A 139,394-nucleotide genomic window follows, 5' to 3' on the forward strand; every position below is an offset into this window, starting at 1 on the left:
GGCTGGAGCCGGGGGGGGTCGGTCTCTTCTCCCCAGGAACAAGCGATGGGACGAGAGGGAACGGCCTCAAGCTGCGCCAGGGCAGCTTTGGGTTGGGTATTGGGAAAAGCTTCTTCCCCGAAAGGGCTGTCAGGCCCTGGCCCAGGCTGCCCAGGGCAGGGGCTGAGTCCCCATCCCTGGGGGGATTTAAAAGCCGGGGAGATGTGGTGCTTGGGGACATGGTTTAGTGGTGGCCTTGGCAGTGCTGGGTTAGTGGTTGGACTTGGTGATCTTAAAGGTCTTTTCCAGCCTTAATGATTCTATGATTCTATGTTCAGTTAACAAGGAGGGGAGACTGGTGCCAAGGATAAAAGTGTGCAGGTGTTCTGGTTATTGCTAAAGGAAGGGACCTTCTAAATAATGTAGGAAATATCAGGTAGTATTATTGAGGCATATTTCAGGAATTATATTCAGGAAAAAAGACTTTACTGCAACACAGTTGATATCAGCACTATGAAAATAACTGGTAACATCAGAATGAAAAAAACAAACAAACCAACCTTTGAAACATTCAAAGTTTTAAAGCCATTATCTAAAAAATCGGACAGGCAAAATAATGGGAGAGTTTGGGCTAAACTTCATGAACAAAGGGGATTTACATCTGGATTACATTATCAATCAAAATGAGGCAAAAGGTTTGAAAGAATTTTCAAAATATGACAGATGCGCAGAGTATCACGTCAAATCGCAAGAGGAGAGATGAGCTAACCCAAAAATGCTTTCAGCATTCCTAAAATATTTTTTTCTGGCTTAACATAACCAAAGTTTATAACTGGTCTTCCACGAATTTGCTGGCATTGGAAACTGCATGTTGGGAGAGAAAAAGTTCATTCTAAGTGCATGGCTTGATGCTCACACGCATTTTTTTGCTTTGCTCGGGGAAGGCAGCGGTGTTTGAAATGATACAGATTGCAGACAGGCGGCTCCAGCAAGAGGCCCGGGGCTGGGGGCTGGAGCCGATCCAGGAGCAGTTGGGTTACAGTTTGCGGACAGGCGCCAAAATTCAAAAAACGCACTGTACTTCAAATCCAGAGAGCGGATGAAAACAATGAGGAAGGAGGCGGCTCCGGGGGCTGCTGGGCTGGCCTTGGCGTGGCTCTGCGCCCTGAGCCCGCAGATGGGACAGGATCTGGCCTCTGCTGAGCAAGGAGGCCACGGCACTCTGGGATTTGTAGTCTTTTCTTTCTGCTTCCTTTTCCAGAGAAATTCAAGTCAAAACCAACTTGAATTTAGTCAGAAAGCTGCGTTTCACACCGAGTTGTATATCATATTATCAGATCTCACTGATAAAGATCTACTAACAGTGACCTTCAAATAGGGAGGTTGTGAAAGTGCCTAGAGAAAAGGCGCAGGTAGTGATCTATAAGCTTATTTTCATTTTAGCTATCATTCATAAACTCCCTCCCAGTAACCCCCTGATACCCCCGGCTTCAGAGACTCGGTGTGGAAGTCCCTGCCCTCAGCCCTCTGAGGGAGGCAGAGGTGAAGGAGCCGTCAACGCTGTCCTCGGAGAGACGATGCTCAAGCCAGGAGAGACGGGCACCCTGTTGTCTACAGAGGAAGCCAGGACAGCTCTTTTCATATTGGATGCATATTTTTAAACAAATGCATTCAGGTGAAAACCTACTTTTTACGTGGGTAAGCTGCTAAAGATATGAAATGATCGCAAGAGGGACTTAGAGCTATTTGCCGACAAGGGTATTGAGCGTCCAGAATTCCTGGATTTATTCTGAGGTTTTCCACTTTGAGGTGTACTCAATATTAGGATCCCAGATCCTCTAACAGGAGGATCGTCCAGCCTCTATTTTGAGGATAAACCCATTCACACCTATTTGTTCAGCCTGGCTCCCTAAGTTTTGTTTCATATATCGTATGCAGTATTTTCTCGCTCTCTTTCCTGTTTCTCTATCTAGACCTGTCCTCCCTCTCATGCTCAGCACTTTGCATTATGCTCATGCTGCTTTTCTTCTTTGCTGTCCATGTATATGGACGACAGACTTTGAATCTGTTTTTTCTACTTCTCAGGCAGAAAAATCTCCCTTTTCTCAGCCTTCCCTGGTAGCCGAAAGGCACAACAGCGGTGAGGGCTTTTCAGCCTCCCAAGTTCTGGGACAGGAGGAATTAGCTTATGGGAATGGTATTCCAGTTTATACCAGTCAATGCACAAGAACTGACAGAAGTTGGGGTATATACAGTAAAAATATGTTTTGGGAAAAATAATACTCCACATCTTTAGGAAAACTTCCCAGTGGATTTTATTTAATACAAAATGTGGCTGCATTCCCTGGGACTGCAGAAGGATTTCAGGATAGCTTCCTTCCTGAACAGCCTGATGGGAGACGGGGAGGCATTGCAACCTCTCAGTAAAACTTTGGAAAAAATTTCTAAAATCTACAAAACAGCCCTCCTAAAAATTCACCCCTGGAATAGCTGATCGGGATTTTTTCTGAGGCTCTGCACCCCCAGTTTAAGCAAACGGCAGGTCCCTGGCCTATAAAACTTCAGTGCTGACAGCAAAGTGCAGCAAATTCATGAACAGCTCAAAACGGGGTTATAAACCAATGTTTTAGATAACGAATGTGAAAATACATCCGGTAAGAAATACCACGCAGGTGTCGACAGAAGCATGGCCACGAGCCGCGCGGCGCCACGTCTCATCGGCGCGCCTCTGAGGCGCGAGGGCGCGGGGCTGCGGCTGGGCCCGGCGAGCGGGGCTCGGCGGGCACCCGTGGGGCCAGCGGCACCCACCGACGCCCGAGCGGCTCCGGTGCGAGCGGGACTGGCAGCAGCTGCTGAGGAGCGCGAGGAACGACCCTGCTGGCTGCCTCTGGTCCCAGTTTTATTACAAATAAAATCTTGCTTTCAAGATTGGCCCCTCGCTTCCTGCGCTTTACTCACGCTCACGACAGCCTGATTTCGTATTTTACCACGCAGCACAAGCTACGCCGTTGGACGAGGAGCGCACCCGGGCCCCCCGGCCTCCGGCGGCCCACAAAATGGAGGGCGGCCGGGACTGCCGCTCCCAGCGCGCCCTGCGGCGCGGCGCCGCCATCTTGGCGCCGAGACTTCATTTCCCAGGCGGCGCGGCGGCGGGGGAGGCGATGTCCGCCATCTTACCGCTCCCTCCTCCCCCGGTGCGGCTGGATTGAATGAGCCCGCTGCCCGCCTGCCCGCGAACTGAGCGCCATGTCAGGCACCCCGAGCCGCGGCACCCCCGGCGGGACCCCGCTGTCGCCGACTCGCATCTCCCGCCTGCAGGAGAAGGAGGAGCTGCGGCAGCTCAATGACCGCCTGGCCGTTTACATCGACCGTGTGCGGGCGCTGGAGCTGGAGAATGACCGGCTGCTGCTGAAGATCTCCGAGAAGGAGGAGGTCACCACCCGCGAGGTACGGCCCGGGGCGCCCTGCTGGCCCTCGCCCGGCTCCCCGGAGCGGGAGGGCGAGCCGCCGCGGCCCGTTGGAGGCGTTTACCGCGCTCCGTCCCGCGGCGGGGGTCCGCGGCCCAGGGCTCGGCCGAGCCGTTCCCGCGCGGCGCCTCCGCCTGCCCGCCCGGCGCGGGGCGCGCTCTGGCGGCTCTGCGCGGCCCCGGGCTTGGCGGCGCCATGCGCGGCCCGCCGCGCCGGTCCCGCCTGGCTCCGGCCTCGGGTCGCCCCGGGGCGGTGGGCTCTGGCGGTGCCCGGCTCTTGGGCTCGGGGCTGGGGGCGAGAGCTGCGGGGGCCGGGCGGAGCTGCGGGGGGGGGGGGGGGGGGCGGCTGTGGAGATCCAGCGCCTGCCTGCGTCTGTGTGGCCCCTCGGGGGCTGTCAGGGGCTCGCTGGCCGCGACGCTGGGCGAAGAGGCCGCCGGTGACACGCGAAAGGCGGCTCGGGCCGGGGCCGTCCCGGTGGCGGGAGCGGGCTGGCGCGGCCGGGCCGGGAGGCGGCCCTGGGCGGCGGGGCGGGCGCGGCGCCCCTCCGGCCGTGGGGTGGCCGTTCCAGTCGCACGCCGCCCTTCGTGCTTCGGGCAGGCAGGGCTGGCGGCACGGAGCACCGTCCTCGGGGGCCGCTCAGCCTTCGTGTAGGGTCGCCCGCCGCGGGCTGGCTCTTTGCTGTAGTTTGTAGTCCGTTCCCCGCGCAGGCTGAGCCTTCGTGGTGCGCCGGAGCCATGCCGATAGCAGCCTGAATGTTCCTTTTCCTTTACTGTCCCTATCCTGACGGCTGATGTGATGGGGTGAAAAATTTGAAAGGGTTTAGACTGGCTTTGCTTCTCATTGGAGAAAATCTTTCTTAGTCTGCACAAATGCCAGGAATCAAATCCTTGCAGCGTGAACTACTCTGATCCGCTTCCTGTGATCTTGAAGGCAAAACTGGCTGATCCCTTTTCCTAAGCCACGTTTTGCTTTTCCCTCTGCTGTCGTATCTGCTTTCCCCCAGGACTCTCCTTCCCATGTGGAGGAAGGATGTAGTCGGTGACACAGCTGGGGACAGTGCCACCCATCCTGTACCAGCCCACACCCCCTCTGCTCCATCCGTTGGAGGCAGTCTGCAAGGTAATGCATCCCCCCTCTGAGAAGAAGTTAAACTTCCTCGGAAAGCCTGGAGATAACAGCCTTTCTGTAACTTGTGTGATGCAATGGATTGCTATGCCACTGTGTAGGCTTCCCCCCAGCCCCCCCTCCTTTAGAGGTCTGGTTTGATGATGCCGGGGTGGTGGGAGGAGGGTTTGAATTCATTTAGTTTAAGCAGACCACATATGATAGTGTCTTGTTTGGGGAGTGGTTGGCCTACCTGCAATTAGTGTACACCCTGGATTGAAGTACCTTTTAAGTCCCTCTGTACCACTTAATGATATATTATAACTATATAAGTTTTCAAAGTAACGAGATGTTTCTAAACGTAAAACATGGCTACATCACTTCTCCTGTGTAGAGTCACGCTGTAAACAGGGTAACCGTGTCTGGTTTGGGGAGCTTCTGAGCTGTGGGTTGCTGGAGGCTAGAAGGAGCATGCATTTTAAATGTAGGAGGCAGAATGTAATTCTATGGACAGCACACATGTAACGAGTAAGAAGAGGACAAGCAGAAAACATGGATATAATCTTGCTAGGCTTTTAATATGAACACAAGCCTAATAGCAGTTCTATATTATCAATTCTGGAAAAATACTCTGATGCAGTAATCGGAAAATAAGCTTGAGGATTTTGATGTAAACATTTTGCTTACTTTGCCCTTGAGCTTTCCTTCTTCACTTTTCTTCCAGACGTCAAAAGAAGTCCTAATTCTTAAACATATTCTAACAAACCTTGTCAGGATTCCTCCAGCTCTTCTTTGACACATCAGAGACAATGTAAGATACCTGAGCTGGTCTCGGGACCACATTTCCCCCATCCCTTTAGGACAGCTGATTTATTCTTTACATATCTTCAGAAAAGGAGACTTTGTGATCTTATTGTTTTGATGCAGGGTAGCGGGCAGCAGTTTAGGACTGTGGGACCAGTAAAACTTCAGATGGCTGTCAGATTTTGGGTTTACTGGAATGGGAGAATCCTGTCCTTTCACTTTCGGGACCAATCTAGTAAACCGGATTTTTCTGCTCACAATTCAGTTTTCTTGTTACGCTGTTAGAATTTGTGTTCATAAAATGATTAGGCTTAGCATGAAATAAGATAGTAATTAAAAATAAACAGTCCAAACCCCACAAAACCCCAAAAAACCAAACAAACCCCAAAGCAACTCTAACTTCTGTGTAGAAGCACAGGTAAGCGTAGTCCAGTGATATTGGCATATTGTTCTGGCTACATCATTATATCTTTACATTAGCTCTACATGCTTAAAATAGACTATTTTCTTTTCCCAGGGTGTTGAAGATGAAAATTCCCCTTGGTTGTCCTCAACTGTGTGTAAATTTGACTGATTTTTTTTTTCTTTTTTTAGCTGTCTAAATATTCTGATATTTTTGGCTTATCTCTGGTGGTGGCAGGGAACATCCTCTGCCGCTGTGGTAGATGGAATGATGCATGTTGTGGGGTGGCAGGCAGGAGTGACTGCTCACCAGTGAGCTCTGCGTTCACACCTGAGACTTTTGCCTTGAGAGCAGGTGATGGGTCTATAATCCAAGGCCAATGGGAGGTTGAGGATTGCTATGACAAGCAGTAGACAAGAGCATGGTGTCATGGGAGATGTTTGTCCGTTGCTTGTCACTCCAGTATCCCACAGTGACCACGTCTGAGAAAGGGGCTGGGGTGAGACCATTACTCACATCCTCTCCCCTCACCCCTGCATACATGGGAAGAAAGGGTTGGCATTTCTGATCTTGTTCTCAAGGCTCTGGTTTAGGGGAACATCTTCCAGATGAGAGAAGTTCTGCTGATGCTGTTCAGACAAGGACCATAGTCACTGTTCTGCCAGAGACTCTTTAACCATCAGCTGCTCAGGATGTTCTTTTTCCTTCTTGTTTTAATCACCAATCCGCAGAAGACAGAAGAAAGCAGCCTCCTTCTCCTCCTCTGTTGGGCAACCTCCTTAGTTTTACAGACCACAGCTGCATCATGCCCTTGGAACAAAATAACTCCTGTTGCTCTTTTTGAGGCTGTTGCTCTTTTTGAGGAACACAGGGCTGCCACCTCTTAACAGCAGAGAAAAGGAACTTTGCAGAACTTGAGATTCATCTTTAGTCCTCTACTAATTATAGCCATTTTTCCTGCTTTCCCTAACCCTGTCCGATGCTGTTCTACCTTTACTTTCATGCAGTTGGCCTCTAGAGAAATAAAAATGTATACAGTATGCCCTCAGGCAAATACAAAAGAATATTTTGCCTGTGTAGCTGGGGGAACCTATAATTGTCCTCATTCTTTCTCTGTTTGCTCTCTTGAATGAATCCTCTTGTGTAGCTTAGCCTATGACAGAAGAGAAATTTAGCTCACCCCCTTGGTTTTCTACCTCCCTGGTATATGACTGATGCTACTCTCGCTGTGCTGGGGTCACTGTTACAATTGCCTAATTTCTGAGGCTGGGAGGGGGAATACTGGAAGGCCTAAGAGGAAGAGAGTCCTAGAGCTCTGCTCAGTTCCCTTTCTCCTAACTCCCTGCCCTCCCCTGTAGTGCTTGTGATTGCAGCCTTCCAGAAAAGATGTTTTGATGGACACGGGAGGGGCTACTACACTGCTTTGAGGCCATCCCACTGTTCTCGCCCACAGAAAGGAGAAGTAGGGAGAAAAAAAGAGAACATCCCTGGGAGCCTCAGCCACTGACAGCAATTGCCCTTGTGACAAGAGCAGTATCTACAGGGAGTTCCCTCTTCACCTGTGTCTTCCCAGCTCTGTGGGTGTGATTGCAGGTGCTGCAATCTTTTATGTCACAGCCGTCAGAACTTTCACTGTAGTCTCACCTGGTCTCCACTTACCTGCCAGTACTGCAGCTACTATGCCCTTCGTGTGCACCATGTGTAGTACCCAGAGCTACTGTCATGAACAGGATGTGTCGGTCTGGTGTTGCCTAGTTGCCACCTGCAAAATACATATTCAGATGCTGCTGCAGTCCCTCAAGAGCTGTAGCCTCGAAGACATGGGGTTAAATGGTCTTCTGGCACTATAGACATCAGCTGGGAGGTGATGGTGGTGGTATGAACACACATCTTCATTGTTCTTGAGAACCTGACTTATGAGACTCTTGGTGGGTCTGAGCCATAGCTGACTGGCAGTCCTTCGTCAATCCAGAACTGGGTGAATAAGAACATATTGAGCCACACCTGGTGGGAATACACTTAAGTTTTGCACATTAATGAGATTAATGTTTCATCGCCAAATTTGTCTGGACTCACTTGTGGTTGGATGGGGCATGCTTCTTCCCTAGCACGTAGGTTCATTGCCTTCTTGGCATGTTCCCTGTGTCTTCACTGAGTGACGCCTTGCAGCTTTTCTCAAGTGATTGCTGTGGGAGGATCTGTGTTCGTGTGTCTACCCTTGACCTGCTGCACAGTGAGCTTTGTTGAATGCTCCCAGCACAGGCTGGTAGGTTAAAGAGCACCCAGCAGTCCTGCCTTTCAGACTGTGCTGTGGAAACATCTCTGCTTCCTTGTCCTCCACATGCTTTGCTTCCTTGTCCTCTGTGTTGCCCAATTACAAACTTGCAAGCTCTTTTGCCAGCAGAAGAGGAGGAAAAGTGAAAGCATGTTCATAGTGCAATTCATAGGATGTTCAACTTGGCCTCTGTACAGGAAGAGTTGGGCTTGGGTGCACATTGACATGTAGTGATCAGGCTGCAGCCTGTCTTCTGGTTCCTGCTGAACTCCATTTTGAGGTTTCAGCTTTATTTCTTCTGTCACCTTCAGATGGAGGTGGGGTACATTTTCAGAGTGGAGGGACCCATTTGCTGGCCTAACCTGTCATCTGGGGAGGTTTGCTCCTTCCCAGGGGCTTGCATTCTGGATGTTGTAGAGAGTCTGCTGAGGCTCACTTGGCCGTGTGACTGTTATCCCTGCTGCTCTTCCATGTAGGCAACAGTGATGCTGGCAGGGGTGACCTGAAAAGTATCAAAGACGACTACATGGCTCTGGATGATTGTTAATGGCACGGGGGTCCAGGTGGTGTGGGGAGGGGCAAGGGTTTGAGGCTGGCTGAACAGACCTTGCAGAGTGACACTGGATTGCACAACTGCTGTTGGCAACGGGATTTTGGTTTCTATGACCATAGAACCGTCTTTCAGGATTGATGACTGCTTCAAAGAGACAGGATCCACCTAAGTAGGGCAATTGTATCTTTGCCAACAGGGCTGGTCAACCTTCTAGGAAGAACTTTATACTGGGAATGATGGGGGAGGGAGAGTAAGGTCAGGTGAGGAAGTGCTAGATGGGGTAAGCAAGCAAAAGGCGTGGGGTTATGTGAACAGAAGAGAAAGCAACAGAAAAAGGATGAAATGGAAACACTCCAAGCATCTAAAGAAGGAAGTGCCTACAGAACAGCCTTGTGGGGAAAGCTCTCCTGCCCTTCCTGGGAAATCATCACGCTTGGGTGCCTCTCTGAAATGCCTGTAACACGGTGCAGCATGGGGAACAAACGGGGGGAGTGAGAAGTCTGTGGGCAGTTACAGAACTATGACGTCATTGGGATCAGGGATAGCTCACATGACTGGAGTGCTGCGATGGATGGATACAGGCTTTTCAGGAAGGTGTGGAGGGGGAGTTGCCCTTTAGGTGCGAGAGCAGTGGGAGTGCCTGGAGGTCTGCCTAAGGACAGGTTAGGAGCTAGCCGAGAGCTTGTTGGTCAGGATTAATGGGCAGATCAAGATGGGTGACATTGCAGTATGTGTCTGCTGCTGACCTCACCAAGAAGAAGAGGTAAACAAGGCCACCTTCAGTCAACTGGAAGAGGCCTTACATGCCTTAGTCTTCGTGCTCTGCTGGACCTAATACTTAACAAGGGATGTTAAGGTCAGGACAGTGACCATGAGATGGTGGAGTTTGGGATCTTTGGAGGATGGAGCAGAGCAAAAAGCAGGACCACAGCCCTGGATATCAGGAGAGTAGACCTGAGCCTCTTCAGGGCTCTGCTTGGAAGAATCCCGTGGGTTACAGCCCTGGAGAGAAAAGGTGTCCGTGAGAGCTGGATTGATATTCAAGGATAACCTCTTCCAAGCTCAAGACTGGTCCATCTCAGCAATCAGGAAATGGAGCAAAGGTGGCAGGAGACCTGTATGGATGAGCGAGGAGGTCCTGACTAAACTCGGACATAAGGAAGGCTGAGGTACTGAATGCCTTCTTGTGCTCAGACCAGCCTTCAAGAATCCCAGACCCTGAGACCAGAGGGGAAGTCTGGCGCAAGGAAGACTTACTCTTGGTAGAGGAGGATCAGGATAGGGAACATCTAAACAAACTGGACGTAAGTCCATGGGACCTGATGGGTTGCACCCATGAGTGCTGAGGGAACTGGCTGACATCGTTGCGAGGCTGCTCTCGGTTATCTTTGAAAGATCATGATGATGAGGAGAGGTTTCTGAAGACTGGAAGAAAGCCACTGTCATGCCCATCTTCAGGAGGGGCAAGAAGGAAGGTCCAGGGAACTACAGGCCAGTCAGCCTTGGCTCAGTTCCTGGAAGGTGATGCCTCCTTGTCTTTTTTCTTCTCCATGCCTGCTTGGACTCTGTATGGCCTCTGTAGGAGCCTTTGGTGGGGGGTGTTGTTCAAGCCTTTTGGGAGTCCAAGCACACTGGCTTAGCTCAGTCTCTCCTCTCTGAATGCCTGTGGACTTTTCAAACCCTTGTTCATGTGCTTGTTCCCTTGTCCGCCTCTTGCCTTTAAAAAAGCCATACTGTGTGACTCTTTTTTTTTCTCCACTCTGTTGTGCTTATACATGTACCCACTACTTCTCTTCTTTTTTTTGTTAACCAGATCTGTTGTGAATAGCTGCTCCCTGGTTGGCTGAGCAAGTCCAGTAGGTTGTGAAACTTTTATTTTGCACAAGTCATATTGATTCTTCCTCAGTATGACTCTTATTCGTGTGCCCTGTAATTCTGTTCTTCAAGTTAGTGTCTGCTGTACTGCCACAGACTTCAGAGTTTAGTGACAGGTAGTTCGTATTTTAGAAACTCATATGGCATGAGCCATCTTCTAATTCTCTAGTGCACTCTAAATGAGAGCTTAAATAACATACTGATTGATTTAGTTCAAAAAGTGGGCTTTAGGAAGCTGTTAATACTTTCTAAGTGTGATGGTTTGTTACTGCTTGTTTTGTTGATCTGTTCTATGATCGTTTCAACTGACGCTTAAGTGCAGAAATCTCTTAAAGATTCTTCTAGTGCAAATATAAGTTAAAAAAAAAAAAAAACAACCCCAAAAGGTGTGTGTTCACTGCATCCTTTTAGGTGGTTCTTCTGCATAAACTGATCGACTTGGGGCCATAGGCTCGTGTATGCCTTTTTCATGAGCAGAGCAAGAGTAATTGCTTTCTACACCATTCATGAGTTGTTCTTCAAACTTCATTTTATGGCTTGCCATGTTGTATTGTGATTAACAGAAGTCAGGATCAATTTTATTTTTCTTATATGTACATGACCTCAGCTTTTTGAAAAATGCTTTACTATGTCTCATATCCTCCTTGTTTTGATCATCTTAAAATATTTTGTACATGTGGTCTTTTTAGCCTACGATGATGTATTTATACAACATCTTGCTTCCTAGAAAGATTTTATTCTTACCTGCTTTTTTACTTGTTTTAACAAATACCTCAGTGTTCCCTAGTTGCCATATGGAAACAATTCCAACAGTAGTCGATTTTCTTCTTTTGGCGTCTCTTGGTTCTGCAAGGATGCTGAAACCAAGTCAACTGAGGTTCTCGGCAGTATCTTAGCAAATCAGCTCCTATGTGCTGCTGAGAACCGGGCAAAGAGTTGCTTTATCTCTCGTGGCTTCCTGGATTAGCCACTCCGTGGCACTCCCTGCTAGCACATGAAAATATAGCTCAGGTATCAGCTTGGGCTAATTGAAACCTGTTAGAATTACTGCATTTTCTGCCTCTCTGATCTCCTGTAATATCCCTGTTTTCCTTTGCAGCTGGTGGTCAATAATCACTGTGTAAATCAATGTTGTTTCTGTATTCTGAATGCTGCTTGCAGTTCTCTTAACCTATTTTAAAACATCTAGAGCCTGGGAAAAGTGTGTAAGGAAAAGCTGACAATGTTGAGCAGAGCAGCAGAATAATTTCTGACCAGGAGCAGATCTGGAAAAGAAATGAGAAGAAACCTGAGGTCTCCAAGTCACGAGTCCAAACAGAGATTTGTCTAGGAAGCAAATATTCAGAACACAAAAACTAAAGGAATGAAATGAAATTATCAAGCAGTAGGTCTTAATCCACCAGTTGTGCTTGTATGATGTTCTCTGATGTTGTGGAAAAAGCTAAAGAGGCTTATAAAAGGATTAGACAAATTAACAGTATTTGACCACTGGTTTTTGGTGCCTGGAAGCAACTTTTGGCTCAGATTTTAGTTTTTAGAAGCTGGGAGTATATGCAAGTGAAGAACCATTGTATGTTTGCCTTGTTCTCTGTACTTTTTCCCTTCAGCATTTGCTACCAGCTGTTCTTACTGGCTTACGCTGGAAGCGTTGGCATAGGCTTCAAGGATGAGTTTGTAGCTTTCTCAGATGTGGGGAGCAGGAGACAATGGGTTGTGGTAACCCAAGCAAAACGAGGAGAAACAACAAAAGAAGGAAGGAATTTGAATTGATAGATTCTACTGATAGAAGATGACAAAAAAATGGAAGATGTTGTCAGACAGGTTCTCTCTTGCATCCAGTATTCTTTGGGGTGTTCGAGGACAGGTGGGTACTGTCTGGCGGCACTCTGCTCAGAAGTGTGATGAGACAAAGAACCAGAAATGGGCTCCACAGTTGCCAGATGCATTTATTCAACTTCCTTCTCTGTTGCTGTGGATGCTGGTTGTGGTTCCTATTGACTTTTTTTTTTGGTCCAGGAGGAGCAGTGAAGCTTACCTTAGGAGGTCCTGCTTTGGTTTAACAGCGCCTTTTTAAGAGTGTCTGGAAGTGTTGCTGTACTAGAGACCAAACTGAGTAGCAAATGTAAAGTGCTTTAAAAAAGGGAGTGGGCAGAAGAGTGTCTGCAGAGTCAAAACAAAGTAAAGTCATAGGTCTACACTAAACAGAGGCATTTTGGGGCCCGTACTTCTCTGGAGATTTTCAGAGAGTCAGTAGACTCTAAGTTAAGTTCCTTCCACCAGAACAGAGTTTGAGGGGTGATGGTTTCAGGAAACAGAAATACTTCCCAGAATTTCTCTCAGTGCTGGGGTAGAAGGGTGCTTCCGATGAATAACCATCTTGGGCTGGAAGTGTGGTCAAGCACACAACACCAGGCTAGCTCAGCTAAGCTGGCACTACTTACTTTCCTTTGAGCCTACTGCTGCTGCATTTGGTTCTCTTGTCTCCGCTTGACCAGTGCTGAAAATAAACAAGATGTTATTTTTTTATGATCTAGCAAGACCATCTTGAACTGTCCTCCAGTTCAGTTTGATCATCTAAAGCTTTTATCAATGCTATCATGAATCCATATTCTCTTTGCATCCTGTTAGAGTTCTGGTGAGTTTGGGGGTTATTTTGTTTTTTATTTGGTTTTTTTTTTTTTTTCAGTGATTGAAGGTGTTGCTGCTCCCAGTTGTCTGCTGCCTCCCTGTGCTGGAAGCTGCAATGTGTCCTTAGTCTCAGTTATTTCTGTCTGCTCAGTGCATTAGCTTAAAATTCTAGTGAAAGTGGCTTTTCGACTAACACTTTGGACTGTGAATGGGACCTGTGTGTTTCCTTCTCATGTTTGTTACTGGAATAAGAGCAGAGAAGAGGTTAACGTGCTGTAGGAGAAAAATGCATGCTAAGCTACCACAACTGGTTATGCTGTGAATGAATCGGTCCTTCTAATTAAGAAGGACAGTGTCTGGTTCTCTTTTTACCAACAGGTTCTGAAATGGCTTTCATCATGCAATTTTTAGCTCCTGTCCTGGTTTCAGCTGGGATAGAGTTAATTTTCTTCCTAGTAGCTGGTACGGTGCTGTGGTTTGGATTTAGGATGAGAATCATGTTGACACCACACCGATGTTTCAGTTGTTGCTGAGCAGTGCTCACACTGGTCAAGGGCTTTTCAGCTTCCCCTGCTCTGCCCAGTGCCCGAGGAGCTGGGAGGGGGCACAGCCAGGGGGGCTGCCCCCGCCTGGCCCCAGGGCTATTCCATACCCTGTGGCGTCATGCCCAGTATAGAAACTGGGGGAGCTGGCTGGGGGGCAGCGATCGCTGCTTGGGGACTGGCTGGGCATCAATCAGTGGGTGGTGAGCAATTGCATTGTGCATCACTTGCTTTGTACATTATTATTATTATTATTATTATTATTATTATTATTATTATTATTATTACTGCTGCCTTACTTTTTCAATTATTAAACTGTCTATCTCTACCCACGAGCTTTCTCACTCTTACTCTTGTGATTCTCTCCCCCATCCCACCGGGGGGGGCAGGGCAGTGAGCGAGCGGCTGCGTGGGGCTCAGTTGCTGGCTGGGGTTAAACTGCGACCGCTCCACCTAGCTATATTCTCTCTCCACAGGAATTGCATTAAGTGTTTATTCTCTGTTCAGAATATTGTTGTTTCAGTGTTGTTAAGCTCTGTATTGTCTGTAATGCCTCAAAAGCATAAATTATTTACCGCCTGTTGTATCACAGCAGCAACATCTTTTTGTGACAGTATGCACAAAAACCTAGGGAAAAAGGCTTTCTTCCTTTGTACCTTGACATGCGATTCCAGTTTATGCCCTGGAGTACTGGGAAGGGATTTGTCCTTGTGTCCTGCACCGTGGTTTAGTGTGCCTCTCTGAACCTACAGCCATACAGCCCCGAGTTCCTGGTAGATGTCCTAGGGTGAGGATTTTGGCACACAGAAGAGCTGAAGGGCAGATGGTCCGAAGAAGGGCAAGCGTTAGAGAAGGGGTGTTGTAGATGCAGTACCTCATGGTGCAGAATCAGTGCTTGGCCTTTTGGCAATTGTGTTTTGTATTGCAATTTGCAAATACTGTATTTTCACTCAAGGGTCATCCATAATGAAAGGCTTTACAGCCTTAAAATCTCCAATTTTTTTTCGTGGCATTGTGGAGTGCTGTATGGAGGAGTTTAGCGTAGTCATGGTACACTTCGTAGGACTTCCTAAATTTTGTAACTGATAATAGAGAGTTGTGTTGGCTTGTGCCATAGACAACATCTGGCTATCAGCTATGGGGGGGAAATCACCAACCAAAAAAACCCAACCCAAAGCATAAGTTGAATAAAGCTTGAAAGAATTAATTCTTTGAAGAAAAGAAGTAAGATTGCATGGATAGATAGTCAAGTAATTTCTGTTATGTGGTTTGCTTGTAAACTAAGGCTTCTCAGCCCTCATACTGTCATATATTAGTTAATTACAGAAGGTTTATGAGACTATAGTCTATCAGGAACTTAATTATATCCTGAGTGCTTTTAATCAGTCTTTTTGAAGACCAGATGGTTGAGTCTGTCATTGGTGCCACTCTGATGTTGAAACAGGCGCTCCTAGGAATAGCACAGTTTGCTTTCTTGTTTCTACATTTTATGCTTCGTTACAAAATTCTTCTTCCTAAAGTTGGTACGTTCTGCTTTTGGCTCTTCTCACTCCCTGATTGCTCTGTTTCTGAATTTACATTAGTAATAGTTGTTCTGGTATCCTTTCATAGAAGCAATAGCAGCAATCTGATACGGTCTTGGTGTTTTAGCTATCTGATATACCTTTCAAATAACCTTGCGTTTTAAAAAAAAATAAAGGTGTGGAAGACTTTGAGGTGCCTTGCTGCACTCTGGATAGCTGATTATGTGATATATTGAGTTGGGACAGGGAGAAGTCTGTAGATCCGTATCCTCTGAGGAAGAGAACAGGAGTGGAAGCTCATCTCTGAACAGGTCATATTTCTGTAGTTTCAGGGTCTTTTTAGCTTTATAGTGCAAGAGCGGCAGAGTCAAATTGGGCCTCGGACCTGTATTCCACAAAAGTCTATCATCATTTCTCTTTAAGTGATATTACTGCTTAAAAAAAATCTCCCAAAGCAGCAGTGTTGGAAATGAGGGTGAATAATTTAAGATCGGATTGTAGGGTATACTGACCTGCTTTGATTTATCTCGTTGGAAGACTTGTGCACTTCAAACATAGCATGTTTTGTTATGTCCTGCTGGGAATAAAAAATAAATCTTGTCTTTGGGACTAGATCACATCTAATTGTAGGTGCATATTAATTGAAAATGTTTGGTATAGAATGTTCTTAAACCACAGAAATCATATCGTACACCCTTTTTTCCAAGAAAGCTATTTGAAACCTGGCGCTGTGTTTCAGTCTTTGGGATGTTCTCACATCTGAATACTTCGTTCCCCTTAGGTGAGTGGAATCAAGAGTCTCTATGAGTCTGAACTGGCTGATGCTCGAAGAGTTCTGGATGAAACTGCCAAAGAGAGGGCTAGATTACAGATTGAAATAGGAAAACTGAGAGCAGAACTTGAGGAGTTCAATAAAAGGTAAGGAAAGCCCTGCATGTTTGGTTTTTTTTTTTTTTATTAGAATGGGCAGTATTTGCAGTGGGAATGATGCTATTGGTGCTTCTTAAAATGCCTTTTGGAAGCATTGCAGATCAATGAGAAGATGCAGGCTTGTCAGAGGGAAATTCCTCAGCTCGTTGGTACAGCTAGTCAGAATAGATAATCCTACCAGTATCTACGCAAATGTATTTGTGTATATATAAGATAAATATACTGTGATTTGAGCAATCCGGACATCTAGAGGCTGAAACGATTGGTTGTGCCTGCTTCTGTCCTATTGTATCTCTCCTTACGTGAGCATGCACATGTGCAGCTGCTTGGTAAACTGGATTAAGAAACTGATCTAGATTAAAATTGACCCATCCAAGGAAGGTTAATGTTTAAACGTTATCCGTTTTATTGCCTGGTTCACTGTATTGACTGATGGCAGCAATGAAGGAAAAGGGTGGGAATATGGAAGCAGCGTTGCCTTGAAAACACCTGAAGCCACGATGTAAGCATGCTGGAGAAAGACCTTATACTGACTAAATTTTTGAAAACTGCTGTTCAGTCTGCATCAAAGAGAAGTGGCTTAATAAACTGGCTACTGAAGCTAAATGTAATCCATTATTTCTATTCCCACTAGGGAGTTTTTGTAATCAAATACTGTTTAGCAGTTGAAACTTCATTTTAAAATGAATATATGCGGTGGCAAAATTATTTTTTTGCTTCTGATTGAATTTTGGTACCTATTTTAGTAGATAAGATGTGGGAGTTAGAGATTTTTCCTGGGCATGTCAGTATGTATGTCACCTGTATATGAACACTGTTGGTCATAAATTTGCTTTTAATCCAGCAGTGCCAGTACAGGCCTACTGTCAGTCTCCCATCTCCCTTCATTTGCATTGAAGTGGTTATAAAAAGGATGAAGTGTTTCCCTCCCTTGTGTTTTTTCTGACTAGCTAGTTGATTTATGATGAAGTATTTCTTGTTTTCTCTGTAAACTTTGCTATATCACTGGATCTTCATTCACTGTGCTGGGCCTTCTTGTTGAAGTCAGCCATCGGAGATACTTTGTGGATTTTCCCCCTAAAATAACTGTCCACATATGAAATAGCTATAGCGTAAGCATCTCTATTTGAGTAAGTCACTGTAAAGCCTGTCGAACTTGGTGCAGAGTTCATACCAGAAGATACGCCTGCACGTGGTCAGATGGCCTGTGCGCTATGATTTAGGGACTCAGTTAGTGAGGCCTTTGCTAACCATAAAAAGAGCCTATGGTAACTAGGTCAGACGTAAACCCCTAAAGTTAAGTGAGATTAATACCACCCAGCCCTACCGTGATGTTCCTCTTGGGACTGATTCCCCTCTTAAAAGCCTTAGGCCAGCAGTCTTGCTCCCTTTAACCTTGGCGTGTCGTCCCACAGCTTGTCATGGGCAAGCCTGATGTTATCCCCCTATTCCTTCAAGTCTAGTTTAACTTTAAGTAATGCTCAACCGTAATTTCTTTAGAGGGAGCTTTGTCACAGAGTGGAACTAGTGTTGGTTCCAAATTACCGATTCATCTGCAGAAGATAGGGAGGAGCTGTTGGTTAACATGTTAGCATCCATACACCTTTCAATTCAGTTTGCAAATGAATAATGGGATATGTGATTTCCTGACATTACAAATGGGGTTCAGGTGCCTGAGCATCAATGTCTCCTGCACTGTAGACATTGTCAGTTATCCTCTGCTATGGTATGAACCTCCTGCGGGTCCTTTTTGTGTCATACCTGCCAGTACAATGTGCATGTTGCAGATATCCCAGAGATTAAGTTGAAGCATCCAAATCTTATCTTAACTAAACTTCAAAGGGTTTCCTGTGAGGGAGGTCTTCTGGGAAAATATCTTGATTTTCCAATCATTGCCTTCATTGTTGTCATAAAACTGGCTGTATTCTTTAACTGTTTTTGTGTTGTGGGTGCTTTTTGTGGGGGCTTGGGGTTTTTTTGGTGTTATTCACAGTACACGTATTTGTCGTTGTCCTTTACCATGTTCTTTGATCAGCAATCAAGTTATAATCAATCATCAGGTTTCAAATGTAAATTAAGAAACAAAACCACTTTGGGGTAGGGGCCTTCACACTGCTTGGGACAATTGTTTTGCAATGAAAAGTAGTAGATAGAATTGTATGTGTTTGTTATTTACAGCTTTTACTTTTGTTGCAAGATGCCAGTAAAATAAGAAAGAAACATCCTGAAAAGAAATTGAACGTGAGACTTGTTTGGGGGTGGGAAGCACCTTCCCCCCCCCCCCCCCCCCATCTGAAAAACCAACCAACCAAAACGTGTGTGGTGTGGTTGATGCTCTGGAGGGAAGGGATGCCATCCAGAGGGAGCTTGACAGGCTGGAGAGGTGGGCCCGTGTGAGCCTCATGACGTTCAACAAGGCCAGGTGCGAGGTCCTGCACGTGAGTCGGGGCAATCCCAAATACAGGCAATGTGTGGATTGAGAGCAGCCCTGTGGAGAAGGACTTGGGGGGTGTTGATTGATGAAAAACTGAACGTGAGCCGGCAATGTGTGCTTGCAGCCCAGAAAGCCAGCCGTATCCTGGGCCGCATCAAAAGAAGCATGGCCAGCAGGTCAAGGGAGGTGATTCTCCCCCTTGGCTCTTGTGAAGACCCCACCTGGAGTACTGTGTTCAGCTCTGGGGGCCCCCAGCATAAGATGGACATGGACCTGTTGGACCAAGTCCAGAGGAGGGCCACAAAGACGATCAGCGGGCTGGAGCACTTCTTCTCTGAGGGCAGGCTGAGAGTTGGGGTGGTTCAGCCTGGAGAAGAGAAGGCTCTGGGGACACCTTACAGCAGGCTTCCAGGACTTAAAGGGGGCCTACAGAAAAGATGAGAAGGGACTTTTTAAACTAAAGGAGGGCAGATTTAGACTAAACACAAGGAAAAAAATTTTCACAATGAAGGCGGTGAAACACTGGAAGGGGTTGCCCAGAGAGGTGGTAGATGCCCCATCCCTGGAAACATTCAAGGCCAGGCTGGACGGGGCTCTGAGGAAGCTGATTGAGTTGAAGATGTCCCTGCCCATGGCAGGGGGTTGGACTGGATGGGCTTTAAAGGTCCCTTCCAACCCAAAGCGTTCTGTGATCCTATGACTCTTTACCAGGGAGTGGAGAGATAGGATGGGGGTAATGGCTTTAAACTGAAAGAGGGTAGATTTAGATTAGATATTAGGAAGAAGTTCTTTACTGTGAGGGTGGTGAGACACTGGAACAGGTTGCCTAGAGAGGTTGTGGATCCCCTATGCCTGGAAGTGTTCAAGGTTGGATGAGGCTTTGAGCAACCTGATCTAGTGGAAGATGTCCCTGCCCATGGCAGAGGGGTGGGATCTAGATGATCTTTGAGGTCCCTTCCAACCCAAACCATTCTATGATTCTCTGTATTTTACAACATGTACAATACATGCATGTACATACAATGAGGCCCTTGAACACAACTCATGAATTTAGAATTTTTTCTGTTGAGCCAAGTTCATAACTAGGTTCATAAAGCAGTTGGATAGTTTCACTTTTTATAAAGTGAAATGTGTTTAGGATATTCTGACACTCTTTATATGATATAAGGAACAGCTTAACTTTTTAGTTTAGAGATATTTGTATCAGGAGTAGGGACATTTTTAAATCTAGGTTTAAAATATTGTTGTAAAAATAGACATTCTGTTATCATTCTGAAGCAAGTATGGTTCTTTCCTGTATGTTATATAACAGCTTCCAGCACTTTTGTGTGCATCTTTAGCTGCTTGATTAAACTTTTGACTGCTTGAGGGAGGGGATGAGTGGAGGAGGTATAGATGGGAACATGTAATTTACTCATGAGATGCGCAACACTTTTGCTTTGGTGGAACAGCACCCTCCCACAAGACTGCTGAACCAGACCTGGTGCAGTGATCAGGGTGCATTCAGTCACGGCAGAGGTAACTTTGATGGCCTGGTTAAGGGAAGTCTCTTGTCCTGATGTTCGTGAAGAGTCTGTTCATAGCTTTACCAGCGTCACAGGTCCCCAGGTCAAGCAAAGCCTGGAGATAGATATACGTAGGCCTCATCCATCTGCTCCTTTTAGCAGTCTTCCTGCTTGAGCTGCAGCTCTGAGTTGTGTGACTGTCTTGCTGTGGCTTCTTCTGCCTGCTACCCCACATGGTCACTGAAATATTGCCCTTGAGCAAACGTGGCTGCTTTCTGGAAAAAAGAGCTCTAGAGGGCTGCCCTAACCTGGTGTCCTCCAAAGAACATTGGTACATCTCAACTGCCAGATCGACTGCCATTTGTAACTTCCAGGCATCTCGGAGACCCCCAAAAGCAGGTTGCACCTTTGTAAAGCCTTCTGTCAATTTTTTGCATGAAGACAATAAACCAGGCTGAAATTATAAATGCAAATAAAAATGTGAATGAAAGCAGCTTGGAGTGTCTTCCAGTGTCACTGTTCATGAAGGAGCAAGGAGTTACTTATCACTGTCAGGAATTCTCTATGGTGCTCTGTCAAGCTGTCCATTGAACGCTTCCGTTCGTTCCCATCTCCCTGGGAATACTCGCATGCTGCCTGGCTTCTGCAGGTGGGAGGACGCTATGGGCTGCGTAAGTACCCTGCTGTTCACACGCGGTGTGCAGTGACGTTTGCCCTTCAGGTACTGCACAGACAGAAGGCTTCCAGATCCGATTGTCTGTGACACGCGCACAGTGGCTTGCTTGACTGTGTGACGCGTGTGACGCAGGGGCGTGTGTCTGGAGAGTCTGTTATGAAGCCTTTTTCTGCTTGCTGCTAAATAACTGTCTTTAAACTAGAAGTCATGTTTTGTCTATATGTCTCCTGCAAGCTGCTGAGCTTGAAGACACTGCACATATGTTGCAGAACAGGATTCACAGTGACAGATTGGGCCAATGATTAAGAAAAATTGGTTACAGTTAAACGAAAACAAATTCAGAGATCTACACCAAGAAATGGAGAACACGTGAGCCTTGTAGCTGGAGCGTATTGCAAAATAAATGTGTTGATTTATTCTGTAGTTAGAAAAAGATGCGCATCATGCTGAAGCATGTAAAGAAATACTGTCTGTTGGGCACACCAATCCCCCATAAAGCAAGATTTTTGTAAAATAACTCTGGGCATCGCATTTTGTCAGAGTTATGAGCAAATTAGAAAATCAAGAGGACAGCACAAGTGATCAGAAGTTTGGGAACCAAGACTTGGCACTTGGGCTGGGGAGCAAGGTTTGTATAATCTAGAGCAGTGATTTTCAGCTTTTTTTTTTTTCCTTTGCAAACATAACGTTATTTCCGTGTTTGGAGTTGCAGACCAAATACAGAGCTTTTTAAAGCCTATAGGTAGTAGGATTCCTCTTCAAAGTTATTTCCGTGGCCCTTAAAAGCAGCTCACTGACCACAGGCTGAAAACTACAGATCTATAGAAGAGAAGTTTGAGGAAAGAGAAGGAGAAAAATGAATTCTAAGATGGTTTAAGAGGAAAAAGGAAAAAAGCCATTCCCTGCATTCTTAGTGGTGTGAGACTAGAATAGTGAGCTTAAACTGCAGCACGGAAGGATTACTTCACATAACAAAACAGTTCTTTAATAACATAACGATACTGCAGAAAGTCAGTATGTCAGAGGAAAAGGTAGACAAATACTTGGCGGGCAGGAGGAAGATGACTTTGATTTCTGTGAGTTGGCTATAACAGCTCAAATAATCATATTTAAAGTGACCAGAGTTGCTTTGCTCGTAATGAATACTGCTGAAGAAATCCTGGTTTATCCCTGAAAGGTGACCACATTTCCCTAGTGGATTACTTTACTACTTTGTGTGGGAATCCATCCTGGGGAATGGGCCTGGCCAGATCAAGTGCAAAGCACTGGGGATGCTCATGGGCCTCTTTAGGAGACGCATGCGCTCTGCTTCTCAGGGGCTGTAGTCCAGAGTGATAAATGTCAGCAATTAAATGTGCTGTGCAGCAGTGAGATGAAAAAAAACTCTTTACACCTTGTGTGTAAAGCAGCTTTATTGTCATCTCTTAGCTGTCAGAGTTGCCTCCTTGTTTTTCCCTTGCCTGCCCATGGCATACGTTCTTCTTTATTAGGCAGTGCATTTACAACACATTGGTACAAGCTGCGAGTTTTAAGAGGTGTTTGATTACTTTTATTAGCTGCATTTGCAGGTTACTCTAGGAGCCACCTAGTGGTACACTAATCCTAGTAACGTGTACAGTAACAAAACATCCGTAGTTGTAACCGAGACATGCTCAAGATGTGTGTGCACCCTTGTATAAATGTAACTAACTTCTGTTTTTTCAGCTACAAGAAGAAAGATGCAGATTTGTCCGTGGCTCAGGGTCGCATTAAGGATCTTGAAGTGCTGTTCCATAGAAGTGAAGCAGAACTCAATACTGTCCTGAATGAGAAGCGCAGTCTGGAAGCAGAGGTGGCCGATTTGCGTGCCCAGCTGGCTAAGGTACGGTGGTGAATGCCTCCTTGCTTTAGCACAGGAGAGGCTGTGTATTGTGAAATTTGTTCTTGTTCTTTGCAGTTAGTTTATAGTCTGAACATCATTGATCCAGCTCGCTTACTGCTGAGCCTTTGCCTGCCCCTCTTGGATATAACACTAAATTGTAAGAAATTTCTGTAAAGCAACCAAAGCAAAGTGGTTTAGAAATTTTGTTAGTCAAAAGCTTTTATTTAAAAATTTCTGGTAAGTGTTCCTATATTCATGAGATATCAGGTTACTAAATGTTGTCCTTTGTAAGGTCCTGCATAATTCTAAACTTATGCTGGAGTACTCAGTGGGACTATGCTAGCAAGAAAAAGAACATGCAACGTATTGTGCTTGAGGAATTAATAATCCTCAGCTCCGTTATCATACTGTATTGAAATAATCCTAGGTTTTAAATCCTACATTTGGTATACAAACGTGAAAGCTTGTTTGAAATATTCATAAGCATGCCCACATGCCCACTCTTTTTCTTTTTTGTTGGTTTTTTTTTGAAAATCAGTGGTTTGACGTTAGATTTGTTGTTCTGAATAACATGTCCAAAGATGTCAAATGAAGACCATAAAGAGATTATGGGGATGGAAATTAGGGATCCAGACAAAATTAAATCTTTATCTTTAAAATTCGTTACTAGGCTGAAGATAGTCATGCTGTGGCTAAGAAGCAGTTGGAGAAGGAGACACTCATGCGTGTGGACCTGGAGAACCGATGCCAGAGCTTGCAAGAGGATCTGGATTTCAGGAAGAATGTGTTTGAGGAGGTATTACCAACCTAGTAATCTCATCATAGTCTGAAGTTTGTGTAGCTTTTATTTAAACTGACTATAAGCAATTACTAACTGGTCCAGGTAGGGAAAATCAGTATTATCCTTGCTATAAATAGGTTGAGTAATAAAATAGTTAAAAGTTTTGCAAGAGTTGCATGGTAAATCAGTGGCGGAGCTGGCATGAGAGCCGAGTGACAAGGGTATTGTTCCGTGGCAGGTGAGCTAATGTAGGAGCTGACTGCTGTGGGGAGGGGAGAGTCTTGTTCCCTCTCTCTGGACCTGGTTGCATGGCCCTGCTCCTTACTCGCACCGACTTGGGTGGCTGTTGGACCTGACTGTAACCTGTTTTCATTGACAAGAACAGCATGCAACTACCCTGCTTTTTGCAGGGGTACTTTTCTGCCTGTTTAGTGAGTTGAGTTGGTTCATAGTGGTTCTAGTGAGGACCAGAGTTTTTATAAAGTGAATAGCAGGAATGCACGGGTGGGGATGGGGGATCGGGAAAGGGAAGCGTGACCGTCTTTCTGTACCAGATGCAAAGTGTTACATGAGTTTATTCCACCCGGTGAACACCAACTCTGACCTTTGGTTCTTCTGTAAGCTTATTCAATTAGTGGCTGCTGAGCAATTGCCACATGCTTCTGCCCTTCATCTCACCCATGCTAGTTGTGATGTTTGGCTCACCATGCACCAAACCATTTCAGCCTGATTAACTAGTAAGATACTTAGGGTTTTATGATTGAGTTTGGTTTTTGCCAGCTTAGTGGCTGAGTTATGTCTTACCACGGAATCAAATGAGTGCCCAGACTGGATTAAGGGATGGGGCAGGGCTGTGTGGCTAAGGACAGGGGCTGGAGCAGGGCAAAGGCACCAGCCAGGTAGATCCCCCCCGAGTTGTACTGACCACTGTCTCACAGCCATGCCCTGGAGCAGCTGGATTGCTGCACGTGACTGCAATGACAGACCCTTACTTGGTTTTGTAGGGCCTTAAAACAACTTGGCTTCCTGAGGAGAACTGTCTTGCTACTGACTAAAGGTGAAGCTAGTCTAAAGGTGAAGCTAGTCTAAAGCTTCTAAAGCTGTCGCATTAGACAGCAGAAGCTAATCTTAAAGCTTGCCATGCTGAAGTGTGGGTGTTCCTTTAGCCGTTGCTGGAGCTCTTTGATCCTTGTATGGACCAATTCAACACACAAAGGAAAAAAAGGAATTGGTTTCCTTTAGGTTAGTGAATTCATTTGGTTCAGTGAAGGGTCCAAAGCTCCGTTAAGAGTTAGAACATCATGATGGGAAGCGTGGCAAGTGAAGCCTGCTTATTCTAGTGGTGTTGAACTCCTAGATCAGCTCAGCCCTTCACCTGATGCTTTGTAGTCCTCCGTGACGTTTTTGTGGCCTTCCAAGGGCTCATTGCCTACAGATACTGAAAGACTGCTGCTTGTTAGTTTTCTTGGTATAAAAATTCACCATAGCAGGGAAAGCTTCTTCCAGATCACATCAGGGCACATTTCTGCGAGTAGAAGGGCATGTTTCCAAGAGTCTATTTTTTAGATGTAGAGCGTTTCTGCAAAAGAACTTGTAAAGTCACCCTGAATTTGTGTTAGCCTGCTATGACTCCAGTTCAGGCATGCAAAGTGAACCTTGCTTCACTTGCCTGCTGTTCCTCCTCAGGCCCTGCTGCTACCTTCGGGCCTCCTCCCGGTACTCAGAACCGCTCCCTTCTTGTTTGTCCTGCCCTGCCAAATGAGAATGGTAACTTGCATCTGTTAGTACACACAGCAATTCTTAGGCTTAAATGCCTTTAGTACTGTAGCTCCTATATACTAAATAATTAGTACTGAAATAGTTAATTGTTGTCTGAATGTAATTGCTGTACTGCTTACCCTAATGTGGAAATTTGTCCCTCCTTTTTTTTTTGTGTGTGTGTGTAGGAAATAAGGGAAACAAGAAAACGACATGAACATCGTTTGGTTGAGGTGGACACTAGTCGCCAACAGGAGTATGAATCCAAAATGACTCAGGCCCTGGAGGATCTGCGAAATCAACATGATGAACAAGTTAGACTGTACAAAATGGAGCTGGAGCAGACCTATCAGGCTAAGGTAACTGCTGCTATCCACGGCACTGTCTGACAGGAGGTCCGGTTGGTGAGATAAAACCACTTCCACCAGCCCGACTGGTCTTTAAAGAGACAAGTAATTGTAATTTGAAGAAGCTTTGTCCCAGTGTTCAAATGCCTCCTCTGGTGCTTGTGCACAAATGCGTTTCCAGGGAGGTTATAGCCAGATGTAATAGCTAAATAGCTTTAGCCAAGAAAGGCCAGTTTGTGAGAAAACACGTGGAACTCTTGGTCACTGTGGAGGACGCAGTGGGAATAGTGGATGTCACACAATACTGATTAGACAATGTCTTCTGCTAGAAGGGCTTTTTCCTTGGTGTCAGTAGATCCAGTTCTTCCTCCAAAATGGAAGTGGTGGAGGAGACTTGCAATAGGTGCAATACGTTGGCTCTAAGAAGCTGACTACCTGGAGGGATGGGTTGGAGAGCTTGGGGAAGGGCTGCATTTCAATACGGGCTTTTGTTTGGGTGCAGTGAGCTTGCAAAATAACATGGACATGCTGAGAGGGGCTCTCTGTCTAAGGTTGCATTGTCACTTTACTCTTACTGTGGCCTTGGCAATGTTCTTACTAGCCCCAATATTCTCTTAAATGTGCGTAAGCCTTATCACATTTCGATGATCTAAGTTTTGGATTAGAAAATTACTAGATGCAGTTGTGGTTTCAACTTCAGGCAAGGTATTGGACCTTTTTTGACCAACCGTGGTGATGAAAGCCATGGTATGTAAATTGGAAATCATGGAATCATAGAATGGGACCACGTTCTGCCTGTAACTGTGCTTAGAATTGGGGCAGTTTAGTTCCTGGGCGGATTCCATGGTGTGTAGCAGAATTGTTGAACTCCAGCTGCAAGGCATGGAAAGAGTGCTTTTTCTAGCCCTCTACTTTGATGAAACTTATCATGGGATGAGGATAACTTATCACGGGATGGCGGTTTGAGCTCTGTTGTTGCTCTGTCAGATTTGGTTAAAATCAGCCACTAGAAATGAAGCTTGTTCACTAGGTGAAGTTAACAAAAACTGCAAACAAATTGAATGTTGGCAACTATTAGGGAAAGAGAACACAAGCCAAAGCATTGCTTTGCCCCTGGGGCAGGATGTCATCCGGAGTGCTGTGGGTCGTTTCAGTCCTTCTTGAAAAGGTAGTACCGAGTAAGGCAGAGAAGACTAACAAAGACAATTAAGAGTATGAAACAGGTCCTGTAGAGGAAAGTTTTTAAAATAAAACTTCACCTGGGAAAAGAGATGGGTCGAGAGAAGGGGAAGGTACAGTGGATGCCTGTAAAAGGATAAATAGCACAGACAATGAGAAGTAATTGTTTATTATTTTTCAGTAGAAGTAGGGACAGTGAATGTCCAGTGGCAGATTCGGAAGAAACAAAAGAAGGTTGATGTTCGTTAATATAAAGCTAAACTCCTCGCCCCATAAATTTAGAAAGCAGAGACAAATTCCTGCCTGAAAAATCCGCTGAGATAGTACGCCAGAAACAGTATTTTGAGGCTTAGGAAGTCCCTGAGCTGGAAATGGCCACCTGAATCACAGTACCCGTGGAATATTTTATTGCCATAGTCCCTGGCATCCAGGGAACTGTTAGTCCAGGCCATGAACTAGGCAGCCTTCCCTCTGACCCACGGTGATTGCTCTTATGACAAACAGGCAGATAGCGTGATCACGTGAGCCTCAGCTTTTGGAAACGTAAGGCTGCTTGCGTAACGGAAGGGCTAATAGACTATTTTTTTAATAGCATAAGCAAATCCTATAGGAATAGGACTGAAATAGATTTTCCTGGTCCTTAGGGCATTTCCTTAATCTTATGCGATTCTGCTCATTAACTTACCAGATTTCCATTTAAAATTATTTAACATTATATAGCTTCTATTGTTTACCAAAATAATATTTATGGGATATCTAACTCACTGCAAGTGACTTGTATAAAACTTGCCTTCCAGCTGGAGAATGCCAAACTGTCCTCTGACCAAAATGACAAAGCTGCCGGGGCAGCTCGAGAGGAGTTGAAGGAGGCTCGCATGAGAATAGAAGCTCTCAGCTACCAGCTTTCTGGCCTTCAGAAACAGGTAAAGGCACTATATTTGCTTTCATCTCTTAAGACAGAGCACTGTATTCTCTGGATATATAGCATTTCTGTCCCTTCATATTTTCTGAATTTTACAGAGAGAAATCTTTATGTTCATTTGGGAGGGAGATGAATCTTTAACTTTTTTACTGTACCCACATAGATGCCAACTGCGTTTTCCGTTGTGCTGTCTACCTAGGCTAGTGCAGCAGAAGATCGCATTCGGGAATTGGAGGAAATGATGGCTGGTGAGCGGGAAAAGTTTAGGAAGATGCTAGATGCAAAGGAGAGGGAAATGACAGAAATGAGGGACCAGATGCAGCAGCAGCTTACAGAGTACCAGGAGCTGCTTGATGTTAAACTAGCGCTGGACATGGAGATCAGTGCCTACCGAAAACTCCTGGAAGGAGAAGAGGAAAGGTACGTACAGATTCCACGTTCTTTCCTTAGGACTAGCAGGTGTTACTTTCATTTCTAATGCTTATTTTTTACCATTTGAGCAGGAATGCCCAGATTTTGTTTCACTGAAGTCATACTGGCTTCACACGAACACTCACATGGAATACTTGCAAGCGTTTTCATCCAAACACCGTCTTTATTTTATTTTGTTTTTTATAATGGTCTCAGGGTACAGTGGAATATATCATTCTGTGCTTGACATGCACCTCCTCTTTTTATTTAAGTGGTTATACTTCTGTATTTTCCTGTTTTTAAAGGATGTGGCCCAAGAATAGTGTGTTAAGGAGCAGATATACTGGAGGGGAGGGCTAAGTGACCTGCGTTGCTCTCATTAGCACTGCTTTCTGTGTCACAGAATCATGCTACCAGAAAATTTCTCAGGGATGGTTAGCCCCCCCTTCTCTTACATGCAGTCCTCCTGACACAGAGTGAGGCTGCTTTCAGCCTCGGGTCATATTACAGTCTGGTTACTGAGTATATTGTAGCATTATTGCTTTGTGTGTAGTTCCCTGGATGAGTTAATTAAAATGCTTGCTTCGTTGTGTTAAGGTTGAAGCTCTCTCCAAGTCCCTCCTCCCGTGTTACAGTCTCTCGGGCTACCTCCAGCAGCAGCAGTAGCAGTACTTCACTTGTTCGCTCTTCCCGAGGCAAGCGAAAACGTATTGAAGCAGAGGAGCTTTCAGGCAGCGGAACAAGTGGAATTGGCACTGGAAGTATCAGCGGCAGCAGTAGTAGCAGTAGCTTCCAAATGTCCCAGCAAGCTTCAGCTACGGGAAGTATCAGCATAGAAGAGATAGACCTGGAGGGCAAATACGTTCAACTGAAGAACAACTCGGAGAAGGTGAGTGTCAGCAGAACTCCTAGGAAACCAGGAGGAGGAGCTGAAGTGAAATGTTACACAGCCTTTGTAGCACAAGCAGGTGGAGGCACGTGGAGAGCAGGAGCCACAGCTCAAGGTGCAGCATCCTGCAATGATTAACAGGGGCGTTTGAAAGCTGAACGTTACAGTGTGCTAGCACAAGTGTAATGTTTGCTGCAGGAAGAGAACGGTTTGTGTCCCAAAGGTCTAAACATGCGTGCTGGTACCTTGCTCATGTGAATAGCCTTGCTGGCTCGAGCAGAACTGCTTTGTGTGAAATATGTAACTTTTAAAATTTTGGTGAATGACCTTATGGGATTTACACTTTAGACTATTAGTGGGTATAGAAAAATACTTTGAAGTTAGAATGCAGATGTCTACCAACCATGTAAATAAATTTATATTCACATTATTTTAGTAACAGAGACCTAGAGAAAGCTCTGATGCCTGTTTGCTCTGTTTTGCTCACAGTAAATAACCATATGACTCTCTCCATTAGGATCAGTCTTTGGGTAACTGGAGACTGAAAAGACAAATTGGAGATGGAGAAGAAATTGCTTACAAATTTACTCCTAAGTATGTCCTCAGAGCTGGCCAGACTGTTACAGTAAGTTATACTTGCAGCCTGTCAAGAGCGTGTTCCTTAGTTGATGCTGTGGCAGTTGTAAATCTGACATTTGGTACTGATTTGGTGTATAACTTCTGGTTTCATGGATCTCGCTTTGGAGGAGCAGGATTTCAGTTATAAAAACGCAGAACAAAAATTGAATTTCTATAGCAGCACGTCAGTATTTAAGACCATTTCGGGCACAGAGAAAGTTGAAGAAAAAGGGATTTTGGGGAGCAGGTCAAGGGCTGTTTGTTTTCAAACACTTTTGCCCAGGTTTGGAGCACTAACCCTGCCCAGCCTCTTAATGAGACAGGAACATTTCAGAGCATTCATTCAGTCTAGTAGACTTCAGTTAAGTTTAAGACTAGATGTTCTCAGCCTGAACTGTAGTAGAACAGCTGCTTTTCTGTAATTTTGTATTTTATTTTCAATCTGCAACAATGTTCTTTCAGAAGAAGAAATGGCTTCCTTTTAATCAGTTCCAGCTATTTCTACTTCAGTATCAATTGCTCAGATAGATATAAAAGATTAAATTGATACAAGTCATGGTGCAGGTAAAAGGATAAAACTGCCATGGGAATTCAGAAACAAAACTGGTATGTAGAGAGATGTGGGAGAATAGGGGGTTCTGTATATTTAAAAACAAAAAGTGCATAAACGGCTAATTACAGAATGTCTTTCTCTCTAGATTTGGGGTGCAGATGCAGGCGTATCTCATAGCCCCCCTTCTGTTCTCGTGTGGAAGAATCAAGGCAGCTGGGGCACCGGAGCAAATATCCGCACGTACCTCGTGAACTCCGAAGGGGAGGTAGGCGGTGGCTGCAGAAAAAAGCTGTGGGCTGGGTTAGCTCCCAAACTCTTTAATCTGGGGGGCGGGGGTGACGACAACAAACCCCTGATTTTAAGATCTCCCCTATTGTCTTCTAAAGTAAGACCGTTTATAAGGCTGAAATAATTAAATATCTGTACGTATCTCTGAGATTTTGGGGAAATTTTGGAAAACTGTGATCATCATCCTGATTACATCTGTAGACTTTTTTCCCTGTTTTAGAAAAAAACACCCTGCTAGTGGAGAATTTGTTTGGAATTTGAGTATGTATTTTCAGAAGAGACAAAGAAAATAAGTATTGCTGGCAATTCCAAGTTACAGTATACAGTACCTACAATATTCTGGGGTGCAATGTAAATATTAATGTAGGACAATAGAGTCCTTTCAATGTTGGAAATATATCAGAAGTTTTCATTTGGCACAGGTTCCTGTGTATTCTGCATTGTCCTCCATCTGCCCACAACTGATTTTTTAAAACCATCCCTGCAGAAGACTCCTGCAAGGGAGGATCGTGCTTTGGCTGTTATTCATAAATGTGCCATTATCCCAGCGATCTGATAGAAATAGGAAGGTGACACAGACCACAGTTGTATCAGTTTTCATGCTGCCTTTCTTGCTGGCAGTTCTGTGGAAGCGCTTTGTGCAGGAACAGCAGCACAGGACAAGGTAGGAGGGAGGGTCGTTTGTACAAATAGAAAGCTAACTGCCTTAGTATTCAAATAGAAGTGGTTAAATTAGTATCGGAAAACATTTCAAACCCATGTCCGTTCCCACTGCGGTTGCCTTTAGTATCCCTGCTTAGATGTGTATGTGTAGGGCGACTTTTGCCACAAGTAGAAATTTGCACCTGTGATTTGAAGGGTGCAAGGGTACAGAAGAATTTCTTACTACTAAGAAGGGTTAAAAATAATTTAGTAATAAAGGAAGCTTCCTGGGGCTTGAGAAGTCTTTTGAGTGCCTGGTTTGGAAGACTGTGCTGATAATTGATATATGCAATTGATATAGACTATTGAGGAGAAATTAGGAATATTCTTAATGCTGTGTAATCATACTGAGAAACTTGAGTTTCTCACATTACGATGTCTCAGACAGCTCCTAGCTGCGTCAGCTATGAGCTTCTATAAAATTGAGTAACGATCACCTGAAACACGGCTGCTTCCTCTCAGATCCCTAGGCAATGAAAGAAAATTCCTGAAGCTCAATTACATTACCATGCCTTTTAGTGGATAGAAATAGGAACGTTGTTGTGGTTTGCAGGATATTACAAGTATTTGCTTGCATAGCTGACATTAAAGCTAGGGCGAGCTGCTTTTAACCCTCCAAAATTTAATAGGGGTATGATATTGACGATATAGCAAACACTTGAGATAGACGTAGACTACTGGCCGTCTCCTTATCTGTCATTTTATGTAGGAAGTTGCAGTGAGAAGTGTTACTAAATCAGTAGTCGTGCGAGAGAACGAGGAGGAAGAGGATGAAGCGGAGTTTGGAGAGGAAGACCTTTTCAACCAACAGGTAATAAGATGCAGACCAGATGTTTAACTTGCGCCTCGGTGGTTGGATTAATCAGACATAAGATTGGGGGGGGGGGTCCCTTCAACTTTTGCCAGCTCTGAGCTTCCAGACCCATTTTTCCAATGGGTGCTTGCAGAGGATGATCTCGGAATGCTCGCAACCCTGCAGCATCGCTACAGTGCGCTTCCTCCAGGAACAGGAGCGCTTCCTCCAGGAACAGGAGCGCTTCCTCCAGGAACTGCTGCTTGAACCCATAGCGGTGCGGCTCAAGCGGTGGCTAATGGCAGGTCCGGATGCCAGGGTATCTATGGAAGTATGCAACAAATCACAGGTTTACAGCATTGCGATGATATAGACTATTTTTAAGGTTCGTAAGATTAGTATTAGCGGTCACTGTCCCTCCCATTCCGGTATTTGTGTCTCTACAAAAGTGTCTGTGGCATTCCTGCTGTACACAGAATATTATCACCATTGGGAAATACAACCACTACAAACCAGGAAAGGGGGAGCGCTTCTGTTGCTGCAAGCTTCAGCTTACTGGTTTATTTTCTGATAGTATACACCTGCTACATTTGAAATACACTTGTTTTTTTCTTAATAATACCACCTGTATGTTGTCATAACCCTTAGTCAAGTACTATGAAATAACTGACCAGCAGCTGGCAGAGTGAAAAGGAAAAAGATACTTCATGCAGGTGACACCAGAAAATATTTTATTTCAAACTCAAGCGATTTGTTCTCCTGATCAGTGGCCATTAGTAGCTCTTTTCACAACTCATTCTTTGAGGTTTGAAGTTGAGTTCTGAAAGCTTTTTTGGTCTCCAGGAGATTGAGCAGAGTATTTGTAGTATAAAGCAACTGAAACTTTTTTTTTAACCCAAAGCAGCAGCTATGCAGCACAGAGCGCTCTCAAATGGCAACATCCTTTGAAATAAAGGAAGGAACCTCCTGTTCTAAAGCTAGCGACATTTTCATTTCTCACCTGTATCAGTGTTGAGAGTATGGAGAGTAACCAACCAACCCGTCGTAGAAAACCACAGCCCGAGTAGCGGTGTCTTAATCCTGCAGCAGACCGTGACGCGTGCTGTGCTTTCCCTGTAGTTGTGATGTTCCTTGAACGTAACTAAACTACAAAAAAAAAAATGCTTTAACTACTGAGATTATAACCAGAGTCTAGGCTTACAATATGAAAAGCTAGCAAGACTTGAGTTCAACTGTGTCTGTCTTATTTTAGGGGGATCCCAGAACAACCTCTAGAGGATGCTCAGTGATGTGAAGAAAGAAAAAAGAAACTATTATTTGCTAATTTTTTTCATTTATTTCCTTTTATTTTTGCTATTTTTTCCCCTCCAGAGCCACTGAAAACTATTTTTATATGCATCATCTGATTTCTTTGAAGTTTACTCCTTGGTACATTTTTATAAAAAAAATCAAAAAAAACCCTTTACTGAACAAAACTGCCAGAATTTTTAATAGATTTCTTTATTTTTCCCTCTTTGTTGAAACACTATATTGGAATACAACATTTTCCCACACAGAGTTTAAAGTGCTATGTACAAACTGCAGCAGAAAAGAAATTTTTAGCTAAAATGGGATGAGACTCCTTGAGTGTACGGTAAATCTGTAATTTCATATATAACCAGGATATAACTAAAAAAAAAAAAGTTTAAGACAGTGCGTTTATCTGCAGGGCCCCAGGAGAGCTCCACAGCAGTGTTTCCTCCCTGCTTTAAGAAATGGTAGTATCTTGCCTGGTGTCCTCAGCAGTGGCCAGCTTAGGGAAATTAGACGCCAAGTTCATTAAAAAGTGCTGCTCCCCCAGTGGAAGTTCCACAGGGAAGCTGCACGTGAGACGTTCTCAGGACCGTGGCGTCTTGTCCTGCTCCGGGATTTGACAGCCTAGTGTAAAACCATCCGAACCGGTCAACACCTGAGCTCCAGATCGTTAATTCAGAAGATGGAGAGTGGTGGGTTCTGCTTCCTGAACACATACGCCATCTTAAAGTGTGGAAGTGTCAAAACCTGAGTTTTAACTGGTTTTTTTTTTTCAGGGGACTTTGACATTGTCACAAAGGAGACCTTGTTAAATCATGGGCGCAAGTTGTGATGTACAGTGTTTATGATGTTAAGCATCATGATTTAATGCTTTTGACATATTCAGCATTAAACAGAATGATTAAGATTTTAGCTGTTAAAAATATTTTTACTTCTGGCGATGATAATTATTGGGGATTTTAAAGGTTATCCTGTGTAAATGTTGACTTTTTTTAATTGGAGCTAGATGCAGCTTGTTCATACTTGTGTTGTATTTAAAGGGGCATTGTCGGATATCTTAAGGAGCCGCATTTGCAAAATAGTACAGAAATAGTTTAATGACTTTTTAAAAAGTTAAAAGGAACTGCTGATGTTCAGGGCGTAAGCGTTGCTTTGCAACGTTCAAATGCTCGAAGTAAAGTCTAACAGTGAGTGAAGGGAGAATAATTCGGTTTATAAAAAATGCTTTGTATGAGCAGCAGGGGATTTTTATTGCAGTATGATGCATTTTGTATCTGACAGTGCCCCTTTAGCTCAAGTTTTCTTCTGCTGCATTTCTGTGGCGATAACCGGCTCCCGTAAGGGTTAGTCCCGTCAGGTTACTATAGGGATATACAGTAGTACATCTTTAAGCACTAGGAAAAATACTTGACTGCTCCAAAGAATGTACTGGCTACTGTACAAGCGAATGTTTTTTCCACTAGTTGTTAGTTTGGATACAAAATTTGGATACCATTTGATGCCAGCAAAGAATCCTGTTTTTACCTGCACTCTTGAGCTCTGATCTTGCCATTCAAATAGTTTAGACTCCGCAAACAAGCTACAAGGTTTGGATGTTTTCGGTGGCTTTTGGACATTGTGTTCTCTGAACAGTATTGTGACTGACAGATATAACCTAGCAGGTCGGTTTAGTGGCTTTGACTGATGGCTTTGTAATGCAAGCAGGGTGGGAACAAACGACTTTTTTGAAGCTTAAGGATTTATTTTGCCATTTAAAAATAAATCAGAGATGTAACTTTTTGAGTGGGATGACTGAATTACTGAAGTTAAACTAATAGAAATTTAGAATTATGGTTTAATCCGTTATCAGAAGATCCATTACAAAAATCAGTATGCAGATTTGGCTGTTTGGGCTAATGGGACAACTTCATTGAGGTACTTGGCCATTTTTCTAATGTAATTTTCCCACTCTGCTTGAGTAGAAGGTTAAATATGTAGTAAATCATGTCTATCTCTCTGTAAAATGTATCTAGTGAAATTATGTTTCTCAGACATACTGTTATCAATTACCTTTTCTAAATTGGTTGTTATGCAAATGAATGCAATCAATGTAAAAGTATTTTTGCAATGCACCTTCCAACCACTGGACATCATTTCCCTTTCTGACCCACGGCTTCTATAACAGACTTACAGAATGTTTGAGGGCTTTTTGCTTTTTTCTAAAGATCTGTATGTATTTTTTTTTTACATTGGCCAGTTTTCAGATTGCTTATTCTTCAAGATTGTCCTGTAAATTTAAGATTGTTCTGTGATCTTAAATGCTAAAGCAATGAGTGTGTAGTTAATTTGCATTTTTTCTGTGATTTTTTTTTTTTTTTTTTTCCTGTAAAGAATGGGCTAGGAAAGGCAGCTCGAATGAGGAAAAACCTCTTGCTACCTGAGCCATAGTTTTCGTAACAGCTACTGTATGGGGAATGTGTCTTCTTGTAGCCTTAAGGACTGGTGCTTGCAGATCTTTTGTGATGAGCACTGTGCCCTTCGGTAACAGCCTGCAGAATTTGTCCTTAGATTCGGAACTGTGTCCTTTAACGTTGGAAACAGTTTGGTTTTTTCTTCAGTACCGTGTTCAGGTATGTACAGATGTTCGTATAAAACAGCGATGGACACTGTGGGAAAAGCTGAATGCCAGCAGTCTAAATGCGGGCGATTCTGTCACCACAGTGCTTTCTAAAAAGCTACTAAAAATGAGAAATAATTCCTAGCTGTAAATTACAAGACACAGAAAAACTACTGTATTCCACGTACGTCCTTTTGTGTGTCTGTGTCTTCTCTAGACACCATCCCTTCCTCTTGCTTTTGATGCTGAGCTCCAGTATAACAGCACTGAGGCTGGTGCTCCATACTGGGAGGTTTTTTGGCTTTACCAAACCGAAAAGCATTGTTTCTTTTTTTTCTGTCTTTCAAGGATTTTTTTTCTCCATTTTCAGGATAATTAAAGCTTTTTGTTCCAATAAAACCCAGTGTCCCCTTGCCCTCTTTCCCGATTTGATCCTGTATGCGAACCACTCTTGAAGAAGCTGGAGGACAGTCAGCACTTCTACTCCAGTGTCTGGTATCAGATGTAGAGCTTGAAGGAGAAATAGATTTGACTTGTCAGGACAAAAATGATTTTAAGGCTTCTCTGATTAGGGAAGTTAACCAGTATAGCTCTTATCACAGTAGTTACTTGAGTGTAACTACCCATATGGATGTTCTTATTCCAGAAAAATAAGCCAACACCTTTATTCTGGATGAAATAGCAAAAATGATTCCTAAATTATTCTCACTGGTTAACAGGGGGAAGGAATAACAGCGTACCTGCAGCAGAATCGTTAAGCCAATCTTTTCATTGTGTAGATCATCGCAGGATATCACATAAAATAGGATAAATGCATACTACCTACTTCTAAGTTTGTACCATGTGAAAATGCTTGTGTCGGAGCAAGCCCATCCACCTGCAGACCCAACGGTGACGTGGCGCCCTGCAGCGGGACACGGCTACAGACAGCTCTGGCGTTTCACGCCACATCTTTCTCCCTTGCCTCTGTATTTGTTACTTTAGCTGTTGTGTTGCGGCGACTTATTCCACGTAACAGAGTGGCTGTGGTTCCCTGGTTGCTGAAGGCTTTATTCCCCCGTGTGTCTGGTTAAGCGGGTTCGGACTCTAGATTTCCCCTGACAAAAACAATAGTTTACACCGATGCATTGCGCTCTTGTCTTCAGCACCATTTTGCCCTTAGATAGGAGTTGGCTGGCGCAGTTTGCGTTTGTAGCAGGAACCAAAAGTCTCAGGAAGAAAATAAAGATCTGCTCCCCGTGACCTGCAATGTAAAAGCCAGACGAGCTTGTCTGCAGCTTGCATTAATCGTGAAAGTTGTACTGCGGGGCGGAGCAGACCATACTGTGAACGGCGATCACTTACTGTGCATGTTTATCCTTGAGCAACGGGACACCTCATGTTCAGTTCAGGGATCTTACTGGTTTTTATACACCTTGTTTTCTTCTTTTTAATGCGCATCCTGTATAAAGGCCCTTTAACTGCCGCCTGAGCAGGCGTTAGGTAGAAGAGGCTTGTAGAAATCCTGTCCGCAGCCCAGAACATTTGAGAATCTGTTTCTTTTGTGGGCATCAGAAAGATTTTGATGCTGTGTGAAAACACGCATGCTGTCTGTTTTAGCTCTCTTTTAGCCACTTCTCTCTCTTCTTTCTGTATCTTCTTTTGAAAGTCTTATCTCTGAACAAAGGCATTATCCGTATTTGATGCTGGATTTTATTGCCACTGTTGGGTCCAAACCCTGTCTGAGCAGGAAACAAAGCCTTGTTGTAACCCAGTGAGTGGAAGGTGAGATAGCGATTGCATTGTTCAAAGCGTTGTTTTAGCTGAATGTCACGACAAATTATATTGGAGAGTTTCTTTTCTCACTTAAAATGGCCTGGGAAACAGAATTTTTATTTGCCCTTCAATATGCTTAGCTTTAAACCAGTTTAAAATAATTTAAAAGTGTTTTTTTTTATACAAGACCATATTTACATGCAATTATTATTTGTAAACATAATGCCTTTCTTGAAATGCTAAGGTCTAGAGAGTGAACAGGATGCTTAATATTGAAAGAATAGCACAAGCAGTGAATTGACTTGGAGTTCAGGCAAAGAAAACGCATTTCATTGAGCTGCTAGTGAGCTTTTAATGAAGTGACGATTCCGTGTGGATAAGGTAGATGTTACTGCCTATTCCAGCTGCCCAGATCGTCGTTACACTAAAACTGCAAGCAATAAGCTGTTTTAAACTTGTTTAAGCCAAAACGTTTTCCACTTAGGCACAACAGTACCTTCTCAGTTGAACTCTATTTTCATAACAGTGATGCCTTCTGACTTGAATTGTGATTTTTTTTTTAATTTTTTTTTTTCCTCTTAACCCGATCTGTATGTAGATGGGTCTGGTTCTATAGGTCACTGGTCAGTTTAACTGACCACCTCCGGTCAGCTGCTGCAGACGAGTTTGTAGAAGGTTCAAGTTTTTAAAGAATTGTGTAAAAGATTGCAAATTGAAATACGAAGACAAAATGATGAAAATGTTCACATGGAACTTAGGAAAACTACATAATGATCTAGACTTTATCATTTCAAAGTGGGTTTTTTTTTCTTTTTAGAATATGCATGCCAAATGTCTTGTCTTTTTCAATGATTTGTAATATACATTTTATGACTGGAAACTTTTTGTACAACACACTCGAATAAATGTTTTGCATTTTACTGGTTTCCTTCTTTCATTTGACCATCACAGAGGCCACGGGGGCTGTTTGAGATGATCCAGCCCAGGGGCCCTCCCTGTGTAGAGAGCAGGGACGATGAGTGCCGCACCCTAAAAGCGGTCAGCTGAATCCTTGCGTGTGCTCCAGAAGCAACCAACCGCTTTCCTTTGAACCGTACGCAGACGCGGTGCTTGTGGAAAGCGCCGTCCTCTCTGATCCTGACAAAAGCAGAGGGAGGATCGCAAGTAGCTGGAGCAGATAAACTTCCCTCCCTCTCTCGCCGCCCTGCTGACCTCTGCAGCCCCTGAAGGGCTCCTTTCTATTTCGCCCACTGGATCCGGACTTGGGAGAACAACAGCAGATGCAGATGCTGGCAGGGGTCGGTCCTTGGGCCCTAGGGCAGGGGCTGAGGTGGTGCTGAGCTGCCCTGTCCAGCGCCAGCCTGGCTCCATTTCCAGTCCGTTTCTTTTTACTACTCTGTACTCGTTATAAAATTGTGCCATAGGCAACTACCCCATCTTTAATGCCAGCTGACGATAGTTCTGTGAGGGGTAGGAATGATTTCAAGGGGCCAGACCCACAGACAGGGTGATACGGTCTACAGGCCTCTCAGAGCGTGGGCTCCAGGTAGCGAAGATAAGAGGAGTTTTGGCTGTAGCTCTGCTGCAACGCTCGGTTCCTTGGCTCACAGAGAGGGAAGCAGCGATCTCCTTTCTGCCCATCGCATCTACTGCTGGAAAAAGCTCCGTCGCGTTGTCATCTCCCGTTTGCTTCTACCAACTCCCACAGCATTCGTACGTTCTCACTTAATGGAGGTTATACCATCGTGCAACCGATGCAGGCTTTAAGGGTACGAGCCTCTTACCTGAGCCATCTAAGGCAGAGGGAACCAAAGGACAGAAGAATTAATTTCAGAGAAAATTCACCGGGGGGTTGCTCTCTGTAGGGAGCCCGGACCACAACGCTCCTGTCTCATGTCGGGACGCAGTCGTGCAGCACTTTTCCCTGTGGTAAAGCCGTTCTAAGCCCCTTCCCGCTGCCTCAGTGTGCGGCGCTGCCCTTAAAACCCGACACCCGAGCGCTGCGCTGCGTTCACCCTGCCGCAGCCCCCTGCGCGGCCCGGCCTCCCGCCCTCGCACCGCCGGGGCTCAGGCAGCGGGGGGGACACCCGGCCCCCGGGGACGCCCTGCAGGAGCGCTTCCCGCCCCGGGACTCAGAAGCTGCCTCAGGGCCGCCGCCACCGTCGCTGGTGACACCGAGCTCGTCCCGACCCGGGCCGCGGGCCCCTGCCCGCACCCTGCGCCCCGGGCGCCTCAGGCGGAGCGGTCACACACACGCACACACACACCACCCCCGCGGCCGCCCCCGGGGCCTTCGCGGCCCCTGCCCGCCCTCGCCGCCGCCCTCCGCCCCCCGAGGCCGCTGGGAGCGGCGGTGCCGCCCGGCGGCCGCCCCGGAGCACGCTGGGAGCCGTAGTCCCGGCGAGCCGCCATTTCGCCGGCAGCGTGGGGGCCGCCGCCCGCGGTGACTGTGCGGCATGGAGAGCGGCTTCGGCTCCGACTTCGGCTCCGACTTCGGCTCCGGGGGTGGCGGTGGGGGGAAGCTGGACCCGGGGCTCATCATGGAGCAGGTGAAGGTGCAGATCGCCGTGGCCAACGCGCAGGAGCTCTTGCAGGTCAGGAGGGGCCGCGGGGGGCGGGCGGGGGCTGCCCCGGGGCCGCTCGGTCCCGCTCAGCCCCGGCAGCGGGGGCGGCCCTGCGGCCCGGGGGAGCCCGGCCCTGCCGCTGCCCCTCGCAGCGCGGGCGGCGGGACGCGGCGGCGGCTGCGGGCCGGGCCGGGCCCGCGGCGCCTCTCACGGCCTCTCTCCGCAGCGCATGACGGACAAGTGCTTTCGGAAGTGCATCGGGAAGCCCGGCGGGGCGCTGGACAACGCGGAGCAGGTGAGCGTGGTCGCGGAGAGGCGGGGAGCCGCGGGCCGGCGCCCGGGGCGGCCGCTGAGGGCTCTCCGTCCCGCAGAAGTGCATCGCCATGTGCATGGACCGGTACATGGACGCCTGGAACACGGTTTCCCGAGCCTACAACTCTCGGCTGCAGCGGGAGAGAGCCAACATGTGAAGCGCCCCGGCTCCCGGAGCAGGGAGGGACCGTGGGGGGAAGGGACGAGCGGCCAGTCCAGGTGGCTGCGGGCGAAATCCTGCTGCCTTTCCAGCCCCTGCCATGGCAGAGCAATAAACCCTCGCTGAACCTTTTGTATCCATTGGCTTTTATTAGCACCAGCCCCAGGAGCGAGTGAATTTTCCAGCTTTGAGAGCCGCCGTGCGCTGCTTGGTTTGCCTCATGCCCTTCCCACCGGTCCAGCCTGGCCAAGGCACACAGCAGCTGATAAACCCCTGCTGAAGGGCTGCGAGGGGCAAGGAGCCTTCGGTGGAAAAGGGGGGCCAAGCCAGCAACACGGTCCCCTTGCGCAGGAAGCAAGCACGGACCCAGCCATCAGGTAGTTACCCAGTCCCTTTTCATCAGTGGGAAAGCTGCCATAAGATGCTGCATGGGCCACACTGGGCTCTTTCTTCCCTTGTATTTGTACGGCTGAATGTGGGGCTCCCTGTTGGGCTCGCAGGCTTTGACTCGGCTGCAGCAGCGTGCCGGGGAGCAGGGGTGCTCTTACCCGGTTTGCAGCACAGCCTGGCAAATAGCTGTACAAGCACAGCTGGGGATGAAAAGGGTTGGGAAGTACTTGGGTACTTGCTTTATAATAATAAAATGTGTTGTGTGGCTGTGGTATTCTGTAACTGCTGGTTTGGCTCTGGCACAGACCTTCCATCTTGGAGCCTACCTTCTAGGCATCATTTTTTTGAGGGAGGAGCACTTCTGCAGCAGAGGACTGGGGTCTGCTTTGGGGCTGAGCTCTGTGGTGCTCTTGGCTTACACACCTCTCCTGGAAAGATGGGCTCATGCTGTGTAGCCAGCAGCGTGCGCAGCAGCTGGAAGAGGAGAGTGTTGGAGATTACAAGTGCCCGTGCCTCTGTAGTGAGATTTTTGAAGTCCCTTCTTTTGAAGCTCTTCGGTATTTTATAAAATATTTCACTGTTTGCTGGGGCAGGGAGGCAGGCTGGAAGGCTGACGTCTCCTTAGCTGCTAGGACATTCAAAGGGATGTGGGAGAACCTGATTTCACTTCATCTCCCAAGGTCCTGGCTTCTGTGAAGGGACTAAAGTGTTCTTACACAAGGTAAACTAGTAGGAGATAACTGGATGTTTGGACTAATTGAAACTGGACTGGAGTTCTCCATCCAGACTGGGCAGAATGACTACTTGAAAATAAAGTGCTTTCTAGCCATGTTTGCTTAGGGGCCTTTTTACTTTTCTTTACGGCTGTATGAATTTTTTGGTGCTGGCTGTGCAGCGGTCCCGTTTCATTGATGGGGGCATCCCACAAGTGTTCCAGCCATGCATCTGAACCCCTCTTTAGCTGAGCCATGCCTGGAAGCCAGGTCTCCCACCTTGCTAGCGCTCTAGCTGGGAATGCGGTGGATCTCCCTGCCAGCTGGGCTGGGAAAGAAGAAACCTCTTGCTATACCCAAATGCAGAGCTTAAGTGCCAAAGACTAGGAGGGCGTTTGGGGTACTAGCCGCTGTTCAGTTTTGGTGGTCGAACCTATGGGGACATCTCTAAGACTTGACACGCAAGGTCTGCAGCAGTTTTTTCTTGTGAACAAAGGTGTCTGTGCCTCATGCTGGCGAGCGGGCCCTGACTTCCCGCTGAAGGAGCTGCAGCCTTGGGCCACTATCTCAGCACTTTGAATTTTTCCCACCTAGCTTAACCAGAACAGTGGTCGGCGTGGCTATGCCTTAATCTTTGTCAGTTTAATCGCCTGGTCCCTTATGCAAAGGGAGCTGGGGGCACGGCGGGTGGGAGAAGCCTGTCCTTAGTCTCTAATACAGGTGAGGGCCTGTGCAGTCTTCAGTCCAAGTGTTGTAGTCCTACCTCCTCTTGTGATCAAATGGTGACCCAGGGGATCACCACTGAGCTTACTAGTACCAGGCACTGAGTGGGAACCCTTTCCAAAAGCCATTGCACAACACAACGGCTCCATCAAGGCAGTGAGATGTGAGGCTTCTGCAAGGGCGTAACTCTGGGCTGGGGCAAAGTTCCCGTGTCTCTTGGCTTGGCTTTGGGATCACAGCTCACAGACAGCGGTCAGCCAAACTACGTGAATCTCTAGCAGATGTTTCGGGCACCCCTCCAACTAGAAAGGCCACGGTTTAATGCGTAGGATGTTTGGCCAGGTCTTAAGATGGAACAGGCCTCATTTATTTATAGAAAATGTCTAGAATTGTACCTTTCTATGCAAAGCAGTTATCAAATGCCCTGGTGTCACAACTGCAGTGGGTCATACAACACTGGCATTTGCTTAATACCTGCAGGCCATCTTCACCCCTTTGCAGCATCAAAAAAAATGTACAATAGCTGAGGGGTCAGTGCATCCTCTGGCAATTGCTCCTCTCATTCATCGCCTTCCCTGAGTGGCGAAATGTGCAGCTTCAGAGCTTGAGGTTCTGCGCAATCCAGCCCTGGACAGCCGTGACTTTGGTGTAGACACCAGGGAAGTATGGCCTGGCACAGCCATAGCCCCAGCTTGTGATTCCTGCTAGAAACCACTTCCCTGAGGGTTCTTTACATGCCAGGGGCCCGCCTGCATCGCCCTGCGGAGAGAGGAAAAGGGTCCTGTGTCAAGCCAAAGGCAGCCCAGCCCCCCCCAGCCGTGAGGTGTTCGTTCTCTCTGGGACAGAGGAGCATTTGCTGTCTTCTTCCCCACCTCCCCAGGCTGGAGCACGGCTCAGTGATGTACCTGCACGCGCAATCCGAGGTTGGGGTTCTGGAACACGGAGGAGCCGTGTCCAAAGGCACAGCAGGGTCATGAAACGGGCTCCATGGTATCCCTGCGGGCTCTTGTCTGGCATTACCTCTCTGCGTGTCTCCCTGACCTGTCACAGGTTGGTGGGGCAAGCAGAACGAGGTGTATGCAGGATGGACTTGGATAATGGCAACGGCCAGTGGAGCCGGCCGGCCGGACAGCTGAGCTAGGGGAGGCAGGGCAGGGCCCTGCTGAGGGAATACAGCCCGGGGACTTGGCCCGAGTTTGCTCTGTCCCAGCCGCAGCATTTGCTGCTCTTGCACTCACTGAACAACTGTCGACGGTGCCCTGTGGGAAACCGGCACACACCATCCTGCTGCTGATCTGGACAGGGTAGAACTTTTTGCAGGCCTGGTCTCCAATCATGTTCACTGCTGCTTTTTGCAGATGCTTTGACATGAGACCTGAGGAGACAAGTATCGCTGTTAGCTTGGCGCAGAGCACGCGAGAGGCAGCAGCGTGTGTAGAAGTAGCATCTCTGTGGCCTTGCTTGCTTGCCAAGGGAGAGACCTGCACGGGTTCCTCCCCAGCAGAGCAAGCCCAGGAAGGTCCCTTTGGTGTGTAGTTTGTCAGGCAGCTCGGCTGACCAGACAGAAATGGTATCAGGGTGGTCCTTGTACTGCTGGAACAGCTGCTACAGGGATGGGGAGCACAGTGGCGGGCATGTAGAAAGCTTGGGAAGGCTGCAAGAGGGCAGAGGTGTGACCAAATGGAGGAGTACAGTGCATGGCAGCCGGGGAGGAGACTGTGGTGATGCCAGGCCTTGCCCAGGTTAGTATCCCCTGCGGGCTGGGTCTGGCCTGGCATGGGGAGCACTTAGGGCAGCGGAGTGGGAATTGTGGATGTTTGGGCTTGCAGGGTAGGTGGCACTTAGCTTGGCCATCATGGACGTGAGGGAGCCCTCTCTGCCAGTACCTCCTTCCTTTGTGGAGCCCCAGCCTGTGATGAAGCATCTGGCTCCTTCATGGAAGATGTGGGAATTGTCTGGGAGACATATAGGTTTGATGGTGTTGCTGAACTTGACGGGCGTGTTCAGCTCTAGCAGTGCCACATCGTAGTCCAGGCTGTAGACGTTGTAAAAAGGGTGCTTGTAGATACGGAATATTTTCTCCATTTTGCCATCGATGCCACTCAGGAAGGGTGTTCCTAGAAAGGCCACCCACATTTTGGGGTCACTGTAACTGCAGAAAGACAGCAAACCTGGCTGTTAGGAGCATGGCCTCACGAGGAGGGCTGTTCCTCCGCTTGTGGGGCTGGGATGTGCTATGGCCACGCCAGGACCCTCTCTCCATCACACTATGGACATACCCAGGCTTTGCTCCACTCACTCCTCTTCACGCTTACCCGTAGGGGAATGTCTGCAATAGGGAGTGTGTGCTGCCAGTGGGGCACAACATCCCAGCCACGGTGCTGGACTGCGAGGAAGGGGAGGGGCAGGTGGGCTGACGGGAGTGAGGCCAAGAGCCAGCTGGCTTCACTAGCCCATCTCAGACTTACATATCAAAGCAGTGAGCTGCAGAGAGCAGCCACCGGTCGGCAATGAGGACAGCCCCGCACTTGTGCTCCTTACGCCGAAGCCAGAGACTGACTTGCCAGGGCCATTCTCCTCGAGCCGCAGTGCTGCCACCCACGATCTTGCTGAAGGCCAGAGCAGTTGTTAAGCCACAGTCTGGGACAGAAGAAGAGGCACCGTGGTTTTAAGTAACCATAAGTGAAAGGGGTATCTGCCCTCCTTCCACAGCCCGTGCCATGGGGCAGCCTTCTGGGAGACATACGCAGGGTGGTAGGATGAGTTTTGTTCACCCATCTGAGGCAAGGCTTGGCAGACATGGTATGGTTTGGGAACTTCTACTTGTTATCACAGATCCCCCCTCCAGGGAGGGGACATTTGGACTGGCTGAGCTGTCACACAGCAAGGAATGCACAGTCCAAGGAGCAGTCCCGGGGATGACAAGACATCTTCTGGGCTGCTGCGTTGTGCAGAGCCGTCTTGCCAGCTTGTACTAGCAGACTGACTGGCCAGAAGGCCTGTGTGCTGGGAAATGAGTTCTAATGTTTATAGCACAGGAGAAGAGGCCACATTCCCTGGCAGAAAATTTGGACCCTGCTCATCCAGTTTTATCTCGTCCTAGGCTCTGGCAGACCGAGTAGGACCTGGACCAGAAGGGGCTGGCTCAGGCCCCCAGTGTACAGCGTGGGGCCCAAGACACCCACGTGAAGTTGGTGGGTTGCACTGGGGAGTCTGGGTGATGTAGAATAAGGCTGGGCAGCAGCTGCAGGCTGCAGAGCTGTACTCACCGCAGTTGCGCTCATCAAAGCCGTTGCTGCAGTCAACAATGCCATCGCATTCGGGATTTTCTTTTCCAATACAGACGTTGCTGGAACACCTGAAGGTGAGGCTGGTACAAGGCACCACTGGAAGGCAATAACCCATGGCCTGCTCAGTACCCTCTGTGCTGGGGCTGGAGGTCTCCTACCAACATGTCAATAATTATCTGTTGTCAGTTTTACCTGGGGTTTGGGTGGGCTTGGCAGGCTCAGTGCTTTTCAGAGCTGTGGAGGTTTCCTTTGTGGTTGTGGTCATCTCCATCCCCAGAGTGGTTCTGTTGATTGGACTTGGAGCTGTTGTGCTGGGCTGGTGGGTGAGGATGGCTGCAGGAGAAGTTCTAGTGACGGCTGAACTGGAAGGGGTGCCTGTGCCAGGACTGGGCAACTGTGAGATGGTATCCAGGATCCAGTCTTTGAGTTTGGTAATTCTGGAGTACACACCGGGTTTCATAGCCTGGGCACAACCAATTCCCCAGCTGACGATGCCAGCCAGATAAAACACTCCTGGGGTCACCTCACAGGCCAAGGGTCCGCCTGAATCTCCCTGAGGAAGAAGCAAGGCAATGGCTGCTCAGCCCAATCTCCCCAAGACAGGTCTGCATGGAGCTGCCCCTCAGCCACACTGGGAGGGCTTAGCTAGCCCCAAACTCTTCTTCCTCCAGCCCCACGGCGCTGGCTGCTGCCATGCAGTGTGTGTGCAAGACATGAGCGTGCAGCGGCTGAAACCAGGGTCAGTGGCTCAACCTGGCTGCACAGATACAAGTGGCGTTTGTCATGGAAGTTAATAGCTCCTGACAGCACCTTTCCACAAGTGAAGGACGGCCACCACCACCTACCACTGTCTCACTGCCACAGGAGGAGAGCTGCTTCATCCAGGACTCCAGTCTGGCCAGACGGAGCAGTGGGATGTTGGTTTAAGTCATGCTCAACTTGATGGCGCTTTATTTACTTTTCTAAAGCTCCAAGGCAGGGGGCTGGGTTTTTTGAGCTAAGTTACGTGCGGATTACAGCCTGGCCACAGCAGCTCAGTAAATATTTCCCAAGGATGTGCTGAGGCTGGGAGTTAGCCCAGCTTTCTGGAACAATCCACAGAGGAGCAGAGAAATCCCAGACTCTTACCTGGCATGAGTCTACCTTCCCCTCCAGGAAGCCAGCACAGATCATTCGGTCAGTGAGGGAGAAGTTGTAGAGGAAGTTGCAGGTGTTCTGGTCTATGATGCCCACGGACGCTTTCTGCAGGATCTCAGGCTTGGTGACTGCATGAAAACCACGGGATTAGTGAGTGCAGCAGAGGAAAGTGGGAGCCAACGGCTTTTAGACTGACCCAACACATATTTCAGGAAAACAGATCTAATCCCACGCAGGAGTTGAGTCCTACATGAGCTCCTCCCTCAGCAGCCCTGAAGCTCCTGGCCCACCCCAGGGTGCAGTTCCATACCTGTGCAAAGGATCCTGCACACAGGCAGCAAGTTTCTGTTATCCTGACAGCCTGTGGGCTGCTGCTCAACTGTCAGAGGGACAGTGGGGCTTCTGTCCCTTCTGTCCCTTCACATGTGCCACCCTCAGGCCTTCCCCTTACGATGGGATCTTTGCTTTATCTAATTGCTAGAGCGTGGTTGCTGAGGCCAACATACTGTCCTGCCAGAGCTACAGCAGGCCACTGAGGCAGTGCCCCACTCCAGCCTAACATGGGAGAACTACTGAGGGGAGCCCAGCCGGTTTCTCCTGGTTCCTGCCAAGCTGCTCTCTCCGTTTTCTTGTTGGCTGGTGGCTCGTAAATAACTGCGGTTTAAGGCAGTGCTCTGTGTGCCCTTATTCTCGCTTGTTCTTGTGCTTCTGTCAGTTCCTGACTGTCCCTGTTACTGTCCCCTGTCCTGTATGCTCCCAGGACCGTCTGGGTCACAGTGGCACAGGCTTTGCTGCCGAGTCCGTCACTGCTCCAAAGCAAATCAGCGGTAATGCCTCCCTGCTTACCGTTCCCTTCTTGGAGGTTACCCCACCCAGAAACGGTGCATTTCTTGCCAACAGGAAACTTCTGCACAGCAAGGGGGAGACAGACAGGCTGGATGTATTTGTTGAAGACAAGAGGTCTTGCCAGCTCAAGTACAGCCACATCAAAGTCCAGAATAAGAGGGCTGAAGAGGGGATGCTGGATCACTCTTGTTACGTTGACTTTCACTGCGTTCCCATCTGTTCCGTTTAGTGATGTTGTTCCCACGTAGGCTTCGATCTCTTCTGGATTTGTCCTGCAAATACATAATCCTAAACATGCATGCTCGCACACATACGCCTACCATGAATTCTGACGCTTAAATTGCAGGCAATTTTAAATGATCGGTGTTTGAAACCTTACTTTACCAAAGCAGAGCCCAGCACACAGAAGAGCAGCCCTGGCTAAGTCAGGCCCAAAGAACTATTCCCAGCAGTGGCACATGTTGGACCTCTCCTGAAGAGCAGGTAAACGTATAGTAATCCTCACCTCCAGAAATCTGTGATTTCAGGAGCTCTGGCACACAGATGGTGTCTCTATTCAGTAGGTCTTGATGGATTTGGGGGTTTTATTTGGATTTTTCTAGAGTTGTGTTTTATTTCTTTTTTTTCCACGTGAATTTTAAACATTCAGTTTAATGACATTTATGAAGAACTGCTTCTTTTTGCTTGTTTTTCGCCTGCTCTTGGTGATTATTTGATCTTAGAAAACCAGTAGGAAGGCATTCCCTGAACACTTTGTCTGTACCCCTCGTAATTGTATAGTCCCTCTCACACACTCCCTTCCCACCCAGTGGTCCCTTTTCCCAAGTCTAGTCTGATCTATTTTGTTGTGCTTGTTATGGATGCTGTTCCCCACCCAGCTCATCCCTGTGTCTTGCGTTAGCCTTTTTACAATACGTTACTCTAGCACTGCGTGCAGTGTTCGAGAAGTTGGTATGCTGCGGATTATCAGCAACATACTGGTAATCTCAGTTGTTTTTCTAATAATTACTACCATTCGCTTGCTCTCTCATTGCCACTGCCCACAAAACTGCTGTTCTCCTGGCAATATCCACAGTGTTTCTGACCTCTTTCTGAATGGTAAAAGCTGATGGAGACCCATCGTCATCTGCAGACAGATAGCACTGCTTTTTTGCGATGCGCCTCACTCACTTCACACTTGCCTACCTTCCATTTCACTTGCTGCTTTATTGCCCAGCTATTTAATGCCTAAGGTTGTCTTGAAACTCACATAGTTTGTCCCCCACCTTTTCTGCCTTCTCAGGAATTTTTATTCTTGACAAACATTATCCTCTTGCTACTTATTTCTTTGTCTAGGTTATTTATAAATCTGGGCTTGGGCTCCTGCCCTTTAACAGAACTATGCAGGACTGGACTGAACTGACCACGTGTCTCTATTTCCTATATTCCAGCCCATTTTTGAAGTTAAATTTCTTGAAGAACTTCTCTCGTGGCACCTGTCCTTTTCCACCTATGAGATGTGTTGTCCTTGCTCCCTGCCCAGGCTGCTTTAACCTTCCCCTGCCTCATCCCAGCCTCCCCACAAAACCCCTTTTACTATGAATCTCTAGCTACAACAAAAGTTAATGATGTCCAGTGTGGGTTCTTGTTCTTCCCCAGTGACTCCAGTACCGCAGCTGTGGGTTTGGCTGCACGGCCGCGTAGAGCTGCGCAGCTCTGTGCCGGGGGGCAGGCGAGCTGGAACAGCGGTGCTGGCAAGGATGGACTCTTACTCATTGAAGCAGTGAGCTGCCGACAGCAGCCAGCGGTCCCCAATGATGGTGGCGCCGCAGAAATGCCTTGAGTCTTCTTTGAGGCTGACTTGCCAGGGGATCTCTCCTCTGGAAGCGTCTGTTCCTCCCACAATCTTGCTGGGTTTAGAGAACCCAGGTCGTCCTCCACACTCTGAACAAAAGCCAAAACACGACTTGTGAGTACTCCTAGCAGAAGACAAGCGAGGAGAGATTTTTGCTCTCTCTAACCAGTAAGTCTGAGCAGGGACAGCTCAGGGCTGAAGCGTCAGGCATCTGCCCATGCCCATGCCCTGCCTGCTGAGCGCAGTGGTCCTCCTATGGACACCTGCCCTCCTTCCCTTCAGGGAGAAGATGCATGTCTGAAGAAGATGTCTGCTGTGAAGTTGCAGCCATCAACTTTGAACTGCTGGGAGATCCTTAGGTAGCAAACAACAGCGAGCGGTCAACAGGTTAAACACTGTCAGACCCTGCTGTGTCTTAGTACCCTGCCCTGGCCCTGCGGGAGCAAACCAATTCCACAGGTAGCAGACAAAATTACACATTCAGTTGCATAAGCAAAGGAGCCCAGGAAACTCGTCTGCACAGGCACTGAGTGACTTTGCCGGGCTGCTCTGGGCTGAGCCGGGGCAGCCAGAGAGTGTCACTTGTGCCTTGGCCCTTAGCACTTAGGCAAGGGTTGTGTGGGTCACCCTGCTGAAAGTCATTTCAGCTCAGTGGCAGAACCAACCTGACATCTGGACCTGCACCAGCCACTCTTCCTGCCAAGGTGCATCCACCCTGCGGGTGCTCATACCTTGTGGTCTTGATGCAGTCACTGGCTTGCTGGCAGCTGGGGCTGGTGAAGCGGTGGGGATTGCTCCGGTGGTGGTGGTGGTGTGCTCTTCAGAGCTGACCACATTACTGTTAGTACTGGAGTGTACTGGAGGGACAGTACGGGCTATGGAGGTGGGGAAGGCAGAAATAGCATCCAAGATCCAGTCTCTGAGTTTGGTGACACGTGTGTAAACCCCAGGCCGCCTGGCTTCAGCACATCCGATTCCCCAACTCACGATTCCTGCCAGGAAAAACTTGCCAGATGGCTCTTCACAAACCAGGGGCCCACCAGAGTCACCCTGCAAGAGAAGCCAGATGGTGAGCTCTCCCTGGGGCCGCTGCGAGCTCGCCCTGGCCACCCTCAGCGTACCGCTGCCGGACTGTGCCTCTCTGTCCCTGTGCACCCCAGCTCACCTCTGCTGATTTGCTCCAGCCTAGTGATGAGTGAAGCATCTCCTGTGCTGGCCTCTGGGTGCTCCTCTGTGTGGGCACCCTGTCCAGCAGTAGCCTTGTGCCCTTGATAGGCCAGAAGAGCACAAGGACATCCTCCGTAAAATCTAGGGTAAGCATTTCTACTGGTTCAATCATTTGTTGCTGCTCTTAAAGGTTAAGCCAGACAGCCAGATGATGGGTGTTCATTGCATGATACGCAACCCAGGGAGACCACGCTAATCTCTGCGTGATGTTTTCTTGATTTGGCTTATGGTTCCCTGGTCAATTCTTTGGTACTGTGGGGCCATATGAGGGTCACCGATGGAGGACATGTGGTGTTTGTGAAGCTGGCAGTGCCTTCTGGGGGTTGGATTGCTCTGGGTGAATAATGAATAACTGGATGGATCACGTTCATCATCCAACCTTGACTCTTCCATTCTTGGCCCCTTCTCCAGTGTTTGTGCTGCATTTGGTGCAGAAATATGAAGCGCTACCACCAGAGAAGTGCAGTTTGCTCGGCTGGTGGCTGCGGGTACGAAGGACCTTGCCAAACCACAGGGACAGCCATGGAACTCACAGTCCTTCTCTCCCAACACAGTCCTCCTCTCCCCACACTCTGTGAAAGGCACCATTTTCTCCAGCTGACCACTTGCAGTTCCAGGCTGGATAAAGACTAATAGGGAAAACACCAAGTTGTTCACCAAAAACTGTTGTGTATGTTTTAGTTTCCTCTGCTGCCCTTTGCCATCTGGATTTTGATTTGAGGACCTGCCAGGTACGTTGGTAGCACCAGCCCTGATTACAGCTCAGGAAGCAAAGAAAAACAGTTACATAGCCAAAAGAGCCCCTTAAATAGCACTGCCTGCTCTAAGCACTGGAGAACATAGCCTCTTTTTTGTCTTCTGCAGTCCCTGATCTGTGCTTGGGTCCAAGGCATGGCCTCAAACCTTGGGGGGGGACTGTGACCATGGTGTCAGCTCCGGCTTCTTGAAGTGCTGTTTGGTGCATACTGGCACGGAAAAGACTCCTGCGGGGAGGTGTGCCGGCTCCCCTGGGCAAAGCTTACCTGGCAGGAGTCGATTTTCCCCTCCAGATAGCCAGCACACAGCATCCTGTCTGTGAGGACATGGCTGTAGAGGCTGGAGCACAGCGTCTGGTCCAGCAGCTCCACTGTTGCTTTCTGCAGGAACTCGGGTTTCACCACTAAACGAGAAAGATGCGGCCGTGAGCTCATGGCAGGGAGCCTTGCACAGGACCAGCTCCCCGTGTTACTGCCCTCCCGGCCGGCCAGAGCATGGCCTGAGTTCCCGTCCCCGGTGCCTCCCGCACCGCTCACACCCCACCATGCCTCCTCTGCGCCTGCCACGCTTTGCTTACAGAAATCCTCCTTGAGGTAGCCCCAGCCAGAGATAAGGCACTTCTTGCTGGTGGGGAAGTGATGGCCAGCGTCTGGCAGGCACACGGGCTGGATATACTTAGTGAAGGTCACAGGTCTCTTCAGCTCCAGCACGGCCACGTCATAGTCAGCCGTGTCGGTGTTGTAGGAGGGGTGCAGGATGATCCGTCTGATGCCCATTTTCACTGCGCCACTGTCTGAGCCTCTGAGGGAGGTGGTCCCCGTGTAAGCTGCCCACATGGCTGGGTCCTGAAACCTGGAAGAGAGAGAGCCGGGAGCGTGTGAGCCCGCAGCCACAGCATCGCCCTGCAAACCAGAGCCGCTTGGTGCGGGTGGTGCAGCCTCCTGCCCATCCTGCCATCCGCTCTGGGACAGGAGCTCGCCGTGGCGTAGGGGAAGGAAACCAGGCGTGCTGGGGCAGCGTGGGACAGCGGGAGCTTGGGCTAGAAGATACGGCAGCTTTTGGAAACGGGGTGGGGGGCAAGCTAGCGTGGCTAGAGCTTACTCAGTAAAGCAGTGAGCGGCAGACACCAGCCACTTCTCCGTGAGGACTGCAGCACCGCAGAAGTGCTCGTTGTTCTCTCGCAGGCTGACTTGCCATGGGAACTCCCCGCGGGACGCCTCTGAGCCTCCAACTATCCTGGTGGCAATCTGCATGGCAGGGCGGCTCCCACAGTCTGAAAGGGAGGAGAGAGCCAGTGCATCAGGATCCTGCCAGCTGCGCCCCAGCAAAGCGTTCTCGGGGGCAAGTGGGAAAAGCTGCTTCGGCTTTGTGCACGCTCCCAGCACGTGCTCAAGCAGCAGGACATTGCCAGGGATGTCACAGGGCAGCCTTTAACCTGCAGGCCTGGAAAAGAGCACTGCAAAGCACTGGCCCATCACAGCATCCTCCCTGAAACTCTTCTAAAGCAAGAAATTCTGGAGAGAAAGATCTTGGCTAGTTTCATAAGCTCAGCCACTGCCTCGTGATCTGCTCCCAGCAGCTCGTGGGCACGTGGTGCCTGCCCACCAGGAAGGTGGGCCTTGTCAGGACCCTCTGCAGTTGGTGCTGGGACCGAGGTGTTTCTAGGGTGCAATTCCCCTCATCCTGATGCAGGTATCTACTATTGGCCTGACGAGTTGTGCCATGTCCTTGGCTCTCTTCAGTGCCCAGAAGCCCGGTGGTGTTACAGCTGTCAAGGTCTGCAGCAGTGGGCTGTGGCCCGTCCCCCATGTCCAGGAGAGCTGCTGCGAGAGACTCGCCACAGCCCCTTTCATCAGAGGCATTGGCGCAGTCTTTTTGGCCGTCGCATTCAGGGGTTTCTTTCCACATGCACTGAGTGTTGAGGCAAGTGAATGTGTCTCCAGGGCAGCTCCTTGGGGACAGCAAGGTTTGAGTCACTTGTGTCTTCTGCAGCCCTCCCAGCAACTGTCCCCTGGCTTCCTCAGGGGCAACCACCATGGTGTCCTTGTCACTCTGCTCCCTGGCAGTGCCAGTGTCCCTGTGGGATGGAGCTGGGAGCAGAGCTGCAGCTCTTGTTGAGCTTGCAGGGGGAAAGAGGTGCAGGGCCCTGGACCACCAGGTTATGAACAAGTCGGGGCACAAACGCCTCTTGTATCTGCAGCCAGGCCACCGGTGCGGCGGGGGCTACAGGTCAGGCTGTGGAGCGCAGCCGAGGAAGCTGCGGCAGATGGGTCTTCCTGCTGCCTGGCTCTTACCTGATTTCAGTCCAGGTCTGTGGGGAGAAACCTCACTGGGACCTGCGGCAAAGTGGAAGGAACGGGGATTAGTGAGGGCGTCCCGGGGGGGGGGCACAGGAGCTGCTTGCTCCTGTGGACTGTGCTGCTCCTGGGCCAGGGCTGGCAGAGGCTTTGCTTCATCTTTTCCTCCTGCCTGGCAATTGCTTTCCCTGCCCCATGGCCAGCGGTGAGCTCCTGGCCCAGTTCCCTTCCTGGGGCCCCTCCTCAGTTTGCTCCTCCACAGGCACCGTGCGCAGCAGGGAGCAGCCATCTACAGCCCTGCAGGCTGCTGGGGTGATCCCAGGTGCAGGGGGAATTCCCAGGAGCCGTGGCAGTGAGCAGCCTCCCTGGAGCAGGCTCCAAGGCTGAAGCCATGCAGGGCTGTTCCCTACAGCCAAGGGGTGTCTGCGCACCCTCCGTTTGGGCTGCACAAGGCTCCCAAAGACCCAGGGACCCTGCCCGTCGTTGCAGGGTGGGCAGAGGGAGCTGCAGAGGAACCCACACCTTCATGTTTTCCAGGCACATGGTTTTTTTTAAATCCGCTGGACCTGGAGCCCTATGGTCGCATGCAACGCCACAGTCACTGAAGGAAAGGAGAACTTCTAGTCAGGCGGTTTCAGAGAATAATTAAAACATGAGAAATATCTACCTAAGCAGGAATTATTGCTACAACTCTGAGGACTGCCTAAGGGCTGCTGTGTACTTGTAAGTACAGACAAGCCAGCAATTAACCTCCTGAGGCTTGATCTCCTGTCCCTCAGCCTGGTTCCAGGTGCTGCAAGAAAAGCCAAAGAGGCTGCAATTTATGCTTTAGGTTCTCTTGTTGCTGCAGGCCCCCAAAGCTGCTCTTGCAGGGCAGAGAGCAGCAGGACAGCATCAGCACTGGAGGGGGACCTGGGGGACTCCCCACGAAGTTCAGCAACCGCCAAGAGCTACGCATCTTTGTGCTGCTTTTTTGTGAAGCTGGTAGCCGCTGGGAGCCAGGCAGAGCATCTTTTGTTGGTTTGCTTGGGTGCCTGACAGCACCTCCATTTCTAGCATTGCTGCTGGGCATGAAGCCTTCACTGGACCCCCGGAGCTAAAGCCCCGTGGCAGGCTGGCTATCCGAGACACAGTCTGCGGTTTTGCTAGTGTGACCTGTGGTGCCGCAGCACCAGCACAGGGCGCCTTGCCCCGGCTGCCCGGCAGTTGCGGGAGGAGCATACCTGTAAGAGAGGCTGAGGATATAGTGCCGTAGGCAGCCAGGGAGAGACCCTGCTCATGCAGGGCAGCCGCCAGCCCGTGCCTGAGAGCTTCCTCCTCCGTGGCAGAGCTCAGGGGCTGGGAATCCTGGGGGGCAAAGCGGAGGCGGAAACGGACGATCACGCTCGAGTTGCCATTCCTGCTGGAAGACAGAGAATTAGTGGGTACATTGGCTCCACAGTCAGTACAAGGGATGGGGTCTTGTGCTAGCTGCCTACAGGGAACTCAAGGGAAACAAAACTAATCCTTAATAATTTAAGGCGCAGGTTTCTCTGGAGATGTGCTCTGGGTCGAAACGGTCATTTGCATTTTTTTGTTTGGCCCAAAGCTCAGCTTTGATTGAACAAAGCCATTTTCCTCTGCCTTTCTGACCGCATTTCCAAATGAAAGAATCCAGAACATTGGCGCGATCCTAGGAGAAAATCCAGCCTTGACCAAAAAGCAGCTTCTCTGTGTACAGGGTTTGAACAAGAACACAGGTGTGAGCGCACCTTCTTGGTGGAGCTGGTCAGAATGCCCTGAAGCACGAGCCGCACAGTCTGCAGAGAGAGCTGCCTGCACTCACCTGTAGCCCAGGATGGTGCAACCAGTGCAGCTCCAGTCCAGCTGTGATTCCTGGAAACTGGACAGAAACTGCAAAGCAAAGAACGACGGTCACACACTTACCGGGCAGAAGACCCCTGGGAGATGGGACTAGATGATGCCTGGGATTTTGCAGGGAGCTGGAGCATCTTCTCGTCTCTGCAGGCAGCAGGAGCACCTCTGTCCAGCTCATGTGTAACCCTTTTCCCACCCTGGCTCAGGGCACGAGGCAGCACATACATTCTTTATGCCTTCCTACCACCTCTCTTTTGCAAGGAACAGACCTGAGCACACATTTCCCACTCCGCAAATGTCTCTTAGGGCCTTGACGGGGCCTCTCAAAGTGCAGCTCAGCCCCGCGGTGTACGCTGCTATGTTTAAGAAATCCCTGTTTTCCTCCCGCCCTTGGCATCCAGGCGGATGAGGACAGTCGAGCTGGGCCCTGGGGAACCACCACAGTCTTTCCCAAGCCTTTTCCTGGCAAGCCCAGCTCAACTCACCAGCCTCTCGAGAGCAGGCGTCAGCACCCTGTAGTACTCCGAGTTCTCCAGCTGTAGGCTGCTGTTGAATGTGATTCCTCGCAGCTCCACCGTGTGCTCGAAGCTGGTCTCTCCCATGGGGTGACAGGCTGCCAGAGAGGGAAGGTGTCTGTCAGAGGCACAAAGGACACACAGAGGTTTGGGGCCATGGCTGGACCCAGCTTTCCTCGCTGTCCACTTTGCAACATGGGTCCCATCAAGTCCTTTAGACCCCGCTGGTCTGAGCAGCTTGACTGTCCCTGACCACCCCAGGCTGCCTTGGGGGTGCCCCATGGCTGTGCTGGGCTACCCCACACACATGCAGTAGGAGAAATTTGCACTGAACTAATTTGAACTTGAAAATGGTGGATTTTTGTCAAGCCTGAGACAAAAGTTCATGAACAGATGGGTGCAACCCCAGATTGGCCCCATCCTTGCAGCAACAGGCTGGGAAAAGGCGAGCTGGGTACCGAAGCCAGCTTAGGAAGTGGTATGGTCCAGCAGAACTGTGCTGGTGGGATCCATCGGTCACGTCAGGCGGGGGTCCACACCAGGGTGCTGGCCTGAGGTGGCATCTGGCCACGGGGCACCAGAGGCAGCAGGAGGGAGGTGGGAGAGGAGATGGTGGTCATGCTTTTGAGTGGGATGGTAAAACAGGCACCGGTCAGCGGCCGCAGGAGGTTGCGACAGGAGATGGCTGGGGCAGTGAGGTACAGCGAGGGGCAACCTGGGAGTTGCAGGGTAGATTAGAGCAGATGAACAGAGCATGTGTGTCACGCGACACTGAAGGTAAAGTGCTTTGAAGTCAAATATTCAGAACATGAGATGACGACAACCCTTGCAGTTTTTGTCCTCAGCAGAAAGCTTTTGAAGATTTTTGCTATGAGGACTGTGAGCTGTGCAGATCATTTCTTTTTTGGAGCAGCCGAACTGACAGAACGTACCCGGCGGCACACTCACCCAGCAGGATCCCCAGGTAGAGGGCTGTCACGCTGCCCACCACGGCAGCAGCAATGGTTACTTTCCAGCAGCTGGCCCTCAGTCCTCTTTGGGTGCCTAGCACTGGCTTGATCTGGTCCATGCTTCTGAGCAGCTCTACAGATGGCCTCTGTGATTAAAAAGAAGAGGAGGAAAAAGACAAGACTGGGATGAAATGTGACATGCCAGCTATGGGGACTCCAGGAGCTGCAACCAGTGCATTATCACAAGTAAAAGGATGGACACACACTGCGTCCCCTGAATGTGCCTCAGGCTGCAGTCAGGAGATTTTACTAATGCATCCAGGTTGTAGGACCTGAACACATCAACCATGGTGGCCCCTCCCTGCCTGGTTCCCCTTCCCTTTCTTCCTAGGAGGCCACCACTGAGCACGGCCACATCCATTGTGAGTACGAACCAGCGTGATGCCTCCATCTCCGTGCTCTGCACGGGCGCTTTTGGTGACACAAGCTCTGGGCAAGCGCTGAACCAGTGTCCTACCATCATGGGCTCTGCCTCAGGGTCAGGACAGCACACGGTACCTGCTCTTCAGCAGGCAGACCCCCAGGCTTGATTTAGCAGCAGGGTTTCAAGGTCCTACCACCTATGATGCCGGGGTGAACTGGTACGACAGCTCATGGTATCATCATGGCTTGCTCCTTCTGCCTCAGACATCACCCCTAGTAAAGATCCTAAAACCAACCAGTGTCACTAGCAGATGCTTTGGTGCTGCTCAGGAGTCACGGAGCTGCAGTGGCAGGTGGAACAGTTAAGTTGGCAAGTACAACATTTATCTCAGAGTAATCTTATAGGCCTGCAAATAACAAGACGAGGCTGCAGTCACATCCTTAAATATGAAATTCTGCAGTCTGAATAGAGAGCTATGGAGAGAGACCTGCCCGTGACTCTGGCTCGTAAATGTACCAAAGCCAACTGGTACTGAAAACCTCAAGAATCCTTGGCTGCTGCTACTGGACCATTCTGACCTGGCTACTGAAATCCTGACACTAGGCTACTTATACCCCCATGGTATATGTTATGTGGATTAAAACCGGCTAATAATAAACCTCACCCTGTAGTTGTTTATGAGGCAGGTTCCAGGGTGAGGTTTCATATATAGCCCACTGCTAGTCCATATTTTTGCAAGAATTGTGAAGGAAATATAAAATCGCAGTCAGTAAATTCAGTGGGTGACAAAACTCACTGCAGTGTTTAGCAGAGAGCTCCCAGTCCCTAGTAAAGCAGAGCAATTAATATGTGCTTTAATGACAGCTATGCTATTATCCTGCTGCAGTTCCTCCTTCCCTGTGGTCAGCACCGGCACTGGTCCTTCCAGTATTTTGCTTCCAGTGGTACAAACATCTTGCGCAGGAACCAAAGCCCCTTCATGTGATCTTTCCTTCCTTCCGAGATCAATTCAGTGGCCTCTGCTAGGCTTGCTCCAGTATGTCAATGCTTTTCATGCGCTGAAGATGCTCAGACGGGAGACAGTACTCCAAACGTGATCTCAAAAATGCCAAAAATAGGGCACTTTTATCTTGTTTTTCTGTCTGCAGTCTTGCTAGTACAAGCCAGCCTGTGGTTGGCCTTCTTTTGCATGTCATCAACAACTGGATACTGGTAGGAAAGAAACAGCCTGGGATAGCCTGCTTTCTCCACAGTCATTCCATCGGCCGTACTTCAGCTATGGTAGCTTTTGCAAGAAGCCTAACGAGACAAGACAGGACACTGATTTCCCCTGTCCCTAAAATGTATTCAAGTACAGGTGGGAAGAAGACACACAACCCTTCCCTTCAGACTGGCACACAAAAGCTCATCTAAGACAATTTGGTTGGTCAGAATTGAAATACATGGAAGTCCAGCCTTCTTGGCCAAAGGTCTGAAGTTCCTCACCTTCAGAGTGAGTTTTTTGAGGACTCAACCTCTAGCTGCTGGGAAACTTCAGATTTACAGGTCCCACCAGAAGAGTCTTGGCAAGGCAAATTCATCTCTCAAACTTACTCTGCCTAGCTATCGACAGCCTCAAGAACATAAAAGCCACTGAGCTTTTCCTTCCTCAGTCCCAAATTCTGTCCTGCGGAGGGACATCTCCTCTGGTCACTTCTGCCCTGGCCAGTTCCTACCAGCTCAGAAGATGCTGTGAGGGGCTGGGCTGCAACAGCAGCTATTGACTGATGCTGTAAATCAGGCTGTGACTGCAGCAAACAGGGAAGCTGCGGAGGAGCAGCCTTTTCTCATGCAAATGCATTTAGCAATGAAAGAGAGAGAGGGCAGAAAGGGACCCAGGACACAGGGAGCAGCAGCACGGTTTCAGAGGAGCTTTTCAGTGTTTTCCAAGAGGCATCAGCAGCTCTTTAAACTGAAGCTTCTAGATAAGAGATTTTAAAAGGTGACTTCTTTGTGAGGCAACAGACAGAGAGAAAGGGGAGAGGACGGGAGAATCTGTCCAAGATGCCTCTTTTTTTTCTAACAGACCTCCAAATATTCTTTTTCGGCTGTAACTGAGCCTGGCAGAGATCGGCACTTTGGGCCCCTGTGTTTTGCTAACAATATCTCCGTTTGACAATTCAGCCCTGCCTAAGAGGAGACAGGTAGGAAACATTTTTTCCAGTGGTCCCTGTGACCTAAATACATACAGATGAGCGATGCCTCCTCACCCCTTTCAATAGCTTTGGAGCCACCGGCTCTCTTGCAGTATGCTGGACGTGGAAGCTCAAAAATCTGTCCAGATATGCCGACCAGTGCAACAGAGGCCTTACCACCAACGGACTTTAAAGGTAGGACAGTCTCATCTGAGAAAAAAATTAACATCACAGACAAAATTGGCTATGGCTGGCTGCTGTTTTGACAATACGAGTTAGATGGAACTAATCTTGGCTGCATATAAAAAGTCATACCACGATAAAACATACTTGGGACCCTAGAGAGAAGTTCATATTATTGATTGCACTGGCATTTTAACTGGAAAAAATACAGTATTTAGAGACAGAGAAGCCTTCTACTTCCCAAAACAATCAAAACTTATCTTCTTTGCTCTCCCTTTTAGCATAAGGAAAGTTTATTTTCTTTTGGTGTGAGTGGTGCAAGTTAAAAAAGAATTAAAAGGTTAAAAAGGTTAAAAAGGCATGTAAATGGCAAGTCCATCTTGAAAGAGAAAAATAGAGACTGGAATTTTTTTGAGTGACAGAAGATAAGGACCATCTATAAATACATAATGGAGATGAGTGGCAAGGAGCTGTATGTGTTGAAAAACATCGTTGCATAAAATCAGATGAGCAAAAAGTAAATTTTTTTGGTGGAGGCAGAAATTAGGGGAGTATTAACAGTCAGAGGAACATGAGTTTCCATAGGAATGTTGAGAAGAAAGAGCACATTTATGGTTTTTGTCAGATTATAAATTGTGAATGGTTAGAAATTACGATGCCCCTGACAGTGGGGGGGGGGAACTCGGTGATGTAAGAGAGTCCTTCCAGTCCTGCCTACGTGGGGTTTCTTCTCACGGCTCCATTTTAGCAGAGAAGGCACGTAAGGTGTGCTGCAGTCAACAAGAACTGTCCTGTGAAAGCAACCATCTCTGTCTGTCCCTAAGGATCTGCCGAGGTTCCTGGGAGATGGCCACCACCTCTGCTCTTCTACTTGCCAGCTCAGGGTTTGTCTTCTCCATGGGCGTCTGGATTTTGCTCCAGGGCAGCCCTGAGTCACTCCATAGGATTTCCTTGGAAGATGTGTTTTATTTCTCAACTGGTTCAGATAGGGAAATTTCAAAATATGAAGTGGAATGGTGCAAATATCCAGTTATCCATAATATTTCTTCTAATTAGCCAAGCTGTCACTAACACCCGCTCATCAAGGAGGACAAGAAAGTAGCATGTGTGTGTGTGAGCATGCGTGTGTGTGAGCACGCGTGTGCACGCGTGCAGCGGGCCGGGGCACATCACATGCAGGAGCAACAAGGGGACAAGGCAGAGCCAGCGGAGGGAGATCCTGGGCGTCTGTCCGTGCACAGGGCACAGATCGGACTCCCCATGGCAGGGTTCTGGGTTTCAGCCTGCTGAGCCCCGTGGCTTGCACACCTGTAAGACTGGCCCAGAGCACCCAACTGTTCAGCACAAATGGTGGTGGTTCCTGTTTTTAGGTAGAAACCGGCTTCTTGCAAAATGTGACCGCTCCTGAGGCTGAAGTGCGATGGTGACCTCCCAGCACGGTGCTGACGGCTACCCAGCAAAAGGGCTTGTTTTTTTCTTCATTTACCTCCACGTTCCCTGGCCTCCTGTCTTCCACTACTTGGGACTTCTCTTCCTTTGCCTCTGCTGTGTTTTTCCCTTCATGTTTTCACCTCCTGAGACCTTTCCTTCCACCCTCCCAGCCCTCTCCAGCTCTTCACGCTTAGCCTCTCCCCCTTCAGAACAGGAATGCTCACTCCTCCGTCTCACCGTGCTCTGCCCCAGGCTCCCTCCTGCTCCTCTCCAGCTTCTCCTGTTCCTGGCCTGCCAGCCCCTAGCAGCAGCCCTGCACCAGGAGGACACGAGCCAAGCCTCTCCTCTGCTCTGTTGACCAGAGGAAAGAAGCAGGGAAAGAAACACAGGGAAGAAACAGTGGTACCCGTGTCTTCAAAAGTCAACTTCATTTACAGATAACGAAGGTGAGGAAACCCTGATGTCCCCAGATGGCAGAATCCAGGCTGCTCTGGAGTCTTTGTGCTGCATTTCTCTATTCTAGCATGTTTGGATGGTTTTCTCCAATGCTATCATTATAAAGGGCAGCCAATATGCTGCAACCATTTGTTAATAAAACATTTCCTTTATCCCACGTTAAGTTGGTACCATTACAGGGCAGTCTGGCGCTCAGCACAGCAATCCTGTGTCTGCTGAGCCTTTAGGCAGAAGGGTTGTAAAACCGTCTCATGGCCTAAGGTCATGCCTGTAAGTCCTCACCCAGACGGAGCCTTTGTGAAATGATGGCATTGGTATGAAAAATATGCGACTTGCCTGAGGCAGACAACAAGATCAGCAGCAAATCCACCCGCAGCCTCAGGAAGTAATGAGCATTTGGTCAAAGGTGAGTGAAGGACCAATGATTTTATCACCGAGATCAGACTTGTGACACTTCAAGGCAGGAATACAGCAGAAGCAGAATCACCTTTCTCCAGGAGCAGAAAGCCCAAAATGAAAAAATTAAGACTCCAACGTGCCTCACTTGGTGGGTTCACCATTCAAAATCACAGGCCCCAGAACAAAGCACATCTGTGCCACCAAACCACGAGCTCGAGCAGAAGAGAGAAGATGGTCACTTGTGGTAAGTGAAGCAGAAGCACGACCAGAGGAGATGATGAGATGTGGGTGTGCAAACAGGTCTGCTGGCAGAGCCTGGTGGCGAGAACAGCGAAACCCCAATATATCTCAGTTACAATATCTCAGTTAAAATGGGGTCAAGCCTTGTGATTTTTCTCCTTACAGCTGGGAATTTAATTGTATGCAAATGGAGATCAGCAACTTGGCCTTTTTGTTTCACGTGGCATTAGCATCTCCTGCCACCAGACTGATTCCTTGAACCACCTAACATTGTATTTCTTTAATCCTTTTGCTTTAACCCATCTCCAACTTCTGTAACTGGACATGTAGAGCTGCACATGTCCCCCACCTCTCTGTAGGTTCACATTTAGTGGGGTTGTGCTGCATTTGAAAGGCTATACCCTACTTCCAAGCAGACACCGTCACCTAAGAGGCTGCAGACCCTGAGCTGAGGACGCCTCTTTTCTATTGCGGCAAGCGAGCAAAGAGCCCCCGGCGCTGTCGGCCGCCAGCAGCCTGCGAGTGAACAAATTGCGGCGCGTTCCCAGTCCCCGCCATTCAGTTCAGCAGCGATCCCGAAGGCCTGCTCGCTCGCAGCCTCCTCTTGGAGGTGCAGCTGCTTCAGCCGCAGTCCTGCTCTCAGCAAGGCCAGTGACACTGTGCGGGCCTTGTTTATTGTCCTTCTTGGACCTCAAATGTCTCTCAATTTACAAGTAAGAAGATCCTCTCCCTGCCTGCCAGCTCTGCAGTCTCACTGGGACAGGGCAGACAGGCTGAGCTCCCCGTTGCTCCTATTATCGCCGGTAACAAAGGCTCTATCGTCCTTTCCACCTTAGAGACGCTCAGCCTCGAGCTCTCCCTTTGGTAACAGAGCACTGGGCAGATTTGTACCTGCAATTACTTTTCAAACTTTTAGCCGTGGATTACACAGTAAAATAAAGGCTGCCTTCCTCCCCCCCTGCAGCGCTCGCTGACAACTCGGTACAGACAGTAAATACACGCGGGGAGTATCCAGTAAGCAAAGAAGTGCCATTTTTGTCCAGCTACTTTTCACAATAGGAGCACTATATAATTTGATACTGTGCAGCTCGTGAATGGCCAAGGAAAGCTCACATGCTTAACTCATGGCATTTCCTTCAGCGACAACCACCCTCCTCCCTTGGACACTGTCTCTGGCCCAGGGCAAAGGCTGCGGGAGAAGTCTTGGTCCCGAGGAAGCTGGTGGACATACTGGGCCAGAGGTTCTTGGAGGAGCAGGGGCTAAAGCAGGCATCTTCATTTTGCAGATAATCACATTGTATTCTTTCTTACCAGCTTACAGACATTAGAAGCAATGTGTAAATTACATTTTTTTGTACCTAGCTTCAGCCCTTATTACAGTTTGACAGGTAGGCATTACCGTTCACGGGCACAAAACCCCCATGCTACCCTGAAACCAGCCATCTGCAAGGCGTGCTGCCTCAAAGGAAGAATTCACACAGAGAAACCAGCCAGTGATGAAACACAGCAGTCAAGCGGGGAACTCGCAGCATCCGAGTCAATGGGATTTTCGTCATTGACTTCAGAGGCTGAGGAATGAAACTCCACACGTGTTGATACGGGATAGTGTCATCCGCTAAACCCGAGCGCCGAGGCTGTGCGACCACATACAGCTTCAGCCAGCCCCCCCCGCCTGAGCAGACCATCCCCAGGCACGGGCCGCGGGCCGCTGGCACACCCGGTCTGCTCGGCCCCACTGGCCTGTGCTGTGCTCAGCACCCTCGCCCGTAGGGCCGCCCTCGGGCGGGACACAGGGCCGTACACCGCCACGCTCCGCGGGGCGCCTCACGGCTGGAAGACAAGCGGGTGCGAAGCAGTGCGACGGCACTCTCACGCCCTTTCCTTCAACCGCGGGAACGAAGCACCATCCAGCTGCAGAAACGTGCCGCTTAGCTCAAACGATGGTGCGATGGTGCGATTCCAAGGCCATGGAGGCTGCTGCAAGATTTGTCCCATGCCACGGTCAAAACTGCTCACAGCCATGGCTGTGTCACTAGCGTATTTCATATCACGATAATGTTGCTTATTTTAGCGTTTAGGTCTGCATTATTGCTAAAGCTGGACTTCTTTTTATTTCCCATGAAGTACCCTGAACTTTCTTTCTAGAATATTTCAGAATTCATTATAGCTTTTAAATAATGTGCACCGCTCTCTGTGTTTGGTTTCCAGAGTGTTAAAGAACCCAAGACCTTAACCAGGACTTCCGAGAAGCGGGCCCAGCCATCCTTTCCCCCAAGGCTCACCCCTCAGGTCACACCTTGCTGCCCAGACGAGGGTTAGCAGGCAGAAGATGCAAAGTCCTGCAGAGAGAGAACCTGCAGGGCACAACTGGCCGCGGCGCCCAGCTTCCCCAGCCGTTCAATGGGGAGCCCACGGCTGCGGCCAGCGTTGGCTCCTTTTTGCTCCGACCAGAACAAATCCCCTCCAGTGTCACCAGTTCGTGTGTGCAAAGTGCTCCCAGCCTCCCCGAAACATTTGGGAATCGAAAAACACTAAAAAGCGCTCCAGGATCAAGAAAAATTATCTAGCCGTAAGCGACTAAAAAGGAAGCACTGAACTTATTTGCATCTATTGCTTAAATAAAAGGTTAACGTTTCTCCTAACAAGCAATAAATTCAGAAACCACGGGGACAAGAAGCACCCACAGCTGGGTGCAGCTATCGGAGACGGTGCAGGTGCTTCTCTTCCCACCCGAGCCAAGAGAGCCCGGCACCTGGAGGAACTAAAAAGGACTCGAGAAGGAGCAGGCACTCACCGGCTTCGCCTTCCCCGGGGCCTCTGCGCTGCCTCCCGGCCCCGGCGCGGTGCTGCCCGGCCCCGCAGCGCTGCCTCCCCCCGGCCCCGGCCCCGGCCCCGGCCCCGGCCCCGGAGGCGCTGGGGGGGGGGGGGGGGGGCGGCGTTTGCCTGCGGAGCTTAAAGGCACAGGCTGAGCGCAGAAGCGATGGACCTGACAAGCTGGTTTGTTTCTTCACAGGACTTTGGGTTTAAGCACTTTTTCCCCCCCCAGCTGGGACCTCGAGGGGAGATGCCCCAGCTCTTGCTTCTCCCCAGCCCGCAGCACAGTTTTGGCAGGTCACTGTACAACTCCCGCTCACTTCAGTAGCGTTTCACCAGCAGGACAGAAAGCAAAATTGCTGCCTGAGGTGCTGGTGGTTGACGCCAGCAGCGCTGAATTCACCCCGCTCACCAGAACTTGTCGGCCCCCCCCCAAAAACCGCATGGTGGGTTAGCGAGCACTGTCCCATGCACACAGAAAACAGCAAAGGGGAGCACTTTTACAAGAAACCCTCATTTCCTCAGCCAGACATCCAGAGCCCTTACAGTCTGCACTCTATTTACCATCGGAACAATCCCTGTGCGAGGAAAAGGGCCTGGCTGCTGCACAGGGACCGGCAGGGATTACCTCCCGCCACACGCCTACGGCAGAGGCCAAAGCGGCGCAGGGTTCCTTGTGCTGAAGCTGATGTTTGAGCCCACAAATGACCCTTCTGCCACCTTGAAAAGACGAAGTGCACGTGGAAAACTGAGAACTGGTTTTGCTTTAATCTGAATTTTTGCCTGCCGCTTGACCCCGTCAGCTCTCACCCGATTGCCACTTCTGAGCCTAAGCAGCTTCAACATTAACGACAAACTTTAGCAGTTAGGGTGTTTAAAGAGCAGAGCGAGGAAACAACGTAAGATTTTTAAGTTATAAAATGATCACAGAAACTTCTCTGAAGTTGCTTTTGAGCGTAGTCTTTCATTCCTAACATCTGCTCTCCCACGGATCTCTCCAGACTGAGCAGCAACCACTGAAACCTGTTTGAGGTTTCCTTCTGAGCACCAATAATGAAGACTTGGCTGGTGAAAATTCCTCCTGCAGGTTGAATGAACCAGGAAAATACAGCAGTCTCTGAATATAAACACATTCGGCTGTAAGTAACTGAGCTGGTGAATGCCGCAAGCAGCTCCGGTCCCTGCTGAGAGGCTGCGTCCCATGCGTGCATCCCCGTGAGAGCGCTGAGCAGGAGACTGATGTCCTCTAAAGTTCAGCAGCTAAAGAAAAACCTGCACGTATCTTTGTGAGACTGGAGAAGACAAAACTGCTTGACCAGACCCCAAAAGCAATAAGGGGAGGAGGGGAGAGATGGCTGCAATAAAAGAAGAAACCAGCAGAATCAGTGGTAGAACAGGTTAGAAATGAGGAGCAGCAGTCGCTGCGCTCCTGCTGAAGGGGCTGGGAGCAAACACGTTAAAGTTAAGCGAGAAGACAGTCCCTGCGAGTGGGAGCACCGGCAGCCAAACTCAGCGGGGCAGCCGAGGCCGCGCTGCTCGTTGCAGGTTTGCTGCACACACCGTTACAGCCTCCAGATCAAATAAACACTGCGCTAAAGCAATGCAACACTCAAAATTCAACAGAACAATCAGGAAAACGTCATGACGCACCAGAAAGATTTAAAGGCCTTTAACAGTATTTAGCTGGTTTGCTACGTTACACGTTGGAGCGCAGGAAAACGCTTTGCACAGGATACGTAACTGTTTCAATGGGCAAGACCAATTCTAGATGCAAAATGCACGGCAAGGAGGGCTCTACATGCACGGATTTCGGAGACCATTCGTTTCATCCTGCGTCCTGGGAAACCCTTTTTTACTGACGGCGTGGAAAAAATGAACTGGAGGTTGCAGGGTCGTGTCTCCTGGTTCTCTTCCTGTGATACGACAGCTGCGACATGGAACGGGGACAGAAAACAGCAGCGTATGGCATCCGATCAGCAGGTAAGAGTTATTTTATCATCAGCCCCCCGTCCCGCTACAGGGAGGACGGGCAGCGCCCGCTCTGCAGCACCACGGCCAAGCCGCAGGCTCAGTGCAGGGTTCCTCTGTCCATTTTCTGCTTCTGCGCTGGGAAGAGACATTTCTTAGACCTGAAGGGAACAACAAAAGTATCTGTTGATTTAATTTCCTTTTAACGCTTGATTTCAGAGAGATAAACCAATCCAAATATGAGAGAATATATAGGAACAATAGAAGAAATAATACTCGTACAGAACTTCATGAGGAAATTTGAGAAAAAATCCATTTTTTTTTCCATGCAATCCAATTCTGCACTACTGATTTTTATAAATATAGAAAACTGATGGTTACGTGGCTTTTTCCTGGTAGGAGTTTCCCCCTCTTTTATTCCACAGAAATATTATAGAAATAACGAGTGACTTGTTAAATGAAAGCTATTTGAACTCTGATGGAGCTGTTTTCAGTGTACGGCAGCTACTGAACAGCTCTGTAACGGCCGCAGCGCTGGGTCCCTCCGCTCACCTCCGTCCTAGGTAAGGTGCAAAGTGGACAGACTCGCGACAGGGACTGCTGGAGGTCTCTACACCAACTTCTCACACGTCACCCTCATCCCTGTAGTAGGTTCTGTGGCTCTGTTTGCCAGCTTTAAGGAGCTGCTCCCTACGGCTAACGCGACAGTAATGTCAGAGTAATAACACAGTGTGGCAGGCAGGACGAAAGAAATCTGAAGTGCAACAAGACTGGTTGACAGACGCCTGAACATGAGCCAGCAGTGTGCCCAGGTGGCCAAGAGGGCCAATGGCATCCTGGCTTGTATCAGGAATGGTGTGGCCAGCAGGAGCAGGGAGGTGATGGTCCCCCTGTGCTGGGCACTGGGGAGGCCGCCCCTCGAATGCTGTGCTCAGCGCTGGGCCCCTCACCCCACAAAGGCCATGGAGGGGCTGGAGCGTGGCCAGAGCAGGGCAGCGAGGCTGGGGCAGGGGCTGGAGCCCAAGGCTGGGGAGGAGCGGCTGGGGGAGCTGGGGGGGCTCAGCCTGGAGAAGAGGAGGCTGAGGGGAGCCCTCATCGCTCTCTACAACTACCTGAAAGGAGGCTGGAGCCGGGGGGGGTCGGTCTCTTCTCCCCAGGAACAAGTGATAGAACAAGAGGAAATGGCCTCAAGCTGCACCAGGGGAGGTTTAGGTTGGATATTAGGCAAAACTTCTTCACCGAAAGGGTGGTCAAGCATTGGCACAGGCTGCCCAGGGAAGTGGTTAAGTCTCCATCCCTGGAGGTATTTAAAGAACGGATAGATACGGTGCTTGAAGACATGGTATAGATGAACTTGGCAGTGATAGGTTGACGGTTGGACTCGATGATCTTAAGGGTCTTTTCCAACCTTGACAATTCTATGATTCTATGACTCTAAGACTGAAAAATTCTGCCCCTGGGACGGCCTAACCCCATGCCCGAGGCCCTGCAGCTCCGTAATGCCCTCCGCCTGTACCAGGCCATCCCCTGGCTGGGAAGCAAAATGACCTAGGAGGAGGCACCAGGCCAAGGCTTGCTGCCCAGATGGTGTTTCCTTGTATCCTCCAGGGAAAATTGATAGGTTAACGGTTGGACTTGATGATGTTAAGGGTCTTTTCCAACCTTAATGATTCTATGATTCTATGAAAAGAGGCTTTCCTCTGCCCCACACAGAGGAAAACATGGAACACATGAATGGCTGGACTATACGGCTATGCGCTAGCAGAGGACACATCCATGCTCGGCCATGCTGAGGCTGAAGATCATAAGGACATTTTGATGGATATCTGGGAAGGAATAATGGGACGTCATTTGCCCTCCTAACCATTTTTCCCCAAAGCACCTAGATTTTTTATGGAAATCTCTTATGCAAGAACTAGTGACAGCTGTCCTGATCTGAAGCATCAACCCCAAAATAAGATACAACAGTAGATTACTGCTTCTGCTCCACTGCAGTTCACCAGTGAGGCAAAACTGAAAAAAGCAGTCCTTTAAAAATATCTGAGAAGATGGGAAGATTCTCCTGGGGTAGAGCCAGGGGTTGTTTTGGACTTGCTCAGGAGCAGCTGCTGGGAACAGGCTGATTCCGAGGAGCCACTGGAGACCCATAGCACACCTCTTCCCAAAGCTGCGCCTCTTTCCAAGGAACTCTTCTACTGAGAGCAGTATGGAGAGGTGATCTAGAGTCAAGGCTATCTTGGAGGTGACACTGAAGAGAAGGGATGTGGAGACTGACAAACCATGAATACGAGAGTTGTATTTAAACAGAAAAACCTGACATCAAAATTCAAAATACTCTCTTTGCCTGAATACAGATACCACAAAAAGAAAAATACCACAGATTCATACCTAATATTATGCGTAAAGGCTAAAGAAGTTCAGAGCTTTGTATTTTCACTCATCATCACTATTTTTCTGTTCAAGTAACTTTCTTCCACCTCCTACTACACAACAGCACTGGGGCTGTGAATGCTGGAAGTCTGGGCTGCTGCGGTTTGTTACGGTGAGTGAAAAACTCTCTCTTATTTGCTATGTATGGTACGCAACCTTCATTCCCTTCTAAAGTAGAAAAAAAATTAAAATCTTTGCGATATGTGGCAAGAGCTATGGAACTTGTAGCAAGTGAGCTGTGAGTATGAAACTCAAGTGTATCTTGTAGTTTGTAGAATCACAGAATGCTTTGGGATGGAAGGGACCTTTAAAGCCCATCCAGTCCATCCCCCTCCCACGGGCAGGGACATCTTCAACCAGACCAGGTTGCTCAGAGCCCCGTCCAGCCTGGCCTTGAGTGTTTCCAGAGATGGGGCATCTCCCACCTCTCTGGGCAACCCCTTCCAGTGTTTCACCACCCTCATCATGAAAAATTTCTTCCTTGTGTTCAGTCTAAAAATACCCTCCTTTAGTTTAGAACCATCACCCCTTGTCCTATCGCTACTGGCCCTGCTAAAAAGTCTGTCCCCATCTTTCCTGTAGGCCCCCTTTAAGTACTGAAAGGCCGCAATCAGGTCTCCCCGCAGCCTCCTCCTCTCCAGGCTGAGCACCCCCAGCTCTCAGCCTGTCCCCACAGCAGAGCTGTTCCAGCCTCTGATCATTTCGGTGGCCTCCCCTGGCCCCGCTCCAACAGCTCCATGTCCTTCCCGTGCTGAGGACCCCCGAGCTGGACGCAGGGCTCCAGGGGGTCTCCCCAGAGCGGGGCAGAGGGGCAGAATCCCCTCCCTCACCCTGCTGCCCACGCTGCGGGGGATGCAGCCCAGGAGACGCTTGGCTTTCTGGGCTGTGAGCGCACGTTGCCGGCTCATGGCCGGCTTTTCATCCCCCAGCACCCCCAGCACCCCCAGTCCCTCTCCTCAGGGCTGCTCTCCACCCCTCCATCCCCCAGCCTGTGCTGACACCGGGGATCGCCCCCACCCAGGTGCAGGACCCTGCCCTTGGCCTTGTTGAACCCCCTGAGGTTCACACGGGCCCCCCTCTCCAGCCTGCCCAGGTCCCTCTGGATGCCATCCCGTCCCTCGGGCGTGTCTGCTGCACCCCTCAGCCTGGTGTCATCTGCAAACTTGCTGAGGGTGCACTCGATCCCGCTGGCTGTGTCGTTGATGAAGATATTGAACAGCACTGGCCCCAGTACGGACCCCTGAGGGACACCGCTCGTCACTGGTCTCCATTGGGACATCAAGCCATTAACCACTACCCTCTGGATGTGACCATCCAGCCAGTTTGCTATCCAGTTTGCTAGTTGTGGTATAGCTGGGGATCAAGGTTGTCCCTGTGTGCACAGCCAGTGCAGCTAAGTCATCGAGGTGGTCCAGGAACTCCTCACTTAATCATCTGCGCAGCTGAGATAATGAACTGAGTTGAGACAATGAACTGACTTGAAGCCAGGCAATTGACTGAAGATTTTCATAAGAAAAGATCTGAGCAATTGGTGCAGGAGCTCTCCAGGTGGGAATTTCAGTGTGCCCTGAAGACAACCTTCAGGCAGCACCTGTGCATAAAGGAGCCATCCTCCTGGGTGGGGAGCATCGCCTTTCCTCCCAGAGGCTCCCCGAGGGGGTTCCTGCTGAAAAACCGGGCAGGTTGTACATAGAGAAGATGCTCGTGAACAGTCAACGCAAACTGTTCCTGCAGATGCAGAAATGGTCACGTAGGACAGATCTTTAGTAAATATGCAAGACAGTTGGGAGATGCTTTGAATGTAATTAAGATAATCAATAGTGATAGATCACGCATCTGTGGTGCTGGTGGTAGAACCATGGGCCAGCTCTACCGTAAGAACTGAGCAGAACGGCAGCGTAGGGTCTCACCCAACCCAGATGAAGACGTCCTCCTCTCTGAATGATTTAATTCCCCATTAGAGCAGCACTCTGGGCCAAGACCAGTAATTTAGTTGTTGTTTGTTGGTTTGTTTTAAAGCACATGCTCTGTCCCTGTCTCTGCACCAGATACAGTAACAGAAAAGTCATACAACTTGTTCATTGTGCTAACTTTGTTCTAGTATAGGGGTGTATGTTTGAATCTAGAATACTAGTTACCATTTCAACTAATATGGGATGAGGTTTAGAATACCTTAGGATGAGCTTTGTAGCCAGACTGTACCTTAATATTTCCCCCCCTTTATTTAACACAAAACCAGTCTTTCTGGTTGTGAACCCTCTTTGTCTGAACGGCAGCAGCTCTCTCCTGATTCCCCAGCAACGGCCCGAACAGAAAGGCTGTCTTGCTGCAACTTTTTTTTTTTTTTAAAGCCAGGCAACACAAGAAATTTCTCAATTTTTGTCTTCCCGGCTGTGTTGCATAGCTACAAGTGAAATGCAGGGCATACTGAAAGCCATGGGCACAAAACCAGCGAGTGGAAATGCACCTGTTTTCAGTTTGTACCATTCTCAGATATATCCATGATTTGCCTTGTAATTCAGTAGAAATTTGCTATTTTTTAAGAAGAGGGACTGTCAGTAACCACCTTCCTTCCCGAGCAGTAGCACTACAACAAGCACCAGCTCGGTCAAACCTGATTGTATCGGTGCGACGACCGCACTGGGCTATGGAAGCAGGGAAAAGAGGAGACTTGCATGGACTGCCTGGGGATGGAACCGCTGTTCCTGGTCTCCAGCCTTGCACATTAACAGAAAACTTGAAAACGCCACGGGCAAATTTTAAGAATTTGGCGGGGAATCCAGCTCAAGACGGAAGCTGTACGCAGCAATCTTTTAAATCGCAAAAGACATTTTATCACAACCTGGTGCAAACAGTGAGAAGAAGTAAACAACTGGATCTCAAATGCAAAGGGGATACAAAATAGCAAAATTCAGTTCAAAAATTAAGTATCTTTATTTTACAGTTTTAGAAAATTTTTACAGTTTTAAACGAAAACAGGCTAAAGGAAAGTAAATTCCAGTGTTTTTTTAAAAGCAAACCAGAAGGAAAAAAAGAAAACACTGCCATTTCAGTTCACCAGTCATTTCCAAGTCTGTTTTCTTTCACCCTATTTGTGTGTGCCTGAACAGGCTTCATTACTCCATGGAAAATTCACTCTGCAGAAACCCTTGGGATACTTCTCATCTCTTGTCCTAAAATTCTGTTCCCCCCACCGTTAATTTAGAAATAGGGGTTTTCCCCATGTTACATCACAGAAGGAAGAAACAAATCTACATTTAGTCACTGGAAATGTTATGTATTACAATGTATTTACATATATAAAAATATATATATCGTGATATGCTGTGCAATCGGGTACAAGGCTGTAATTCAGTCAGAGGGAGGCCTGATCTCAGAACGGTGAAGAGCTACACAGACATAGGGTGGAACGAACCCACCCAGACCGAACTGAAAATCTGACGCGCGTACTACAGGAAGACCTACAGGTTTGGCAAACCAGAAATGTTTACCAAAAATGCCTTTTACTACTTGGAAGCAACATCGCTTTTTCTCTTGGTCTTTGCCATGGCTCTATCCTTTTGTCAGCACAGGAAGATATTAGTGAGGTGACATGTTCAGTTTGTGGTTGTTACTTGCAAATAATCTTGTACCATAGATATAAGATACTTATAGATAAAGTCACAAAATTACTCATTTCTCTATCCTTGTAGATAACATGCACCATTTTGCAAGTCATCACCTAGCAATACACCACCTTCTACAGATACTACACCTTCTAAACTGTGAGTTACCGTCTTCACACAAGGGGGTCTACAGTTCAGCAATCCAGTGAACTACAACTATGAAACCAATAGGCATCGTGTACGTGATTAACTGATTGACAGGGTAAATGAGATGCAAGACAGAAATCAGGGAAGGATATCAACTTTATCAGCACCCCGACACAGCTGTTGATGACTGACTACATCCTTGCAGAGAACTGAGCCCCTCGTGCTTTACGTCCCATCTGCGCTGCATTCCCACAGCTTCAGTTCGTTTGGCCATAGCGGCCCCTGCGCAGGAGAAATACTTGAACTGAGTTTTCACAGCAGTCTTCCTACGCTAGCCAACTCTCTTAGCTGGTGGTTTGGGGGTTTGTTTTGTGGTTGTTGGGTTTTTGTTTGTTTGTTTGTTTGTTTGTTTTTTTAAATTAAGGGGCCAAACTGCATAGAAGATCTTAAAACAGCAAAACTATATCATAGGTTTTGGACCACAAGAAAATCCTTCCTTCAGCACCCTATGAGACGAGCTTAAAAAATTTATTCCTCATGCGTACATATGCAGAGTTAAACGTATGCATTCGCAAGCGCTAAAATTAACAACCTTTAGAGTTTGCACTCTTCCTAACACTAGCCTATATACTATTCTTGAACATTATTACAAAGTCCTTCCACGAAGACGTCAGACATAAAACTGTTCTACTTACAATGGCACCTCCCAAGAATAAGCTTCCTCACTAAAAGCAGCTACCATCTAGCATCCCAGAAACCAGCATTAGGCAAATAGGTACCTTATTCTCATCTCAAAAATCCTTTTTATTGCTCTAAATTTTCGCCTCCAGCCTCCCATCTAATCCACATACAAAGCACCGCTAATTCAGTTTTAGTTAAGTAACCCTAGCGTCGTGCAAACGGGACTCGCGCATTGCTAGGGTGTTACAGAGCCCCAGTTCCTTCAGCGCTGAGCTGGGTGGAGAAACTGGAGAAACATGGTTTAAAATAACGAGCAGACCATCCACGGTCAGGGCTGTAAATCCCTATTTTTCTTTAAGCAGTTCGGTTTTGCTTTCATATGTTGCTAGGCTGGAAGTATCAGAGCTCATACTTACTGTCAGTGACTTCTACGATCCAAAAGATTAATTTTTAGCATTAAAACGTGACACCCCCCCGTGATGAATGCAACACGCGGTCCAGGCATCCGGCTGGGCTACGGTGACCGATTCCCAGTTGCACGCGTTTCGGACAGCACTAGGAGCGCCCTGTGAAACAGAGATTTCTGTTTGCTCTCCCACAGCCTCTGCTGGCTCTGCGAAAGGTTGAGAATCCAAAGGTTGTGGGAGAGGACAAGCGACAACGCACGAGTTGAAGACAAACAGGCAATAGATCTTCACACCAGTGCATGCAGACCATAGCCTTATTTCTCTCTAATTGCCAGTTAATGGCAATCTCCCCACACAGGCTTGCTGCCACGTTAGAGTCTGTGGTAACATCTGTGACACGCTCTTTTTTTTTTGTCTGCTACAGAAAAAACCAGATTCTGACCCAAACCAGACTGAACTGCACCACTGTGGTTTTTTTCACCACGCTAAACCTGAACCACTTTTTTGCAGTTTTTGTTCAATGTGAATTGGAACAACTTCAGTAGGAGCAGAGTAATAAAAAAAACCCCAAAACTACTGGTTTCTTGCTGTGGCAAACACATGCCAAGGATTGTGCTCCCCCCAGCCATCACCAGCTTCCCACCATCCCAGCCATTTAAAGCTTGGATCCACAACGGATTAGTGGCAGGTTTATGGCATTTTCCTGACGACAGCTACACCTTTAAGATGAAAAGAGCTATTTTATCTTTTATGAACTTCTGGCTTCAGGAGAAGGTTATTGCATTGGAAACAGTACCGCTAGGAGTTCTGGGTACCATCCGAGGCTGAAGGGCTGGTCTCCTGGAAGCACCGCTGAACTAACTGCGCAGACCGGCCAAGGCGTTGCTGTTCGTGAAGAGCATCGCGCTCTCCGTACGGGAAATCTTTCAGCAGTACTTGACTATGAGGTGTGCTTTATCCGGTACTGCAGGGCACCCTCCCAGATCAAGTCACTAATTTTTTTGTTAGGAGCTATAATGAGCTTGCTTAATTTGAGACCATGTCTCTACATTTTTTTCAGCTAAGCAATGTTTACATTAAACACCCAAAGAAGGTTCACAACAAACAGTGCATGTGTGCCAGCAGCGAGCAGCTCTCAACCACAAATTTCTAGCCCGCAGATCATCTCAAAGATTTCTCAGAGATAGATACCTGGATGAAGTTTGCCATCTGGAGCTAAACTTGCATGCTAACATACAGGAAAATACTGTGAGAAACTTGATAAACTGTAATGCCACCTTCAGCTAAGGAAGAAAATTCAAGAAAATCCAATTTAAGCACATTATTTATCATCTATCACTAATCTACAGATGGCAAAACCTCATCTTTACTCCACATAATTTGAATATTTACCTACAAAACTGGACAGGGAAAAGGCAAAGGTGAAACACTCACAGGAGAGCACGTAACCGATAAACGCGGAAGACAGAGGATCAGCGAAGACACAATTCTCTTGTGCCAGTGCCAAAGGAAGCTTCTGGTCGCACAGAAGGCTGTCCTGTTCCAGAAACGTTCCAGGGTGGGTGCCAGAAACATTCAATGCAATTCAACAAATTAGACATACATTTAAAAAAAAATTTCTTATCTCAGTAGAAAGAGCACTGCATCTATTTAACAGGTGCTTTGATGTGGTTTCTTTCCAGAGGATTTATCATCTTTAAATTAGCAAAACAAAACCAAAAGTCTTTGTAATACAAGATCTGAATTGTCAGTCACAATGCTTGCAAAGCACGCAAACTGACGGCTACGCGATGAAGTTGGCGCTGAATTACAGAAAGCCCAGCCCTCAGACTGCACCTGGACTGAAGCGGGCCAGGGCTTGTTCGCTGGCCCCCGACGCAAGTGGCACGACGTGGCTCTTGTCTATGTGGTTACACTCTTTGCTCTCAGAACCAGATGAGCTCAGCAATGGCCTGCATTGGAAACAGCCCTACCCCACAGAGCTCTCACAGGCTTCCCATGGCTAACCACTCAAGTTGTTAGCCGTTTTTAGAGATTTTTCTGCCACCAGCCCCACGATTCCCTTACTGTAATTTAAGTCTATTAATTCTAATGCCATCCCTCCTTGAAAAACAAAAAATCATTTGTTTTTCCAATTTGCAGTAGCATTTCAGATTTTTGGATACATGCCCTTAGGTCTTCTCTTTGGAGTAGTAGTTTTGGACCTCTCTGGAGTAAACTCTTCCACTGCCATTCTTTTCCAGTGTCTCCTCATGCTTTCTGAACCACCTTCGCTTTTGTCTTATCCCTTCCCTCTCCATCCTACCCGGCACCATCGGCATAGAGCCTAAATGGAAAAGCTGAAGAGCTCGTTAGTGCGACTGTGCTTCACGTCCTGCTGCCAGCTGGGAAACCACACTCGAGATAAAATACCTAAAAATTCATCTTTCCTTGATGCTGATGGTTTCTGAACCTCTGATCACAATTCCTGTTCTCTTCTGGACTCTCTAATAATAATGTCCTCGTTTTCCTGAGCACACAGCCCTTCCAGAGATTTTATTTTAAAACATCAGAGATCGTATTTGTCATGGAAAAAGGCACCACCTCTGCGGGCTTTGGACAAATATTTGGATCTGCTGGTATGTCCACATTTCAAACACTTACTTGGGTCAATGGGATGCGTGTCAAGTGTCAGTACGCACTGGTTGCACGTTACTGCTTAGCCAGCTTATTTACCCATGAATGTACTACAAATAACACGCCAAACGATGAAAGCATATACAAAATACTCTGTTTTGTTAATTGATAATCAACAAAGCTGCCATTAAAAAGAAATATCACAGGGCTTTACATCCTGGAACAGCCAGTGTAGTGCAAGAAACCAGCAATATACGCACTACCCGACTCCGGGGCTAAAGAGAAGACAGACAAGAACAACACTGCAGGATCTTGCACTAAAATAGCCGTACGTAAGCATTTACTTCAAGGCAACACCCAATATCGGCTGCTGCCTTTTTTTTTTTTTAATTGTCTAGCCAGGAAAAGTTCTACAAACGGTAGGGCGAGATATCCAGGAGACACTGAGCATATACGTGGACCCAAGTATTGTGTTTTGAAAGAGCTTTCAAAGCAAGAACTTTACAGGAGAACATGGTTTGGGGTCAAGTAGAAAGCTACCTTTAAATTCTCTAAGCACTCTGTTGCCCATCAGATACCAGAGAACAAAGTAAGAGCTGCAGGTAAATACACAGCATCTCCCAAACGGCGTATTAATTCATTAATGAATGTAGCCACATTCTTACAGCTCAAAATCATGTTCTTTCAGTACTGTTTACGAGCTAGTTTCTTTCTGGCTCCACAGGCAGTGCTACTTCCCAGCATAGTGAGAAATCTACAGGCAGGAGGATTACAGTCACGAGATGTTCTCGGTCTGAGCAATGAATCGTGGATGCAAACCCCAAATCTGAAACACAGACGTCTGAAAAACGCTATCAAGACTTGCAAGGCATTCTTAACAAAAGACATACTGAGGGCTACCGTAAGAAAAGAGCAGCTTCTGAAGGAAAAGTTTGATTATCTGAGATCAAGACATCACATAAAAAGTTCAAGAAATTTGGTACGGTTAATATAAAAGAAGGGAAAAAAATGAAACCAACAGTTTTCTAAATGAAGCCTTCTATTAGACATGGTAATAAACCTATCGGAAAATATGCTGTGCTGCAGATTTTCTGTCTTCTGGCATTTGTCCGAGTTTAGAGAAAACATTAAATATTTTCATTAATTCTTACATATGTGGATGTGCTGGTTTTTACTGCCGCTGGTAAAAACAGAATGTATTTTTGAATATTTTTTCTGTTTCTTTTTCATATATTTCATTTTAAATGCTCTTCATTTGTGACAAGAAAAAGAAATCCCCCAAATTAAAAGTGGGTTTGGGATACTTAGTCTCCCTTAGTTGTCACCCTTCGTAAAGGCTTTCAGGTTGCATTCTACCGTCAGCTGCATTTGCGCAGCCCTTCAGGAGGGCACAGTCAAAACCAAACACTTGGTCCAACACACTGATATTTAGTAATTTCAGACCCAGGAGAGAATCTGATCCTCTCTCCTGTGATCCAAAGAGGTTGGGTTTTTTTTTAATTATTATTTTTAATGGGTCTTACAGTGGGGTTGGTTGGTGTTGTTTTAGATTGGTTTGTTTGGGGTTTTTTTGTTGGGTTTTTTTGTTTTTTGTTTTTTTACTAAACCAAGTACTTCCCCTGAACACATACAAGTTTTCAGAAATAGAATCCTTATTCCTGAATTTTCAGATCGTTAGCTAAAGGCTTAGTATGTGAAAGACGTAAACAAGAAGCGCATCAACATTACTTTTAACATTAACATTACTTTCCTTACTTTGAGCATTTTAACTCAAGTTTGGTGTGGGATGCGTATCTGCAATCATCACATAAAATCAGTCAGCTACACTGAACATATCTTCACATTTTCCTGTACAACATTAAGTTCTACGTTAAGCTAGTCAGGGAGGTTTTTGAAAGACAAAAAAGCACAGCCTTGGTTTGCGATGGAAGTGATTGAACTGCCCGGGATCAGGGTCCGAACAGTCGCAGCCAAACTGGTGCACCAGGGTCACCCGATTTGTACAGTACTGGACTAGTCAAGGTATGTAACTCATTGCCAGTTTACATACTTGAGCTGGAGATATTGCATTGAGTTGCTATTGGGGTTTTTCCGCATTGATCTTTGTAGTTTGAAAAACAAACAAAAACCCCAACAAACAACCCTCCCCCCTAAAACCAGATGGAAACCCCCAGAAAGAGAAGGCGAAGCAGGTGCTCCAGGCAGACCTGGCTAGAATGCCATGTGAACAAAGCAACTGCTAAATGCCTACAAGTTCAGTGTTATGAATTCTTCCATTTTAATTGAGTTATAAACAATTTGAGAAAGAAACTGTTTCCTAACCCACAACATAAGAGAACAAATGTTAAAATACACTTTCAAGTAGGTGATAAAACTTAATGCTTCATCATCAGAAAGCTACTGGCTTTTAAGTATATAAAAAGCTATTCCAAATAACATTATGACTGAAAGACAATCAAGGCAAAAAACCATAGAACTTTGAGTCAGTCTCCAAACTTGTTTCCTTGCTATTTGTCAAGTTCGTTATTTAAACACAAGATTGTTTTTCTTAATTTAATATACGTACGTATACAATGGCTTAAATTAAGGCATAATCCAGCTGGCTGAAGTTTTCAGTAAAATGTCTCTGTTGCTTTTTATGAGTAATAATTGGTTCAGATTACTGCTGGCAAAAGTAACGTAGTCCATTAAAGAGGAGATTGAAAAACAGATCTCTCTAGTTCTACTATCTTCCATTAGGGTGATTTGTAAATTAAATGTAGCAGAGGCCTTTGGACTCAGGAAGCCTTTCAAGAAACTCACCATTAAATCAACTTATCAGACAGGGCTTGAGGCTTTAAGCAGAAGCTGGTGAAACTCTGAAGCTTTGTGTGGTTTTACAGAAAGCCTTTCACATTCTAGACAAAGAATCCTATCCACCCAATGTGAAACAGACACGAACAGAAATTATCATCCAAAAAGCACGGGGCAAACTTGGAAGACCTAGCCAGAAAGACAACGGCTGAAATTTAACAAACATTAAACGAGAGCCCTTCAGAACCCAACTCAACACGCCAACTGGAGACTCTTAATTTAAAGGCATTGCCTCTGATCGTGTCACTGTGATACTTTTGTACCTGACAGCTGGGGCTCTCAGATACTCTGCAGAGTATTTGTTCCATGCAGTTTGGAATCATATTCTAGGATCCTAGAATACTTCCATTTTCTATTTCAGTTTTAATGTGAAGTCTTGGAGGCTTCCTGGGATTGCAATTTAAGTGTAGAACAGACACCATTGATAAAGCCAAATGTTCTTAGATGGAATAAATAATAGACACATCACATCATCCCTCTATGTGTACTCAAGTTGATGCATAAAAGACTCACTCACGTTATACAGGAAAACACACAATTCCAGGGACATACAGTAAGACCAGCTGCACCCCAAAAAGTTTTAAAATCACACATTTAGTCCTTCACAACGTCATGTAGCGAGAGGTTCAAAATAACAGGCTAGATCACAGCCTCATTCCAGAACCTGGCAGGCCATGCTATGGCTACTCTTGGGACAAAGACAAAACGTGACTGAGGCAGTTGATTAGTTACTGAGCAGCAAGTAGCTTTAAATCGCACCTGATTATAGCACCATATGTGCTCCCTTGGGAATGAAAACACCAGATTATTTTCTTCAGAATTAGAAATTGCAATTATATTCCTTAAACAAGCAACAAGTAGAAGCTCAACCCCCCAAATGTATGAACTTCTACTGCTTTACTTTAACATTTTCCCAATGAAAATACTGCCTATTAAGCTTAGTATAGTGCTACTACCTATTTTCTTACCTATTTGGCTTGTATTTTATGCTAAAACATTAAACATTCTTAATATGCTTTTGTTTCCAGACAGCATTCTGTGACAAACACTGTTTAGTTTCAGAGACAGTCCCTAGAGTTCATACGAGTGCTTAGAAAGCTTCCTGTAGCTCCATTCATCCTGCCTTTTAAACTAGACTAGTAGCCAACCCAGGTACCTGGAAGTAAAAACAAAAACAGAAACAGTTAAGAGATGCATTTAATGCACCACGGTAGTATAAATCCTTTCAGATGCTGGTAATTTAACCACTCTCTGCGTTTCCTGAATGTCAGTTTATACTAAAGCATTCTCTTGTATCAATGGCTTTGACAAGTAGGGAAAAGTAAAGTAAAAGGTGACAACAGGGAAAGTGCTAAAAAAACTATCATGTTTCTCTCAACTAAGCATTGTAGCAGACTTGTTCAATGCTTTTCCTCCATGTTAACCTACGCTATGCTAAAGCAGCAAAATAGCCACACAAGCACAGGGTAATAAAGTGTAAATAAAGACTCTTAATACTACCCTGGTATAATGAAAATGGAACGGTCAAAGGCATTCACTAATAAAATGATCATTGAAATCCATACATCAGAACCCTTGTAGAGCACCATATTTCAGAAAGATGTTTGAAGTGTATAGCTGTACCGAAGCCGGAGGCAGAACATTCGTTGTTGGATTTGATGATCAGACTCCCAAGTGAGGTTCCTCAATGAACGCAAACACTACTAAACCAGTCCTAAATACATACTGGTTTTATATGGATATGTTTGTGAGGGAAAATAAGGAGTTCTTATCACATCGTTTATTCCAGCTGTTTTTGCTCTGCATTTAAGCATTTGCTTTCAAGGTCGTCCTTATTCTGACCAGCTGGTTCCTCGCTCTGTGCAATAGAAATTTCTGACTGGTCCGTCTTTGTGTCCGTATCAGCCAGCTCCTCTGCAGCTGAGGTGGGGCCATGCAGCTCCTTCATGTGGAGGGTAGGACTGGTCGTTTGCTCTGTGGCTTGGTGAGAGGCTGGTACACTGCTATCTTTGGAAAGCTCAGGGCAGTTGACAGGAGCTATCACCAAGGGAGGCTGAGGTAGGTCTTTCTGCAAATGGAAGATCACAGTCAGAATGACGGAAAGCAGGACTTACTGCGTCCAGTTATCAGGAGTGATGGTCATACAAGATGAAGATTAAAGGTCCATCATCTCCATTATCATTCTCCAGTAGTGGACACATGCATACACAGTTACCCTGTCTTTGCGTTTTATAGTACACAAGGGGATTTTTCTTCCAGAAATGTGTTTAACTGCTTTCTGCCTGATCGTTCCTTGCTGACTTCAGATGTGCTCTGCTGATTACGCAGGAACAGGCAAATAGCACTTTCGCACTTTGTCGTTCTCTGGTTTTGCCCACCTTTGCTATCAGTGTACAACAGCTAGCAACTTTTCCATCACATTTCAGATGATCTCAAATATTTTTCCAACAATTAAATTCAGTTCTCTACAGGAAAGTTGTGAAGGTTATCACAAATAGTTGAATAACAAAATAAAACTTGCCGGGGAGAACCTCTAGCTTGACAGATTTGCCCTTCAAGTAATTATTCAAAATCTATAATCATGCATCACAATAGAAATTATTCCTTTTGGAATCAAATTAATTTCACTTGTACCACAATGAAACAAAGTGATAATTTACTGTAGTGAACTAGATTTCTACCTTTATAAGCAGTAGGCTATGAAAATATATGAAGAAAAATATTTTAAGGATATATTATATAAAATATAACGTTTTATAATATTATATAAAATATTTTAATATTTTACTACTACTACTGCTATACTTTCAGAGATCAAACCAGTAAAATTATGGCAGAATCAAGAAGGATAGACAAGGTCTACTTTATTTTTCACTAGCCAGTTTAAGTGGCCATAAACATTAAAAAAAGAAAACCTTACTGAGGCAAAACAAGAATGTAAAAAAACAAACAATCAAGCAAAACAAAAATCTTTGGTTTTGTTTGATAATACTGCAATATTTTACTCAACTTTAATTCTAGTTAGGTTTTTATAATATTAGTATTTCTTGAAGACACTCATATCAAACTGGTATTCACCGCAAAGCCGCTGCCCGTCCAGAACATTGCGAGCTCCTTTCTCCAAAGAGCCACAGCAAAGCTTGTGAGGAGAGTACAGGGCACCAGGTAGAGGAGAGCGGGCTGACCCATCTGCATCAGTGCCAAGGCAACAAAGGTCACAAGAAGGCCTATGCCATATGCTGGAAGGAAACAAAACCAACAAACCCCAATTATTCAGATACAGCTCTGCTCAAGAACAACTAAGTAATTAGCTAGATGAGCATTCTAACAGGAACTATTTTCGAGTAATACGTAAACAACATCTCCAGAATTTTTTCAGGGCTCTTCACACACAAGCATTATATGCACAATGTAAACCTGGAATAGCGCTTTACTTAACGGAGATACTACAGTCTTTCTATTGATAATAACATGCTGTGAAAGTAGTGGATCGGCCTGGTCCATACTGTGGAAATAAATCATTACCTTAGGCAGTCTGAGAAAGGCAAAACAAACAAATGAAATATTGTGCCTCATATTGTATTTATGAATTCAAGAGATACAGACAATTATTTTGACCATTATAACATGTGCTGCTTCTTTGGCTTGGCTTTGGCTGTTTCTTACTATCCTGCAACACCATTAAAAAAAAAAAAACAAAACACCAAACCAAAACAAGCCAGCTGTATGTTATAATTTGTTATTACTTTCTATTTAATTTCTGCATATATTCTGCAAAAATTCTTAAGCAGAACAGAAGCAGCTAGGATCTCACATAATTATTTTCAATTATGTTTTCAGAATGATGAAGGTAAATCCAACTGATTTTCATTCAGGAACCAGATGAAGAAAGATATTGAGGTGCTGGAGCGTGTCCCAAGAAGAGCAGCGAGGCTGGGGAAGGGTCTGGAGCACGAGGCTGGGGAGGAGCGGCTGAGGGAGCTGGGGTTATTTAGCCGGGAGAAGAGGAGGCTGAGGGGAGACCTTATCGCTCTCTACAACAACCTGAAAGGAGGCTGTAGTGAGATAGGTGTTGATCTCTTTTCCCAAGTAACAAGCAATAGGATGAAAGAAAATGGCCTCAAGTTGTGCCAGGGGAGGTTTAGGTTGGATACTAGGAAAAATGTATTCTCTGAAAGGGCTGTCAGGCTGAACAGGCTGCCCAGGGAAGTGGTTGAAACCCATCCTTGGAGGAATTTAAAAGACAGGTAGATGTGGTACTTAGGGGCGTAGTTTAGTGGTGGACTTGGCAGTGTTAGGTTTATGGTTGGACTTGACGATCTTAAGGGTCTTTTCCAACCTAAATGATTCTAATCAATACTCAATAAATTTTTACAGTTCTTAAATTTTTTTTTTTCATGGCACATTATGTTCTTAGTGAGAGTTCCTCATATCTAGTTGAAATGTTTCTTCTTGGGGCTTAAGTCTATTGCCTCACATCCCTGCACACCTGTAAGAAAAGCTTGTCTGTCTTCTCTGCATCCTCACATTAGGCAGCTGCGCAGAGCAGCAGAATCTCCTCTTTGCCTTCTCTTCTTCTAAAATCATGTGCTCCAGCCCTCAGCCATCTTGATGGCCTCCACTGGCTTTACTCCAGTATGTCAATGTCTGTCTTGCACCAGGGATCCCCAGGCTAGACACAGCATTCCAGACTCAGTCGTCTTAACTGCCAAATGGAGGGGAACAATCACTTCTCTCATACTGCTGACTCCATCTTGCTAACACAGCCCTGTACGTGGCTAGTTTTCATTGCTGCAATAGTACGCTGCTGACTCTTCATTGATAGAACGTTTTCCTATCGATTTCTGTAAATGTGTTTTGAAAGTAAGACAACAAAGGTAAGACAACAGTTTCGTTTAAGTATATATGAGAGGAAATTATTTAAGATTCGGTACATTGAAATAAAAGCATCTCTCTAACCCTGCTATAAGTGTCCAAGAACCTAGCTATTTTTTCAAAAGAATTTCTAAAGCAGTTCTTCATTTTTCACAACATTAATTGCAAGCATCTTAAGTCTTTGCTAGCATAAATAGTTTGTAACAAAGCCAACAGAAATCTGTAAGATCCTATTCATCAGTCGTCTTTAAGTCCATGGCACGTAACTCTGGATTCTACAGACTAAAGACGAAAACTAATTTGCAGGTGTTACAGCCATCATAAGGTAACTCGTCGCATCATAGGTCACAGATTTTTAGAATACACAAAAAGTTAAGAACAAAGTCAAAGGAAGATATCCCTGAACCTGAATTTTCATATGCAATAAACTCAAAGATTCATGAATCAAAAAAACAGAATGAGTAGCTAAGCATGTCTAAAGATGTATAAAGATGTAATGGTTATAGTGAGACAAACCATGATAACAAGAAACTCCCCTTTTATACGGCAGAAAAAACAGCTCAGGAAAATGACATCAGATAACTTGGTGATGGAAGGTCTAGCCTCAGAAGTACTTTGCTAAAATATTTCTGTTTAATAATAAAAGGAAGAGAAGAATAAAAAAAAAACAAACTAGGTAACATGAGATTGATGGTATGCTTTTAAAGGGAGCAACTGCTGTAGGTACTGTGTTCAAGCGTCGCTGTTACACATACCTATTGTGCAGGCCACAAAATAAACTCTGGACGACTGCACCTGAATATCAAATCTATGGCAATAGGCCACCAGTAAGCCTAGGAAAGGAAAGAGCAATTACAACATGCTTTCAACCTATTCATGCATTAAGATACACAAAACCATCAAATTATCTAGGAAACTAAAGATTTCTTTTTTTTTCCCCCCAACACTTACGTGGGCACCCCCAGTGCTTCTGTACTATGACAGCATCATTCAGGAAGCCGCACAGCGCACAAAACAGTTATATGGTAACACAAGCCCAGTACACCAGAAACACTCTTATAATAAAATTACCATCTACAAATACTCAGGTCCTAGATACAAAACGTCATCCCATCCCTAATAAACAGTTGTAAAAATACAGTGTTCACAACAAGAATATGGGTGAGTTCATCCCTTCCAGCTCCTAATAAAGAGTTTATGGTTAATGACTATACCTATTATAGGTCAGGGGACAGGGAGGGGACAGGGAGGGGACACAGAGAGGGATGACAGTTCATATTTCCCAAAATACAAGAAAACAAATGATTTCTCAGAAGAAATCTGAAAGCCAGAAGATACATATTGTTTTCATAGTAAATATAAACAAAGTAATATTGTTTTCACCTGCAGTGCTGCCAGACATACTTCTATATAATATCTAACATCAAATTTGAGAGAAGGTGTGGTAGAAACACTGGATGCTGTGTGACTAACGAATTATGAAGTTTTGAGTGCTCAGGTATGCGTGTACTCAAATCATGTGCAAATGGACACATAATTTCCTCTATCACTATTAATGATGTTTTATACTATATAATTAGTTGCTAAATCAGCTCTTGAGATTCCTCTACATTTCTTGACATCACTGCATGTGAAACTGAACCATAAGATTAATGTGCATTTAATTTCTTATGGAAAAAGTGAATAGTGCAGAAAAAAAGAACATAAAAGATATACTTACAGATTTATCAGGTTTACAGAAGTCAAATCAAACTTCCCACTTGAAGCAGAAGCACAAGAGGAATAAACTAACATGACAGCGCGACAAGTAAAAGTCTTAACATGCCAAACAAGAAATACCTGGAACTAAAATGTCTCCAAATCCTAGGAGAGAAAAAGGCCGGTCACACAGAGCCAACGGCGAGGAGTTCAGCCGTGGAACCTTCAGGACCATTGGGAGCTGCGAATGAGACACGTATGCCTTATGCAAAGCTGTTTTCTCTACATACTGACACCATCTACCAGAACGTGTGCCTGTTGTACTGCAACTGAAGACTTCAAACAGAGCAATGTATCTTTTTTTTACATTATAGATCCTTATATTTGAAATCTTTTATTAATATTGCTGACAACTAACAAAATGTATTTAAGATAGGAGTGATGAAATACTTTCTCAAGACAAACAGCCAAGACAACTCCACATGACAGACATCTCAAAACACTGTATTAATGTCAAAGTCCTCACATGCAATAGGGTATCAACTCTGCTTTAACTGCAGGAATGTAAAAAATTGAGGTAAGCTGCCACATGCATAAGAAATGACAATTTATATTTCATTCTACTGGTTGCAATAAAAGTCTCAAAAGAGTAAAGACTTGAATAATTTTTAAAAGTGACTTTTCAAATCACTTTAAAGACCTTTTTTTTCCCCCAAGTGTTCCTATTTATTACATAACTTGCAATGTTGAGACACAGTACGGCAAAGTCCATTGCAAACACTTATTCTCTTTAATACTGTAAAAACTTTATTTTCTTTTTTTTCCTTTTCTTATGTTAGTGCCAGAATAATTTTATCTACTTATACTATCGTTACTGTTTTATACAATTCATTCTGTGCATAAAACTGAAACTAAAGGGGTACTAAAGGACTACAAAAGACAAGAACGTAAGACGTTAAAGAAATCAGTATGGATTGTATGGATTGACCCACTCGTAGTTCATCCTGCAAACAACTATTTTCTTTACTATATTTTCCCATGCGACAGTATTACATCCATTGCTGAAGAGACCCAACATCCTTAAATTAACAAAACCAGTTTTCCTGTAGATTCATTTCTTATTTATTTTGCACACCATATCTCACAGTCTCCTACATCTGACGTACTTTCTGCCCCAAGTCAGCCACATCATGTTGTACAGCTCTGTGCATGCAGCTGGCTGCTGTCAAACGGTCCAGAACCACTGAACACTGACCTCTGTTTTCTTTCTGTCTCCAATTCGTAGTTCTCTCCTTTGCCTATAGCCTCAGCTTTTCATAAAGCAAATCTCAGAACAGGGGAGGAGGGGGAAGAGACAGACTGATCATGTAAGTTTTATCTCTTTAGGTAAAAATGGATATGCTTCATTAGCAGTAAGTTATACTTACAGATGTGGTCACAGGTTTTTGTGAAGCTGAGCTAACCAGCTTCCTTATACTGAAACCCTTTTAAAGCAAGATAAAGGAAGACCAAAGCTGTTGTGATGAACCACTAAAAGTCTGCTTTGCTCCCTGTATTTAGTGTAGATTTCCAGAGAGCTCAGGAGTGCTTATTTCCACATTTAATTCTTTTCAGACTGGCATCTCCATTTCAGCTTTGTGGTCTTTGAATTTCAGAGCAGTTGAAGTGTAGTAGCTGGAAGTTAGTGCCGTATTTTCAGACCATATACAGTACCTTTTCATGAGTGGCAGAATCAGACGGGCCTGCAGCCACCTCCACCATTATACTCTCCCCAGTCTAAAGAAAAAAGGAGAAAATTGTAAATCACTTCACTCAGCAGGTCTGGGATCATTTAGGAACAGAGATAAACAGGTCATCACACTTTGCTCTGTGAGCAGCAGGCACTAGATAAGTACTTTACTTACCTTTGTTAGAAAAGGTGTGATAAATACAAAGAATACATCATACACAAAAAGAACCAGGAGGAGCAAGGTACAACCCTGAAGGAAGAGACAAGATACTTGGTATTTACATACTATGCATTAGTAAACAGCAAAGAATTCATAATTAGCAACTTAAGACTATTCAAGGCAAAAGCTAACAAGGACTAACACAAGTGACCCATGTATTTTCCTTAATTCCTAAATATTTTCGATGGAGGAACTGGGTCTCACATGCACCATATAAAAGAATTTGTGTATAATTCTTATCTACATGTTAGTCCCTAAAATTCTTTATCTTGTAAAATCTGGAGATGGTGCCGTTTCAGTTTGTTAGGAAATATTAAGAGGGTCTGTATTTTCTCTGGAGGATGTCAGGCATAGCCAGAAACAGTATCCACATTACTTTGGCCAGTCTGTACAGGGAAACAAATTTATAGGTGAAGATAACTTGAAACAGAGTTTGAAGAGCTGCCTAAGGAGCAACTAAATGACTAATACTGATTTTTATCTTAGGATACTGAATAAGTTCTGGAAAATTTGAAAAAACACCACAATGATGCATCAATTGTGTGTCAAATTTGGAAAAAAAAACCCCAAAAACCAACCCCAAACAAACAAAAACCAAAACCCACAAGTGAGCGTGTGGCTTGTGATTTACTAGCAGTCAACACTCTACAGAGCTTTAAGTTACCAAACACCATGCATAACAATCACGTGCCACTTACTGGTCTATATTATACTCATTAGATCACTCTTTTCCAAGCTACATAAAAATGGAAGTGCATTTCCAAGCCAATGTACTCCATTATAAGTGGCTCCTCTGTTCAATCACATACAGGCAAACATCCTCTTTTCGCATCTGTTTAAGGTTCATACCTTAAATGTAGGCAGGCGAATTGTTTTCAACATGTAAAGACAGAAAGCGATTCCTAAAGCATCTTGCAGAACCCAGGCCCACCTAAAGAAAGAGGAGAGTAATGTTTTTGCAGGAAAAAGTAGGAAAGCCAGACCAAGCCTTGCCCTCACAGGGACCTGCTTGGGACAAAAAACTTTATTAGAAGTATTTGCTTGAAATCAACATTGTTGTCAGCGTGGATTCGCAAATGGGAAGTTGTGCTTGATCAACCTGATAACCTTCTACAATGAAATGACTGGCGTGGTAGATGAGGGAAGAGCAGTGGGGGGTATGGTCTACCTAGACTTCAGTAGGGCTTTCCACTGCAAATCTCCCACAAGATCCTCATAGAGAAACTGGGGAAGTATAGGCTGCCCGAGCAGCCAGTGAGGTGGATTGAAAACTGGCTGAACGAGGTCAGTGGGCACCAAACCGGGAAGTGCTGGGCTCCTCTGGCCTGCGTATGTGTGTACACCCTTGTGTGCTGAGGGAAGCCTATAGCTGGGGCTGTTTGGCAATTGGGTTTTACAAGTTAGGTAAAGCAAAGGCTCTTTGCTTTACTTGTGATTGCTAGGATCAAACAGAAGTAGGATTTGAGATACAAAACACTAAGGTTTCCCTAAAATTGCAGATGAGAGATTATGCTGTTGAGATCAATACCTGAGCACTTGCTGATGGAGCTTTGTGCAGGGGGACACTCAGGTCCGCTCCAGCTTTGAGGCAGAAAATGGATTTCCTAGATTTAAATATCCCAGTTTGGAATAGCTCTATACTACTTCTGTACTCCTCAGCCTGATACTTATTTCTCTAAAAGGTGTTTCACTGTTGATGCTTCCTGGATTTATGAGTTCTGTCAGTGAATGATCCACAGCCTTAACACAGAAAATGGAGCCCACAAAGGCAATAACAGGCATTCAAGGCACAAGCAAGACATCTTTGGTACCATCAGCAGAAACACAAGCCAGCATTTCAGATCCAATACAGAATCCGTGATAGAGGGACCAAGAAGATGAACACATCATGTATATATGGGGAAATTGGAGCATCTGGGAGTGAGGTAAGGGGTTAAAAAAAAAAATCTCTAACAAAAGTGGTAAGAAGAACATGCTATAATCAGGTACCACAGCAATACTGGACACAGAGAATTATTTGCTCATACCAGACAGTTGAGAGAAACTAAAGATCTGACAATCTTCACAGCTCTTATTCCCTCTGAGCAAATGCACATGCAGACCATCACCTGAAGAAATAAGTTAGACAACTTGTGTCCAACTTTCCGTACCACTTCTGAAAAGCTGTCTTAAGCCAAAGAGATCAGAATATGGACTGGGACTCAGAGAAACTCAAGCCTAAAAACAGACAGTTGTCTGTAACTTAAACCAACAAGACAAAGATGAAGTACACAAGGAACAACTAAGAATTTCTGCCCAAGTCTCTAGTTTCTTTCCTGTCAATCCTAAATTCTGGATAAGTTTAGGTTTCTACGAATGTCAGTTACTTACAGTTATAAAGCATATTACAATTTCTAGCAGAGAAACTAAAATACACACTTACTGATCTTCGTTTCTGAAGATTCCCCAGACTACACTGACAGAGATACAAAATACCGCCAATAGCAACATCCGGACCTGTGGACGCTTGTGAAAATAAGGCAAGTTGTTGTCTGGGATTCTGAAAATGAAACACACCAAAGCTACAGTTGTCTATGTAGTTACCCTCCTCCTTTATAAACATTTTGAAGTATGAAACCACCTTGTAAATCCCACACCTACCCAACATTATAAAAAATTAATTTTGCCTATTAAAAATTTAGAAGTTGCCACATACCTACACTTTCCCAAGGGGAATCTTCTTACAAAGGGAGACAGACAACTGTAAAGACCAATTGAGGCAGCCAGGCAGAATATTCCTATGATAACATAGACTGAGAAAGAAAAAGTAGTAAGCCCAAGCAGGATAAGGTAAGAGATGCTTTTTTTCATATCCCAGCCGAATACAGACCAGACAATCAAAAAGCCCGAATGACAAATAAGGCTTACATTTCACCAGTGAAAGGTAAATTCAGAGACTTCAAATTATTGTTCATTAGATTTATGCTCTTTAAGTATCTAATTCTAGCTCATTTTACTCAGGTGTACTTTATGCAATAGCTACTTCAATAAATCAAAACCTCAGTACTAATAGTCTTAAAGTAAGTCATTAAATCATAAGCCTAAAAGGCAATTTATGGTGAAGTGTTTATCTTCTCATTATGAGCATATGTGAGCATTATAAGGGAACTATTAAAATCACTCAGCAAAATGAATTAATGCAGATGGGATGCATCTTTCATAACTTCCTCAGAAATATGAGGATGGAAGTTCCAGTGCATTAGGCTCTCATGTTCTTTGTCAATCAATTTGATAAGCGATCAGTAGAAAAACTTATCTTTATAAAGATAAAAAAAAAATTTATCCTGGATCCCATAACCTAACTTCAAATTGAACAGCAACAGAAAGACAAGTATAGGGTTGAGAACGCCTTTGACAAAAATAAAAGGTAGAAGACGTTAAGTCCGTGACTACTTAATAGGCTTTAACATTTGAAAGAAGCTCTATGATCACCTAATGCAACCTCACTAAAAGTATATCTAGAAATCTACTCAGTGGGTTTTCTTACAGGATTTTAAACCATTTTGGGATGAAGAAACATGGCAGGAGACAGCCATTTCATAATTATTTTCACAGTAAAAATGTTCTTTAAATGATGGCAGCCTTGTGATATCGAAGATATATCAATACAAAGACAACTTTAAGAGTACCTAAGTGGTCATAGAAGAAATAAAGGAGGACCAGCATTGAGCAGCACATCACTACAAACACACAGATCATTATTGGAGTCACATCAACTGTTTCATCATCATGTTTCTCTGCCCCATCATCACGTTTGTGCTTCATGTACCGCCTGAAAGAGTAACAGGGCTATAATCAGTCCTTTCCTGCTGCAACAAAATATAAAAGGGCACCGAATCTTCAGCGAGAATGACATGGGGTTGGAAAACATGACACGACACTAACGCCTGTGTTGATTTCCACTCAAGTCAGTGGAACTCCTCATTTTACATGGATGTATGAACATCAGATATGCATAAAACAGCGATTGCTGTGTTAGTTTATCAAGAGTACTATTTTTCATTCACTAACAACTCAACAGAATTCTGAAAATTAGCGCAGAATAATTTGCTGACTTCAGAAGAAATCCTAAAGTCAGGTTGTGTATATAAAGTAAATGTTAGAAATAAGTGTGGCACAGATGGCCTCCTTCCCCCAACTCCACTTACTGGCAAAAAGTAACCACAGAATTTCAATAAAAGATTCACAATAAACATGGTATATGTTAGCCATCTAATCAGTTTGGTTTGCACTATACTAGTAAAACCAATTTTAATTATTTTTTTTACAAAAGATTTTTATGGTGAATTTTTGCAAAAGTCCAAGTAGGAAGCCTACTACTACCCAGTTTTCCTCCTGAGCTTTTCAAATGTTTGGCTTTTTGACAAGGCAAAATACTAAAATACTCTACATGCAAATTATACTCTAATAATTTCATCCAGTGACAAAGCCAATACAAGGCTCAGGGCCTGTCAAATGTCACATCAGCATTTTCCCATCCTGGTTATACAGACAGTCTCCAAACCTCATTAGCAGAGCTACCAGGTAATCTTTAAATAAATACCAGGTATTTTTTTTCTGTGAAAAATACAAACTGACATACTACATTCCAGGTACTCACTTTTTCACGTCTCTGCTTCCTGCCCAGTAGCCTCCAATTGCAACAGTCCCCACAGCCATGACAAATATAATCACCATGTTATAGTCTAGCACAGGCTCATTTGGTGCATACATCGCCCCTTTCACCGAGCTGCCGAAACTCTGCAGAGGTAAGTACAAGTTATGAAGAACTTCCAAAAAGCTACCTTAGCAAAGGTTCAGTTACTTAGTTTTCACTAGGCAACCTCAGAATCAAGCTTTATTATAAATACTTAGGAACAATCTATTGGCTCTACTATTACTGATATTTATTTCCAGCACCCGGCTCCATTTTGATTTTATTCTGAAGATGAGAAAAAGCCTCCCAAGAGATTTGCGATTTTTTTTCAAAACATAATAACGCACTCTTACTAAGAGTACAACAACCGTTTCAAAGCTCCTAAGATGGACTTCAAATACTGTTGAGCAATCACTCATTTAAATGAGATAATATGAATCAGAGCATTTAGTATCGAGTTTACCTTGCCAATATCTAACATATCGGTATAGCTGAGCAGAGCCACAGGAATATCAATTTCTTCATATTGACTCCTGTTGCCCCCAGGAGGAACCTGAAAGACAGTTCAGACCAGGTAAGAATATATTCATTTCTGCAAATACTTCTACTACTTCAAAAGGGTTAAAATTGCAAGCTCTGTTGCTGTTAATTTGGAAAATATTCTAGAAAGGAACATGATGACAGCAAAAACTCAAAGTCAAAATGCATGCCTGTTTCCAGTGAAACATAAGTCATTAGAGACTGTAACAGCAAAATGCATCAACCAAACTTCAAGCAGTATCTTTTCCACATCAGGGTCACGGTTTTATGACTGATGTGTGCCTCTAGTATTGACTGCAGTATTCAAAACTACTAATTTTACAAAACACGCACTGGCGATGCTCCAGCTGAATCTATAGCACTAGATTCACCGTGCTCTAGATCTCACGGAAGGTAGTAGTATGAGCCAAGAAACCAACCTCCTTCTTTGACTGCAGTATTTCATAAGGATAATTCTGAGCTCTTGACTGGAACGTTACATGGGCTTTATGCAGCACTCTTCCTACTTAAAAGAGTACCTCCTCTTGTTTCATTAATCCTTCCTTCAGCTGTATTATTTCCACACATAGCTATGCAATGTATGTACATGCATAAGCACACACACATACATTATTTATTTTGAAGAGGAGCATCAAATACCAGCAATAAGCACTGAAAACACGACAATATCTAACATCAGAGGAGTATCAGCAATATAGAAAGACAGAACGAGACTTACCAGTCTCTCTCTACTAACGATGAGCAGCCCACGAGCTCCATTTATCTGAGCAAGCCTCACTTTCTCATAGAAGGTGCAATTCCCTCGCATCACCATGGGGATTTGATTATTAAATCCTCCATCGGGTACATCAGAAGGAGAACACAAAACAGATGCTGTCTGATCCTGCAGTTGCAAGAGTGACTGAAAAGAAATAAATTAGTTAAATACCTATATACAACATAAAATTATAAAAGAAGCCAAGAGCAGAAACCACAGAGTTTCTAAAGGGTAATTGAGAACTTTCAAGTCATGGAGTGATAGAGTATTCTCAGAGAACCTTGAAAGCTGAAACAGTGCTGCCCCCTCTCTGTTACGTAGGGTTGTGCCTTGCTTCATCCATTGTACAGAATTCTGCTGGTAATAAAAGTTGGGTTATGATCTGCACTTGCATTTGTTTTCTTCGGCACTGTTGCTGTTCTGATGCACACATCCAGGATGCAGGAGTACAGCAAAGCGTCATGATTGCTAAGGTGGCACAGAGTGGCAGGCTGAGATGATGTAGGGTACGAACAGCTCGAAACACAAACACAGGCTGGGATGAAGTACAAAAGCAAAGGCAACAAAAATAAGCTTCCGTTTTGAAACCAACCATATCCAGTTAGCTGAGATTTTGGATCCTAAGCACCTGGATACTGGATTCTAAGCTGCTTCTCTCACTGCTTGCGATGCAGAGATGTTGCAGGCCTGCCCCAATTCCTTAGTTTTGGCCCTCCTCAGACCCAAAGACATCTACTCTGGCGTGTTTACACAGGAACAGCCCAAAGACACTTCAAGGTTTTAGAAATAACACCGGCATAAATTGTTCCTTGCAAAATCCAAACAACAACCACCATCTTTGCCCAGTTCTGTTTGAAAGTCACCTGAAAAATACAATTATCTACCAAATAAGTGATTCTTGGTGTGAACTGTGCTAACAGAAGCAGGTCACAGCCCCACTCTTGCTAGGAGTTGAGCTCTTAGGTTTGAGACGGTAAAGGGTAAAGATTTAACCTGAAAAGCTGACACATCTAACCCTTTGTATTTGAAATCCACAGGTACGTGACAAAATACCAAATACCCGTATAACTGACTCTGCTGTTTTAGGAGGGAAAGGTAAGAGTCAAGCTGTTAGTAGCTCCAAGCTTATTCAGAAAACTGCTGTCTCCAGCCTGGCTCCTACTTTAGAGACAGTAAGATGTCTCTACACACACTTCCTGGTGGTCCAGGTTTAGGAAAGCTCATCAGCTCTATCGGAGCACAACACAAACGCAGAGTGAGCGCAGGCTGGTGCACTGCATCACCTCAGTTAATAAATTGTACTGCTGGAGTACTGGAGGGAAGGAGAAGAAGGAAGAATGTGAAAGAAGGGAAAGGCAGAGGGAGAGCTGAGGAAGGAAACGGGGATAGGCAAGGGATACAGCATAGGCAACCCACGTGCTCTGTGAAAGGCAGGTCAGAACCTGTTGAGGGCTTCAGTTTCAGCCCAGTGCAAGCTATTCTGCGCTACATTAGCTCCTGCAGAGCTACTGAAATATGTCTCCAGTGAATTTTTATGAGACTGGTTGAAACAACATGTCTACAGTACAGTCCCGAGCTCTCACAAATCCTAGAGTCTAGAATGCTAGAGACTCCATGGGAAGTCTGCCTGGCCCCAGCCAAACGAGACACTAAGCCTCTCGGACCAGCTTCATGTGCTTCTGCTATCGATGCAAAGGGATACGGTGCGTACGTGTGCTGACTTCACGTTACGCAGAGTCAGGGCAAGTGCACAAGTTTATTAGCTGGGTCCACACAAGGCAAAGGCAGCTGCAGCATCTGAGCTATCTATGCATGCAGGGAGCAATCTGCAGTTGCGAGAAACCCGCTGTGGGTAATTAAGACTTGACTATACATTGATGAGGAACATTAATAATTCTATGTAGCACTCAACTGGTAGATTAAGGAATGAATAAAACGAACAGAGTATCAGTCAGCTACTCCACATCTTGCCCAATTAGTAGCTCATTCAAGGTGCATTTGCTGATTTCATCATTCATAACAGTAACTTCTTCTCATGGAATAGAGTGAAGAGTTGACTCAACTGCCAGCTCAGATGCCTTTGGATAATGCGGCAAAAGCTTGACACAGTTTGTGACTACTTATTCTTACACTTGACAGAACTATGGACCACTGAGATAGCACTAAAGGTCACAGGTCAGTATATTGGCACGGCCACGTTGTATCTTTTTGTATCGTACTGACATATAAGAACTCCTTTCCAACTACAAGTAAGTGCCATTTTCATTTAATTCATCATGTTGGGCAAAAGGAAGATTTTTGTTTTGAACCAGAAATAGTCATTACCTCTGCATGCTGCTTGGAGAAGAATATTGCCATCGTAGCACTGCCTAGGGTGATCTTCACAGATAAAAATATTTTCTAAGTAGAGCAAATAAAGTAGTTGCCTCAAATTCTACTAATCCAAGTTAGAAATAACAAGCTTCCCTGTAACAAAGGCATTTTTTAATACATTCTTCTGTCATTGCTTGGCTAGGTACTTACAGCTTTTCCCAGATCGTGTGGCAAATGGGCCCACTGAGAGTTGAAGAGGATACAGTAGTCTTTTCCTTTGCTGCTCCCCTTCTCTGAAAGGACATGTACCATCCCATACTCGCAGTACACCTGAAAAGGCAGCAAAAATTTCACTACAAGAATTTTGGGGTGCATGAAATAGCAGAATGATGGGCGTAAGTTGCTGTTGACTAGCCTGCTTTGTATGTTAAGGAAAAACAAAAGATTCTACAAAGTTTCAGCACCTGTGCAGGGAGTACAGTGTAATTTGTTATTGTTTCTGGCTTACTTCAAACAAAGACTCAGATACATTAGGCAGATTCCCTCCTACACAGCAACCAGTCAAAGAATCAAATGAAACCTTACTGAATGTTACTGGATGTGTTTAAAAAAAAAATCCAAACCCCAAACAACACAGCCAGAATGGTGCATATATGCATATAACCAGAGCAACAGAAAGAAGCTGGACTAATGCAGAACAGATGAGAGACCTGGAATAAGAGGCCTGGACCCGACCAAATCCTGAAAGTACAGCCTGAAGTAACGATCAATTCCAGATGCACATTGCTCCAAAACTCAGCCCTGGGCACCTTTGCTGTAGGTCTGAGAAGCCCCACCGCATCATCGGCTCTCTTTTATGTCTTAGGTAGCACATGTAGATTCTCAAGACTACATACTGCGTATACTCGTCACTGCTCCAGTGACCGGCAGTCACTGCTGTCAAACTCCAACAGTATTTGCAACAAGTAATGAAGATTACACATCTAAGTGTTAGAATTACAGGCCTGTACGGGGTCTGGCTGGGTGGAGTTGATTTTCTTCACAGCAGCTGATGTGGTGCTGTATTTTAGATTTGTGACCAAAACAATGCTGATAAACTAATGTTTTAGCTGTTGCTGAACAGTGTTTGCAGGGTGTCAAGGCCTGCTCTGTTTCTCACTCTGTCCCCCCAGTGAATAGGTTGGGGGGTGCACAAGAGGTTGGGAGGGGACACCACCAGGCAGATGACTGAACAAAGAGATATTCCATGCCATATAACGTCATGCTCAGCAATGAAGAGTGAAAAGAGGGGTTTTTTTAAGGAGGTTAGCCGTCTTTTGTTCACAAACTGGCTGGGCATTGGTCTACCTGTGGGAGGCGATTATTGCCTTTGCATCACTTGTTTTGTTTTCTTGCTTTCTTTCTTCTTCTACATCTCCTTTGCTTATTAAACAATTTTTATCCCAACCCACAAGTTTTCTGGCTTTTACTCTTCCTTTCTCCTTCCCTGTCTCACTGGGGTGGGAGGGGAGGTGAGCCAGCAGCTGCGTAGTGCTTAGCTGCCTACCAGGCTTAACCTACAACAAGGTCATAGGGGCAGAACACAGCAGCTTCATGCCGGTTGTTTCTGGGTAAAATCCCTTAACTTGAATAATGAATCATGAGCTTTGGCCACCCTTAACTTGATGTTCAGCCTCTGGAACAGAGCGGAGTTGCAGTGGAAGGACCACCTGAACCCTACACCCCAAGTACAGCCCAGGCTGCAGTCCCGAGCTGAAGAACGAGGAACACTACGCTCAAAGCTGTGCGTGCGCCTCCTGCACAGGTAGCCACAAACTGCGTTTCAAACAGCGTGGCCTACCATTCTTCGCTTGTAGCTCTCTTAAAACTATTACTAATTGCTCAGAGCTTCAAAAGGTACAAGAAAAACCCAAACCAAAACAAAAAAAACCCACAAAACTCCACATGAAGCCTGAGTCTTCACCTAATCAAGGCATGCTTGTGGTATAAGTTAATTCCAGTTGATAGACAGCCTGGCTTCAGGTTGGAGCTACATCAGCCTTTACTGCAGCTGCCTCCACATGGGGAGCAGCCCATGGTAGCAAGAATAACCCTAGTTGGCTTAATCATGGAAATGTCACAATTCTCCTGAAGAACTCCAGGAAACCGAAGTAACAGAACCCAGATCCTGTAGGAATTTGGAGAAAGAGAACAAGGGCTGCACAGAAAAGTAAACATAGTAACATGCAGCAAATACGCCAGTTTAAGGCATCTTCTCAATTGTGATACACTGTGTGTAGTCTGTTTATTCAGCTAAGCGTTCTAACCACATCTAACCGCAAGAAATGCTCCTCTTAGAATCACAGCGTGCTTTGGGATGGAAGAGACCTTTAAAGCCCATCCAGTCCATCCCCCTGCCACAGGCAGGGACATCTTCAACCAGATCAGGTTGCTCAGAGCCCCGTCCAGCCTGGCCTTGAATGTGTCCAAGGATGGGGCATCTCCCACCTCTCCGGGCAACCCCTTCCAGTGTTTCACCACCCTCATCATGAAAAATTTCTTCCTTGTGTTCAGTCTAAAAATACCCTCCTTTAGTTTAAAACCATCACCCCTTGTCCTGTCGCAGCAGGCCTTGCTAAAAAGTCTGTCCCCATCTTTCCTATAAGCCCCCTTTAAGTACTGAAAGGCTTCAATCAGGTCTCCCCACAGCCTCCTCCTCTCCAGGCTGAAAAACACAAATATTTTTAACACAAATATTTTCAACTTCCCATCCCTGCAAAATAATACATAGCGAACATAGTAATTTCCTCATTATTTTGATTATGTCAGATTGTATCAGGCCATTTTCCAGCAAAATTGAAAGACCTAGGGGCTACATAGGGTGGCTGGTCATCCCAAGAATTACTTAAATTTAATTGTTTTTTTTCCCCTGCTACAGCAGGTACTGGCAAACACTTCCTTATTACAGAGTTATTCACCAATCTTCTTACTCTTCATGACGAGCTCTGTTCTTTTAAACATCTCCTCCCCTGCATATAGTGACACAATTTTGTGAGTAGCAGATATATTCCTCATCTTCCACCCAAATAACCAGACAAAAAATGCCTACAAGACCATATATAGAACCTGCAAAAGTAAATATTTTTGTGGAGTTGATGCAGTTGTCTGCTTGTACACCAAGTCCTAGCAGGTATTTACCCAGGCAACCAGAAATCAGGGAGACAAACCAAGCAACCGTGGAAGTATGTGCAACTTCCCTACCACTAGTGGTGGTTTTATTTAACTTTAATTAGTGGTGACTTCCTTCTCATATTAACTGAATGAAAAGAACTGTAAATTCTCCCTGCCCTCAGAAACTGTTGAAGAAACACAAAGTCTATCACGGTGTCTACTGTTACTGTTCTTGCAGTCTAATGGCTCTGATACATATCCTCCATCCTTTTTCCTCCTGTTTCTGAGTGACAAATGGGTACCTCATGTTGCTTCGTGCTCTGACAATAGGGTCTTTTCCTTGCTGGAACCAGAAGGCATGCAGAATTTAATTTTAACATCATCCAAGTCACCATTAAGCTCTATGGGACACTTCTATGCTCTTCAGGGCAGCAACAACGGGGTTGCAGGCACTGCCTTGGGCGTAGTGTCGGGCACCATCTCCACTAACTGTAAAAGTGTAAAGTTTAAGAACGCTTTCCTTTGTGCAAAACACTGAACATCAGCTCCTTGGTACCAAGCCTGCTCACGTGCATTCTGCGACCCATCTCGTAAGGTTTGAACACCACCACATTAAGAAAGAAATGCTCAGAAAGTAGGGCAAAAACTAACTTTTGAGGGTTGGTTTTGGTTTTTTTTTTCCCCCTCTTCCTTTTTAAATTCAATTATACAAATCCAGATCAATACTTCTTTTTGAAGAATGAGTGTCTTGCTGATCTTCAATTACTGCTTCAGAGCCTCACAGACCTCTTACAGAGCAACTTCAATGTTTAAGTAGTGCTGTCTGATAACAGACTATAAAAAGATGATGCTGAGAGCAAATGCAAATTATATCTGCCCATTCATCAGTGAACCCAGGACCCAGGATGAGCAGAGGCCGTCAGTTCACCACCAGCAGCAGGTTCAGGGAAAAAAAAAAAAAAACCAAAACCAAACCACCTCCAAAAAAACCCCCAAAACAAAGGGAAAAAAACCCCTATCTTGTCATTCTACCACCCCCCGTCATGTCCAACTGTCCTCTAGCCACAGATCCAACTCCTCCCTTCCCATTCTTCCTTGTCTCTTCCTCCTGTCCAGCACTCTTCAACAAAACTGAAGGCATTGACTGAAGACTGGTTTAATTGCTCTATTGCTCAGATTTAGTTTTCCCCAAGCAAATCACTTTGTGCCTACCAGAACTGATGAAACCTTGCTCTGGAGAGAAACACAACGTAATATCCCTAACCATCGCTGCTACTGAATTAGACAGAAAGTTGTGACAGACTAATCTGTCAACATCTAGTTTAACATTCATAAGCTAAACAGACTAATGATTTGATAATTACACAGTCCCACTCTTACAAATACATCTTACACATTTTTTTCTCCAGGTAGCAGCTGAGAAACAAGATGCTAAAGATGACTGGAGGCAGCAGCAATGTTGCGTCTTAACGCCTTTGTTCAAAAATGCATTAACAGAATCCATCACTCTCACTTCTCCCTCTTTACTTCAAAGCCCACCACGCAGAAGTTACCCTGCACGCCCAGGAGACACCCAGGGTAAAAAGATGCTTTTAAACATAAAGGATCTCCACGCTGCCTGGAGGATACATGATGCCATTCCACTGCAAGTTGTCAGCAAAGCAGTAAAGAAACATCATCCTAAAAATACACAGGAGGTAGAGATTTTCATATTTAGCTCTTTTGTATATAATTGGTCTTCGGTAACTCATGCAGCAACTTTTCCCTTTTTTATAACATTAGCGTTCATTAAGTGCTCTAAAATCTATTACATTTGTCCTGAAGTGTGCTGGGCATGGCAGGTTACACCGTTTATTTCAGTGCAGACTAAAGCCACTTGAGCCAAGTGCAAGCTTACAAGACACAGCTATTTGTGGAGGAAAGGAGACACTGTTGTGCATACGCAGTGAGGAAAAAATGTGTTTAGCAAAAAACTCCAACTATTTGCCATGATGGACTTTTAAAATCACATCTGAGCTATCCAACCATAACACCCTTTCAACAAAAGGAAGTAGTATTGAAAAAGAATCCATTATCATCATCATCATCATCTTGAATGCTACTTTCAAGAGTAACAAGCCACAGAGACCCAAATACAGACAAAAGACCAGAACGAAAGTGTTTCCTGCTTATTGTTACAGGATCTGACTGGGCTTAAAAAACCCCAAACCACAGAGTAGCTCAGTTTTGAATATTACATGTACAACTGCCTCCAAAAGCTTCAGGCAGTTTTGCAGGAGCTAGCTACCTGTAACTGAACAGCTTTATGCATTTGAGAAACAATCAACCTGTACAACTGAAAGTTTTACATTTACAAGATATAAGCTACACTCTTTAAAACAAGAGAATAAGTACAGGGTGTGTTGCTACATCTCCATCTAGATAACCATTACTGGAACTCAGTAATAAATCCCCAAATGGCACACTGAAGACACTACCACACAATTATGCTTTCTGAGCAACTTAATGGATGTTCTTTAAAGAAATATTAAGGGAATAAAAGGTTCCTAATGTGAAGTGCTCAAAACATTTTCGAAGCTCTGTGTTTTTGTGTGCCAAAAGCCAAGTAAAAATCAAGGATGAGAGGAATTAAAGGGAATATGAGCAGTGGTAACAGCAGAAGAGGGTGTACAGAGTTTTAGAAAGTCCATGGAGGATGTGGATTAACGGACGTTTTTACAAAGCAATTATCCCTTAGCGTCAAAGCACAGTTCTGAAGTCTGTTAACAGCCACTACAAGTTCGTTCTTATCCTCCCACCTAAACAGAGCCACAGGCATCAGAGTTTCTTGTTTCAGTACCACAGGGCTTTGATGCTTCCCGTTTTGTTTTTATTTATGTCACTAGGTATCAGACAACAAAACTAAGTTCAAAGCAGGGCAGCTGATGCGCTGGGATGGTGGCAACATTTATGATGGTTCTTAGTTCCTAGAGATCACTCCGTATCCTAGATTAACCCATGAGAAAACGTAATCTCCTGTGCAGATCCTATACAACGTTCCCACCGCCCCCAAGGGCTCTTTTCCAAGCGTTTGGATATCAAGCCCAGCCTTTTGCAAACACTGACAGAAAAACAACAGCTGTTGTGACAATAAGGTGTTTTACGATACTTACTTCTTATAGTACACACCATTTAGAAAACACTACAACAAGCTTCAATAGGAACAGGCTTCCTAGCCTCAAACAGCAGAAGTAACTTCTCCCAGTTAAGCAGGGAATTATCTATTTTCCACAAGGAGAGAATATTTGTATTTAAACATTGTTACTGATCAGGCATCCATATTCAACAACAGTGCCATGTCACAAGCAAGACCTCTGCGAAGCTGGAAATCTGCTAGAAGCACAGCTTTATGAAGATTGTTGTATAATTAACACAAAGCAAAGTGTTTTATATACAGCTACAAAACAAGGAAAAGGTCTTCACGCAGCACAAGCGTAAAGTCTGAGGACACAACAGGCAACTGAGCCAATCTAATTGTTTGTGGCATTCGAAGAGCAGGCTTGTTTGCTCTGAACCTCATCAGACCCTTCCCTGGTTTATTTAATGCATTAAAAGAGCAGAACACTCCCCAATTTTTTGCTGAGTTAAGTTTTTTTTTTGTCATGTTGGTGAATTAATGCAGCTCAGAGACAAGCACTGGGGCTTGCAAGTTAAATGATGGAAGAAGGTGGAGAGGAGCAATTCAGCTCACCTGTATTTGAAGAAACTGCAGCATGAGTGACTGAGCCAACCTAGTGGCTCATTCTTGTTTGTTCCTCCCTGCCTCCGTCCCCAAACTCACCTGGATGCCCCATACACTGTTTCCACTTTCATCACTGGTGAAACACTGGAAGGGGTTGCCCAGGTGGTAGATGCCCCATCCTTGGAAACGCTCAAGGCCAGGCTGGACGGGGCTCTGAGCAACCTGATCTGGTTGAAGATGTCCCTGCCCATGGCAGGGGGTTGGACTGGATGGGCTTTAAGGGTCCCTTCCATCCCAAAGCGTTCTGTGATTCTGTCTCAGACAGATTGGTTTAACAGACACTAGGAGCTGTGTTCCTTGAAGAAGGAATGAACAAGCTATGCCTACTCCTACAGCACGTATCATGCAAGACACGCAGCGGAGTTCAAGAGCTGCGGTGTGTTCTTTCCCATGAACTGCACTGATCAACTTAAGAGACCATCGATAGCAGACAGCAAAGTTGCACACAAAGAAAACACTCCTTCAACAAGCACTGTACAGCGGAGGGAGTTTCATATTCACAATGAAACAATTCCATGAGACTAAATTGTCAACCACCATCTTAATCCAGAATTTCAGATAGTCTTTTCGACTCTTCGGACCTACATCATAGAGTGCTCTGATTTTAAATACAGAAACCATCACCTCAATTCAATATTCTCCTGAAAGCTAGTGTAGTGAAGGCCAGCTAGATTCAACATGCTCACTGCAGATCACGTTACGATATTCTTCATTAGCCAAAGGCTCATGTCTATCTGCTACTGTTACAGGACAACTGAGAGGTAGCAATGCCACGAAGGAATGGTTAGAATGAGAGGGAAGTCACATGAAAAGCGAGGACTCAGATTCCAAAGCGAGATCTAAGTGCAGATTGTACTTGAATCTCTAAGATCACACCCCTCTTCAGGTGCTCCCAGATGAGGGCCCAGATTTGAGAGAGCCACACTTCAGCAGCCAAGCTGTTCCTTCTTCCTATATAAATCAAGAGTTTAGAAGCAAATGTGGACACTACCTCCCCCTGCCCCGGGAAAAAAAAAAAATCCTAATATCCTATCTCAAGGAAGGAGACAAAGATATATTCCAAACATGCCCAACACTAAGACGAGAGTAAGCCATTGATGATGAGTACAGCTGGTGCACAGCAAACACACACAACAGCTCATTACGAGAGTTGTCAGCTTTGTCCCCCAGAATAACCCCATCCATCAGTCACTGGTGTATCACGAGAGTACAGGTGCATCAGAGCACTCCTCTCTGCCTCAAGCAGAGGATGATGTACTGCCTAAAACCACACCAACAAGTGCAAGTACAAGAGATGTAGAAGTATTGCAAAATACAAGGTATTCAAACAAATTTTAAATGAGCCAGCTTGGCTAACAGAAACATATTAGCAGCATACAGTAAATTTGCTTTTTGCTGCTGCAGCAGGACTGTTTCAGCACTCTGGCCAGCCTGTTCAAAGCTTGCTCAAGCACGTTAACGCTATTCCACTGCACAAACATACTAAATGATCTGCTTACAGAAAGGAAGTATGCTGCAATGCATGGAGCTAAAGCCAAGATCCCCCAGCATCCACCAGTGGACCATCTCGCCTGCTGTCCTTCCACACTGTGATGTGCTCACCTTTTCCAGACTGATGGATCAAACTGACTCCCTGCCAGTCCTAGACCCTTTCTTATATCTTATTAATTTGTGGGGCCTATGCTGGTACTACCAGTCCACTTGAAACATTAACAGAGATGCCAAAATGCACGGGGCATGTGAGGAATAAAGAAGGGATGATGCAGGAAAAGATGATGGAGGAAAAGAAAAAAAGGGGATGATGCAGAGATAAAAAAGAAGTTAACTGCCAGCCAGAGCATTCTGTAACTAAAGATCACTGGCAAGGAATCAGTAAGGAGACAGGTATGGAAGAGGGAAAAATTACTGTCGTGTTAAAATGTTACACCAATAATACTCAAGAAGACACACTACCCTCCAAATTACCTAATAAACAGTTAAGAACTTTAAATGACAATTCAATGTTTTCAGAACACAAAACACCTGAACTTGAAATACAAAAGCTGTGTACCATGCAATACAATAACTAAAAAGCCACTGTCTCCTGGATCAGGATTACATGCCTAGTTTGTCACACCCTTAAAAATTTATCCCACAAAACTTATCAGTATTGTAAGCAATGAGAACGCAAGACCCAAGACAGGCTACGGGGTCAGGTTCGGCAGAAATCCCCTTTCTTTTCTGCTGGCTGCTTTCTCGGAGCGAGTCTGGCAGTCGGGATGAACCCAAAGCCAGGAGCCGTCCCTGCTGCGAGGATCCCAGCCCCAACCCCAGCTGCTGGCCTGCACGCTCTTCCCGAAGGACTGCCAGGAGAAGGCTGCTGGTCCCACGGGGCCTCGATGTTTTAAGAACTATGAGGAATATGCTGTTAACCATGGAAAGAAGAAAAAAAAAAAACACGAACAAACCCCAATATACATCTATACAAATACTGCTACACGGCGGAGGACACAGGCCACAGGGGTGAGGCGCAGCCCGGGGTACGAACGATGCCGTCCTCCTTCCCCCAGCAGCAGCGGGCCACAGCTCGGTCATTAACGCCCTGCGGACCCCCGCTCTGAGGGCAGCGGCCCCCTCCTGCTGCCGCCGGGCAGCCCGGGCCCTGCTCTGCCCCGGCACCAGCCGCGAAAGGCGACTCTCAGCCCGAGAAACACCGTCCGGCCAAGCGAGGCCACCAGCACCATCGGCCCCGCCGGGGCCCCGGGACCAGCGTCAGGCCGGCGCCCGGCTTTGCCCGCGATCGCTCTCTGCCCGGTTGCTGCCCCCATCCCAGCAGGGCTCCCCCCGCGGCGTGCGGCCCAAGGAGCTCCCCGGGCCGGCGCAGCCACTCACCTGCGGCAGAAAAGGCAGGAGCAGCCAGACGCGGAGCCGGGCCCACCGCGCCGCCATACCGGCCCCGCTGCGCCGCCCTCCGCTTTGTTTCCGACCGGGCCGGGTCGGGCCCTTCCGCACCGCGTAACCCAGCAACCCGCCCCGGAAGTCCCGCCCCGCGCCCGTCAGCCGCTAATGGGCTTCGCCGGGGTACGACGTCACTTCTGGGAGCGGCGAATGAAATGGCGAGCGTCGGCGGAGGCGGTGGTGGCGCGGGCAAGATGGCGGTAAGGAGCGGGCTTTCCGCGGGCGCGCGGCCTCGTGAGGCGGCGGTCGGGGCCCGGACGCGATCGTGGCCGCCCAGGGGTGAGCCTGGCCCGGGGCGTTTTGTGGCCGCGGGGGTCGTGGCGGTGCTGCACGGGCCCGCCCGTCCCCTGGTGGCGGCCGCCGCCGTGCCGGTCAGTCAGCCCGGTCCTTCTGCTCGTCCTTCGCGCGGAACTCTGCCCTGGGGCGGTTTCCGCGGCCGCGTTGCAAACAGCGTTATGAAAAGAAGCGTTATGGGGTATATGTACCTATGTAACCGGGGGGAAGGGCGGGGCAGGGGAGGGTTCTTTTTAATTCAGGTTGCCTTTGCTCCTCTCGTTTAGGATAAGGAGAAGAAGAAGAAGGAGAGTATTTTGGATCTCTCCAAATACATCGACAAAACAATCCGAGTGAAATTCCAGGGTGGGAGAGAAGGTGAGCCGGTGCTCGGCCCCTGCCTCGGCACCACGAAGCTTACGCTGCGTTTTGGCGTTTTTCCTCGCTCTTTGCTTGCCGGCTGTTGCCTCCTGTGTGGTCACCTTGCTTGCTTTCGAGGAAAGACGATGAGTAGCGGGTGCTTTTATTTGTTGCTCTTTGCTGTTACCGGTGTGAAGCTTATCTCCTTTAGCTTTTCCATTAATCCCCTAGCTGCAGTTTTATCCTTATGTTTCATCTGTACACCTTGCTTTCATCTTCTTTTGCTAGTTGTCTTCAACTGTCTTGTTTCTTTTGGCTGTTTTTCTCATTGAAAGGGTGCACTTAAGGCAGCAAAGAAACATTTATGGGTGTTATGATTAATACACCTGTCATCCCTTTCATCTCTTAACGTGCTAAATGTGCCTGGAGTTCATAAATTGTTTCACTATGTTTCACCGTGTCTTTTCATCGCTTTCAAGGCTCTTCCGTCGTCGTTTCCCCACCCTTACTTGCTCCCTTGCCGTATCTACAGCTGTCGGTCCCGGTGCAGCTGATCGTGCCGCTTGCATGCTGCTTGGTTGTCTGATAGTTAACAGCATGCCGTGTGGGAGGTGCTTGCCAGAAGCTTTTGCTAAAGCAAGCTAGGTTTGCTTTTAAAAATCTCTTAAAGCTCCACTGGGACCTGATGCTTATGAGGTTTTGGAAGTTGCTTGGACTCATTACTGATAAATGTGGGGTTTGGGTGGGTTTGGTTTTGGTAGTTTTGTTTGTTTTCCAGTTTTTGGGCAGTTGACAATTCCATTGAATCTGTTGGTTTAGATTTTCTTCTCAAAAAACTTCACACCAAGTTCCTTTATGATCTTCATATAACGCCTGGGGTTGTAAGAGTCTCTTCTTTGATTTGGGCTGTTAGCAATGATAGTAATGCTGGTAATCCACAAGTATTTTTCAAACTGTGAGATCATTCTGTGTGGTCTTGTGATTTATTTAGTGATCAGTCTTGTGGAATCATGTTCTGGTTTAGGACAAAGTGCTTGTCTGTCTGCAGTGCCTTCCCGTGAAGGCAGTGCTTATGCTAAAGAGATTATGTTCCAGGAGGGCACCTGGAAGATGGGTTTTCTGAGGAAAACACTTCAAAATATTACAGTCTTGCCTCATTTTTTTGCCATACCCCTTTGCTAAGGGTGTTTATTTGGTTTTGGGGTTGTGGTGGTTTGTTTTGGCGTTTTTTTTTGTGTGTGTGGTTTTTTTTGTGTGGTGTGATTTGTACTGATTTGTTATGCTGAAGTATTCTTAAAATGCCCCTGAAATTGGCTGAAAACAAACGTTAATGTCTTGAAGAGCATTTTTAAGAATTGGTTGCAAAACCTGTAAGTTTCAGTTGGCACAACACAAACCAGGTTCTTGTGCATTTGCACTTTGATAAAGAGGGCGCTGTTTTATATCTCTGGTCTCATTTGCTTGATAGCCTTGCTTGAAGGGAACAGAGCTGGAGAGCTGGATGTGTCCTTCGCGCGGTCTTGTGTTGCTGTATACCTGGTTTTGGTCTCTAATCATTGTTTTGTGTGTGGTCTTCAATAGCAAGCGGTGTCTTGAAAGGATTTGACCCTCTTCTGAACCTTGTGCTTGATGGTACCATTGAATATATGCGAGGTAAGTAATATGCTACCTGTGTAAAGCCCCCCTCCCCAATAATTTTCTTAACAGAAATCTTACAGCTCTGTGAGTGAATAACTAGGAACTACAGGTTGACATCATCCGAACTGAGACATCTTTATGATAACTACATTGTAAAGAAAGGGATAAGATAACAGAAGTTAGATTAAGCACGTTCCCTGTGGTAGAATGTTCTTGGTAGTCCTTACTTGAGCTCCTCTAACTCATTTGGCGCTCTTGTCCTCTAAAGCTTGAATAAACCAGTGTCTCCCTTCAGATGAGGCAATTGTCCTTGCCGGTGTTCATACTGCTGGAGGGTTGCTGGTTAGCTCAAAGCAGGAGAAGCATCTTGGCAAGAACTAGTATCTTACTGTCTTAAACTCTACTGTAAATGCAGTCTTTGCATTTCTGTGGAACAAAAACCTTCTATAGCTTCTTGGAGCTAATAGAACTGTAGGGCTTTTTTCTGATTATTTGTTTCTTTTTCCCATCCAACGATAAATACTCCCATTTCCCTTTCTCCTTTCTGAAACAAAATTTATCGTATGATAGAACAGCGTTTTTGAAGAGTATTCTCTTGCCTGCTTACAAGGAAGCACCTGAAGCTTTAAATTTGCTCTTAGAACGGAGTTTTAAAAGATGAATGTAGTGCATATTTATTGAATACATTGACATCTCAAGGAGGGTAGAATTGGCTATTGCTGTGTTGAGTATTTGTCTGTCTGTCCCCATCCACAGCCTTGCTTGGCTTGGTCTGGAAATGGACCAGTGCATTCTGAAGTCAGGGTCTTTTTCTGATTTGCATTGATCCCAAGGTGTTTGTCCATAATGGCATTTGAAATGGGATCGGGAGCTTTTTTAATCACTTGTATGTATGCTTTCGGTTAGATGAATGAAAGGGCCTTTGAATTCTTTAAAAGATATGTGTTCAGCTTTGCATACAAAGCGAGGTTCTTTTATTGCTCACTGTGGCATGTGCTACTTTGAAAATTAGTAAATCGGTAATGTCTTGAAGACATCAGATATTACTGCTGATTCACTTTTATAGTCCATGTGTTCAATAAAACAATGCAGAGATGCCTGGGAAAAAAGCGAATGTCTGTGCGTTTTGAAGTTGATGGAATTTGGTTTTGTTTCCTTATGTTGCCATTGTAACTGTGGATCTCTGCTTTTCAGATCCAGATGATCAATACAAATTAACAGAAGACACACGTCAGCTGGGACTTGTGGTCTGCAGAGGGACTTCTGTGGTTCTTATTTGTCCGCAGGATGGAATGGAAGCTATTCCAAACCCTTTCATTCAGCAGCAAGATGGCTAATGCTTTCTTTGGGTTGTCTCTGAAGACTTCCAAGGGTACAAATCATCGGAGAAAACTGTCATTGTGTGAGAAGCTTCCTGTTTTGGGGGGGAGTTTGAATGTGTATTCGTTAGTGTGAAAGAATGGTCAACTTTTATTTTTGTGGCTTTCCCTAAATGAGGAGAGGATGGGGTATGGTGTGTAAGAAATAAGTTCTGATTTCTGCCCCTCCCCTCCATAAATGTGTAACTACATTGTTTAGAGCGGACAGGAGAGAATATATTGTTATGGAATTGTCCGAGACCCTCTTGATCTTGTGGGTTTTGAAACAGTCACATAAAATTAGTAAAGAATGCCTTGAATATTGGTTATATTATTTACATTTTTAAATACATTAGAAAATGTATTTAATCTAAATGAATCTAAAGCCTAAATACATTAGAACATGTGTTTCTTCCTCATAGATGCCCATACTCAGCTGGGAAGCATTGTGTTGTAGTCTTCCTGCTGTTGAGTTCAGCCTCTTTTCCCTGCTTGCTCCAGCACATGCAGGAAAATTACTTTCCTTGTATAGTAACTTGTCATCACCTGTACAAGCGGTGTAGCTAAGAAGGTCTTTTCTAGCACTTGTTCCAGACCTTGTGCGCTGTGATCTGTGTATCAGAAGGCTCCCGCATTTCTACAGAGGACTGGACTAACTTCTAGGATGATTCTTGGCTGAGTGACATGAGCCATATGGAAGTATGTGTTCGATACTTGGAATTTTAGGGGAAGAATATTCAGGATCGTAATGTTCAATTGTAGGCAGTGTCTGGAAATACTGCATATTTTTATATTGTAAGTATCCACTTGTGGTTCTGCTTGTTATAACTTGATTTGTAAGTAAACATTTTTATTTCTTTTATACTGAAGAAATAGCAAGATTCGAGGAGTTTTGAGTGAATAAATACAAATTGATCTGTTCTTAAACGTCTGGTTTTTAGTCTGGAAAAGTGCTCTACAGCTGACATTGCAGTTCTCCACAGCTGTAAATCTAAATGAAATTTGTTCAGGAGGTGCCTAAACATAGCAAAATCAGGAGGGACCAGATCAGAAGCCGTGCTCTGCTCTAGGGCGGGAAATCGAAGAGAAATGCTTGAGAGCATCTGGTCCCTATTCCGAGGACTTGTGCGTTTCTGTTAGGCATTTTAAAGACTGCCCAATAAAGGATATGTGCCTGTAGGCTGTATGTAACCTGCTTCTGCCACCTGCTTTTCCTGAGGACCCTTTATGAGGAGGCTGTGGCAAAGTAAGCTGTTTTGGTGGCAGCAGCAGTCTTGTTCCTAGAGGTTGTCAAGAAAACCTGCCAAGGACAGGTTGTATTGGCTGTTCGTTTTGGCAACAGCCCCGTACTCCTGTTCGTAGCCTTTCTGGGGTCAGCTCTGAAATGGATGGGACCTTGAAGTAAATAAATTCCGGTTCAGTGTATCTGACTTTTCCAGGAGGCTGTGAAACTAGGGACCAGTTGTCTTGGGTGGCATGTTGCCTGTGTAAACTTGAGTGCTTCTGGATTTTCATCTCCTAGGTGTTCATTCTTTGAGTGCTTCACAGAACTGTCTGTAGAGTCATGCTCCTTCCAACAGTGGTTGGTTTTTTTTTCTAACACTACAAAGCTTGTTCTTCGTGCAATTGCACAATTCAAAAGAGACTCCTTTATTTAGAGTGTTTGGAGCAGAATTTGCTTGCCATCAGCCTGAGTAGAGTCTTGAACTGTCCCTTAGGTGGGAGAGAGATTGCTGGTTGTTGATACCAATAACATGCTGCACCATCTCTGCCCTCTTGTTTTCTGACTGGAGCATCTGAAACAGACCTGTTGAAGCTCTCTTGAGTGGATTCCGGGCTCTAGATGCAGAGGGTACAGAGAGATCTGCCTGAAGTCATGTGTCAAGTGCACAAACTCTGGAGGAGGGCATGTTCCCAGCATTCCCTGCTCAGTTCATAGGTTGCTCAGTCTGCATTGCAAGACACATGGCTGTCCTTTTCTGCAGGGCAGACTGCTGGGTTATATTTGGGAGTCAAGTACCTGAAAATAAGAATGTGAAAACGATAGCTGAATTTTAAATGTGTGTATGCTTTTCTATTGGATTCATTCCTAAATGTGACTCTATAAAACCATTTGCAACAGCAGTTTTGCAGAAGCCTCTTCCAGAAGTGCAGGAGGGAACCTCCAGGGAAAAAAGGTGCTCTTGATGCAGATAGCACTATTCTGCTTGCTGAACTCCACCAAGAAATGGGACTGAGCCTTGCTGGGATGGGCTCTTTGGAATAAGGGGCACTAGTTCAGGGTCACTATGCAAATCTCTCCACTTGATAGCTCGGTCTAAACACTTTGGAAGAATTCACGGTGTGGAACCAGTGAGCTGTTGCTTGTACTGTGACTATATTTAGTGCATTGAGATTGAGGATGACTGAATGTGTGGCAGCCATCGGGGTTTGAATGGGGGCTCATTCCTTCCCCCCATCCCTTACTAAAGTATAAAATTAAATATATACTAAATACTGAAAGCAATCTGGAATTTGATATTAAACTTGAAATGATGAAGGATGTGGCTTTGGGGAAATCAGTGTTTTTTCCCAGGAAGTCTTAAGCTTTCCTATGTTTTTGATTTGCAGAAGTGAAAAGTGTTGGAATGGGTACTCTTTTCCAAATGGGTTCAATGTTCTTCTACAACTTCTTGCTATTTAGTCAGTGCTTAGGAAGGTTTTGGTTTTCTCCTCTTTCCTCCTCGTAGTCCAGGCTCTTTGCTTGGCTAACAGCTCCCCTGATTTGCTGCGGTCTTACGTGGCTAAGGTAGATGCCAATTAAATCTGCCTGTTTTTTTGGTTATACAGCTCTCCTGCTATTGCTGCTCTGAAAGCAGGAGGAAAGCCTGAAGAGCAAAGCAGGAGGGTAGAAAACATTCTATTTTTAGGACAAGATTGGCTTATCTTGTATTTATCCTAGCTCGGAGGATAATGTTTCCAGAGACCTCACATGAGTAAGGGCTGCATAAAGGCTGAGTTAAAATTAACTGCCTGGCAGTCAACAAGCATGGAGTCTGCAGAAGAACCAGAGGAGCTGGGACCTCAGACAGAAGTGATTGCAGACACAGTTCTTGAGGTTGGAGAGAGACTCTTTCAGGTCAGCCGTAGGGCACTGTCAGTACACAGTCGCTATTTTGAAGCCATGTTTTTTGGGGGGGCAAGAGAGAGCTCTGAACACCACATAGTGATCAGAGGGATTGATGCGGTGCCTTTTCAGGCGCTACTTGAGTTCACTCGCACAGCCCGAGTGCTTATAGGTCAAGAAAATGTGACCAGCTTACTGGAAACAGCTGATTTTTTTCAGTTTGACAGGGTGAAACTGTTGTGTGAGAAATTTCTGGAGAGAGAGCTGCATGTTTCCAACTGCCTGGGCCTGATGACCTACTCACAGCAATTTGCCTTTATAGAGCTGTATGTGTCTGCTATGAATGTGGCTCTCACTCACTGGGGGGATGTGATATGCCAGGAAGAATTTAAGGCACTACCCAAAGAAATGCTGATGCAGCTCCTAAAAAGCGATGACCTCTTCGTTTCGCGAGAAGATGTGGTTTTTGACAGTATTATGAGGTGGATAATGGAGGACCCAGCAACGAGAGAGGAAGACTTTCTGGATTTGGTGGGCGAAGTCAGGGTCACTTTTCTGAGTTTGTCCTTCCTCGATATCTTGGTGAAACGCAGCAAGCGCCCCGGAGAGACAGATACCTTTTCCAGATTAATAAAGAAGTTAGACAGCTGTCCTCCACCCAGCTGGCAAAATATGGAACTGTGTCCTTACGCTAGTCGGAGCTATGACACCTTATATGTCCTGGGAGGAAAGCATGACAAGGAACAGCAAGAATTATTTCTCTTTCAACCTAAAACAGGGACCTGGCAGGCTTGTTCTCCACTGCAGCGCAGGAACCTCACCCAGTATGCAGTGGCAGCAGTAGGTAACTTGCAGAGAAGTGGGACTGAGCAAACGCAAACAGAATTTGAGGCCGAGATACCCAAATGCAGGGAGTTCAGCTGCTTCTCCTGTAAAACTGCATTGTTCAGCATTGCTAAAACCTCATTCATATTTGTGTTCATATTTGTTCAAAGAATGGTTTTATTTTCCTTAGTCCTGGGAGAATTAGACAAGGCTGAATATTTCTTTTCATATAGCAGAAACTGCTGAACTCCTTACATTAGCTTTGTCTGGAGTGAGTCTAATGACTTCACTTTGAGCAGCATATTTTTTTGGCCTTCTCTTTCATGGTTGGTTTTGACAGATGGTGACTTCTGATTTATAGTTGCCATTAAGTTAAACTTACCCACGGATGTTGTGAAATCTTCATGCTTGGAGACTTTCAAGACAGCTCAATACCATGGCTTCCCTTACTTAGTGTTGGTGATAGTCCTGTTTCAAGTGGGAGTTCGGACATGGGATCCCCAGGGGTTCTTTCCAACCAGTGTTTCCATGCTTCTGTTCGAGAGTGGGAGCACTTACTGGAAGGACTTATTGCATCCCGTAGGCCCAGCATATCTGGGCAGATGAGGAATCAAATACTGCAAACCGATAGAAAGAGCAGTAATTTTCTCTGCTCATCTTGTACCTCATTGGCACGGCCCAGGGAGAAACGAGAACCTTCGTTCTCAGGAGCAATTTTCAGCCTTCACGTAACTGATGCTTTTCTCTGCTGTCTTTCCAGGGAGCTTCCTTTTTGTGACAGGAGGATATTTTCGGGATGAGTTTGTGTGGTATAGTGTGGATTGGGTGCTTATCTACAATTGCTTGGACAATAGCTGGCTGGAAGGGCCTGCCATGAAGAAGTCCCGCAATAGCCATTGTGCAGTAGGAGCAGGGCTCTACCTGTATGTACTTGGAGGGAACACAGATGAAGGGATAATCCCTGCAGTGGAGCGCATGGCTTTGACGGAGTCAGAGTGGGAAAGCATGAGTCCTATGGCTCAACCTGTGGAGAGAGGAGATGCGGTCAGTGTGGGAACCAGGATCTATGTGGTCTGTGGCCTGGATGAAAATGGACATGTATATGATGGAGTGCAAAGGCTGAACACAGAGACGGACAGCTGGGATGTCATCTCATTCTCCCCGCTTCCAAGGTAAGAAATAATCTTCTGGGACCTGGCAGGAGAAGAAAGGTTCTAGTGTTGGTCCTGCTCCAAGAAGAGGTTGGACTGGAGAAATCCAGCAGTCCTCTCCCACCAGCACTTCTGTGATTCTCTGTTTAAACAGGACACTTGAGAGGAGGACCAAAGTCGCACTGAATATTTCAGAGGCCAGATCTTTCTGTTGATTCTGATCAAGGGTTTCTTCCCTCCCAGGTACGACCTCTGCATCACATCTCTGAACGGTGCTCTGTACACCATAGGAGGAGGAGCTTTTCGATTTGATGTGGAGACAGATGAATGGACCCAGGTGGATGAGGAGTGCTTGGCCCAGAAGTTCTTCATGGGATGCAGCACCGTGAATGGACAAATTTATCTCCTTGGACAGAGGAAGGGGAACGGTGCCCTCCCCGTTGTAGTCCTCTTTGATCCCTACATTGATGTGTGCCAGGTCATAGATTACAAACTCCCTTGCCCCCTTCCTATTCATGGGTGTGTCTCTGTGCGAAGATTTGATACGTGGGCATGAGCGATGCCAGATCCAGCATAACCAGAAAGTCATGTGCTTTACAGCTGATGGGAGTTAGATTCGTTAGATTAGTTTGGTCTGTGAAAGTTTTTAATTTTGAAAATATATCTGTTCCTTGGTAACTTTGTCCTTTTTTTTCTACCTGGCAAATGAACTTGAACCAAAAGCCAGTGAAACCTTTGTGTCTACACAAAGGTTGCAGGTCATTATTGGAATTAGCGGCCAGCGTTATTGCGCTGGCATAAACTCCTCAGGGTTGATGCTAAATAAAGGGCTGCTCTGACCTGTAGCCTCTGTGGCGCTCTATCCTTTGAACAGCTGGGAGAGACAGGAAAGTCATTGCATCAATATTGTAGGAGTGAAATAATAAATTAAATGTATGTCAAGGCAATCTTCAGCGGGATGTATGAGCTCTTAGTGCTGTAGGACAGAGAGGGGAAAAAAAAAAAAAAAACCAAAACCAACCAACCCAAAAAACCAACCAACCACTGCAGTCAAGCCATACCCCGTATCATTTTAGCCTGGAATAAGCAAGTTTCCCAGGTTATGTAATTATGACTAAAATTACCTTTATTCCAGGCTGGAGATCACTACAGATGGGAGGCTATTCTGGATTTATGCATTTGGGTATGTGATGATAACTGTTTGCAAACTGGGGCACTTAAGGTTGTCTTGCTTCAGTTTCCTTAGTCCCCTTTGGGTTCATTGCCCAATATATAAACCCAGAATAAAAATCCCCATCCCAAGGATGCAGGGACCTGCACGTGGCCTTAATTAAAGACTGTGTATGAGGGTTTGATGGGCAGGACTATGGAGTTAACACAGCAGTAGGGCAGAGATCTCCAAGGGCGCTGAGGCCTCCTGAGGATGGAGGAGCTGAGAGAGTGGCTGCCACGTGAGTCTGCTTGACTGGACGAGAAGGGGAGAGTGCAACAGCACCGACCCAGGAGGTTGCACTACAGCAACGTTGAAAGGAAAATGTACTTAAAGAGAGTTCCTGAGCTGAATGATTATCATCTCCGGAGACTGGGAGAGGCCTTAAAAACCGAGAGGTGTTGGTTAAAAGCAGCCCTGCCACTGTTAGAACTATGGCAGGAGGGCAGGAGCTATTCTGTTGAGGCCTGCAAATGTGGAGCCCTCTCCATCCAGGCTGGCTTCCGCTCCTCTGCTCTAGTCCATCTCTCGGCCTCCGGCCAGGCTGCAGCACGGCCCACTCCATGAGCTGAGGGTTGGTGCTTCCCCGGTGATGAGGCTGGCAGCAACGGCAGGCTGGGCCTGTTCTTTGAGTCTCATGGCCGGTCGTACTCTTGTGCCTTGGAGGCTATATAAATCTTTTAAAAGCTGAGATTCATGTATCATTTGGGGCTTTAAAAGAAAGCGTCATCCTTGATGGACAGGGTGAAATAATTCCTGGGCAAACCCTTACACCAGGTATCCTGATGAAGGGTCTCTTACTGCCAGCAAAGGACAGCTAGTCCGGGCTGGGCGACATCCCTCTCACGGCCCCGGTCCCACAGACATGGGTGGCTGCCTTTCAGCATTGCTTCCTGCAGCTGGGAATGTCAAAATCCTTCAAGGGAACGCTGGCTCAGTTCCTTCTGCCTTTCTCCTGCATGTCTTTCCTGACTTTATTTATATTTTGCCTGGCATAGGTCAGGTGTGGGAGATGGACCGTGGCTCTTCACAGCAGCCTGTTTTAGTTACCCCATCCTTCCTTCTCCACCTCTTTGCGTTTCTCAGGAACAATTTCCCCTGGTATTTGTGTAAAATGTGTCAGACCCCTTGGAAGCATACTCAAAGCCTGAATAGAAAACACGTTTTAAAGACAGTATTTGCAGGTTTCTGGGTATTGTTTATGGACGTATAGATGTAGATTTATCCGTCCTCTCCGTTTTCTGACCCTTTGAGTTAGCAGTGATGTCAGACCTCCAGTAAGTTTCTAAGAAGATTTTCCTGCTGACGTACGATCTGATATTCTAAAAAGCTTCTGCAACATGCAGAATCTGGGTGAACCAGACTCTTTGGTTTAGGTGTAATTCATTTTTGCATTGACTTTAAATTTTATGTTCTACTATAAATTCTGAAAATGACATCAGATCCAATCTATCACAAGGTGAAAAGTCATCCAACCCCTAAACTATCCCATTAAAATGTTAGTATTGTAACACTCTTATTTTCCAATTTTGAAAAGGAAACCTCAACAAAATTAATTCATCCCTATGAAAAGTTTCCATTTAGACTAAATTATAATTTCTGGTGGAAAAGTGTTATTTTGGAAGAGTTTCAGTTGCTTTCAATTTTAGGAGCCTTCTTCCTGAGCAGACATTCAGTTAGGAAAATCTTTTCTAAAATCTTATTTCTGGGAAGCCAGGCAAGTGCAATGTCTTTGAGTGGAGACCTGATGACCCTGAAATTAATTTTGGCTCTTCCTACAGCCCATCTGCCACAGCTTCCCTCACGGCTGTGCACAGCAACCAGGAGCCAGCTCTCCAGGGAGATGGGCCAGTGCTCCCCCAGCTCGTCCGGCCACAGGAGAAAGCCCACGTCCCAGCTGAGGGCAGGTTTGCTGAGCACAGCCTTGCTGCTTCATGTCCCGTCCCCCCCCAAGTCCTGCTCTGCCTGGCAGGGGAGCGTCTCGGCAGCTCTGCCCACACTCGCGTGCTGCCCCGCTTTAACTGATCAGCTCCCGATGTCCTGTGCATGAAGGTTGGTCTGTCCCTCCCTGTGTGTCGGCCTCTGTGCTCCTAGAAGAGGGGTCCAAAGACCAATCTGAATCCATCTCCTGTGCTGAGCCATGTGGACCTGCCTTGTTTCCACATGTGAGTCCTGGGGAGATGCTGGCCGGTCCTCGGGCTCCCCTGGGGAGCGCCATTTCCCTCAGCCAGGTGAGTGCCCACAGCTTGGGCACTGGGGTGCATTGATCAATCATCCCTGACTGAACTGGGGATCTCTGGTGCCAGAAGGAGAGAGCAGGGCAGAACTGGGCAAGGAGTGGTGTGAGCAAAGTAGTCCCACAATGAGCTCCAGGAGCCATGGTCCTCCCCTCCTTCTGCCTCTGTGCTGAGTGTGGGGGCTCACATAACCTTTGGGAGCATCCCCTAGGATCAGGCTGAACCCTGGCTCAGCTGGGGGCTCCAACGCTGATGTACCCAGCAAATCCCTTCTCTGTGTTGCAAGCTCCCATGTGGACTCTCTCCAGAGGGACCCTCCACCCACAGCTGAGGTGTGACCGAGGGACGGACTTGTCTTTTCACACCTGCTGGTACAGGTTATGGTACAGGAGAGGGAGGGCAGGGCAACGAGCTGCCACACAAATACCACATGCCACAAAGAGCAGAGAGATTCGGTGTTCTTGGGGACAATCCCCTGTCCACTTTGTAGTGGTCAGGAAGCAGGTAAGGATTAGTCTGGAGCAACCCTGCAAGGCGCTGGTGGCAACCAGCACAGGAGAAGCCAGATTTGCTGCACTTACCTTTCGAAGATGAAAGGACATCTTGGACAATGACCGAGAGCAGGGCACCGGGGATGCAGAGCAAGAGGTCCTGAGGCTGTGGGCAGCGTGTATCTGCAGGCTCCTTCATGTCTTCCCAGGTAGCAGCCAGTATTTGTGGTGCCAGAATCCCTCTGACGGTCCCATCCCGGTCAAGATGGTGGGCACAGAAAGCAGGGGCTCCGGGACTCAGCAAGCAGGTAGCAGCAAGGCATAAAACTCACTCCTAAATCAGGATTCCCAGCTCAACAGCTCATCATTCATGCTCCCCACCTCTCCCTCGATCCCATGAACATGACTTCAGGCTAGTTGAAATAGCATCACTTGTTCTGACCTGCCCGTGAGCTTGGAGGTGGAGTAGGACGTCCTAGTACAAGAAAGTAATTTAGTGGGTGTCAAGGAGGCGGCTACCTTCAATTACACCCTGCTGCAGAGGTGACTGAAGTCCCTCCCTGGTGACAATAACAGCAGGGCCTTCTCTCTTGCCCCCTCTTTCTTCCAGCCTTTTCCTTCCCAGGCTGCAAAGCCCTCACCCGTTAATCAGCTCTGACACCTGGCAGAGGGTGTGGATGGAGGTCCCAGCCGAGACTGGCCACAGCCATTGAGATCTTCTGGCACCCTTAGAGCCCCAACGGTCTCAGGTTTGGTTCCTCCCTCTTGCCCAGCAACCTCCCATATCCTCTTTGCATTCTGAACCATCCCATACTGAGCACCAAGTTGATATACTGCTCCCCAAAACTATTCTGAAGTGCTAACGCTCAGCCCAGCGCTTCAGGAGACCTTCTCATGTGCACCCCATTCCTCTCCTCCATGTCCAATTTCATTTGTGTTTTAGCGCTCGGTCCCTCGGCACCGTAAACCCTTCTGCAACTGCTTGCGGTCAGTCGGCGTTATCACGAGTAACTTCCATTATCAGCCAATTTTGCCCCCTGCCTTTCCCTCCCCCTTTTTGGGGCACCTCCAACAATACACAGCTGCAAAAAATCCTTGTTGGTCTCATGGTAACCTCAGGCGGACTTAAAAAGTTTGTGGTGAGGGACCTTTCTGAAGGCCTTTGCAAAGCTGAGTAGGCAGCAGGTTCCCTCCTCTGCGTGTGCTCACTGACTCTGGGATAACTCCAGCAGAGTGAGACGTAACTTCCTCAGACGCGGCCCCTGGGGACTCCTTCCTATAATATTATCTTCATATGTGTTTCCACAAATTCCATCATTTATGACACTTTCTACCAGCCTGGCTGTCAGGCTGCAGATGGCTGTAGCTCCTCACATTCCCACTTGGAACCTTCTTAAATTTTTCTGATAACAAGATTGGAAACAAAAAACGGCATTCCACAATTGGTAGTTTAACTTCTAGTACGAGTTTCCTCTTGACACTTAAGTGGATACCACCCAGGTCTGAAGGTTTGCTGTTATTCAAGTAGCCTTTTTGCTCTATGACATCTTCTCACCCATCAGCCTGAGATGGATCCTCGGCGGATGTGGCCTCAGCAAGACGGCAGGTATCGGCCCCTCTCCGAGCTTCTAAGCAGGGAAGGCATTTGCAGGCAGCTCGCTGCATTTTTTGGCTGTAGCCTGACCTCGTCTCGGTGTATATGCCTCGATCATCTGTGACTCCTGCAGTCTTTCCAATGTTTCAGAGATTGGTGTTGCCTTTCAAGTTGTTTCTCAAGATATTTCTTGGCCTGCTTTCTTGTAGGCTCGCATTAATCTGCCGAAGTTACAGGCCTTGTTTAGACATGACTTCAGCCTTGTGAACAATGCCTTGCTCTTTCTTAGGGGCGCCCTTGCCTGCAGGCACCGTCTGTCGTAGGCGCGTAAGTGAGGAAAGCAATGCCTTTCAGAGCCTAGCCAGCCAAGCAAGGGTTCCCTTGGGCGTTGTCGTGGTTTGACCCCAGCCGGCACCTCAGCCCCACGCAGCCGCTCGCTCACTCCCCACCAGTGGGATGGGGGAGAGAATCGGAAGGGTAAAAGGGAGAAAATGCGTGGGGTGAGATAAGAACAGTTTAATAATTGAAGTCAAATAAATTAGAACAGTTTAATAGGCAAAGTCAAAGCTGCGCACGCAAGCAAAGCAAAGCAAGGAATTCATTCCCTCCTTCCCATGGGCAGGCAGGTGCTCAGCCATCCCCAGGGAAGCAGGGCTCCATCACGCGTAACGGGGACTTGGGAAGACAAACGCCATCACCCCGAACGTCCCCCCTTCCTTCTTCTTCCCCCAGTTTCTATACTGGGCATGGCGCCACAGGGTATGGAATAGCCCTGGGGCCAGGCGGGGGCAGCCCCCCTGGCTGTGCCCCCTCCCAGCTCCTCGGGCACCGGGCAGAGCAGGGGAAGCTGAAAAGTCCTTGACCAGTGTGAGCGCCACTTAGCACCTACTTAGCAACAGCTTAGCGCTACTTAGCAAGAACCAAAGCATCAGTGTATCATCGACATTGTTCTCATCCTAAACCCAAAACACAGCCCCATACCGGCTACAAAGACGAAAATTAACTCTATCCCAGCTGGAACCAGAACAGGCGTACATGTCTAAATGAAAAAAACGTGGTGGATGCACATCTCTGCTGTTCCCCGAGTGTGTGCAGGGGGAAGAGAACAACTGTGCCAAACTGCTCGTAAAGCAAGATCCAAACCAGCACTAGATGTCCACGTCTACGGGAGTCAGCAGATTCAGGTCAGCCATCATTCTGGGCTAGGATGGCCAGATGCCAGCCTGGGGGCCATGCTTTGCCAGTCCTCGACTCACCAACCACACAGCAGCATGGGAGCACCAGTAAATGTTCTTTTTCTTATGGTTCACCTGGAGCTGGACGCTTCATCTACAGCTGCCTGACAACATCCCTTGCTGCAGGCCCGGCGTGATGCACGCCTCCCTGCGCACAGCGGGTGATAACGATAGCGGGGAAACAGATTCAGTTTCTGCTGTGGTGGCCAGTGCTCCATCGGCTCTGCTGGGTTTTTCAGCAAAGCGGCAGTCTTGCTGCAGGCTTTCTGCAACAGCGTCTCTGTGTTGGGGGCTGTGGTGCCCCGGTAGGGAGGGGGTGGAGGGAGTCGATACCCTAAATTCATAAATAATATTACAGCACTCACAAGCTTCCCAACACTGGAGCAGATGTAAAGAGAGAAGACGGAGCAATGATGTGGGGAGGAAGCTGGTTACACACAGAGCTTCTTTAAGCCTTAACAAGTTGATGGCAAGAAAACAAATTTGGCAGTTGATCTGCCCCAGTGACTCATCGCTGCCATGTTCAGTTCCTCAGCTAAAAGCAGCACTCAGTAGCTCTTAATCAAGTCCAACAGCTCTCCCGATTCCTTGATGGACCCTTTCACAAGAACCAGATTTGCCTCCTAATGAGCTTATCTCAGTCTTCAGGGGGACAGCAAAGCCCCGAGGACAAAATTCAGCAGGCATCAAGGTACATCTGCACTGGCCCCACAGCGCACTGTGCAGCCTCTGGGAAGCATTCCGCTCCTCAGGTGAGAGGTGGTGTGATTTACCACAGGGATCTTCCCTAGCCTTCTAAAACCTCAAGAAAAAGAAGAATAGACGTTCTTTTCTCTCCTACCCTTGCAAGTCCAAAGCAGCTCCCCAGTGCTGCAGTCTGTGACTTGCCGCTGCCCTGGCAGTACCAAGTAACCTGGCCCGCCCCTAGGTCTAGTGTAGGGGTGCCCCAAACTGTCCCTTGTTGCAGGGCCAAACGCAGCTTTACCAAGTAGGATACAAATCAGGCAGCTGCAGTTCTCTACTGGCACGGCCCAGTACGGTGCAACACCCTCGCCATGTGTGCTGCGTGTGTATCGACCCTGGCAATGCACCCACACGTGTCTCCCTCATCACACATCCACCTCTAAGGTGCAACTAGCCAGGTCACCTCCTGCTAGTTACAGAAGTAGAAAAGAGCCCAGACAATCAAGCCTTTCAAAAGTAATTTATAAAGAACGTTTACATTCAGTAGTACAAAACGACACATAACCATGCCTCCTGAACACATCAGCTGCGGAGGAGTGACAAGACTGTATGCTCAAAGGAACATGACAGTATACAGAACATGTACTTCAAACTTCAAATTAGCTCAAGGTTTCAGAGACAAACTATCTTCAGCAAATACAAATTTAAATGATGATGTAGGAACAGATGCTCCCCTCCCAGAGCATGCTACTGCCCTGGAATCATCCGTGCTGGAACCACTTTTCCCCCTCTGAAATTATCCAGTGTATTTTGACTGAAACCTAAGAGGAGCACATGCAAGCTCAGATCAAAGCTCTCAGTTACATCTCAGGTGAACGGAGCGGATTGCTGAAAACCCTCTTGTCCGTCTATGCTGTCACCTGGTTTTTAATTTTTAAACATGTGCACCACCTCCTCAAATCAGGCATTTCCTTGGTCCATGTCCCCCCCCAGGTAGCACTGGCCCTTACTGGGCACATACAGGGAAGTGTCTGCATGGCCTTGGCAGTCTAAGTCCCTGCACTCATTACAGTGAATCTGTTAATACTTTGGTTTCATAGATTAATTGATCTATAAAACAGAAATTTATGTCATACTAATTTAACTCTTTTAAGGGATTACAGAATCCAAAGTCTAGGACTACACAGGGTATCAAACACAGGACATCTAAACAGACTGAATCAGAACTGCATCATGACTTCATGGACTACTGCTTTAAACTTGCTATTCTTGATACATCTAGGCAAAGGCCCTAGAGTTAGGAGGCCACGGTAAAGCATTACTCCATAAGGTTCAGCAGATCTTCTCTGGATCCTTTTTCCTCTGAGGATAGGGGGACCGTATTCCCTTCTTGCCACAGGCTGACTCTGTGGACGTTTCCCACTGTGCCAATCGCATGAGGTGAAAACATGAGCACCTCATCAGCGGTGTCCTCTAGATGATCTAGTTTCTTGTCACCTCCCTGCTGACTGCATTTCCTTCCAAGACAGGTTTAAAGGACAGTTGAGACACAGCTGCCTGGATTTCCCAGGTCTTCCAGCTGTGATTTGGGTGGGTACCCTCTCCAGTCTGGGCTTTGGAGGTCCCACTTTTGTGGCAATAATACTGACAACAGAGATCCAAACCATTACAAAACTGGTCACGTGGCACACAGCAACATTTCCTTTGAGAAGAAAATGTTTTCTCCTATGTCTTTCCAAAGCTTTCATTCCTCTATGCTCAGTTTTAATTTTCTGAGTGTGTATGGGGCACCCGCCTTCTCAAAAGAGGTGTCCCTGTATTAAGATTTAGAGTCTGACACTTACTTGTTAGCCATAATCATTAGTGGCAACGGGCCAGGGCCTCCAGAGGCTGATCAAGGCTAAACAGGTTCCTACCAAACAACGTTAGGTGGTTAAGACTTGACATTGCCAGAGTTTATCCACCTTTTTTTTGTTTTAAGTATTTTTCAAGATTAACACATTTAACAACAACTATGGTACAGTCTAATACAAGTCAAAGCACTTTGATCCCTTTCTATCTGCTTCAAGGCTACAATCTATAGTAAGCTTTTATTGAAGAAAGACCAAAAACTTCCTTCAAGTATCACTGACTATAAACACTTCTGTTTACGGGAAGCAGGAATTCAGCTATGATACGGCAATTGCACTCCATTTTATCTACACAATGAGCAAAACTGTTTCTAAAGACGGTGGATTGGATCCATTAAAGACCCGATCAGCAGCACGTGAAGAGTAGCTATCTTTCCTTGACGTGGCCGTTGGTGAGGTGGGTTCTCTTGTTCAGTGGCTCAGTCCCATTCCTCTGGATGTAACTGTTGCTTGTGACGTTGCTGAAATATGTGATCCCGTTTTTCTCCTTTTCCCTAATCTTTTCTCTTTCTTCATCCTTGTCACTTTCTTCTGTGTCACTTCTCATGTCCTTTTCCATCTACAGAAAAACGTAAGTGAGAAGCAATACAAACACAGAAGTCTGCAGAAGCAGCGCTAGCTGAGCCACGGGCTAAACATTCACCTGCTACTTCAGCTACTTGCCTTTGGGACACAGCTCTACCGTGTCCCTTCAGCTTTTACATCCCCTTTAGAAACAGATTCTCTCCGTCTCTTTGATTTCAGCCTCAGTGGCATCCTAGCTGCGATCCTGATAAACATTAGGAATTACTGTACAGGTTTGAGAAGCAGCACCAAACCACAGATGCCCAGGGCTGAGGACACCCGCCTAAGACTGAGGAGATCCACGTTGCTGCTTTGGGCATCAGCATGTGGAAGAAGGATGGAGGGAGGCCGTTAATCGAGCTCTTTTTTACATTTTCCAAAAGGGACAAGGAGATGGCTTCTGACCACGCTTGGCCTGGGTGGCTGCAGGTTGAGCACACTGCTTTGGACAGTTTGAAAGGATATGCTTTCAAACGAATCAATAGCTCAACACAAAGCCACTCAACTCTGATTACATTCAGTTTTACGTTCAGGTTTTTCCTCTTGCTATTGACTGAGAGATCTGTAATCCACTTTTGTAAGTATTTAATTCATTGCTTTAGAAGGAAGACAAAGAAGAAACAATGTGATAAAATGACAGTTTAGAAAAAGCAGCCTAGCACTTGTGCTGGCTTCCCAGGCTTCTACTCTGCAATATGGGATGCCAAAATTGGGGACAAATTCACGGCGTCACACGCCCTGTTGGAAAGAGCGCTCTGAGGGAAAGCAGCAAACCCCTTCTGTGACCTGAGCTTTGGAAACTGCTCAGGGGCACGCCAGTTGCTGCATGGACACCTGCAGTCTCCATTTACTCTGTTCTTCTGGGGATATCTTCTTGGGGATATCTATCACATTAAGAAGGCTATTTGGTCTGATGCTCTTTCTAGAGAGCACTAGACTACACCTAAATGCAGACAGGATTTGTAAGAATCTAAACTTGCACTGAATTCAAACTGCCTCCATGGACAACATGGGTAGGAGATGCCATCTTCTGTGAACAACCTGGACCTCATGTCATTCTGCAACTGGCAGTTCAGAACTACGCAGGACTCTTGATCTGCAGCATAAGGACAAATAGTAATCAACATTCCTAAGTTTATCCATTCATGGCCATAGAATGTGGCTGAGACCTTAAACCTAGCGAGATTCACAAAGGAACTATAGAGCTGCATGCGTTACAACGATGTATCGCAGGTTGCCCATACGAGGGAATGAAACTCATACTTCAGATTTAGGCTGAGTTCTAATCACCGGGGCTTAGGGGACATCATGCGAGAGGGCGGTGCAGATAATCCTGGAGCCAGAGAGGAAAACTGGGAAGATCAGAAAGGCCCAGGAGAAGAATGGGAACTTCTGACTGGAGCGAGAATTTCATGGCTCTCAAAAGGGGAGAAAGTCCTGTATTCTTGCTGATACTGCTTTGGGCTACTAAATATCATCACTGAAACAGATGTGTTTAGGATGATTTTTCTTTGCTATTCACTGTTCAATGTGGAAAGCTCTCAAATATATTTTTGCATCAAATGCGGCAGATGATTTTTAGATAAATGGGAAAAATTCTGGATATGCTTCCGTATTTTTCTCCCTGATGGTTTGTATCTTTCTAGTAAGGCTATTTATTACCTCATCATTTTACACTGTAATAACCGTAATGGTAATTCAGCCTACACTAGAATTAGGAAAACAATAAAAGGGCGTCTTCAGTTGCATCTTCATTTTCTGCCCTGTGTAAAGTTTCTATTTCCTAATTTGCAAGTAATTTGCTCTGTGCTTCCTTAAGGGAAGGCAGATAAAGAAAATGGGGACAATATGGATGAAGATAAGCCTTTAATGCTTGTTGTCAGTTCCCGTAAGACAGAATTCCCCAGTTGGATACTAATAAAACGACTCATCCTGGGCTATGAGGTCAACTCCCACAAGGCACTGACTTGTTACTCCTGGACTGTGTCCTTGGCATGTGGCCAACCTAATGCCATTAGGTCACGTCTTTGATTTTGGGAAGAATTTCATGCTGAGCAGCAGTTTGGTCTCACAGCAAATACTCCAGGCTATGGTCAGGAAGATTGGGATGCATTTCACTGAAGTTTATACAGCTGCATCTCAGACATTCGTCTAGGGTTGCTCTATGACTGCTAGAGACGAACAGCACTACTTGGGTGCAATCTTGAATGGATTATGCTTTGGGCATGCCTGTTTACCTCTACTGCTATGAAAAGAGTCCAGACAGCTAGTTCAGACAGAAATATCTACTCTGTAGACACCTACAGCACCGTAAGACAATCCATACGAAACATGTATTAATGATGAGCTGGATGACGGGGCAGAGCGTACCCTAAGCAAGTTTGTGAAGACACAAAACTGGGAGGAGTGGCTGTGAACTTCTGACCGGGGCGAGAATTTCATGGCTCTCAAAAAGGGGAGAATGTCCTGTATTCTTGCTGATACTGTTTTGGGCTACTAAATATCATCACTGAAACAGATCTGTTCACCAGAGGATCGTGCTGCCATCCAGAGGGACCCTGACAGGCCGGAGAAGTGGGCTGACAGGAACCTCATGAATTTCAACAAGGGGAAGTGCAAAGTCCTGCACCTGGAGAGGAACAACCCCAGGCACCAGTACATGCTGGGGGCTGACCAGCTTTTCTAAGAAAAACCTGGAGGTCCTGGCAGACACCACGTTGGACATGAGCCAGCAATGTGCCCTTGCCCTTCCTGGCCAGCATTAGGAGGAGCGTTGCCAGCAGGTCAAGGGAGGTGATCCCTCCCCTCTACTCAGCACTGGTGAGGCCACACCTGGCGTGCAGTGTCCAGTTCTGGGCTCCCCAGTACAAGAGAGGCATGCACGTACTGGAGAGTGCAACAAAGGACCACGGAGATGATGCATGGACTGGAGCACTTCACATATGAAGAAAGGCTGAGAGAGCTGGGACTGCTCAGTCTGGAGAAGGGAAGGCTCGGGGGATGTTATCAATGTATGTTAACACCTGAAGGGAGGGTGTAAAGAAGACAGAGCCAGGCTCTTCTCAGCAGTGCCCAGTGACAGGACAAGAGGCAAAGGGCACAAACTGAAACACAGGAGGCTCCCTCTGACCATCAGGAAACACTGTTTTTACTGAGAGGGTGACCAAGCACTGGCACAAGGGAGAGGTTGTGGAGTCTCCGTCCTTGGAGATATTCAAAAGCTGTCTGGACATGGTCCTGGGCAACCTACTCTAGCTCACCTTGCTTGAGCCAGGGAATATGGACAAGATTTCCAGAGGTACCTTCCAATCTCAGCCATTCTGTGATTCTGTGATCTCAGTAACACTGTAATTAAAAATCCTGTACTATAAGGGAAGCACTTTTGCACTGGCCTCACCAATCATAACAACTTTCCCTGCCTTGATTTCTTAGTTTTGTTACAAAGGCCAATCATACTGGACCAAACGTTGGGATCCTTACTCAGATGTCACTGGCTTTGTTCATGGAAATCTCCCCTGGAGTCCAATCCACATTTTTCTTGAATACAAGCATCAGAAGTGGACACAATATTGTAGTGACTCATAAAAATTTTACTTTTTTTTGGTCAACTTTCCCTAATAATACTGAGTGTTCCTTTCACCTCACTGTTGGCAATGTACATGTATAATTTCACTAGGGCAAGAAGGAATCCATCCCAATGAGCCCCTATGCTCCCAAGCAGTGTAGGTGGACCCTCCCTCCCCATGTGATGTGCAAGGGACTACAAACTGATCCATACCGTGCCCTGGAGGATGAACTTGTAGACCATGTGAATAATTAGGCAGGACCAGAAGACATGGAGCAGCTGCAGAATTATCAGGAGAGCATTTACGAAGTAGTATCCAAAGAAGGGCTGGAATATCTCCATGGAGTAATAGTAGGTGTTATAGAGCACTCTGCAAGAGAGAGGGAATTGCAGTGGAGGGAAAGTGTGTTGTTAGCAGGGCTGCAATTAAGCCCCAGAAAGCTCTAGCCACAGAGGAAGTTTCAGGTCAGACCTGCTTCTTATATATATATATATAACATGTGAGCCAACTCTCAGCTCCCCACCAGAAACAAGCAGGATAGAGCCACAGGCCGAGGACTCCTCCTCTGCAGCGTACTTCAGGCCTTTAAGACTACGCTATGAACTCCAAGGCAGAGCACCCCAGTTTACCCCAAGGCAGGTGCAACAGCCATGTGGCACTGCAGCCTATGCAAAGGGCAGGGACGTATGCTCAAGGATTGAGAAGCAAAGGCTGCAGCAAAAGATTCAGCACGCAGCTGAATTATCCTGTCTCTCAGAAGGCAGCTTTTCCAGTTCCCTTGACTGCAGCAGACTCACGTGTAGGGGAAAATGACCAGGCGGCTGATGAGGAAAACAGCTGAGAAGATCATAAAGAGGCTGTCACAAGTTTTTTTCCACTTCATGTAATTGAATATCTTAGTTGGCTGGAAGAAGAAAGAACAATAAAACAGCAGGCCAAGACAGTGCATCTGCACGTGCTCCAGGCGGCTAACGAGCCAGATACGATACAATCTGCACGCAGGTAATTGTGCCTCCTCCTGGCTCTCTGCAGGGCACCCTAGGCCGGGTCAGGAGATCGGTACTGAGTTATTTGTGAAACACCATAATGCTTGGCCCACACTGTGCTGATCAAAAGACACCCCTTGGCTGAAGAGCACCATTGCTAACTAGGCTTTGCCTGACGTGTAAGTTGTGGAGCTCACCTCCAGGAAGCAATCAGAAGCATCGTGAATCACCATCACCAGTGTCCCAATGCGGATGTAATTGGCACAGTACGAGAAGCTGATCAGAAAGATGGTTGCAGCGTGATGGACTATCTGCTCCTTGAAGTCCTGACGGGAAAGGGGACAGCAGAGAATAAATTACATAACGCACCTTCTGCCCTGGTTACAGCGTGCCTCCTGCAGGTAGCAATGGAATCTCTCTACCCAATGACTAAGAAACCTCCCACTCTGAAGTCTTATCCATATAACTCTTTTACCAAACACATTCCAGAAATGTAGGCAACCAAGAGACCCAGGAATGAAGGGTTGATGGTGTAAACTGAGGATCTCACAACAAAGAACACTCTCTCCCTCCACCAGTAATGGTCCGACGATGGTGCAAATCAGAAGACAGAGGAGCCAATGATTCAGAACAGACAAATTCAACACAAAGAGAGCTCCCTTTCTGTCACAAAGCAGTGCCCATATCATCTCTGCTCTCTGCCTCTGCGCATGCCTACCTGTTTGTACAATCATCTCATACCCCCAGGCTCGCTGGTGGAGACTCCCAACCACCCTTTACTCGTAAGGGTGTATCTGCAGCCTCAATGCACATGTATGCCTACATAACCACGCAGCACCCCGTCTGTTGGGGCACTGGCACCTAGGAACACATGCAGCTTAACTGGCAGAGAATCATCTCTTTTCCTGTCTCTCCAATCGATGCAGCTTAGAAGAGACCCAGAAGAGCAATTTTTAAGTTTGTATTTTAAGTTTGGACTGAGAACTCTGCAGTATTTTCTACCTTTCTGTGTCAAGGTTTGTGTCCTCCACTTCCCAGAGGAGAAGGAAGCCAGTGACTGGGAATGGAAATTCCTGGGAATGAGCAAGGACAGAGTCCCCCCAAACCTCAGACTAGCACTATACACGTGCTCTGGGAGATCACTCTTCTGAAAGTTCAGCTTGGGTCCCGTTTGTGCTTGATTCTTCCCCGAGGCTGCCACTCACCTTCCTCTTCACATCAAAGGGCAGGGTGAAGACCAGTGACCAGTAGAAGGAGAGCTCCAGCAGGTAGTACCAGAACAGGGAGGGTTGGAGAGGCTGTGAGAGAGGGAGAGACGGTGAAATACCCATCAGATAAAGTAGAGCAAGGGCTGGAAGTGAAGACTCCTTCCTCAGCAAAACAATAACAGACAACCAAACCAACGAAACTCGTTCTTGCAGCTTCAGGGGGAAATACTTCAATGGAACAACGTGGTTACTTACTAAATGTCACCTGTGCTGAGGCGAAAGCAAATAGCAGGGGGAATTCCACTTTGCTGCACCACGTGGAACATTTAGGGAACCACCGGGAAGATCCCAAATATTTTTAGGAATTCTTCAGCACTGTGCAGATTCCTGAGCAGTCAGTACAGAGCTTTAAAAACTATGTGAAATCTCACTATGGTGAAATAGATAAGTAATAAATCATTCCTTTTACGATTCAAGGAGATGCTTCAGATACCTTGTACTCGATCACAGATTTTTCAGTTTAATCAAACTAATAGGGGGAAAGTGCAATCCCAGGGCGAACAGTCATCTGCATTCTGCTGGGTAATTTTTCTGGGGTTTTACAACTGGAAAACTAAAAGCTTAGACCCACTCAGAAAGATATGTGTTACTTAACAAGTACTTTTTCACTGTTGTGGCACTATATGGCCTTTATAAACCTAACCTATTTGATAAAAAAGTTAGTATAACTGAAGGGGCTTTGCAACTAGCATTTCCAAAGAATCATGGAGTATGGTGCTCCCAAATACCAATTTATTTGGGCTTTCTCTACCCAAAGTGTTGATTTATGGCCTTCATAGATTTTAGTTTTTCTTTGTAGCAGCAGTGACTGGCCACAAGAGGAAGCACAGCTGGATGCACTGGTGCTACTGGTGGGATATCCATATCTCCCAGGCTGGTATGTGCTGTTCACGTTCTGGTTATCCAAACAGGAGCTCTGCATCAGAAGGGATTTTTTCCCCCAAAGATAAGATTACTTGGGAGAATTGGTGTTTCTTTTGTCATTGTCTGTAGCACAGGGCATGATCTGTTTCGTAGAAATTGTATTGAATACATTCTTTATTCCCGCTAATACACAGGTTTGTCCTTCACCTTTCTTGCTCTTTGCCAGTGGGACTTTACGAGCTCTGGTTTTCGCCTTTTCTGTTTGTTACAGGTGTTGGGAAGTGTGTGTATCGGGTTCATGTGGCAAGGTTTTGGTAGCAGGGGGGGCTGCAGGGGTGGCTTCTGTGAGAAGCTGCCAGAAGCTGCCCCATGTCCAACAGAGCCAGTTCCAGGCAGCTCCAAGACAGACCCACCATCAATCTCCCTCTTGCATGACTGACCTGTTGTGGATATCCTGTCCAGCACTCTCTATGGTCCCAAAGCCAAGGCTTCTGGAAAGAAAATGCAACATCGATGTAAGACTGCCAGAGGAATTCTTCTCTTATCAACTCTCTAACTCCTTTAGCTTGTTACTGCTACAGACTTTGTTGTGTTTTATTACAGGTGGAGCTGGTCACACTGTCTGGAATTCAGTTGCCAAGAGATTTCTGCTACAAGAACTTGCAGTTGCTTGTGACATTGCTGATTTGTGGCTCTTGCACTGAAATTTCACATGCTGTTTAGCCCAGTTCCAAATAACATAGCTCAGGGAAGATTTCTACCAACTTGGTGCAGCCTGCTACAAGTTTGAGTGGTGGTGGTTATGTTTTGAATGTATTAAAATATTCTTACAAATATTGCATTAAGCATCTCTGGGGTTTGGACAACAACACTTAAACATGTTAAGAAGGTTGAAAACTTCTGTGTCAGGAACATGGTTTTTCTTCTGATGGTGAGGATCGTGCTGCGGTCTGTTAAGTAATGAACCTCTGAAAAGATCCTACTTTGCTCATACTTCATAGAAAATTGGTAGTTTAGAACTTGGCAGCTTAGAAACTTTCTTAGAAACATGGCAACTGAAGTCCCCAAAAGTCCTTCCTGCATGGAGCGTGCTCTGCCCCTTCGCTGTGCCCAGGTTTGATCAGAGCAAGCATGCCCCAGAGCACACAGTGATGGAACACATCCTATGCCACATCTGTAAGGGTAATTTTCCGTAACAGTTCTACAAGGCTCCAGATAGCAGAGCTAAGGGCAAGAAGGCAACATTCCCTGTTCTCTCGCTGAGCACCTGCTGGTGCATGAGCGATGCAGAAGGGAAGCAGGATGCAGTGGTTTTTACGAGCAGTGGTAACTGGGAGCAGACACAGCCTCCTCCTGGCTGGCAGTGGGCTTGGGAGCAGGATTTACAGCAAACACAGGTACAGAACCAGGAGAGATGTGCGATACAGAATCAGACAGGACAAAGCAAAAACTCCGAAACAACTATGGTACACCGTGTTACCTAAACTAGAAGGGAACCCCAGATCCCTGAATTTCATCATTCCTCTACTCTCAGCAATTAAGGCTGGTTTTGGTGGCCTGCTGTGAGAGAACTTTCCATTGCTACATGCTATTTCACTTGACGCACGGGGCAGAGGTTTTTCCCGTCAGTCTAAAGCTACTAATATAGAATTTGAACATTTGCTTTTTTCTAAAGAAAGAAGGGTGTTTCACAAAAACAAATGCATGTTAAAATACTACTCAGATTACAAAGTAAACATGCAAAAGTCAGGAAATGTCACATGCAAATAGGCCCTGTCACTTTAATTCTTTGTCCTTCTTTTTAATGTAGTCATTTTGGTACAATTTTAGATACCAGAATAACATGGTATGTGCTACGGGATCTAGAGGTGCTGTCCATAGGACAGATGCCTCCTATGTTTGTGCAAATTGGAAGATGTGTACTGAATAAAGAAAAGACTTTGACGAAAAGTCAAGATGATCCTTCATTCCTAGAATGGTCAGATAACATGCAGCAGAACGGGATTTTGCCCCTTCTGTTGCCACAGGGCTCTTGTACTATGCTAAGCGGGTCATCCATACCAAACTTTCATAGCTGGCCTCAAAGAACAGCCTTCTGTTTTGATGTACAGATCCACAAAACACTGCAGTTGGGATGTAGATACCTTCACTCCTCTGCTAGCTCATCCTGTAATCCTCATACTCCTAGAGTACCTTAAGTTCTGACTTGAAAGTCAGTGTAAGTTCAAAATTTCTTCACTTGTTAAAATAATGAGCAGTTACCACCATTGTTTGTGCCTGCTGTCTTGCGATCTGCAGGTTTTCCATTACTTAACCCCTCAGAAGGTGCCAGCATAGAAGACTTTTGCAAAGCTCACCTAGGGAATTGGATTCAGTAAAAGAGCCAGGGGAACCTTTAAAACACAGCCGGAGGATGACCGGTGCCCTTAGGCCCAGCTTAACGACCACAGCTCAGTGACTAGAGCACATGCATGGCTTCTATTACCTCTTCTGCCTGTTGAGGCAGTTCAATTTGTATCAAGAGAACTCATTATTTATCAAATCAGAGAAAAGGCAGAGGCATGAGCCTGAACCAATCACACCTTGGGTAAGGAAAAGAAAATTAATAAGTATAATTATTAAATCACAGTCCATGCTCCAAAGGAAGCCTGAGTTTTTTACCTTAAACAGGTATTGGATACAACACACAACAGGCCCTGCAGCTTCCATCTCAGGTAAGTGTTCCATCTCCCACCCCACAGAAATGTATTTTTACACAGTCCCAGTTGTCTTCTGCTTTGCCAGAAGAAGAGGAAACCTCTTGGTTCTGAGCCGGAGCTTTTAAAATAAGCACGGTCCAATATGTTTGTGGTCTCCTAAGTGTGCTGTGAGGAGGATACACACTGACCTGGTGGGAAACCCACTCTAAGAAGGTCTGAAAGGACATGTTTGACAACAAAATCTGCCGCTCTTGCAGGCACTCTTGCTAGGTGGAACAGCAGGTGGCACTGCTTGTGTACTCACATCGTACAGGACAGCCAGTCCAGTGAAGAAAGAGATGATGTAAAATGTAAACCTCCAGCTACAAACAAAACAAAGTACATTAGAATCCATTCATTAACCACCAAGCTGCAATTCTGTGTATCAATCACACTCATTCCAAGAATGACACTGTTAAGGCAAACCCATACATTAATGTGTTCAAGGTTTGCTCAGACAGTAACAGGAGTGGCTCTTTGCATGCCACTAGCACATTCGACAGACTTCACAAAGAGCAATTCTTCTGCTTTAGAGAGGGCAGAAAATACAAGAATCCCGCTGACTAAAATCACCCAGATAATCATCCCAAACCTTCCCAGCACCAGCAGATGAATGGGTACAAGTCAAACAATGCCAATCTCTCTCTGAGGCTTTTGGCGATTAGGCATGCTAAATTCATTGTCATGTAAAATACTGAATTACTGTCACATTCGGTCTCTCGGGAGCTGGTAATGATTTACCCGCATTAAACCCACGCAGAAGTACATACGACCTGTTTGCCAAGTTCAGTGGACGGAGGCAGGTCACACTGAATATACGCACGTATAGTAAGGAATGAGGGGAATTTCACCCCAACAGAATTAACAAGTTGTTAATAAACTAAACACAGGAAATCTTCAAAGGAGTAAAACTGTCTAAACCAGTCTTTTAATTACCAAAAATCGCCATAACAGATCAGAAGTAACTACATTTTGAGAGAGAGAGAGACTCCACTTGTCCATGAAACCCCCAGGAGCTCCAAGACAGACATAATCTGCACAAAGCCACTCCGTCACATCGGGAAGACGTTCCTTCTACAGGCTGCAAATGGCGACAGAGGACAGGTGGAAGGACACCATCCTCGGTGAGTTGAGTCAGAAAAGTATTTACTGTTACTATTTACTGCAAGTCAGCTGAGTGCAGGGAGAACTTAGATTTCATCTTGATGGAAGCAGATTAAGCATGGTTGCTTTGCAACTCTTTGTCCACAGATTTTGTAAATATTTCTAACTGCAACTATCTAGAATATTGTAAATAAATAATACACATCCTTTTTTCTTTTTCAATTAGGGTTTTTAGGCAGGGGTTTTGAATTATAGGTTGAGTGCTAAATGCAGCACGAGGTGATTAGCTCAGAATTGATGCCTACCCTATGGATACACATTTTTAGTCAGATGAATAGCACTGCAGGTATTTAATGATTTCTTTCATCTCTGCGGCTTTCCTGAACCTACTTCCTTGCACAAACAGCAGAGCAGCCACTCATAAGTAAGGCATTTGAACCAAGCTCAGGAGAATCCTCCTTTTCTGTGGGAAGCTTAGCCAGGACTAACGTTCACAGAACCAGCTGACATGAGATTTATTTTGTGCCTCCACATTATAAGGAGGATTTCCACACAGCTGTTTCCAAGAAGAGTTTTGTTATTTGGAGAACACGAGCTTTCACACAGGCCTCTTTTTCTGCCACTATAAAAGGGTGCTGGTTTTTGACTTTCAGGATGCTGAAGTCAACTGACAGCAGAATACAACCTAGCCCACTCCCTGCGACTTTGGAAAGCAACAGCGTGCAGAACAGTTGCAGAAAAGATGCAGCAGAAGGAATCAGCTTGCAGTGAGGCAAAGGGAAATCCTGGGAAAGGCGACAGAAAGGCTGACCATTTTGGAGGCACCGAAACAGCAGCAAAGCAGCAAGAAGCAGTAAGATGCAAAACAGCAGGGAGTTTTTCAGGTACAACTGTGTTTCAAAGCAGAATGCCAGTCAAGTCAGAAACAGAGGTCCTATAAGGAATAAAGGTGAGACAGGAGTAAAAGGAGACTTGGGAGTGAAAATAAAGAGGAAAAGCAAGGAATGTTTTAGTAACAGAGAAGCAGCAGAGAGTTGCAGAAGAACCAGGTGGGGCAGGGAAAACCCAGGATGCTCTCTGTGTAGGGGCAGAGGGTTTGTCCTCAACGTCTAAAGATCCCAGGTTGGGAGGCAGCGGAGCTGGGATGCAATCTGTGCAGGGGCGGAGGGCAGGCTGGGAGGCAGTGAGCCGCCTGCGGAGCTCAGCTCCAGTGAAAGGCCCTTGCTGCTCATGGCTTCTGCTCCCGCTCACCAGGCCTCGCAAAACTTCTTTGACAGGCTGGGTCGGTCTGTGTTCCTCCGGCGTCGGAACCACCTCTCCACCTTCCTCACCGGCAGATCGCACTGTTTGGCTAAACTGATCAGCTCACCCTGGAAAACAGGTGAGGAAGCAGGGTTCAGATCCAGGTTTGAAGGTCAGAAGGGGCAATACGGGCATCTCGTCTGACCCACCACAGAGCCCAGCTGGAGGCTCCCGGCAAGCCCAAATCTGTTCAAGCTAAGGCATCTTTCAGAAAGCTGTCCATTCTTAGTGTAAAGACCTCAGATAGTAGAAAATCTTTCCATTCCCCCTGTAAGCAACTGGTTATTAATGCTAAATGTTGAAACTTTACATTTTTTATGTGAACTTCTCCAGTTTCAACTTTCAAACTCTGGTCTCGTTTCCTCACAGGAGTTTGCTGTCAAATCACTTCCTCACCCTGTCTTCGGAGACCAAGTCCCTTAAATCTGTCACTCCAAGAAAGATTTACTGAAGCTTAAATAATTTTCAAAGTTCTGCACCGAATCTTGTCATGCCTTTCAGCATTCGGATGCGGTATCAGCCAATAACCTGACTGATGTCATGAGCAGAGGCAACGCCATTTTCCTACCGGATAGTCTCCCGTTGTGGTAAACCTGTTAGGGATAATTTTTCAATAGATTACCCACAGAAATACTGCAATTACCTTCCTTCTTGTCCTTAGGCTCTTAAAGTGTTTGGTATGTGACGTGAAAAAAGTTTGTCATGTTTTATATTCCTTCTGGCAGTGTCACCACGGATAGCCTTACTTAAGTAAAGCAATAGTTCCTCACGGAATGCACTTACCTTAATGGTATTACGTGAGACTGACTGACACAGTCCGAGCATGCTGTACAAACGTATGTCCATTACCAATTTTCAGATGTGCTTCTTTCCAGTCTTACTTAGTGACTTCTGTTGTGGTGGAGACAAATGGAGACACTGATTTATGTTCTCCAACTGCTCCATAATGTGGAATTCCTCCCAAGGAGAAGGCTGCTGAGAGCAGCAAAATCTCATCCTGTATTGGACAAGTAAAAGCTGACTCATAAGCAGGTGCCTGAGAGCTCATGGGAGAGGGAGGAAGCTAGGAGACTGGCTGAGGTGTAACCGGTGAACGGAGAGAGCACGGCAGCAGCCAGCTGCACCGCTCCTGCTCCACAGCACACTGCTGTCAGGAGTCTTGTGGGGAGGATGTGCTCCAGTATCACAAATTCTCTGGGATAAAACTGATGGCTTCAGTGCAATGTGGGTGCAGGGAGAGCTGTGAGGAAATCCTGCGCAAAGCTAGGCCTTGAGTTACATCTCTGCGACAGGAGTAGTTTCACTGAGAAATGTGTGGATTTTGCAGACAGGCAGGCAAGAAGAAGGTCAGGGACCACCAAACTGGCAAGTGTTCCTGAGAACACTGCTTCCCATTGCTGGGGAGAAAGGCTGGCTGCGCAACCCAGATGAATGCCTGCGTTTTTCTTTTAGCCTCCATTCTTTTACTTTTAACCTGGTACTGAATGTCCTGGGGCTCACAGGCCCCACTGCAGTACAAACCATGCCGCAACAGCCTTGTCAAGGCAGCAACGTGTTTGCGCTAGGACTACCCCGTGGGACTAGCACCACAGCCCCCTGCTCACACATCCTGGGTAAGGGTTAACAGCTATTGCTTCAAGGCCAAGAAAGCCTGCAAAAAGGAGCTGAAAGAAAATCCGATTCCTTTCCCTACCACACAGGTCACATCCAGGGACTTCACTGACAAGGTTAAATCCTAATACTGCCTAACAATTCACAATCCTGCCAATGCTTTTTCCCTCAGCAGCAGCCATTATAATGCTGGATTATCCTGCCAAGTTCTTCAAGATCACTCTTTTTATCTCTCATGGGGAAACTACCCATTGTTTGTGTTTGCAGTTTTCTGATGCTCCTTACAAGCTCTGTGATGACGACCAAGACTTTAGTTGGCTTCCTGAAAGGCCAATCTCATCATCATGATCATCCAATCATGGATTGCACAGCAACAGAATGACCTACCCCAGAACTAGGAGCACCAAGCGATCCACGCCTGTTGAGCTGCAAGGACTAACAACTTGGAAGGCAGTTCAAGGCAGTTGATGTGACAGGGATTTGCTGATATATGGAAAGAAGCTGTCACAGAATCACAGAATGGCTGGGGTTGGAAGGGACCTCTGGAGGTCGTCTGGTCCGACCCCCCTGCTCAAGGAGAGCTACCTAGAGGTGGTTGCCCAGGACCATGTCCAAGGATGGAGATTCCACAACCTCTCTGGGCACCCTGTGCCAGTGCTGGTCACCCTCACAGTAAGAAACTGTTTCCTGATGTTCAGAGAGAGCCTCCTGTGTTTCAGTTTGTGCCATGTGGAAGGCAAACACAAGAGGGAACAGGAGTTGTTGTTATTTCCTTTGGGAGAACAGTTTCCTGTCCATAGA

The 139,394-nt window shown here is 46.3% G+C and overlaps 7 protein-coding genes and 1 long non-coding RNA gene across 19 annotated transcripts in view; 4 read left to right on the forward strand and 4 right to left on the reverse strand.

Annotated features, from left to right (window-relative positions):
- Positions 1-2,575: 2,575 nt before the first annotated feature.
- LMNB2 (lamin B2) lies at positions 2,576-38,364 on the forward strand. Of its 3 annotated transcripts, none has more exons than XM_087769189.1 (12): positions 2,576-3,426; positions 15,935-16,071; positions 22,403-22,559; positions 23,230-23,355; positions 25,287-25,457; positions 27,422-27,547; positions 27,746-27,966; positions 28,555-28,846; positions 29,364-29,471; positions 30,163-30,282; positions 31,717-31,818; positions 31,955-32,807. In XM_087769189.1, the coding sequence occupies exons 1-12, from the start codon at positions 3,226-3,228 to the stop codon at positions 32,171-32,173; spliced, it is 1,980 nt and encodes a 659-aa protein (XP_087625315.1). In that variant the 5' UTR covers positions 2,576-3,225; the 3' UTR covers positions 32,174-32,807. The 3 variants fall into 3 exon arrangements, with proteins under 3 accessions (XP_087625315.1, XP_087625317.1, XP_087625316.1); XM_087769190.1 differs by lacking the exon at positions 31,955-32,807 and adding an exon at positions 33,053-38,364 and having other exon boundaries at positions 2,580-3,426; XM_087769191.1 differs by lacking the exons at positions 31,717-31,818; positions 31,955-32,807 and adding an exon at positions 30,728-31,707 and having other exon boundaries at positions 2,578-3,426.
- Positions 31,990-39,827, reverse strand: LOC148054372 (uncharacterized). Its single transcript, XR_015707300.1, has 3 exons — positions 39,229-39,827; positions 32,801-32,946; positions 31,990-32,123 (listed from the first exon to the last, which is right to left on the reverse strand). It is a non-coding gene; the product is annotated as an uncharacterized LOC148054372 (long non-coding RNA).
- Positions 39,824-40,612, forward strand: TIMM13 (translocase of inner mitochondrial membrane 13). The gene is made up of 3 exons (XM_087769192.1): positions 39,824-40,038; positions 40,235-40,303; positions 40,380-40,612. The coding sequence occupies exons 1-3, from the start codon at positions 39,901-39,903 to the stop codon at positions 40,476-40,478; spliced, it is 306 nt and encodes a 101-aa protein (XP_087625318.1). The 5' UTR covers positions 39,824-39,900; the 3' UTR covers positions 40,479-40,612.
- Positions 40,613-42,903: 2,291 nt separating this feature from the next.
- TMPRSS9 (transmembrane serine protease 9) lies at positions 42,904-65,149 on the reverse strand. 3 transcript variants are annotated; one of them, XM_087769237.1, is made up of 19 exons: positions 65,117-65,149; positions 57,014-57,161; positions 56,036-56,163; positions 55,519-55,586; positions 54,917-55,095; positions 53,691-53,732; positions 52,498-52,669; positions 51,974-52,248; positions 51,663-51,799; positions 50,145-50,463; positions 49,331-49,502; positions 47,580-47,851; positions 46,725-46,861; positions 45,789-46,149; positions 45,576-45,692; positions 44,775-44,946; positions 44,193-44,458; positions 43,545-43,681; positions 42,904-43,065 (listed from the first exon to the last, which is right to left on the reverse strand). In XM_087769237.1, exons 2-19 carry the CDS (start codon positions 57,132-57,134, stop codon positions 42,904-42,906), a joined length of 3,237 nt encoding a protein of 1,078 aa, XP_087625363.1. In that variant the 5' UTR covers positions 57,135-57,161; positions 65,117-65,149. The 3 variants fall into 3 exon arrangements, with proteins under 3 accessions (XP_087625363.1, XP_087625362.1, XP_087625361.1); XM_087769236.1 differs by lacking the exons at positions 57,014-57,161; positions 65,117-65,149 and having other exon boundaries at positions 54,917-55,092; positions 56,036-56,158; XM_087769235.1 differs by lacking the exons at positions 57,014-57,161; positions 65,117-65,149 and having other exon boundaries at positions 56,036-56,158.
- Positions 65,150-79,244: 14,095 nt separating this feature from the next.
- SPPL2B (signal peptide peptidase like 2B) lies at positions 79,245-106,618 on the reverse strand. 7 transcript variants are annotated; one of them, XR_015707279.1, is made up of 16 exons: positions 106,453-106,610; positions 96,861-96,980; positions 94,299-94,481; positions 93,504-93,593; positions 93,005-93,144; positions 92,034-92,176; positions 91,061-91,157; positions 90,788-90,904; positions 89,215-89,296; positions 88,321-88,395; positions 88,130-88,192; positions 86,558-86,657; positions 85,474-85,551; positions 82,922-83,082; positions 81,467-81,911; positions 79,245-80,999 (listed from the first exon to the last, which is right to left on the reverse strand). XR_015707279.1 is itself a non-coding variant. In XM_087769040.1 (15 exons), exons 1-15 carry the CDS (start codon positions 106,507-106,509, stop codon positions 81,624-81,626), a joined length of 1,794 nt encoding a protein of 597 aa, XP_087625166.1. In that variant the 5' UTR covers positions 106,510-106,610; the 3' UTR covers positions 79,245-81,623. The 7 variants fall into 7 exon arrangements, 5 of the variants coding, with proteins under 5 accessions (XP_087625166.1, XP_087625169.1, XP_087625168.1 ...); XR_015707278.1 differs by having other exon boundaries at positions 81,409-81,911; XM_087769040.1 differs by having other exon boundaries at positions 79,245-81,911.
- LSM7 (LSM7 homolog, U6 small nuclear RNA and mRNA degradation associated) lies at positions 106,573-114,973 on the forward strand. 2 transcript variants are annotated; one of them, XR_015707280.1, is made up of 5 exons: positions 106,573-106,718; positions 107,079-107,169; positions 108,733-108,804; positions 109,984-110,189; positions 114,839-114,973. XR_015707280.1 is itself a non-coding variant. In XM_087769046.1 (4 exons), exons 1-4 carry the CDS (start codon positions 106,674-106,676, stop codon positions 110,124-110,126), a joined length of 351 nt encoding a protein of 116 aa, XP_087625172.1. In that variant the 5' UTR covers positions 106,573-106,673; the 3' UTR covers positions 110,127-111,068. The 2 variants fall into 2 exon arrangements, 1 of the variants encoding a protein (XP_087625172.1); XM_087769046.1 differs by lacking the exon at positions 114,839-114,973 and having other exon boundaries at positions 109,984-111,068.
- On the forward strand, positions 110,812-117,263 carry LOC104022915 (kelch-like protein 23). The gene is made up of 4 exons (XM_009476679.2): positions 110,812-110,942; positions 113,089-114,097; positions 114,839-115,250; positions 115,473-117,263. The coding sequence occupies exons 2-4, from the start codon at positions 113,119-113,121 to the stop codon at positions 115,783-115,785; spliced, it is 1,704 nt and encodes a 567-aa protein (XP_009474954.1). The 5' UTR covers positions 110,812-110,942; positions 113,089-113,118; the 3' UTR covers positions 115,786-117,263.
- Positions 117,264-123,185: 5,922 nt separating this feature from the next.
- Positions 123,186-139,394, reverse strand: part of LOC104022916 (ceramide synthase 4) — a 24,983-nt gene continuing 8,774 nt past the window's right edge. The window contains exons 3-10 of the mRNA XM_009476680.2: positions 136,932-137,050; positions 134,842-134,899; positions 132,279-132,329; positions 130,912-131,004; positions 129,904-130,032; positions 129,518-129,624; positions 128,933-129,089; positions 123,186-125,149 (exon numbers count right to left, since the gene is read on the reverse strand). Of these exons, the coding sequence (XP_009474955.1) occupies positions 124,958-125,149; positions 128,933-129,089; positions 129,518-129,624; positions 129,904-130,032; positions 130,912-131,004; positions 132,279-132,329; positions 134,842-134,899; positions 136,932-137,050 (906 nt within the window). The 3' untranslated portion in view covers positions 123,186-124,957. The remainder of the gene's footprint in view (positions 125,150-128,932; positions 129,090-129,517; positions 129,625-129,903; positions 130,033-130,911; positions 131,005-132,278; positions 132,330-134,841; positions 134,900-136,931; positions 137,051-139,394) is intronic.

The sequence above is a fragment of the Nipponia nippon genome, unplaced genomic scaffold (genome assembly GCF_047370975.1).
Source record: "Nipponia nippon isolate SJK-2023a ecotype South Korea unplaced genomic scaffold, ASM4737097v1 scaffold_31, whole genome shotgun sequence".
NCBI lineage: Eukaryota > Metazoa > Chordata > Aves > Pelecaniformes > Threskiornithidae > Nipponia > Nipponia nippon.

Coding starts and splice junctions, on each gene's coding strand:
- LMNB2 (XM_087769189.1), top strand. CDS start 3,226: ATGTCAGGCACCCCGAGCCGCGGCACCCCCGGCGGGACCCCGCTGTCG. Junction 3,427..15,934: donor AGGAGGTCACCACCCGCGAG/GTACGGCCCGGG, acceptor CGTTCCCCTTAG/GTGAGTGGAATCAAGAGTCT. Junction 27,967..28,554: donor CTGGAAGGAGAAGAGGAAAG/GTACGTACAGAT, acceptor CGTTGTGTTAAG/GTTGAAGCTCTCTCCAAGTC.
- TIMM13 (XM_087769192.1), top strand. CDS start 39,901: ATGGAGAGCGGCTTCGGCTCCGACTTCGGCTCCGACTTCGGCTCCGGG. Junction 40,039..40,234: donor ACGCGCAGGAGCTCTTGCAG/GTCAGGAGGGGC, acceptor CTCTCTCCGCAG/CGCATGACGGACAAGTGCTT. Junction 40,304..40,379: donor CGCTGGACAACGCGGAGCAG/GTGAGCGTGGTC, acceptor TCCGTCCCGCAG/AAGTGCATCGCCATGTGCAT.
- TMPRSS9 (XM_087769237.1), bottom strand. CDS start 57,134: ATGGACCAGATCAAGCCAGTGCTAGGCACCCAAAGAGGACTGAGGGCC. Junction 55,096..55,518: donor TGCACCATCCTGGGCTACAG/GTGAGTGCAGGC, acceptor TCTGTCTTCCAG/CAGGAATGGCAACTCGAGCG. Junction 43,066..43,544: donor GCACCGTCGACAGTTGTTCA/GTGAGTGCAAGA, acceptor CTCTCTCCGCAG/GGCGATGCAGGCGGGCCCCT.
- SPPL2B (XM_087769040.1), bottom strand. CDS start 106,509: ATGGCGGCGCGGTGGGCCCGGCTCCGCGTCTGGCTGCTCCTGCCTTTT. Junction 92,177..93,004: donor GGAAGCAGAGACGTGAAAAA/GTGAGTACCTGG, acceptor TTACTCTTTCAG/GCGGTACATGAAGCACAAAC. Junction 81,912..82,921: donor GGACGGGCAGCGGCTTTGCG/GTGAATACCAGT, acceptor TTCCATTTGCAG/AAAGACCTACCTCAGCCTCC.
- LSM7 (XM_087769046.1), top strand. CDS start 106,674: ATGGCGAGCGTCGGCGGAGGCGGTGGTGGCGCGGGCAAGATGGCG. Junction 106,719..107,078: donor GTGGCGCGGGCAAGATGGCG/GTAAGGAGCGGG, acceptor CCTCTCGTTTAG/GATAAGGAGAAGAAGAAGAA. Junction 107,170..108,732: donor ATTCCAGGGTGGGAGAGAAG/GTGAGCCGGTGC, acceptor GGTCTTCAATAG/CAAGCGGTGTCTTGAAAGGA.
- LOC104022915 (XM_009476679.2), top strand. CDS start 113,119: ATGAGTAAGGGCTGCATAAAGGCTGAGTTAAAATTAACTGCCTGGCAG. Junction 114,098..114,838: donor GTATGCAGTGGCAGCAGTAG/GTAACTTGCAGA, acceptor CTGTCTTTCCAG/GGAGCTTCCTTTTTGTGACA. Junction 115,251..115,472: donor TCATTCTCCCCGCTTCCAAG/GTAAGAAATAAT, acceptor CTTCCCTCCCAG/GTACGACCTCTGCATCACAT.